The sequence below is a fragment of the Neopelma chrysocephalum genome, unplaced genomic scaffold (genome assembly GCF_003984885.1).
Source record: "Neopelma chrysocephalum unplaced genomic scaffold, ASM398488v2 Primary Assembly neopelma1_72, whole genome shotgun sequence".
In the NCBI taxonomy this organism is placed as follows: domain Eukaryota; kingdom Metazoa; phylum Chordata; class Aves; order Passeriformes; family Pipridae; genus Neopelma; species Neopelma chrysocephalum.
Genome location: NW_020897732.1, coordinates 9,512,655 through 9,656,833, shown reverse-complemented (window position 1 = coordinate 9,656,833; position 144,179 = coordinate 9,512,655).

Below are 144,179 nucleotides of genomic sequence, written 5' to 3'. Positions count from 1 at the left end.
TGAATAATGCTGCTAGATGCAGTTGCCATTGTGGTTTGCGTAGCAGCAGAACAGCACTGAGAAGTAAATTGTTAATAGCAGCAGATGACAAGTTTAGTGGTGTCATTCTTTTCAAAGCCAGGCATTGCTTTCTTTTTCGGAGATTAGACTGTGCACTCATAATAAAAGCAAAAGAAAGCAAATCTCTCACGGAACAGCAATTTAAACTATCCAGTGAGTTAGAGACCCTGGGTCAGGAGTACTCCAGAGTCTTAATAACTGAAGGTAACGGTGAAATTAATTCCCCTTTCCTCTCCTGGGGCTAAATGTAGCTGGGCAACAGCTCAGTGCTATCATCAGTTAGGCTGCACAGATATAAATATCTGAAACATTACACTAAGTAAACTGCAGCAAAGCCAACTCAGTTCTCTCCCCAGGGAAGGTCTGCTTGTTCCAATCATGATTTGTGCCACAGGCTTTTATAGCAGGACTGCAAAAATCTTATAAAAATTGTATTAAAGATCAGCAACCCTTAAACATATTAGGCTTCCAGCTGTGAGCTGATTTGTCCCAGAAGCCCAATGAGTTTTGTGTGAGGTTCCTAATTTTCTTAAAATCTTCCTTAATGGTGTCTGTTATTACAGTAAAGCTATTTCTTGCTCCTGGGTGTGTACAGAGCAACAAGCAACATGTGATTAAATGCATTTTGGGGTCCTGGCTGTAGCACTTAGTGATTCCTGAGCCATTTTGTCTTCAGAAGCAAAAAGGCAACTCAGCTCCAGAGAGCACACTTTAATTGTTCAAATAGGTACATTAAACTTTTATGCTTGAATAATAAATTACGTGGAAGAGAACCTGCCTCTTTGCAGCTACTTTTTAATCTTCTCCAGCCACTACCAGAAGCCACCAAGCAGATCAGCAGCACAGTGGCACCGTTCAGGTACCTTCTGACCACATCCAGAGGGTTGGTGCTCACAGGTTGCCTTCTTCAGGGTTGTGTTTTGCCTTCTGCTACCTTCAGAGGGGTAGAACTGTAGGTCTTAGTGGTAGCTGTCCCTTGAACCAGAAACCCTAAATAAAGCATTGATGCCTTTTTTTTTTCTTTTTTTTTAAAATGAATATAAGTAAAGAAAAGGGCTGGCTAGAGTGGAAAAAAATAGTATTGTAAATTGCTTGGTTACAGTATTTTATTATCAGGCAAAGTGTAGTAAGTTACTCATGAGCTGGAGATTGAACATAATAGGCAAGGGCACTTTTTAATAAAAGTAAAAACTGCCTTTCTTTAAATTAGTGAAGTTTAAAATACATAAAAATAATCTGTTTTCTGCATTCACCCCATTCTGACCTCAGCTGAAATTCCCAATAGCATATCCAAGCAGTATCAATTAAGAGGATGGTTTCTGGATTGGCACAACTTGGAGTTGAATTCGGATCGGTTATATCAGGAAAAGGCACAGCCCTTACGCAGAACCTCGTTAGCTTTGACTGTCCCAAAGTGGTATCAATTTAGTGAACAAGACTTAAGTAGGATTCATGGTGAGCTGCTTGGCATTTTCTCAGCCAGATTAGGTTAGTCCAGAAAACCAGTTTTGATAAGCACTTTTTCATAACAGGAGTCTTTTTTTTTTGGTGAGGAAAATAAAGTATTTCAGTCACCAAACTGAAATTGTTCTTTCCAAATGATGCTAACGTAAATGTTATAAATCATATGATGGTTAAGCTGCACTTTTGCTGTGATTTGCTCTGGTTGGGGTTTTCCTTTCCTTTTGGACTACAAGCGTTGCCAGGATTTCTCACTAGAGTTTTTCCATCTTTTTTTTTTTTTTTTTTTTTTTTTTTTTGTAAAGACATTTTCTTTTAATTTGAGAAATCTTCTTGAAAGTTTGGTCAAAGTGCTGTTTTGCTTTTGAGAGCAAAACTCCACTAAGCCCAATATTTTGACCAGTATTTTGTACTGCCAGAGATGGACTCAGCACACTGCCAGACCTTCACAGCAATAATTAGCAACAGATACTAATTTTCTTCAATGCGGATGATCTCTATGATATCAGAATGGGAATGGTGAGTGCTGACTAGGAAGGCAAACATATGGCAACCTGGCACAGCTGCTCAACACAAGCATCTCTTGCTCCAGATCTTTGTTTTTTGGTCTTGTTGAGGATTCTGTCAGGTTTTCCAGCTCCAAGAAGGGCAGCAGGGTGGAGCTGGATGTGAGCAAATCCACCTGGAGGGGGGGGTATTATAAAAAATTCATTACTTTACAATTGTTCCTTCTCCTGAAGGTGTTGGCTGTCAAATGAGGAGAACAGTCCTCATGTTCAATATTCTCAATTCCTTAGCGGATATTCAGGTAACTCTCTGTTGTGTGCTGGGAAAACGGGGTTACAATCCTGAAATGACGTCCTATTTTTTAGGACAGAATTCATCTGTTCCACTATATGATTCTGGGAACCTGAGCTTGTCAGTTTTGGCTCCCTTTGCAATCCAAAAAGAGAATGTGTCCCTGAGTACAGTTCACACCGGTCTGGAATAGGTCAGAGGAACTGCTCTGTGGCACTGCCTGTTTCTTTCCATGCAGTTAGATCAAGATATGCAGCTGAACCTGAACGAGAAGAGTTTTCTTCCCCAAAACTCAAATTTGTGTCACAAGCTTGGGCTCAAATTTTCTAGTGGTATGTGTGGTTTCTGACAAGGACAGACATTTGCTAACCCTTCTTCAGAAACATCAGGCTTTTATTGAGTCTTGAGAGGATCAAGTTAGGACTGAAACCTCTGAAAGGCTGAGGAAAGCTGTTTACTCCTAGAAGCAGGGAAAAAGCCCGCAATTTCCTAATGAAATTTCTGGTAATGTTTTCATGTTACCCTGAATTTGAGTCGATTCAGACATCCATTTACCAATTACCAGCTGATAGCACCACTAAATTGAGTGTAACCTTCACAATCAGATAAACTGTGAGTGTTTATTCTTTCCATGCATCCTTTCTTCATTATTCAGTTGTGCTTTGTGATGCTGTATTTAAGCTGCCTGATGTCATTTGTGTGAGTCTGAATATTACATCTTTTCAAAGGTGCTGGGTTGATGTGCAGTGTCAGAGCTGAGGAGGTTCATTTCGCATTGCTACTGTTTGTGACAGTACTGCTTATGTTTAAAGATTTTCTTTTGACATCTTTGAAATCATTTTTCTCCTGGACTGTAGCTATTCTTGGGTCCTTCCATGTTTGTGTTTCATAATTCTGCTTTTAATGTTATTTTGCTTCTTATCTTCACTGAGCTATCAGCATCCCTTTCTTCTAACAAACTGCTGCAATGACTTGCTATATTGTGATTTATCGAGTGCTAGGGACATCAAACGAGGTGTTTATTATAGCTTTGTAGTTCAATAATAGGGAGTTCAGATTCCAGAATTCAGTCTTCTTATCTTAAAGGCAGCTGTTAGTCCATCAGTGACTGTAATTCCTGTTCCTGGGTCTGTTTTTGTTGCCACTGAAAGCAAAGAGCAAACTCCTAAATAGCTTTATGAATTCATTCTGTATCGTTTGTGATTGCTTTAACCTATTCCAAACAAAGCACTAGAGCTTCTGAGAAAGCCACACTATGGCTTTGCTGCTGGTAGCCTTTTAAACAACTGGCCTGTTTGTTTTGACATCTCTGGTTACCTGTGGTATTGATGACAAGTATTGACAGGGTTTTGAATGACAATACCCAGCTCGATGGTCTTAGTGTTCTTCCACAAAGGTGATGTGGTGCTGAAGGTCTTGATAAAAGCTGTGTTGTGGTTCCTGTGGTGTTGCCCAAGCCCCTGTGCCATCTGTTCACTGTTGGTGTAGCACGAGCAGAAGTAAAGAACTTTGAAGTCCCAAGAATTCCCTTCAGAAAAATTTAAAACTTATAACTGACTACTGCCAAATTCAATGGCTAAGAGTTCAAAAATGAAGCACCAGTGTGGTCAGCTTAGCACCTGCTGTTCAGGACATTTGGACAACTGCAGCTTGGTCGTGTTTTCATTGGTGCTATAAAATCGAATGCAGTGCTTCCATTCCCTGCTCTCAGCTTCTGTGTGATGGTTGTTACTATACAGTGGCCATCTATCATTCAGGCTATTCAGCTGCACAATATCCAGCTATTTGCACTGAAAATTGCTGCCAAGTGTCCTGTTGTTTCAGCCAGGTTTGGTTCTGGTAAGGTCATTACCTGTCTGATGTTCTGTAGTGAACGACAGCAATTGCCATTGACATCAGACTGCTGTGAGTCAACTGCCTCTGAACTTTGAGGTGCATCCCAAGTTCCTCATCACAGAGACATGACTGAAGTGGTGAAGGTAAGTTAGCCCATTAAGAATAGCTCTGAAGAAACAAAAGCCATGTGCTGTTACCTCAATTATTTGTACCATTATACCTTCTCTTCAAGCCACCTCATGAATTATATGGCTTGAAAGGGCAGGCTCATAAGAGAGGACAACATGTTCCGTGTCACAGGAATGACATATTCCACTTACATGTGGGTTGTTTTGTTTTTTTTGCGAGTCGAAAACGGTACAAGGTGACTAAATATTTTGATGGCCTTTTCACAGATGGAGGAACAAAGGCAGAGGACAGTAAATGACTTGCTGTAGAACACACAAAGGGTTGTTGTTGGTGGTGAAGTATCGAAGATTCGTCTCCAGTTCCGGACTGGAGCATTTTCCCTGCTTACACACAGGGCTGTTGATATTCTCTTGCTCTGGGCTGCTGTTGTATGAGCACGTTTCTCTCAGGACAGGCTTCTAATTAAATTGTTTACAAATGGGTGATTTGCTGGACTACTCACACAGTGTCTTGATAAAACTGGCTTTCCTGAACGTGTAGGGTGTTATAGTAAAAGAGGTCTTTCACCTGCATTGATTGGGAGTGCTGAGCACATCACAGGGCTTTTAGGGTCCTTGCAGGAAAGTTTTCCCTGTGATCGCAGCAGGGAAGCTGCAGCAGCTCAGTCTACGCTCGCTCATCCTGAGTCCCTATCTGAAACAGCACAAGCAGCTCTAAGACCTCGTGGTCTGTATTGATGCTTTTCAGGACAACACCACCTTCTACATCTGGAAATCCATCACGAGGATTTCCTGTGTGCTGCAAAGGTGTCCTCTGAAAGTGCACAATGGCTACGGGCTGTCAGTGGTTGTAGCAGACCAATATTTCATGGATCGATGTTCCTGAATAATGTTCATTTATTTGTTTATTTGTTGGCAGCTTTAGAGCAGTTTGTGAGACACCAGCCTGCACCCGGGGGTAAATGTCTCTTACCTCCTTGGCTGGGAAGGATTTTAACAATAGATGTTCTGGCAGCAAGGTCTGGGATGTTTGGGAAGTAGTCACCTATGGAAAGCATGCCCTGGGGGGAAGGTAGCAGCCAGAATCAAACAACTGTTGTTTTTTCCAACCTGGAAATAGAAGAGCAACAATAGTGGCTGCAAACAGGATCTCTTGTCACTCACTAGTTCTGGGCAAGGTGTTTCAGTTTATCCTCTTGCTTGGGAGCACAGTGCAATTCTGTTAGTCAGGCTGTTATAATGCATCAGGCATAACTATAAGAGCTTTCTTAGGGAGTCCAAAATAGTGTTAATTCACTCAAAAGGCTGCATTAGTCTGGATTGTGTTGACTTTTGAACACAGAGGGCTGTGGGGCACAGAGAGATGGGGAGGAGGGTTGTGCTGACATTTGTGGACACCTGATGCTGTTTTCTCTGCATGCCTTTGCTCCACAGGTACTTGTGCCTGCTGGGTCCAGTTCTGTATTCATCTTCTTTTGGAGATTGCAAGGTTTATCATAGCATTACATTGTGTCCTGCAGTACTTCCACAGTCCTGAGCAAGGACCTGAGTTGCTGTGCAGGTTCATAATGTGGGAGAAGATATATGATTTATCCCATCTGATCCACAGGGAAAGTATTTTTATTGCTCTGTAACTTTCCCTAGGGAAGTTGCTAAGAGTTCAAATGCTTTTTAAGAGCTGATTTACTTGTTGTGCCTAACTTGGATAAGATGGTCAACACATTTGGTTTTCTTAGTTCTGATGAAAAAAGTTTGTATGAAAAATTTCCCAACTGCCAACAACCATCATGAACAGTCTTCATTAGCCTGTTGGCCTCTGCTTTCTAGGTGATTTTAAATCCTTAGAGTAGTTTTGAGATCCTTACATTACACTTGATCATTTAAAAAAAGTTCCAAGCTTTTGGCCAGTTCACTTCATGAAGTTTTAGCCAATGTAAACCTTTTACTCCTTAGCTAACATTTGTATAAGCAAACTGGATTACACACTCTGGCTAGCCTACAAGGTGCAAAGTCATGGATACTGGGCAGCAATTGCCTTCATTACTCTGATTTTTGGGTAAGGAAAATGCTTCTGGTGTATTGCCAGCCATTTTTTTTCCAGGTCATTTTTATTTAATGTATCGTAGTGCTTAATCCTGCTACAGCTCTCCCTGAGCTGAATTAGGAATCCCTCTAATGCTGTAACAATTTATTTTGAAAGGATATGTTAGTAATAGTTCTCAGAATAGTGAAATGTTCAGGTATTAATAGGGATGCTTTTTCAAGGATTTTGGAGATGGTAAAAGAGCTCTCATGCACCTCAGTGCACTTTGCTTGAAATTTAACTGGGCCACTTTATGGAAGTGTGGAGGTAGCCCAAGGGCCTGGGCATGGTTTGCTTCCTTCATTTCAGAAGTGAGTGGGAATCAGCAGAGCACAGCTTTCAGGCAGTGTCGATAATTGGGAATCTGATGGACAGATGTTGCCATTTTTATATCCCCTTTATACAGTCAAAATGTGTCTCTCATCAGTCTTAGCAGCATTCCCAACTCTCAGTAATGATTCTACCCATCACTGTCCAGTGCTCACTGTCCCATTGGAGATCAAATACAGAATAAAATGTTCCGTAGTGATTTAAACTGGGTCTGGGAAGGCTACTTGGTCCTCATTTTCTAATTTTTGTATCTGCAGAAGAGCACAGTTTAGGAGAGCGGTGGGGTAGGAGGAATCAATATCCAAGGGGATCAATATCCAGGTTGTTTGGGAAAGAGTGGTTTCAATTCTTCTCTGCTGCCTGTATAGAATCCTGAAACTGATAGGTGTGAGTAGCAGCTTCTGGTCAATGCAATCAGGAAGAGCTAGAATACAACCCAGTGTTTGATGTATAGCTACAGTTTACATCCCCTTTAGGTCACATATACAATAACACTCTATGCATAGAAATGCTACAGATCACACAGCCCACTGCACCTTTTTCCAACCACAGGAATGACTGCATAGCTGTTGTCTTTTATGATTAACATTTATGCCTTTGGTTAAAACAACTATAGTAAGAAAACCCTTTGGTAAATGGTTAGAGGTAGCAGGGTGGTGTGGTGTGCTTTTTTTTTTTTTGCGGAAAACCGCGTTTAGAAAAATTAAAAATTCCGAGGCCAAGACAGGGAATGTTGCAGTGAGTGGCACCAAACAAGCAGGGAAAAATAGCTCAACACACCTGTAGAACAGCACGTTTTAGTTCTACCTGTGTGCACCAGCCAACAACTCTTATTTACACCTGCCCCAGAGTCTGTCAGTCCGTGCCACAGACAGAACACACTGTCCACTGTGTTGAACAGCCTCTCTGTTGTTGTGTGCATATACTCATCCTGTGCTACTTGTGAGCACACAACCCACACTCATCTAACACCTCATTAGCATCCAAATGCCCAGGCAGAGGGGTCTTCTGTCCCAAGAAAGGTCTCCATTACAGTCAGACTTGTGCTGCCCCTTCTAGGAATCTCTCTGTCTTTCAATAGAACCAGTTAACTTTGGCAAGGCTGCCGAGTGGCAGAAGTTTTCCATTTGGTTTGCTGGGCTGTGCAGGGAAAGAGTGGGAGGAAGGAAAAAGCCACAGTGAGTCTGAATTTGTATATCCTAGCTTATAATTCCTTACTTTTTATAAGTTTGACTTTCTCATAGTTGGGTAGTCAGAAAGGACGCATGACTATACAATCATAGAAAAGTTTGGGTTGGAAGGGACCTTTAAAGGTCATTTAGCCAAAGCCCTGTGCTGTGAGCAGGGACATCTTCAACTAGACCAAATTGCTCAGAATCCTATCCAACCTGACCTTGAATGTTTCCAGGGATGGGGCATCCACCACCTCTGTGGGCAACCTGTGCCAGTGCCTCACCACTGTCATCGTAAAATATTTCTTCCTTAATCTAGACTGCATCTACCCTCTTGTAGTTCAAAACCATTACCCCTTGTCCTGTCACAACAGGCCCTGCTAAAATGTTTGCCCCCATCTTTTTTATAAACCCCTTTTAGGTACTGGAAGGTGCTAGAAGGTTTCCCTGTAGCTTTCTCTTCTCCAGGCTGAACAACCCCAACCCTCTCTTCAAAGCAGAGGTGCTTCAGTTCTCTGATCATCTTCGTGACTCTCCTCTGGACTCATTCCAACAGATCCATGCCCTTACAATGTCAGGGGCCCCCAGAGCTGGAGGCAGCACTGCAGGTGGAGTCTCACCAGTGTGGAGCAGAGATGCAGAATCCCCTCCCTCAACCTGCTGCCCACACTGTTTTTGATGCAGCCCAGGTGGTGGATGGTAATTTAAATTTGCAACTTGTTATAGTGGAATAACAAAGACACTTTAGGTTTTGATCTGGCTGAAGACAAGCAGGAAAATGCATGTGAAGTACAGCCTGGCAGGGTTGACATTGCACAGCATCCTACCCCATCCTTCAGCTGTCCCTTCTGCTGTGCTTGACCTCACAGCCTCCTGTTTGAATTCAGTGCAGTAACAGGAGACTGTGTTTGGTAACCAGACCCAGCCCAAATTTCCAAAGGACCCTGTGAGTAAAGCAGAGATATCTGTGAGAACTTTCTTGTGTGTTTGAATGCCTTACAACAGCCATATTGTTTTAAAAACGTTTCTGGTATTTTTTACCTACTTCTTTTCTCCTCCAACCAGAAGTACCCTGGCCTCCTAGGTGATGATAGGAACGTGTTTAATTGCATAATAGAAATAAACTGTGTAACAGTGTTTGGCCATCACTACAACACAGTAATTTACCCACTCGGCCAACTGCTTGTTGGTAGCATCCCTGTGACTCTCTGAATTAAAATAAACCAGCAGCCAGCACTAGTTTGTTAGTTATGGTAGGGGAATTAAGATACTAATTGGAAATGGAGTGCATAAATTTGACTGGCATGAGTAGGAAATGCCTGAGGAAGCTGGCAATCCATCTCTACAATGTTGCTCCTCAGAAATTCTAATTAGAGATAGCAATTGGGTTCTTTGAATTTTTTTCCATGTGCACTCTAAGCAACATGAAACCAATTAACTTCCTTATTGCATCCATACATTACTATATGTACAGAACATAGTGATAGATGACATTTCTATCTGAATTCTTGCCTTTTGGCATTTAACAGAAAATCAGATAATTGCAGTTTATTGGACTATTAGAGATCATATAGAAATGCAGGTTTTTATCTTTTTCTACTAGAAAGGAAATCCTAGACCTCTCTACTTCTAGAAACTTTTTGTCCAGTGCTTGTGATTTCTCAGCAATTTTGTAAAACATGATAAGGATGCACATTAATTAAGTTTAGACAAAGGAAACTTCTTTGCAGTTAATCTCTGAGTGTGATTGCTATTCTGTACATAAAGCTCTCCTTGGCTGGGAAAAGGTATTTAACCAGGATTTTTTGGAGGCAAGGAGACATGCGGGCTTGAGTGCACATTGAGTGCCCTGTGCACATTCACACAGAGGATGAACTGTTAACTAAAAATAAATGTCTTCAACCAGTTTGGGATGATTAATAAATTTAACTTTTCTTCTTCTGGATTTCTTCTCTTTAGGTAGGACTTATTTCTCAGGGTAAGTTGTATAAAGCTAAAAATGAAAGTTTTATGGTGATTCTAATTATGCTTCCCTAATGAAGAGAAATACTGAATTGAGGCTGGTGGGGGGTTGGGAGGAGGCAGGAACAGATCTGTCTTAAGACATTGTTTTACTCCAAGCCTTACTTCCATTTATTTCCTTTGTCAGTCCTTCCTTCAAGGCTCATAAATCAAGAAGAACAACCGTGATGGCTTCTGTGAAACAGTATCTTTTTGAGGAAACTCATCAAAGGGTGAAAACTGGCAGAGACTGAGGTACCTGGCACTGTCTAGGTGTAGATTTCCAGTGTGACAGACCCCCAACCACCCCCCATCATGGCCTCACATGGTGCTGCCTGTGCTCCAGGATGCAGAAGGAGGAAGAGGCTGTCTGCTCCCATTGTTGGACCCTTCCCAGTTGTTACCACGGCTCTGTCCAGCTCTGATAGATATCCAGACCTAGCTCTCTGTTCAGACATCACCCCCAGACAGATGCAGCTGCCTGAGAAACCAGTTTCTCTGTTGCTCAGTAAAGCAGTGTGGGGCAGCTGTACTTTATTTTCCTCGTAAATTGTTCTGAGTTCCTTGGCAGTGGATTAAAGCACAACATGAACCCTCGCTCAGCATTTGCAGCAGCATGGTCCAACCTTTGCAAGTGCTAGATTTGGGGAGTGTGACCCCGTCCCCATATCTGTCTTTCTCCAGGGATGTAACCTTCTTTGCCCTCAGGAAAATGAACTGTTTTCATCTTCTCTCTCACCTCCCCTGTCCCTCCAGCAGCTCTGTGGTGCTGCCTACCTGAGGTCAGGGAGAGGGAAGTGGGAAGGGTGGGATGGCTGCTGCTGCCTAACACATGGTGCAGGGATGTTACTGCTGGGTGTGTGGGTGTTGAAGAAGCAGAGACAGTGACTCAAGCCTGTGTTGGGTCAATGCTGGCTCAGGAAGGGGCTTGGGGCAGTCAATAAGACCTGTGCCCTGTCTCTGCAGGGCCAAAGGGAGCAGGTTGAGTGGTAGGTTGGCTCATGGACCAGGAATCAACCCTGAATTTATCAGCATTTGGAGGAATTTTGAGCATGTGGAATCAACCGTTTTGGGAATGCAGAATGATGTTAGTGGGCATGGCTGCAAGGGAGCAGAGGCACTGCCCTCATTAGATTCCCAGGAGTCCCTTTTCCTGGAGGAGTACTTGGTCCTTTCTCCTGGCCAGTGACTAGCTGTGTATCACAATTAACCAGTTTCCCGTCTGCTGGTTAACGGGGGGATGCTGAATCTCAACACTTGCTTTCCAAAGATGGGAAACATCTTTGGCTGGTGCTGCCAGGTGTGTTTGAAGAGGTCCTACTTCACCTCCTGGAAATGGGCACATTTCAGAGGAAACCGAGCAATTTCTGCTCATCAGTCTCCTCCTGGTGAACCTGTAGAACAAACATCAACTGTGTTAGGTGGACATGAAAATATTGAGAGCTGTGATTTTTTTTTCTTTTTTGTAAGATGCCGAGGGAGTTACAAGAAGTGGCAAAAACTCTTTTAAGCCAGGTTGGATATAACATAAAGGAAATAACCTCTAAAGTGACACCTGAGCAAGCTGAACTTAATGTCTTACCTCTTCATATTTATTGATGTTCCTGAAGCTGTGGAGTGATGAGAAGTGGATTTTCATGCTGCATATACTCTGTACTGCAATACTTTTCTGTAAAGTCCAACTTGCATATGTGCAGTGTTGCTCTGTGGTGCAAGAAATACTTCTGTGGTACTGAACACTATTTGATGAGCTAGAGGGAGCTCTTAGACAAAGATAGGTGCTATTTCAGCCTTGCTTTTCCTCTTCATTAAACAGTAATTTTAATATCACCAACCTGTCATGACTATTGTTTTCCAAGCTTATTTTATATCGACATTTAAAGATTTGGAATAGGTTTTCTGTCTAAGAAATTGGGTTTTGTTGATTTTGTTCGCCTGTGTGATCTTCAGAAAAAGTTTGGGCACACTGATAGGGGAATTTTTCAGCTTCCCTCATGATGAATTCCTGCTACAGTGGAAAGGCAAATATCTGTTAAAAAAAAATTAAAAAAAATCTTATTTTTAATTCTCAAGTCGGCAGAGCTGTATGTAAGGGGTATTTTACAGTGAAAAGCACATTTGCTCATGGGATGCTCCTGTGCTCACATGCTTCCTCCTTAACTGCTGACCCAAAGCTCTTTGCTGTCTGTGGGATGACACTGTTTGACTTCAGTAGTTTGACCCCAATTATTTCCTGCTGCATCTGTGGTTTCATACAGGAAAAATTCTATGTCTGTTTTCTGAAAATGTTTGTGAAGACTGTAGGTTTTCTCTTACCATAGCTTCTCCCTCCTCTCAAATTTGGGTTTCATAAAAAGGTTTTGGTGCTTTCTGAATCTTGCATTAGCACTTTTCCATGTTGAGATTATCTTTCAAACCCCGCAGCATCTCACAAGCCCAGCAGTGCTGCTGTTCCCAGTTTACAGGAGTTGCACTGCGAGCCAACAGTGTGCATGGAAACACGCAGGATTTCTGTGGCAAAGCCACTGAGTCCCCAAGCCTTCCTGTTTTCCTGCCTTTACTGTGTGCCTTGGATTATAGGGTTTGTAGGCTTTTAGATGTTTGCACATGTGTCAAGACTGCTCCTTGTGATCCTTTTCCTTTCTGGTCAGGAATTTTGCTGGTTTATTTCTGCATATCAGTACCTCCATGAAATCCAATGTGCCACAGACAAAACAAACTCCTTGATTGCCCCATACCTCAGCGTCCAGTTTGTTGAACTGGAGCAATAGTGAAACGTCTCAGACGTGTGTGGTGGATTCATATCTGTACATCTTTCACAGCAAGCTTGTACCTTGATCCAAGAATGTAATGTCTTAAAATTGGACTATTGGCATTTGTAATTCAAGGCTGCAGGTTACGTTTTTTGTGTGTGGAGATAATGGGTATCAAGTCTGAAAGATTCCTGCACAAAAGCAGCACTAAAATCAAGTCAAGCATGGAGTCCTTTTCGGTGCAGATGAAATCAATGGCTCTTTCAGCTCCAGCTGCCACACATGATGTCCCAGCCAGGTCTGTCTGTGCAGGAAGCTGGTGATGCTGAGAAGACTTTCATAGGCAGAGATTTAGGTTAAGTACCTGATTTTGCAGGGGGTCAGGAAGAACTGCCTGTGTAACTTCACCATTGCCATGAACCTTCTTTCTCAGGGAAGAACCTGACAAAACATCATTTCTATGTTTCCATTTCAAAAATAAATGCAGTCAGAGTGAGAAATATAGAAAGAAAAAAAAGAAGAAATAGTAATAATAATAATAATAAAAGAATAAAATATTTTGGAGCCCCTGAAAACTGCCTTATTTTTCCATTTCAAAATGCTTCAAATAAACTCATTCACCACCACTCTCTGGGCCCGGCCTTCCGTCCAGTTTTTTACCCAGTGAACAGTACATCCATCCACACCATGGGAAGCCAGTTTCTCCAGGAGAATGCTGTGGGAGACAGTATCGAAAGCTGTAGTAAAGTCCAGGTGGACACAGCCACAGCCTTATCCTCATCCACCTTGTCACAGAAGGAGATCAGGTTTGTCAAGCAGGACCTGCCTTTTGCAATCCCACACTGGCTGGGCCTGATCCCTTGGTTGTCCTGTATGTGTTGCATGATGGCACTCAAGATGATTTGCTCCATGATCTTCCCTGGTGCTGAGTTCAGGCTGACAGGGCTGAAATTCCCTGGATCTTCTTGTAGATGAGTGTCACATTTGCTGACTTCCAGTCAGCCTGAACCTCCCCAGTTATCCAAGACTGCTGGTAAATGATGGAAGTTGTCTCAGTGAACACTTCCACCAGCTCCCTCTGTATCCTTGGGTGGATCCCATCCAGCCCCATGGAGTTGTGTGTGTCTCAGTGGTGTACCAGGTTGCTGAGCTTTTCCCCTTGGCCTATAGGGGTTTTATTCTGCTCCCTGTCTCTCTCTTCAGGGGAGATCCAGCTTGAAGTGGGGGATGCTGAACCTCAGCTGTGAAAATCAGAATCACAGTCTGAAATATTTGTTCTGAACAACCTGGAGAGGCAAGGTGTGATTTGCCCTTTCCTGTCCCACAGGTGACTGTAGCAGGACCTGCTTTTGAGATGCTCTTTAGGAGCATCAATCAGTCACTTTGGTCTGTAGGGGAGCACAGATGAAAATGAAATTTTCTTCCTTATCAACAGCCAAAGATGCTTCAGTTGGCAGCTGTTGCTGAAGTCACTTCCAATCTCATCTTGCAGAAATATGCTGCCAGTTAACATGCACTGCCTTGCTTTTCTTCCCATTACAGATGCAGCTGCCAGGAGCTGGGACTGGTCCCAGTGGGTAAACTGGCCACCGACTCTGCAAGGTAATGTGTGTATAGGACAAGAAAGGGAGACCAAAGAGATGGAGGAATGTTTTTTTCATATGGATCTCATCCCAGACTGGGGATCCTGGACCTGGCAGGGATTTTCTCTTTTGTGTGTTGCTGTCGAGTCTGTTCTGCCTGTAAGTGCCTGCCCAGGGACTGCCCCTCAGTGGGTGTTTGTGCAGGGCTCCGCATTTCTGCAGCACAAGAAACGATGGCAGCAGTCTGGAGGCTGCTCAGGTTGTGTGGGTAGCAGTATCCACATGAAAGTCTTCCGCAGGAGAGAGAGGCTGTGACAACATTCCTCAGAGCTTCGTCTGGGGATGAAGATTTACAGGGGCCAGGCTAAGAAAGGTACAGTCCACCTGGATCAGCACCAGATGCTGAAGCATATTCCCACATTCCCTGATAAAGACAGAGCTATGTAGCTGTGTGGTCCTCCTGCTTATATCATGATGCATCTGGCCCTTTGAAAAGGTCAGGAAGATTCCTAATATTGCTATAATTGTTTTCAGGCTGGTGGAGCATTGAAACTGCTCCCCAGACCCACACTGAATCTTTTTTAAATTCCCAGGCCTGGGATATCTGCCATTAAACAATCCCTGGCTGAATAGCTCCTGCCAGGTTAATGTATTCAGGTCAGGACAGGAATCTTCTGAATTGTTTATCTGTGCTATAATTAGAGTATTATACATATATGTGATGTAAATAACTAATTTTGGGGAAAACTTTTAAATGCTATTGTTGAGAGATAAAAGCCAAGTGGTGAGAGCTGGAAGTCTTGAAGCTGCCCCAGAGGTTTGACTTCACTGGTTCAGTGGAAAACAATGACAATTATATAGGGATCATTTGGTATCTGGTTTAGATTCCAAAGGTTTTGTGGCAACAGTGTGAGCATCTGCAAGCAAAGCATCTGTAAGCTCTCATAGCTGATGAAGATGAAGGCAAAATAGTCACTGGAGATGTCTGCTTTATGCTGAATGGAAGAATTCTCTAAACTCTTGTTGAGTGACTGTTAACTATGTTGGGATCTTAGACACCTGGATTCCAGGTACAGAGCTATAGGTAGTCACTTAAATATAGGTTCATTCTCTGGACCTGAATTCTACTGAAAATTAATAAAAAATATAATCTGAAGAGATTGAGAATAACACAGTTGCTCAGCCTAAATATGAAAAGACTGAGAAGGAGTAGTGCTAGTCTTCAAATACACAGAAGATTGCTACCAAGAATAACTTTTTGTTCAAATTCCTGGAGGATAAGATGAGAAATGGTGGCTTTTGGTTGCAACAAGGAGGATTTAAAATCGACATCACAAAAAACTTGGTAATGAAACACTGCATAGATTTACTGAGAAGGATGTTTGAGGTGTTTGTCAACAAGTATCTGTTGGAGGAGGCTGGTTTAGATTCCTTCCAGTTCAGTGACTGAAAGGTAAGGTCCCTTTACTATTGTAATAAAATTGAAAGACAGTGTACAAAACACTACACAAATCATGGCTTCATTTACAGAAACAATTCCTGCCCTGGAATTGAGGATGTCACCAGAGTGGGATAGTCCCCAAGTGGAGGTTACTGACTGTGCTTACATTTTCCTAAGGAGTCACTGGGGTGACAGCAAGAAGAGATAAATCTTTCTGGAGCAATTCAAAGACAGTTTGGTTTTCAAAGGCTTAAGCTACTTTTAAAACAAGTGGTATGAGCATTTATGCAAGCATCTTCTCTGTTAAAGGAATCCCATCCACCATTTTGAGCCTCTCAAAATCAAAATTAACCTTCTGCATGTCATGCAGAAGCAGCTTCTGGAGCTGCAAGAGTCCTGTAGCAAAATGTGTGTCATCTAGAGCACATGGCACCATTTGTGCTCTGTATTAAGGCTGACAAATTGCAATATGCACATAAGAAGTGCTTGGATACTGGATTTTCCTGGCCAAAAAAAAAAAAAAAAAGGGAGAAATGAAATCTTCAAAGGCATTTGACATGAAGTAGTTTAAGCCTTGTGAACTGCTGAAACAGCATGTTTGGGTAGGGCTATCTACTGTAGCTATTATAAATATCAAGCTCTATATTACTGTGGCTGTGTTATCTCTGACAAGATTAAGTGCATTCCTGTCAGAGGGAATTTTCCGATAAAGATTTCATTGCCTCTTCCCCACACACAAAATGATAAGTGACCCTGATATTTCACTGCTCCACTTTATCAATAAAAATTGTTCTGGTTGGATTATTTCTGTTTGTCTCCTAATGAAGTGACATTTTTTGATGTGTCAGTCAATCCTGGACCTGAGAAAGACGTATGAACTCAAATCCACATCCTGGAAGTAGCAGTTATGTACCACACACTGAAATATGCTGTGCTGGGCTTTTAATCTGCTTTACTCATAAAAGCATAAGTCACCCATTAAAAATAATTACTGAGGTGAGGGAATAGATTATTTGATGAACCAGATTGCTCACTGTGAATCATTGCATCACTTGCTAAAACAGACATATGATGGCATGGAGTTGGAGACATCAGAACTGATTTAGGGAGTGACACCAGCAGTGTTAAATCAAAGTTACTGCTCATTGAGCAGAATATATGGTTTGCTGGGTAGACATGCTGAGGACCACATGGGGTCCCACGAATATTAAATATTCCATGCTGCATGTGAAAAACGCAACAGAATGGCCCAGAATATGCAAAGGAACCTGAATTGGTGACAGCGACTATTGCCATTGTGACCTTTTCCTCACTTACTCATCCCAATGCATCCATTTCCAGGGCATCCCAGCAGTGCTGTGGTGAACCCTCCACACTCAGCTGGGCCCAGCACAACAGAGGCAGTTGGGTTTGCCACATTGGCACAGGTGAGTTTACTCAGAATAAAAGTTATCCTTTGGCATTTGTGTAGATTGGAGAAGCTCACGGTGGCTTCCCAAAAGCTCCCAAGCTTTTTGGGAAGCGTGGATTACATTTTAAGAATATTTTTGTCCATGGTGATGGCTTTGGGGATGCTAGAAGGAATCAGTGGGCAAAGAAATAAGAGATCAGAATATCTGACCATTATTGGCTTGGAGTGTGAGGGAACTGCTGCAGATGGTATCTGGTGGAAATTGTAACTAGTTCCACTTACACTGTGAACAGACCAAGGGATGTGTAAGTTCCCAAGCGTGAGAGGAAGAAGGGGAAGAGCATTTAGGAAAGGCTGAGAGTGGTGAGATTGTATCTGATTTAGAGTGTGAAATTTGCTGTCTAAACGGAGGCGAAGAGCTAAGTGAAGATCCAAGAAAATTGAGCAAGGAGCTGTGGCTACAGAACTGACGCCATGGCATGGATGAATGATTGATTCCCTCCATCCAAACCAAGAGCCATTGGTTCTCCTTACACCCCAGGCTGTTCTGGTGGCCTTGGACTACCTGAGTAGCAAGATGAGAGACCAGGGAAGCTGATGTGAGTGTGCAGCAGCAAGTACCACTGGTTCTAAAGGATCTGCATCTGTTTTCATAGGTGACGTAGTTTTCATTGCCCATTATGATGTCAAGTGTGTTAAATTTATGAGGCAGTGTGTTTATTTTAATGTGCAGCGTCTGCATCTCACCAGCCACATATATTTCAATCTTTAATGTAGCCATCTCGTTGGATTATATCAGTCTTGCGTATTTACTCACAGTCTCTCTGAATAGAGAATTGAACAGTATCTCATGGCATTTTACTAATTAAATAGATTGTGTGTTTTGCTGGCAGTGTGTTGTGAACATTAGCTTCTGAAAGCTTTTTCATTTGTCATTGTCTCATTCCTTGGCATTATGATTACTGCAATTTTATATGTGATAAGACTGTACAGCAAGTTAGACTGTACGTCAGAAATTCCTGCCTGCAGCAATCTGCTCCACGAGATAGAAGTGTAATGGGATTCATGATGTTCACTCACACTCTCTCTTCATCAGCATTTCCTCCCTCCTCTTGACTGGGGAGTTTATTTGTGTCTCTCCCTGTTCCATTTGGACTGGGGGGGGGGGCAGTACTCTTTTTTGATTTTCTGCTTTAACCTTGACTGTGAAACACTTTCTTATCAAGAAGCTGTTAGGTGGTGTTTCACAAAGGCTGGAAGGCTGGAGGAGCACATGGCTGTGAATAGGATATGTGCTCTCACAAGTGCTATCAAAACCCCTGCTTCTTAGGGTGTGGAAGAAGCTGCTCCATCCCTAAACCTCCAGCTCAGTGGCACTACTCTGGCAGGGTGTGAGGCATAAAACTCCATAGCTGAACACTTGCTTGCTCCTGGCACTGAGTGAGGTTTGTGTAGCAGTTTGTAAATCCCCATGTTGCCTTTAGGTTTGGTGCTGCTCTTGCAGCACAGTGGTGTTTGTACCTGTTGGGCCCATTTTATACTGTAGGAAAGCCTTGGCCAGCAGTCTGAATGGTGTTTGTATCCCCTAATTTAGGATGTCTACATTATAAAAATTTGCCTCAACTGTATTCCAGTACTGACTGGAAAAATGGTTTATCTTTGAAAAAGAGATGTGTTCTAGTCCTGATTTCAGAAAATGCTGGTGGGATGGAGTTGTCCTAAATTGAGGGATAGTTAAACTCTAAGGTTGTGGTGGCTGTGTGTGAGCCAGGTGCCTGACCTCCCATTTTAATCCATGAAGAATCTGTTGATGGAGCCAGCAGATTGTAGAGAGGTTTTTAGCTCTGCATAAATGAAGGATGAGACATACTCATTTAGAATACCTTCTAGATTTCACTAACAGTGCAGTTGGCTCTCTGTGAGATATAAGGGGAGCTCACAGGTAGATGTCTCCACATAGAGCCTGGCAGGATGTAGCACCCAGAAGAGACAGTGCTGGATGACAAAGGTACTGTCCCAGCTGCCAACTGCAACTGTGATGTCTGTCCCAAGGGACGGCAGGGACCTTGAAAACTGCCTTTTCCAAGCACCTCATATTTTCTCATCTGAAAGAGAGCCCTCCTAGAAATGCTGTTGAGGTGAACTGGAGCCTGGACATGCTTCTTTCATCCTTGCTGACGCTTCCAGAGGTCGTGGCTGCCTCCTGCCTGAGCAATGAAGTGCTATTTCTGCAGGATTACTGTACCTTGATGCTTCTTTTCAGCTGTGTCTCCAGGAGCTATCAGTCTCCTCCAATTTGATGAAGTACCTTGATCTTCCTCCCTCTCCTAGTGGCTTCATCTCTTTAAGACATGTCTGTTCATGTATGTATGGGTTTTGGAGTCCCTCTAAGCACGCTGATCTTCAACACTTTTCAATGCTTGTTAGGCTCTTCTATTTCTTTTAGGTAGGGAGCTGCTCTTGTAAGTTATATTTTTTGAATTGATTTTTTGCTCAGGCAAAATAAGATCAATCAAATCATATGGCTAATAAAATTGATAAAGAACCAATAAAAGCCCAGTGACACACCATCTGGCATGCTGAAGATGAATGAGAAAACCAAGCCACTGCTCAAATCTTAACCTTCCCCATCACATTAGAAGCTCATTCACACTTCATAATAGCCCAACATTTCATTTCAGCCACTGAGATTAATGCCAAAGAATACATAATCAGACAATAATTCTCTGTATCTTTCTATCCAGATGCATCGAGTAGAATCATCAAAATAAACAGATCAACCATTTATCCACCCCCCTGTCTATATTCACTAGCACTGTAACAGCAGCAACTGAAACAGAACCTCTGCAGGAACAGAGGACCCTGCTGTTAAACAAAAGGCAGCTGGAAAGAGCAGCTTTTCTAAAGCATGGAAATTATTTAGGAGGAGACCCCCTGTTTAAGTCCACAAAATTTCAACTTGTAACTCATGGGGCCTCATGCTGTGGAGCCATCAAGGGGTTTTGAAGTTTTCACCTTACCCTGCCAAGAAGGATGTTACCACAGACTCTAAAGCTGAGTCTGAGATGGAGAGCTGAGGTGATAGCAGTGCATCAATGGAGTTGTATCTTACCAAGGGCTGATTTTGGCTTTCAAATGTCAGAAAGGAACTGAAAAGCCAAATAAGGGTTATTGGAGGTCAGAGCACTGGACAGCCACATCTATAATGTTAAGTGACCTTTTAGAATCTGAGCATACCCTTAATATGGATTGTGATCCTGATGCACCCTGAAAATATGGGATATTGTCACAAATATTGACAAATTTTCAGTGTAACCATGCCAGACAGGGCTGGAGAGTTCACTGCATAGTTAAAGTACAGATTGCTGAAGGCTCCTCAGCTGCGCCTGTCCCAGTACTGACCATTCCTCTAGTAACACAGGATATCATGCACACATCTGCTCAAGTACTGTGAGCTGTTCACAGTCCCAGTGCCAGGTTTCAGTCGTCTATCACTGCAAGTCCTAATCAGAGTGCTGCTCTGCTCGTGATGTGTTGGTGCAATACATCTGCCCAGAGACACCGGTGAAGATTGCAAACCCACACATCTGGAAAATGCACATGCCCCGTGTGTTTATGGATGCGTGTAGAGGGATGTATGGGCACACACACAGAGCTGTGTGCTGTTGCTTTCTTTGGCTTTAGATTAAAATTGTATTGATGTTTACAGCATAGCTCAGGCCTCCCAAAAGAGGGATGTATCTCTTGAAGTGCCCGTGGACCAAAGCAGTCCTGGTGCATCTGCCCTGAGGGATGACATGAGTTGGGACCAGTGACTTCAGGGAGAGGATTACAGCAATTGTGCTCAATTATATTAAATGACTATTAAACCATTTATTAAGCCTCACAATAAATGGCATACTGAACCACCTGAGCCATGCAAAAATGTCTTAAAAAGCTGACTTACCAGGGGAACTCAGTGAGTAGTACATAGGATGTAGCTCAATGCAATGCATTTATTAATGATCCAAAGGAAAAGATTGTCTCATTATTGGCAAGGTTTGTGGTTTGGAGCAGTAGCTGGCAGAGGTGAATAATGGTGAGGGAAGGGCAGTTTTACAGTATTCTGTAAGGTGGAATGATTTAAATAATGGGTGCTTTTAATGTACCCAAATGCCAGCATATGTCTCTGGGAAGTGGGGTTGTGTGTGGTGCTGACAGGATGTGGGGCTGCCTCCTGGAAGGCATCAACTTGGGGAGGGGATGGGAGGTCATGGTCAATAAACAGTGTACAATGGTTGCCCAATAAAATTGTGTGGCTCAGAGAGCTAATGGGAGCCTCAGATGTAAAACCAAGGGAAAATGGAATAAAAAGAAAGAAGGAGATATTACTGCTGTTTGCTTCTGCAGTGTGTCCAATAGCCAGAAATTATCTTGGGGTCTGAATAAAGGTGCAATGCAGTCATTACTACTAGAATAACCACTTATATTTTTTTTGGAAATTATCTGAGTTTAGGCAAAAAGCTTAATTTCAAGAGGAAGGTTACTCAGAAATAAATATGTGTCTTACTCACAGACTTTAAGCACCTATCTAGGAAAAAAATTACTGAAGGCAGAGGGCTGCAGAAAAGAGCAAGCAAAGACAAAGTGAGATCGTGTGCCAGAACTTCGAGCTGGACATATTCAGGATAACAATACAAAATAACTTTTTACAGCCCTGGTAATACTCCATCTAATGATTTTGTGGATTCTGCATCACTGTTGGATTTCTCTTGGTAAGCTTTACTCAGTTCAAGCAGAAATTATGCAGGAATTACCAGGTGAAATGTTATGCCCTGTGTTATGGTGCTGTCATACTCACTGATCCTAATGTTCCCTCCTGGCATTACAAATCTGTGAACCTAAGAAACACATGACTGAAGGGCAACCCTGGTGCAGCTGCTGCATTCTTAAGTGGAAAAAGCTATCTGGGTCATATCTTGGGGAGAGAGACAGTGCTGTGCTGGGGAGATGGGCAGAGGTGAGAACTGACCTTTGGCTTGTTCACAGTGACAGGAATTGCAAATACATGTTCTTTGCAAAAATACACCTTGCTTCTGCAAGGAGCCTTGCTTCTGCAAAGGTCTGCTGTAGACAGTGCCTGACTTGCTCTGCACTAGGCTTGGAGAGGGGTAGCAGAGGGGGACACATTTTTGCAGGGGAGCACACTTAGGGGTTGTAGGGGAGGAAGGCTGTTTGGGTGACCTCAGAGTAAGCCAGTCTGTTTCTCCCCTATTCCAGCAACAATTCAGACCAATATTACCCATATTTAGCACTGTGCCATCCCCTGCTGTCAATGCTCCTCATAAAGCATCCCAGAACACCATTTACCTTCTTGGCTACAAGGGCACATTGCCATTGCGCTGGCTCACGTGCAGTTTGGTGCCCACCAGGACCCCCAGGGCCTCTTCTGCCAAGCTGCTTTCCAGTCAGTCGGCCCCCAGCATACACTGGTGTGTGGGGATGTTCCTCTCCAGCTGCAGAACTTCACACTCACCTTTGCTGAGCTTCACGAGGTGCCTGTTGGCCCATTTCTCCTGTCTATCAAGGTCCCTCTGGATGGCAGTACAGCCTTCTTGTACATCAGCCACTCCTCCTAGTTCTGTGTTATCTGCAAACTTGCTTACCAGGAGCTTCAGGAGCCTCAGGAGACAAGCTGCTCTAGGACATTCTGCAACGTGAAGACCTTCACCAGTGCAAGGAAGGCATCTTGTCCAGGCAGCCTCATATCCCCAGGGCTGTGAGCTGAATGCCACATCTGGGACACCTCTACAGAGCAGGTTTGTGTGACAACAGCCTCCTTCATACAGTGGAAGTAGCAATCAGTGGGTCAGGGACACAGGTATCTAGGAGAGGACTGACATCTTCTGTGCTTTACTTTTTTTTGTCATAAATGGCCCTATCTCCTTAACTTCCTTACCCCCATCCCTAGTGTACAGCTTCACTAGGACACCATCACTTTATCTATCCTGCCTTTAAGCCATGCCTACGCCTTGCAGCTGATTTCAGTGCAAACATCCACTAGTTAATGTGGAGTTATCTGATGCAGACACAGATCATGTGGGCTATTGAGTCGTGCAGAGATACTAGATCAGACCCCAAGAGCTATTGGTGGCTCTTAGCACAGCGATAAACCCCAGCTGCTAATCTCTGCCTTTTAGCAAAACTAATGCACTCAGGGGTGGGGCTGTACTGCTCTGGAGCCCGGGTGGCCATCGCTTGCTCTGCCATTTCTGCTCTGTTCATCATGGTGTGATGTAGATGCACTCTTAGATACTTTTCAGATTCACTAAATCATGACTGTTCCCAGGAGCTGATCAGGGAGTTGTGTTCTCAGCTCCCTGGAAAATTAGGGCTATTTACATTGTCACACCAACAATTGGACAGGCATCTTTATGGGCAAATAATAACAGATCAAGTGGGGAGATTGAAAGGTGTAACCAATAAAAAGAACAAAGCAACAGAGATGACAAATTATTTCAGGGCAGATAAATTGCAAAGCAGTTACAGATGTAAAGTGCAAGTCAGGTAAGGAAAAGAGAGCTTGATAGACAAGGAATAAAACGCAAAGTACAGGAACACATGCAATTTCAACGTGAAGTTTTATGAGGAATTATTGCTCTGAGGTAAAGAATCTGAGGCTGGAAGAAATAGCTAATAAAGCAGAAGGAAAGTAGTTTATTACTTGAAGAGGTTAAGGTTTAGGAGCAAAATCTGTGACAGTCCTTTAATATCAGCAGAGATCTGAGTACCATTATTCCCCTGGCTAACCTTGAGACACCTCTGAGGCTTCTGCAGCCTACAGAATGAGACCAGCTGTAGCCTGTCCTGTTCATTAAATGATTATGGGTCCCTCTCCATAATTCAACAGTGAGAAACTCAGAGGTAGCAAATGTGAACCTGAAGGCTGAATGAATTTGATGAATACTTAACTTGTGAAATGCATTGCCCTGGGCTGTCATGGAGCCCACCACATTGAGACAATTCATTGAAACAGCAGTCTCAAGGAGAAAGGTTGTATTATGGTGACAGTTTGACATTACAGCTGAGCCAGTCTGCCCTGGTGAGCTGGTGGAGGCAGCATGTACCAGTTTTTTCAGCTGCCAGGCACGTGATGAAGCCATCATCTGTTCAGTGTGGGCAGCAGCTGCTCCTGCAGTATTCACAGGTAACAGTCTTGTCACTGAAGCTACTTGACAAGTCCCACTACAGAACTGTCATATTAAGTTGGCATGACTTCTCTCAACATTAAGAGTTAGAGAGAAACTTCCTTGGATGGAAAGGAGGATGGGATTGATGATTTTTGTTTTCCTCAACTTGTCTCTCAGCCATGCCCAGCCCAGCTAAGGGAATATGATAGCAGCCTTGTTTTGGGGTCCCCTTGGGGCAGCCAAAGCCTGTTGCCTTCAGCCATTGGCATATTACTGATGTGCTGATTTTCCTTATTGCTGCAAAGTGTTCCAGCACACAGTTCCAGAGGTTGTGTGTGCAGGATTTGTGTTTCTAGGGAAAGAGGAATTTGATGTCCTTCCCCTGGTGACTAATGCAGAAGTTTGAAACCTTTTGCATATACTGATGCCTGATCCAAATCCCACCCAACCAATGGCAGTCTTCTGATGAAAAGTATTTCATGGAACATGATTGAAAACATCCGAAAGATTGCCAGTGTCTTGCAGACTTGATGCTGCCCTAGACTATGATGAAGATCTGAAGAACTTACCCAATAACTCCATCAGTTCATGTGTAAATGGCTGTCTTATGTACAGAAGGGCTTTCTGAAAAAAAGAAAAAAAATTCATTTATACCTTTCTGGTTTGTTAGCTTGTCCATGTAATAGGAGGAAAACTGTGCTATCAATCTAAAGGGGGGGGGTGAAATAGTTGCTACTGTAAACTTTGCTGAATGAACAACTCATAAGAACATGAGAATGACCATACAAAGTCAGATCAAAAGTCCATCCAAGCCTGTGTTAGGCATAGCCAGTAAGGTTGTGTAGGGAAGATGTAGAACAGAAGTGCAAGCAGGCAATATACTCTCTTTACTGCCACCACTCTATGGTTTCCTTATACAAATACTTTTTTTTTTTTGTGATTTGTTCTCTAACCTTCATAAACACAGATCATAATCCTGAAGTCAGTAGCCACGCTATAGATTATAATAAAGAAGCCTGGTAAAGTCAGTAATGCAAGTCATCCCTAGGCAGAGCTGCCACAGTGATCCAAAGCCCTTTCTGCTTGGAAGAGTTCAGTCCTGGAGGTCCTCAGTGTTTAGACCAAGACACAATTAATGACCAGATAGGATTGACTGGCTCTCTGGGAACTGAGATACTGATTTGACGTTCTGCAGGAGTAAAGATATTCCTGGGATTATATTTCACTAATAAATAAATCTTGGTAGTGAATTCCCTCAAACAGCTGACAAAGATGCACATTAGTGCTGCAGTAAAAATCAGAAGCCTTGATGGTACAACAAAGCTGATGTACTGAAACAATTGAAATTTTTACCAGTGAATGCTTGAGGTTCAATTATTCACTTCTTTTAAGTAAAGAACATTTATTCTTTTCATTACTGACTTTAGCCCTATGATAACAGTAAATACAATAAGACTTGCTATAAATTGTGCTGGTCATGTATAGTCAGATTATTTGTGGGAATAATTGCTACATGGACTAGAATTACATTACCTCAGGTTATTGGATTACATATCATGTCCTGCTGAATTTTAATATCATTTTGTTAAATGCAAATGCTAAAATAAATGATAGCTTCTGCTTTAGGGCTGTGGATTAGTTATTCAAGATGATCTTACTATTAACTGTGCAGGGAAGATAAATTGGTTAAAGGAAAAACTTGACATCTTATCAATTTTTTCTATATAGAGGCTTTAATGGGAAAAAATGCTTGTTGCAGCAGTTTCATTTAGTTCCTTAATCATGTGTTAAGTGAGTCTGTACCAGGAGTTTAATACAGAATTTTAAAGTGCTTAGACCTAATGAAACCAGGCAGGACAGTGGCACTGCGGCAGCAGCAGGATAAGTTGTCTTACAGTAGGAACAACCCAAACAAGTCACACTGGCATTCCTCCTTCCCCTCAAAAAATTTACCAAAGTGTTTATGGTTCCCAATGGCACCAAATTTGAGTGCCAGAGATTCACAAGAGAGGCAGGTAAGTGCTGTATCCTCCCAGGGAAGGAGGAGCAGACAGGTGTGTTCTCTGTCCCAAAGAACAGTGACACACATGACAGAGAAGGGCCAGGAAGATGATCAGAGGACTGGAGCACCTCTCCTGTGAGAGATTTGGAGTTGTTCAGCCTGGAGAAGAAAAGGCTCCAGGGAGACCTTGTTGTGGCCTTTCAGTACTTAAATGAGGCCTATAAGAAAGATGGGGACAAACTTTTTAGGAGGACCTGTTGTAATAGGACAAGGAGGAATGGTTTTGAAGTAAAGGAGGATTGATTTAGATTAGATATAAGAAATAAATAAATTTTTTACAGTGAAAGTGCTGAAACATTGTCACAGGTTGCCCAGAGAGGCAGTAAATGCTCCATTCCTGGAAATATTAAAAGGCAGGTTGGACAAGGCTCTGAATCGCCTGATATAGTTGGAGGTGTCCCTGCCCATGATAGGGGTGTTGCAACTAGATGGCCTTTAAAGGTCCCTTCCAACCCAAACTATTCTATGGTTCTATAAGTCTGTACAAAAGTTTTGAGACAGAAAATTGGGGAGGTTGGAAAACAGGACAGAGAAAAATGAAATGAGAGGCAATTTAAAGAAGAAAAACCTGACACAAACCCCAGATTCAGGACCATGCATGTAAGGAGTAGTAGGAAGGGCTGGGAGTGAGAGCAACTCTGCCTAAGTTGGTGTGCCTTGAATTTTCTGGTTTCCCTGGGCAGGTCATAACTGGGACACACTGATGGACTGAATAGAATTCAAGCATAGATGATAATAAGGGCTGTAGAGCAGGATTTATGAAGAAAAGTTAAGCACCAAATGTGCACAGTTTGTCTCTGTGACAGCCTGACATTAGAGCAGTGTAAATACAGATGAAAAGGATGAGGTGTCATTTAACATAATAGAAGGATGCTGTGAGCAAGGGCTTTACCCTGTCCTTACTTCAAGGAAGCCTGCACATTAATGAAGACAAAACTCAACCCCTTCTGCATGCTTGGCTGCCGCTGAGATTCCCTCCCCACTGCAACTGCTCAGCCTGTGCCTCATCCCTCCTCTCTGGAGGGAAATCAATCACTCCCAGTCACATCCAGGTGGGATGAAGAGGGACTCCCTCTCCTGGGAGTCAGCCAAAACTCCCTTCCTGTTTCTCCAGAGGCTCAGTATAAATACTCTTAGTCAATGTTATGCTGTACACAGACCAGGCTCTCCTCTCACCCATATCTCAGGTCAGGTTTGAGGTGTAGCTACTCAGGTTACCCGAGTGCTCTAATCCAACACTGCTCACTGTGGCGGCAATGGCCAGTGAAATGGGTCACAAAGCTACCAAACCTCAGGGAAAGCTTTGGAGACCATCAGGTAGAAAGAAAAAAGTGTCCACAGGATCTGCGCCTCCTCTCCCTGTCTGCAGCTCTTTTCCAAAGCTCGCCGATTCCTCACTGTCTGAAAGCTCCTACAGCTCAGGACAAGGCAATCTGCTATCAGGAAACCATCCAGAGGTTGGTTTCCCATAATTTCCCATTATTTCTTAGATTGCATTTTAATTATTGACAGGCAGACAGCCAGCGTTGGATAGTGGTGGCTGCCGAGGGCCCAAAGGCATTCTGTAGTAGGGGGTTAAATTTTGTTAATGGTCTGAGCTTCTGCCAAACTTGCTGCCACATATCACAAGTGACACTAACTAGACTTGGAGGCTGTTTCAGTTAAGTGCTTGCACTTTATTTACATGAGCCATTTCATATATTGCTTCTCAGAAAATACAGAAGAAGAAATAAGGATGGGTGAGTACCTCTGGATAGCTGACCAATTTCCTTCTCCACATCACTGAGTTATTTTTCTGCAGCTGGGGAAGAAATTGGCTCTTATATTGTCATAGTTATTTAAGAAAACTCCTTCTTTCCAGTACAACCTGCCCTTCTGCCTCATTCCAGGAAAAAATGTTACTAGGGAGTTTGGAAATTTTTATACAAGAGGAATGTTGTGATTTTTGGGTCTCCTTCTTAAGTGCTAATGTGTCTGTTTTATTTTGCCTTAGTGCTCCGGCTCAAGGAGTCACACAGACAGTTTAAATTCATTATCTTCCTCAACAAAGTTTTTTGTGACCTTCAGCTTCCTTCCTGGTTACCAAATCCATCTCACCCCACCCTTTGCCCTTATTTTCCTTAGGGTTGTGGCTCAGCACATCTCTATTTCCCTTTTGCCCTTACCTCTGGTGCGTTAAATTCAGAGATTCATCTACCCATTTCAAATTTATTTTTGTCCTTCCATTTTCCACTTCCTGAAATGTTCAGGGGTGCCCAGCAACAGGACATGGAACGATGGCCATAAACAAAAACACAAGAAGTTTCACCTCAACATGAGGAAGAACTTTATGCTGAGGGTGGCAGAGGACTGGAACAGGCTGCCCAGCGAGGTTGTGGATTCTCCCTCTCTGGAGACATTCCAAACCTACCTGAAAATGTTCCTATGTCACCTGGTCGAGGTGACCCCAGGGGGGTTGGACTGGATGATCTCCAGAGGTCCCTTCCAACCCTGAAAATTCTGTGACTGTGAGTCCATGAAAACCATCTTTCTTGCACTACCCAGGAGTTCTCTGGGAAACTCTTATTCTCTCCACTCTTCCCAGAAATCTTGGTAGACTCTTGTGGCTCTTATGCCAAAGAGGATGGTGGTGCTGCCACCAATTTCTTGGCCATGAGGATGTTTTTCACAGGGCTTCTTTTTTTCCTACCTCCTAAATTCCAAAGGATTCAAAATGAATGAATATGGCACAGACAATACATTCAGCAGGTGACCAGAACACATGTGGTATTGCAACAGGAGATGATGCTGACAGGATGGTGGTTTCAGCTCCTCATTCTTGTAGCAAATCCTGTTGGGGCTGGCTGGCAGAGGGAATGGGGGCTGAATTGTCAGCCAGCCCCACACAGTATCAGCCTTGCATTTGGAGAGCTCAGCTTTGCAACACCTTCCAAGATGATTGCTTGGAGGCTGCAGAACATCTGAAATAGGTGCCTGCTGCCTATACCCACACAGCTTCATTACACACCCAAAGCTCTAAAGCAGGATTTAGGGCTGAGAAGTGCAAGAAGCTCCTAACTCTAAACCCAGAAAGCAATCATCTGTCAAGGCAATCTACACTCCTTGTTTTATCTTCTGAGAAGAGATTCATGGCTGATAAATTTATAGTAGTTAACATGAGCAGGTTATTTTAAACGAAATATTCACAACCCTCAAAAATCCTTTCTCCTCCAATTTGGCTGGCCATCAAATATCTTCCAGAAAGGTTGGTACTAACTATTTTAATTCTCCCTCCAGTCCTCCACAGCTATGTGTTCTCAGTCCTTCTCTTCAGGTTAATTTCCACTTCATTCTGAAAGTTGCACAGCTGGGTTTCCTTCCCTGCCCTGCCCTCCCCTCCCCTTTTCCACTTCTTGTATAAATAGAAGTGTAAGTGCAGTGCATCTCATTAGTAGTCTTGTTTCATGTTAGTTTAGGTAAACCAGGAGATGACATTGTATAAAGCACTCAATTGAGTAATAGGCTTAGTACTCATATGTTGGATAAATGGAAAAACAAATTCCCAGAAGGCTCAGTGCTTTGTGTTTAGCTCACTACCTTACCTAGTTCCTTACCCTGGCAATAGACTCCCAGTAACATAAAATAATGCTTAATAAAACTTACACTTGAAAAAGTAATTTTCTTGGGCTATTGATTTAATTAAATTGAGTCCATTTCTTTAGGCACTGTTTGTGTTTTAAATGCACAGCGCAGAACCCACAGAAGAATGCTCCTCACTGCAGTCAGGTGCTCTAGTCCTTGCTGCAGGGAGGTAAAGAACAGCAAAGAAGTTTCCCTTTGTGTGTACCCTGTTGAAAACCTAAAGATGTAGGGCTAAAATAATCTGCCAGTGGCCTCGTGCCCCAGTTTGGGCTGATGTTTGTTGACTGGGAGCCCTTTGTGTGCTTGGTGTGATGGAACATGTGGCTCCAGTAGGGAGAGTTGGCAACTTTACATCAGTGGGGATTTTGTCTGAGATTGGTTTTCCTTGTTATTCAACAACAACAACAAAAAGCCCTCAAAATACCATCAAACCTGTCAGGCTTTGCAAAGCTGCTACCTATTCTACCACTCCCTCTCTTTTTTTCGTTACTTTTACTCAGCTCTAATATTTTTAATGTCAATATCCTTTATTAGCTGTAAGTCCATTCATTAGATTGGAGGGAGTAAGTGCGAGGGTTCTGGAGGGCCTCATCTGTGAAAGACCTTGGTGAGAGTTGGAAAGGTCCCTCCATTTTGCCATTTGTAAACTGGAAGTATGCTTTCCTGCTTGGCTTAGTGCTGGAAAACAGTCTTCAGATGGAAGAAACAGGAAGTAAAACAGAATAATTTTAGGAAACTAAACTTTTTAATATAAGAGTATATAGACAGGTTGCATGGATCTATGATTGCTAATGAGAGATGAGAAAATGTAATTTTTCCTGTATCTTTATTTTAAGGATGAGATGCGGAGAGTGCTACTTTCAGCAGTGGCATTCTTTATTCCAGTCACTCACTCTGAACTGAGAGTCAGTACCACTCTGTAGAAGTGTCTCTAGAAACTATAGAACTGATTTTAAAATAAGATTTCTGTAAGATTTTTTTTGGCTAGTACAAAATAAAAATGGTGAGTGAAGGTTACAACTGCCTATTGAATTCTGTCCATCACTCTTGTGGGCATGAGAATAAGGAATTGCAATCTTTACTTTATTTGCAATCTCACTAAACTTTATTTGTTCAGTCAAGAATGTCCTCCTCTCCAAGCACTGAAGAACAAAGTATCACAACTTTCTCATCTGGGGACCCTGACAGGGCCCCAAACAGTGGCCACATCACTGAATTTTTTCCTGGAAGTCCTTTCAGCCCTAATTTCCACTCATGAAAACTTCAGAAATATATTAAGGGTTCACACCCAGATTTTGAGGAATATGGGTGGTATGAGAAGCCGAATGGGCTGGAGTAAAAAAAAAAAAATCTTTTTGTTCTGTTTCCTGTTTACTGCACCATATTCTTCATAAAGCTCATGGTTTTGATTTTCTCCTTCTAGCATGATATAATGTGTATTTTGTCCTGACACTTCATTTCCCTCCTCAGCACCAGAGCTGCCATTTTATACCATCAACTAATTGTTCATTATTATTGAAAAGGGGAGAGGAATTTGACACTTCACAGAAATCCAAAAGTCACTGGGTATCTGTGGTTGGGTTCATGTAGCTAAGTGGGCAGGTTTTGGTGCAGCTTGTAACCTCTACTCCTCTGACAGTCAAAGGAGATGTACTCCATCAAGCCAAGGAAGTACATGTAAGTAAACACTCATTAGGTTTTGCAGTGAGTGCCTCACACTTCAGTTATTGATATTTCAATTTGGAGAACTCTCAGGATCCTCAAATTGCCTGATGCTTAAAGACTGCTGACCTTCATGGTCAGTGATGCTAATGCTCAGTTAATTATGAACAGGTTAATGCCCAGTTAGTTATAGGCAGGATCACCATCTTCAAAAAATGCTAATGTGTTTACTGTCAGAGAAATGATTTAACAGTTGGTAAAGGTTTAGACAGGAAGAGCTGTTGATATTATTCCTCTTCTTGACTTAGTTTCTCATGGATTTTATACGTCTTTTGATTAGTTTATTTATTTCCTATTGTTAAGTATCTCTGTGCCTAAGGAGAAAAGAAGCAAGAAAACATTGAGATTTATTGTATTAATTTCCTAACATGAAAGATGTGTTAGAAATTTTTAAGATTGCAAATTCAGATATAAAGAACTGAGGAAATCACAGCCATAACTCTCCTTCTTTGTGCATCATTTAAAGAGACACACATGGAACGAAATAATGTATGAAGGTAAAGTTAAATAACCACAAAATCATAGAATGGTTTATGTTGGAAGGGACCTTTAAAAGCAATCTAGTCCAGCCTCCCTGCAATGAGCAGGGACATCTTCAGCTAGACCAAGTTGCTCAGAGCCCCATCTGACCTGACCTTGAATGATTCCAGGACTGTATCATGATGCATAGAAATCTCCTTGTTTTATATGGAATTTCATGGGGCTTTCTTTTTAAAACACTGAGATCATAAAGCTTGCTGTGTAACTGTTGGCATGACATCCATTCTTGCTTCCTCAGGAGCATCTCCCTGTCTTCCCCTGGGTCTTGGAAACTCTACTCCGTGCAGGTACCGAGTTTTTCACAGCAACATGGCAAAGATTATGTATGAGCTGTAATGTAAGGGCTGTGCAAGATACAACGTTACAAATACCCTCAGCCATTCCATGTTCTGTGATTCACCATTTTCAATGCTACTGGCAATTCTGGGAAGCATCTCTCTTGAAGTTGTACCAGACGGGAGATAAAAAGGGAGCTGGAGGTCTGTTGGAACCATAATGATTGTGTGAAAATCCTTCCCAGTGCTATTGAGAATAAAGGAAAGCAACAGCTCTTCAAAAATTCATATTTATTTGAATAACATACTATTAAAAAAAGTAAGCGTTAGCTTTTTTGTTTGTTTTGTTATTTATTAACTTTTAAACAGACCTTATGATCCAGCCAAGCAGGATTTTTACTGCCTTAATGAAAGGAATAATAAAATCTATAATGTGTCCCCTTCCTCCCCATCATCTCCTTGTTGAACTGTCTAAGACACACTTGGCCAGCTGCTGCAGCACACTGATACTTTTAAATCCAGACCATCCATCTTTTAATTGGTTGCAATCAGTGAGGTTAGGAAAGTTCTGCAGAATCAGCTTTTTAGGCTCAACACATGTAAAAAAATTAAAAGCCCATACTTTTGAGCTGAAGAATTCATTCATCATATTCTTCCTTTAATCACAATCAAGCCAAATTTCTATTAAAACTCACTCTGCACTTGACTGCACATGTTATAGGAATCACAGCAAACAATGAGGTATTAGTTGTCTTTTTTCCTTTCCTTTTCCTATGACCCTTAAATCTGTACAATATCCATTGAGTGCAACTAACTACAATCTCCGTATTTAATCTTAAAACATAATTAAAACAAAGAAGTGTGAAATGAAAAGCAATCAGACAGAAAATACGGACTCCAGTCAGAGCTCTTCTGTCTGTTGTGGGAATAGAAATTGAGCTGATTGTATAGCTTGGATCAATCTAACCAAAGTAGTACTGGAAAGCCAAGCTGACTTTTGAGGAGAAAAAACAGATGCAATCCTTAAGCTTTCCACTGGACAAAAAGCAGCAAACACTGCAAAAATCTTTTCCAGTGTTGGGTCAGACTGGGACTACAGGGGATATGACTGTGCTGGGAGTGCATGGAAAAGCTTCAATTCTCAGCTCCCAGGGGAAGAAGCAAGTGCCAGCCCTGCCAATTTTGGTTATCACTGTGCAATTGCTGAGTCAAAAATTTCAACTTTGGGCATGTACTCCCAGCACAATGCGTGCTTTGGTTTGGCATGTTTCTCAGGTCAGATCTTAGCCTTATCCTCCTTTGGATTTCTACCTTATCTGATCTACACTGAGGAGGCTTTGCAGCCATTAAACAAATACTTTAATGCTTGATCCTGTCTGTGCCAGCCTTCCCAGCCTGCAAAACAGAGAAAGAAAGAAGGAAAAATAGAAAATAATTTCTTTTTTGGGAAACTCTTTGAACAAGGTTTGCATGCTCTGTTTGTGTACAGCTCCTGACCTGGCAGGAGCTTCATCCCTCTTGACTATATTTATGTTTCAAGGATCTATATAATAAATTAACAGCTCATGGTCATGCTGTGGATCAGCCCATTTGACTCAAAAATTAAATAATGGCAATACGAAGTATTGATACGGACAATGAAGCTCTCAATCAGGGTATCTAAGAGTGCTTTATGAAGCTTTATGAAGCTTTATGGTCAGGTACAGCAGTGACTAGTCTGCAGACAAGGCAAATGTGCAATACTCAATGTTCTTTTTCTCAGAATGACACTGAGAGGTATCCATTTGTTCCCATCTCCATCCTTATTGTGTGCTGGCTGGGATATAAACTGTTCAAGTGGCAAATAATTAATTTTTTTAATCATCATTATCTACAGTTCCACAGTGGGAAAGAATCTCATAATCTTACATAAATGGTTTTAAAACAAACCTACTGTGCATCCTGTCAAGAACTTGTAACGAAAAGAAGGATTTCCATCAGCTTTGATAGATTTTGTTCTGTTTCCTCCGCATTTGGCCTATATCCACCATCAGTCTTTGGCAGAATTAGGATAAATTCAATTTGCTGTACCTCTTGGAGGAATGGTGCAGGGAAGCATGCAAATATCCACAGAAAAATATTTCTCAAGGGATATTTTATCTTTATTTGAATCAGGATTTTGAAAAATATCACCACTGATTTGTCTTTCCAGGCTGAAAATCCAATTAATTTGAGCTTAAGGAACTTGGGTATTAATCCTGCATTTAGCTATTATTACATGTGGAAGGGAGGAAGGGAGGAAGAGAGGAAAGAAGGAAGGAAGGAGACATTTCCTAAGACCTTGAGGGATGCAAAATCCGCTGAGTTCCAGAAGTCACTGAAAGTTGCTGTGCTGAGAACGAGTTGGGAGGAATGGACCCAATCTGTGAGGACTGGGACAGATCTGTTTACACCTCCTTATTTTCCTCGACCACCACACCTGTATGACCCAAGTATCATCTGCCTAAAAGTCACCTCCTTCTAGTGTGTGTTTTGACAAAGTGCAGAACTTGGGTTTTTGATTGGAAAGATGGAGGCAGAGCCCAGTCAAAGCCTGACACCTCACACAGCACTGGAGAGCCTAAGCCAGGCTTGTTCTGGGGGTCCAACCATACTGATCAGCAGTAACTTCACCCTCAACCTCCCCAGCACCAATCTAAAAGCCTCTTCAGCACCAGGTGGTGGATGAGAGAGTCCTGCATCTTGTTTGCTGAGAACACCATGTGCCTGGGAAAGGCTGAGAAATGGCCTGGTGCAGCCAAACTTCTGACTACAAAGCCAGACTTTCTCCAGTAGCACTGAGTAGAGAAGAGAGAAATCCTGAAAATTATCAGCATTGCTTTCCAGTTATAATTTTCATGGTTTAGCAGGAAGGATGACTCTGGCTTTCATCATGGATTCAGCACAAAGGGAGGAGAAAAGCAGGTGAATACAGTGTTGAATAGAGTGCTGCTACACCAGTTGCTCATTGCCAGGGTGTGTTGGCCCCTGACGAGAGGAGAGGTGCTGGGTTTGGTAAGGTCTATGAGTATGTTGTATGAGTGTGGTGTTGCCTCTGGTCTGGCAACAACACAGAAGAGTTTGAGTTCCTCATTCTTCCCACTTCAGGTAGTGCTTCTTCTCTCCTATTTGCTCTTCAGTTTTCCTGCTCTCTGATACTTTTCTCAGACTTTAATTCTCTCAGTGTTTTCCTCCCTGCACTGCCAGCACTCTCTCCTAACTTCTCCTTTCATGGCAGCTTCCTCTTGTCTTCTTTTGAGCCCAAATTACTTTTGTTTAGTACCACCCAGATTCTTTTCACCAGCTCCGTTTTCATCTTCACAACCCAAACTCTGTTTTCCCAGGAGGCTTGGCTTACCCCAGCTCTTTGAATTCAATTAATTGATCTTCATCAGCCAGATTGCCATTGGCAAAGAAACCCAGCACGCTGTCTGTCTTTGTGCTTTAACTTCTGTTTTATCCTCATTTAATTTGTGCCCTTTGCAGCTTATTGAGCCCTAATTACCTCTGCTACCACCTCACTGTGTTCAATTATAGCCTTAATCTCACTGACCTGATGTCTCTGTCCTCATCAAATCTCACCTTTCTGACTTTGCCCATTATTTTTGTACAAAGTCAGTACCCTCCACGGGGAGCTCAGCTCTTACAATATCACTTAATTTTTCTTGACTACTCCCAAGCACTTTCCCTGCTTTTCCCTGCCTTCACCTCTCCCAGCTATTATGGGATTCACCAGGGCACGGAAGGACCAGTGGCACTCAGGCAGTGGTTTCAATCAGGGCACCTTGACCTGGCTTGAAGAAAATTGATCTATAAACCAGCCTTTCATAGTAAGGGTAAAACAATCTCCCACACCCACTGCATGTCTGTGATAAACACTCAGATGCCCATACAAGGCTATTTAATAATTTTTTCCAAACACTTTTCTGGTGATAGCTGTCCCACTGGCATTTGGGTACCTCCTCTCTTTCTCATTTCATTCCTCTTCCTATTATCTCTTCTCCCACCATCCCATCCCACAGCTGTCAGGTCATGATCTCTAGATATGTCTCTTTCAAATAGCCTGAATTTCCCATATCCCTCACTCCCTGACCTATTTGTGTTCTGCTTCTGCTCTTTGCTTTCTTACAAGCAATGATGATTTCCTTGTAGATAACATCCTTTCCCATTGCCCCATTCTAATTCTTACCTTTATTTTCATATTCCCTGTCTCCCATGATGGTGATTTCTGAGTGATTTGTGGGCGTGGATGATTTGTTTGGAAGTAGGGATGGTTCACCACTTGAAAAACTGTTACCCACAACACAGAAATGCCCCTGAAGTTTCATTTCTCGCGGAGCTGATCCTTCAAAGTGCCTGGGTTTGACCATTTTCCTCCTTTCCATCCTTTCTTGCCTTTTGCTTGAACCCCTTCACGGGTTATGCCTGCAGCTCCATCCTTCTCCACCAGCAGATTTCTGGTCAGTGTTTATATCTCTGTGGGTCACCTGCATCAAACTTTATCTACTGATGCCAATATACTGTGGTCCGTGATGCCTCTGTATCTGCTAATTCCATTCACCTCACCAGTGCTTTTTTAAAAGAATTAATTCTGCCATTGGCAACTGCTGCCATCGTGCCATGTCAGGAATGTTATGAGAGAAGGTCTGGGCACGAGGACCTGCTGCAGGAGCCCGAGCCTATTAAAAAAATGCTCATTTGCATAATTTCTTTCTATTTTTGTAATCCATCTCAGAGGTGAGCAGGATCTGGGCCTTTCTAGGCTTCATGAGTCCCAAACTCACTAATCAGGTTTCTGATTCCTCACGAAGGTCTGGTTCCCATTTCAGCTTGTTTCTCAGTTACATGTTTGGCTTCATCACTGATCCCAGGAGCTTCACTCCTCTGGTCTGGCTGAAGAGTAGTGCTGGTTTATCACAGTGCTGGTGGTGAGCAGTGGCCTTGAGGACATCTGTGTACCAGAGGTGCTGAGTTGTACATAAAATACACCTGCCTGGTCCTTTGCTGTGCTCAGGGAGCCAAGGCCTGATGTCCTGGGGCTGAACCCCACTTAGGGAAATTCTCCAATAATTACTCTGAGCTTCTTTCTCCCACAGTGAGAGCTATTGCCTTGGGTGGGAGGGTGGCTCCTGAAATCATATGCAAATTTTCCAGTTGCTAGTGCAATCTCTGAATATTTGTCTGTGAGGAAACAGGCTGTGAGATTTTTCCTGAGTTATTTTCTCACTTAAGGCTTGCTCCAGAGGCAATGAGCAGAGTTACTGCTGGATCTCTCACTCACAAAGAATGAAGGATGTCATGCCAGGTTCCTCCTCTGACCTTATGTTAGAAGAGAAAGTGCTTTTTAGTACTTTTTCTTTTTGCATGACTGTACTCCTTTGTCTTCTTCCTATTCTTCCTGAACATTAAGCTCCCATCACAATCCCCTTGCTAACCACAAAATTCTTTTTTTCTTCCCTCCCTTCACTCTGCTGTGCTATTATAGAGATACATGAGAATAAAACAAAAGAAAGTGTAAATTTGAAAAATACAGAGCTGTTTTGATTATCTGGTTGCTTTTGTGGCATCCTTGAAACTACTGTTTCTGTGTAAGATACTATTCTTTTAAATCAGAGGAGAACTTTCTGGTATCACTGCTCATTGAGATGTTTTGTGGTACACACAGGTACAATAATATGACAGCAGAGATTCAGGTATGCTGAATGATTCCCATTTATCCTAAAGCTTTGCATGAAAGCAGAGTATTATGAGATCATTGAACAAGTCTCTTTCTTAGGCTCCCAGAGCAGGCAGTCTGAACCCAATCCCTTCCCAGGGCGCAATGAAATGAGATCTTCAGCCCTACTGCAATATTTATCCCAAGGCATCTGATGGAATGACAGAGCTTAATACTGTAAGGTATTACAGTAGCATTTTTTATCATGTCCAACTTACATCTCAGCTTTGCTTTAATTTACTTACCTTTAAATTGAGTGTATTTATGCTTCAAATGTGCACTGTGGCTATTTCTGCCTGGTAAAAAACTAGATAATATGTGTGCTTACAACTGGTAGTAAATGTGTATAGAAGCACATTATGAGGGTCAGATTTTCAGCAGATACAAACCAACGTTATTTCATTAATGTGTTTGTAATATCAGCCAACTTTCATGCTTAGAACTGTTTACAGCTATTTCCCCCTTTATACAAGGCGAGGGTTTCAAGGTCGCAGTTGCCAATAAAACAGTGAAGAATTGGGTCAAACAGGAGAGTCTGCACCTACTGCAAGATGAATAAACTACTTAAAATTGGTGGTGGTGCTACAGGCCCCAGCCAACATATCAATTGGTGAGTGTCAAGTGTGTGGTCTTGGGAGCTTGGTGTCTGGGAGGAGGGATTTGGAGTTTTACTGCCTGCTTCTTTGTGGGAGTGCTACAAGTGAAGCAGAATGATGTGATGTGTGTGAGAGATGTCTGTGTGTGAGATGACGATGGCACTGGGTGGTTTAACCAAGGTTTGGTGCAATTCAGGGCATATCCTTCATCTTTCCACACTCACTCTGCTCACTGGGGTGAAATAAAGGTGCTGCTCCTGTCCTCTGTACTGAGAACTTTGGAGAAGAGGAACTCTTATTTTTTGACATTTTGTTTTTTCTCATTGAGAAAGACAGGTTATATCTGTAGAGATGCATTGCCTGTAAGAGTGAGCACCAGAGCTCTTCTGTTTTGATGAGGGATCATAAACACTCACATCATTTTTGGGGTTCCCTGGGGAAACAGGTAGAGGCAAATCTCTATGACTTCCATGAATACCAAGGTTTTTGTGAAACCTGCTCCTTTCCTAGCCTGGTTAATGGAGGCTCTGCCTTGCTGTCTTGAAAGACAGTTTCATGTGTAATGTGCCTTTTCCCCCCACACTCCTCCTGGCAGTTTTCTTCCAAAGCTATCTCCAAGTGGTAACTTGGGAAATCATGCTTTAAGTTTCCAATTCCTCTGTTGACAGGCCTCCTTCAGAGTCCAGGTCACTCTTTTAATGGCAATTCACCTTTTGCCACCCTAAGCAATAGGTTTGCTACTTTATAAATTTAAACAACACTTCCTGTTCTGACATGAGGGTGGAGCTACAGCAGTGGCCACGGCAGCAAACCCCAGCTTAACTCCTCTCATTTAGGAGCTCTGCCATTGTTTAGAGCAGGTGGAGTGGCATTTCTTACTTTTTAGGACACATCTTCTGCATTTTAGGCGTCTGTCATGCCTTTGGACCATTGCTGCGCTTTCTGTCCTGTTTCCTTTTAGGGTGGGTACATGGGAGGGGAGTGCAGGTGTGCTGGGCATGGGGTGCTACTGCTGGGCTTTAGCTGGGAGCATTAGCTGCAGGTTCCTCTGGAGCTCAGACTGTTGTGATGAGGAGATAAGAAAAATGGGTGTTTGGAGATGCTGAGGGTAAAATGAAAAGGAAGCAAAGTGTCCTAGTTAGAGTGGCTGGGACCAATTCATCACTGGATGGGTGTGACCCAAAACTGTGTATTCTATAGCCTCCATGCCATTTCCCAAAAACTGTTGTCAGTAGAGGCCTGCGAGGTGGGAAGATGTTCCTGTACCCTTTTATGGAATTCCCCGCTCTGATACCCTTTTATGGAATTCCCCGCTCTGATACCCTTTTATGGAGGAGGGACTGAGCATCCTCATGCCCTTTTATGGAATTCCCTACTCTGAGGGAGGGACTGAGCACTCCCACCTGAACTGGAGAATATAGAAACTGGGGGTTTAAAGTCAACAACTGGGGCAGGATGATAAAAAAAGGGTATCTGGTTGCTGCAGGCCCAGCCTCTGTCACCCATTTGGTGGGGGATGTCGCAAAATAAGATTTGGGGATTTCAAGTCAATCAATGGGGGTGCTTTGGGCAGCCCTTTGGAGGGGGCAGTGTGTTGCCTTTTGGCTTTGTACAGGCTTTTTGCAGCCCCCCAGACCTTTGAGCCGATTTAAAGAGGCTGTGAGCATGTAAATCTCTCCTCTCGGGCTTTAAACATCCTGCTTTTCCAAGACCGAACATGGTTTGTCCTGTTCCTCAGGCAGTCTCTATAGCCTTCCATGCCGTTTCCCAAAGACTGTTGTCAGTAGAGGCCTGTGAGGTGGGAAGATGTTCTTGTCCTCGTACCCTTTGATGGAATTCCCCGCTCTGATCCCCTTTTATGGAATTCCCCCCTCTGAGGGAGGGACTGAGCACTCCCGCCTGAACTGGAGAATATAGAAACTGGGAGTTTCGGAACCTTTCCACGGCTCGTGGGATCCAGAGGAAGACTGCAGACCACCGCTCTCAACCAGGCTGAGACCACCACCCTCAACTGGACTGCAATCGCCACTTTTGACCAGACTGCAACAGCTCTCCCACCAGCAGGTTTTTCCCCTCTCCCTTTACTTTGGACTCGGGGGGGGGGCAAGGTACACCACTTTTGTTCATACCCCAGGGTGCTGGGTTATACATGTTGGGTTTTGCGGGTTAAAACCAATTCTCTGTCTGTATAATTGTACTTATTGTATTATTTTAATAAATTGTTATTCTGACTTATAAATCTCTCTTTTGAATGGAGTTCATTTCCCCTGCTGGTTAACTTTTAAACCAACATACAAAGTGATTGTTAATCAAAGAACACAGTCCACCGCGCAGGGTCTCTCATGAAAAGTGTTCCACAGGGAAAGGGACTGTAAGCAAAGTGATCAGAATAACTTTATTTTTGAATGGAAGACCTTAAGGAGGACATGAAAGCCACTGACGAGTGAGAAGAAAACACTTCAGTTTATTTTTGATATTTGTATTAATTGTCTGTGCCTCACTATGTCTTGGGACCAGGCAGTGATTCAGCCTTGCTATTGTACTTGGCTGCAAGGACCTGAGAGTCAACACCTCATTACTCAGGATTTCCTGCGGCTGAAGGACAACTTCATCCAAGCAGGCAGGATCTGGGACAATTTTTAGCATCTCAATGACTTTCCATGTGCTACATCCAGTTGATAGGAGTTTGGGTGGCATCACCACATACCCACAGCTGAGTTCCAGGTGTCTACTCTGGTCTCTTTCCATGGCTCCTTTTTGCAGGTGACTTCATACAAAGGGGTTAGTGAGTCAGTTTAGAGCTTGTTCATGCTTTTTCAGTGTTGCTACCAATAATGATTGAAAAATTTTAATGGCTAACATGCAGTGGATCACAAATGAGGCTTGCTAAAGAATAATTCACTAACTTCCCAGGGTCATACCTTGCTGAGACATTTCTTGTCCTCAGGGAAAATTAAGACTTATGTGACTGGTGCTAGAACTGGATACAGGGCACAGTCTGTACCTCCTCATCTTCCTGAGAGCTTTGTTCCAAAATCACTGGTAATTTCTCTAAGGCTGATAATGTTGAAAATTATTAATTCCCCACTTGAATTAATTAATGTATTTCAATTGTCTTAGTATTAGGAATGTAATGAAGAAAAATGGATGTGGGGGACATGAACCCAATTAAAATGAAATTGTTTAATTCAATTCACAATCTTGCATTAGTGAATCTGTGAAAAGAAGATTTTATAATTAAAAACAAAAGCAGGTTTGATGATGTCCACCACCACATTGGAAGTCCATCTATACTACAACAAAAAGAAATTCAAGACATCTGTGTCTGGAAAGAGCATCTGGTATGTACCCCTCCTTTCTGAACTCCTGAGAGTTTATTAATAATTTGTATGAGAATAGAAAGAACCAGTCAGAAGAAGAAAATATCTAATGATCCCTTACCACCACTTCTAATACTGGAAATTCATAATGCATAATAGTAGGGACCCTCCTCCAGCATGGTAAGGTTTATAAGCTTGATGAAATGACTACCTACCAACTAAATTACATCTGTTCAAAATTTTTCAGGAAGCACGGCATTGCACTAGATTTTGGCAAACTGTTATATGAGGTTCATCCCCATATTAGCATTTTAATTGCTGGCTGACTGCTTTTATGTTGCAAAACTCAGTTTGCAACAGTATGTGAGTTGCAATTAGTTTTTACTGTGTGATTCATTAGTGCCTATAAAGCATGTCATACTACAGCATTTGGAGGGCAATATGCTAGAAACCAGGACTTGCATTCAAAAGGCTCTGGAAATGTGGTGGTCCTGCCTTTCGCAAACAGAGCCCATGTTTGTTGGCAGGATGTCTTCTCTCAAATGAGATTTAGCTGACAGCTGTAGATAAAATTGTTTCCCCTTGACAGGTTTTCCATGTAAACATCATCTTGGTCCTGCAGCCTGTTCCTTATGGGTTTACATCTGCCTGGGATTCGACCGAAGTCGGTGGAATAGACACGGGTGTGAGAGTTTCCATTGTGGGAATTTGGCTGCTGAGCTCAGCCTGGTTTGTGATATTCCTCAGGGGAAGTTTCTGGTGTCTTTTTCATGCCTCAAGAATCTCACGCTTCTTTTGGAGCTGCTGTTCACATCGGTTGTGATGAGGAGGATTGTGTGTGTTTAAGTTACATTAATAGGTTTTGCCTTGAGAAAGATGGATAAATTAAGCAGCATCTTTGTAACTCTGCTACCTCTATCACGCTATATACCTTAGGCAAAACAGCAGGTATTTTGATGGGTTTAAAACCAGCCATTAATTATTGGCTCCATTCTGTTAAAAACTGAGGTTCATTTTGCCTTCTTCCATCTCTTTTGGAAATTGTTGTCTCTGGCAGCAAATTTCAACAAACAGTGCATGAGGACATGATCAGTGAGGTTTCCACTGGTACGTGCATATTGTGACAGCTTTTTGAGTATCCATGTCAGTCACGTTATTTTATCTTCCCTGACTGGAAGAAACTCTCCTGGAAAGGTTGTTCTGCATGTGGCTGCTGGCAGCTCAAATTGCAAACCCAGGCTATGAACGGCCTGTCTGGACTGTGCCACATCACTCATGGGACTTCAGCACTCACTGCTAGCACCTTGCTGAAGGGGTAAAGCTCAAAATTTAGCTTATGCTTTTGAGGGGTAATTTGAATTTTTCAAGACTGATGAATAAACAATGGGTGCAAAGAACAATAGTTGAAAAATCTCCCCGTGGGCAATTTCCAATGGGATTTTCTAGGTTTCCTTTCTTCTGTTTTCACAAAAGCCCTGAAGATTTGAAGTTCAAACTTTTGTCCCTCTTGGCTGTCAGAAGTTTTGCACTGGGAGCATTTGCCAAGTGAAGAGAAATACTTCTTATTCCCGCAGAAATATACTTAAGTCAAACTAAACTGGTGCATTTGTAATTATACAACAAATTAGGCAAAATATAAACCTTTAATACTTCAGCTCAGACTGTATCAACTCACTTAATTTTCTAGCATATGCTTTCCACCTGTAGGAGTCAAAAGCACCTGCAGCTGTTCAGTCTTCCCTGTTGGTTTGGTATGAGTGGCAGCTGCCTCCCAGCCCTGATTTTCATCTCTCAGTTTAAGCGTCTTGCTGCTCACATCAAATTGTAATGCACAGCATGGTCTGTGCTGGGAGATTTTCAAGACATCCTCTAGTTATATGTTAATAGCTCTGATTATGGAATAAGAGTTGTTTTATTTCCTTTAGCTCTAGCTGTACAACGTGTTCTGTCTGCCGGGACAGAATGACTACTGAGGGTATGAGTGCAGTGGTCAGATGTGCTGATGCAGCAAACTGCAAAGCAGGTAAGGTGGCTGACTCCAAAGGTTTTCTGTTAGGTGTGAGTCAGAAGCCCAGGATTTATGCCTGTTTTTGTATTTTTACTTCCTGGAAAGTGAAAGCCATGGGTGCTGTACTGACAGCAGAAGAGGTAACACTAAAGTGAGAAAGATGGAAATCTTTCCCCTTCTGTTTTTTCCTATTTTTATAGTTTATAGTGTGTGCAGCCCAACCAGCCAAAACCTACTCCCTGAGGTCTTAGCTGGTAGTCACTGTTGTTCTGCTGTGCCAGCACTGCCCGTGAATAATCTCTACATTTTTGTGGACTGAGAGCAGGTGGGGTTTCCTGGATAGAAGTTTGCTCAATTTAGAGGACCAAGTCTCACTGACAGGCATAAAACAGCTACTCTGATTGAAGTGAAATATGAGGGACTTTTCTGCATGGTTGTACTTGGTGTATTGAAAGTCTTGCTCCAGATGTAAGAGTGCAAGGGGGAATGTCCAGAGAAGTCAGGAGCACCATTTGCTCTGCTAATCCACTGCTGGTCCATGTACCTGGGCAGTACAGAGCAGGTAGTGTATACAAGGGAAGGGAAAGTGATGGCCAGGGGTTTGAATGGTGCAAATGCTTAATTGGTGTCTGAGATGGTGGAAAATGGGCACTGAGTCTACTGAACTCGGCTGAGCCTGTCCAGTTGTCCTGGATTTAGTCATGTGTAAGTGTTATCCAAACTCTCCTGGGGGTGGTGGTTATTCAGGACCCAGCAGAGCTGATTTCTGTGTGTGTCTAAGGCTCTTGTGGATCATGAAAATGTAACCATGAAGACATACCTCCCTTATAGATCTTCCTCTGTTGTAGTGAAAATTTTTTTCAGCACAACTTAAACTGGTTAAGAGGATAAGCTAAGCTGGAAAAAAGGCTGTGTTACACTAGAGTAGGACTGTCTATGAGGTGTATGTGTATAACTGTTAGTAACTGAGAATTACATTACAGTGATCAAACTTTACTGCAGAGGCAAATCCTTAAGCCAGTGTTGGTAACATCTTTGTTGGACACCATGGATGGAAAGGGGATTTTTCCAGTCATTTTCTTTTCTGTATAAGCTGTGAAGGAAAATGGTGACTTCTTTGATGTTGTATAAATTTACATTCAAGAAATAAGTAAGCAGATTAAGAATTTTCTCTAAATGCAAAATTATTGGTTTCTCCCCCCCCCTTTCCCAAACATTTCTTTGGTGGGGGAGGGTGAGATGGGAGGGTTGTCAAAATTTCTGTGTTTCATGCCAGCACTGTGGATCTGTGGTGTTTCATTTTAGATGTTTCCTTCTTCTCTGTCTGCTGGTTGAGCTGACCTCAGAGACTCCCTTTGCTCCTGCAAAAATAAATGAGGAAGATGTTTGGAGATAAGGCATTTGCTTTGTGCCACCAATGGGTTAAAAAGGGAATGACAATATAGGTCTTGGTACATAATTTTTGAAAGTATATGGCAGCCCAGTGCTGCTCAGATTTCCAGATCTCTTCTCTTTTTCCATTTTTTAACAAGCACAAGCTGTAGGTGGGGAAAGTTTGAATGGAGTTGGCAGAGGCATTTTGTGTGAGACTTCTCCTTTTAACATACCCCACATATCACTAGCAGTGTTAGTCAGGGCTGCTGCTTCTGTGAGACTTTTGCTGGTGACACAGTGGTTTGCTGAAAACTTTCTGGATGCTCAGAAATCTTGTGGAGAGACAGATATTTTTATTTCACTGTGTTTTATGGGTTCTTTTCAGATGTGGTTTACTCTGGTGGATAAATGAAAAGCTTGACTTATTTGTGACTCAATATTTAAATCACATGGCATTGCAAGGGGTGGGGGATAAGTGTTCACAGTCCAGCTTTACAGATGGAAAGAGGGTGCAAAATTCTGCACGTGGGAGAAGAATTGATTCTTGCTTGGACACCTGTGTGGGTAGGGGGAGAAGAAACTAAGGCAAGCCTGGGGTAAGGCTGGCATGAGTGCAAGGGTGTTTGGTGTCTGCTTTGCTCTGCAAGACCATGCCAGGTGAAAGGAGTGGACACATCTTCAGTATTTTGGCGTAACAGAAAAACTGAGTGTTACAGCCAGCCTAATGTTCACAGGAGCCAGCAGGAAGCTTCTCCTCTCCTGAAGTAAATGGGAGCAGAGGACACAGTACCTTTAAGGAGAGTCTTTATGTAGAAATATCAGATCAAAGATGGCATAAAGCAAATGTGTAAGAACCCCCCCCCATATCTATTTTTGGAGTGAGACCAGTCTATGCTCCAAGGTGCCATGGGAGTGCTTAACGATGGCAAAAGCTCGTGGTAAGACAAAAATAAAAATATGGCTGTCACTTTCAACCTATGAAACCAGCTGATACCAGTGCTACAGCAGATCCATTAATGGTTGATTTGTTTGTCGATGTATTTCCCTGGCACACCCAGCCCCTGTTTCTGGGAAAGTATAACATTTGTGTGTTTGCATCCTGCAAGAGCTGATTCGTCAGTGGAGCTGCTCAGGATGTTAGTTATGTGAAAAATAATTTGTGTATTTTACTAAATGCAATTCATCAGAAGCTGTGCAGATTAGCTGGGTAGAGCTACACTGAACACAATGGCATCTGCAGATGAAAAAATGACAAATTATGATATTGCTCTTGCTCTATGATTCATTGGGAAGAACTCAGAAGCCAAGCATTTTCTTCAAAGAAATTATTCAATGAAGACTGAATGGTGCCTATAAAACAACAAAAACACCTCCTTTGCAGTGGTTTTAAATATTGTTGAACATAAAATCTAATTTATATGGTATTAAAGGCTTTTCTTTAGACTACAAATTGTCTTTCAAAAATGCCATCTTCTAAACGGTTCATCAGATGCATCTCAAATACTTTTATGATTATTAGTAAATGGAATTAGGGCACCTTGTAGTAGTTTTATTACATTTTGCACAGCTGTAATGGATTACAGAGAGGCTTTCACTACTGTAGTTCAGGCTGCATAGCAACTTCTAAGTCAGTACATATTTCTCATAGATTCTTTGCTTTTAGGGAAGATATACCGCTTTGCTCTGAAATGATCCATGCCTGATGTCAGCTGAAAGGGGAAGCAGTCAAACTTAGCTGCCTGTATTCATTAAGAAAGCCCAAGATGTGCATAACTGACTGGCCTTTACCACCTGTTTTTGTTTCTTGCTTTGTCTGGCAATTGGAAGAAGATCTGCTGCACCCCACCGAGCCAACAAGAAGGTAGAAATCAAGGAGGGGTTCACCTTAAGTCATGTTATTGTTGGTTGTGTAGGGTTCATGGGATCTCACTCCCCAAACTCCTATGACAAACAGAGGTACTAAGGGGGCGATTCCAGACTTGTGTCCTTCTGGGATGGCATTTGGTGTCCACCTGTGATAACACACAGTGCCCAAAACAGTCCTAGGCTCCAATGTTTATGAGACTGGATCTAGCTGTCTCTCTGCAGCTAAGCTAGTCTGCGTTGGCCAGGCTGGAGAGAAATGAGGGGATGATTTATCTCAGTTGACATGTCTACTTTGTGTTGTGTTAGTCTGCAACATCAATGTCTTCATTAGTACAGAGAGGAAGCTTGGATGGATACTTCCATTTGGTCTGATGAAACCCATTGTGCTTATCTAAAACCCATTGTGTGTAATCTAAACCACTTGTGTGGGCTTTTTCAACAACAACAGAGAAACAGGGCATGGTTCATCCTACCTTTATGAGAAACCTTCATATGGGATGAATTCATAGAATCATTAAGGCTGGAAAAGACCACCTCTAACCCGCCACAAACACATTCACCACTAAACCAAATCCCCAACTGCCAAATTCGTGTGTCTTTTGAACACTTCCAGGGATAGTGACTCCACCACTTCCCTGGGCAGCCTGTTCCAATGCTTGCAGTGAAGACATTTTTCCTGATATCCAATCTAAACCTCCCCTGGGTGGCAACTTGAGGCCATTTCCTCTCATCTTTGGTAACTAAACGTGTTATCCCTTGACTGCAGACCAATCCTGGGTGAGTTGTTTAGACTTAGCATAGCTTACCAGTAGCCAGCTCAGGTCAAACAGGATAAATCCTAGCTTTACAGGTCTGTAAAAAGATTGTTGCTGCCTAAAGTTTGCAAGTTTTATCCAACTGCACACCATGTAGTAAAGACTGCTATTTCCTTCAGAATTTCTCTATTTTTGTCCTTAGCTTGCCACAGTTAACAACATCATGCCTAAGTCACTCTAGAAACCGGTTTTGGCTTCTGATTTATAGAGGTACTTTGAAAATACAAGCCATTACCCACGTAGTATAATATCTTATCCTAGTAGTGGCTGGCCAATAACATTGGTAGAACAGTTCTTACTGCTCCCATGTTCTTCCCTATTCACAAGAGGACTTATGTGCTTGCTAGATGAGTGTTGAAGTAAAGCACCAGCACATAAGTGCTTTGCTGAACAGGGATTGATTAAAATACATACTTTGGGGCCTTACTTAATTATGTGTTGGGGATTGCATAATTGGCACTATACTGAAGACATCTAACAGCTTTCTTCTGATAAATCTGTACATGCACAGTGGTCCTGAACTGTAATTTAGCATGATAATGCCAGCTTCATCAAAGCCCTTGGGAAAAAAAAGCAGAAAGGCGTTTGGCTCTCTGAGTCCTTGTGAGCTGACTGAATTAGTGATTGCAGCCTCTGATCTGATAAAAAGCAGCTTCAGTGTGTTTTTCCACTGAAGTAGCTTCTTACTTGAGCTGAATGAAGGAGGCCCTGCACAGCTGGCAGAGACTGAGCTTCCCAAGGTAATAAGGTAGATTTTCAACCACTAGTCAGGGTCAGGCTGACAAACAGTGGCACAAGATAAATTCACTACTGAACTTGAAGAGATTATAATGCCTTAAATGTTTTAAATAGTAGTCCAACACCTGATGGGCGACACTCACTAAGGCTAGGGTATAGTCAAAGAGATTAAATTATTTCTAAGCCCTCTGCTCTCTGTTTTCAGGGTGAGCTGAAAGCTACTACACTAACAGAGACCCATTTGTGCCTGTTTTCTTTTTCTCTTCCTTGCAATACAGAGAGAAAAAGACCAAATCTTGTGCTATAGAGTCCAGGTATGTGTTGATGCCCATACTTTATAGTAGCAGAAAGAGGCAGGAAAGAGAGACTCCTGCAAGCTGTGATCCAAAGGCTGCACGGGTCAACTCTCCAAATCGAGTCCTGGCTGTAACTGCTGGCTTGTCACTCCCAGCCACAGGCAGGGCTTAGAACTTCTCTTCCCTGCTGCTGTCTTTCCTCTCTCAGTCAATTCTGCAGGACAGCTCTCATGTCTCTGTGGTGGTGTGATGGTTGCTGAAAAAAGCCCAAACAAAGACTTGTCAGATGTGTTGTGTTGGGAAGAAATGTGTTTTTCTTTGCAACTGAGAAGGCATTGAATTTTACAGTTGAGTATTCCTGGGTGTTTCTGGACCTCAGCATGTGCTGTATTGTGTAGTGCAGGGAAATAAGCCTGTGGAATACCAATATCCCTGTGTCCAAGGTGGGTGTAAGGTCCTCTTTACTTCCAAGAGTCTGCAAAAAATAGACGATAATAGCAAAAAGACATGAGATGTTTAAATTTGCTAAGAAAATTGGCATTTGACAAGAAAAGCTTTTGAACATCCACCATAAAAGCATGAAACAGTTGCTCTGAAGGATTACTTGCCACCTCTACCAACCAGTGCTTCACAGCTCATGGGAAGGAGGGGACTGCTTGCCCTGAGGCCCATCTGTGGATATTTGTCATGGGGTTCATCCTACCAGCCAAATATCCAGGGCCTTGTTAAGAATGTTTTTTCCACTGGGGAGAGCTGATGACTTTGGCAGATATTTCTTCACTGTTTATTTATCAGAAACATAAAAAAAGCCAAGTATTGCTGCCCTAAAGCTTACAGAAGTATGTAGTAGTGGAGGCTTTTACTGCCAGCTCTTTATTATTCTGCAGCAGTCTGTCCACAATATGGTCTCTTTCCCCACTCAAACTTATAGGAAAAATATTTGACTTATTTTCAATAAATCAGGAGGCTGTTAAATTGCAAGGGAGTAGGTTTATGTGGAGATCTGTCTTGTCACAAAATGAGGGGGGGAGGAGAGTTTGATTTTGGATCACTGGCTCCCACAGAAAAATATTCTCACTGTAGGACTTGGGTATGCACAAGACAATGCTCTGCTGTAAATGTTGCAGAAAGATCAGATCTTTCATTAGATCTTCCCCTGTGCATGGAAGGACCCTCCCTGCTAAGTTGTCAGAACTCAAGGGTCACCTGGAAAATGCAACAAGCCTACCACAACATCTCTCTTTTGACATGTGCAGCTGGAATCCACTCAAACACTTTCTCATGGTTCTACAGTGGTCTTTTTGGGTTTCCTGCTCCTTGATCAGGCCTTCAGGAACATCAGTGCTGTGCATGTTGGCTTCTGCAGTTTTGATCTTCAAGTGTCCTTGCATGAACAATGTAATACCAGGGCCAGAGGTACTGACTGAAGTCCAGATCTGTGGTGGAAACTATGAATGGCCTTCACATTAGAAACACTCACATTTACTACCAACCGTACCTTGTATATTGGTATTGATTTTGAGAGTTTTTGGGTTCATAGAAATCCTTATTTTTTGGAGGAAACCAAAACAAAAAAAAACCCAGATCTAAACTCCCCCTCAATGATATCTTCTTGAAAAGGAATATGTTGCATTGTTAGCTTTTACTTATATCACCTCCAGCAAAGGCTGAGCAGCCACTGCTTCATGTGACAGCACATGCTTATGGCTTTGCCTGCTAAAGGGAGAAGCTTGTTGTAGGAGACGGAATTTGCCAATTTTTCTTGTATTTATTATATTTTCAAGCATTTAAGATACTGAATATATACTTTTTTTTTTCTTTATTGTAGCTTCTGTTGTTGAGAAGGAAATTATTTTTCTGGCAGGTTCTCTAGTGCTTTGCATTGGCTTTGTATGGGGGTAGGACCAGCTTGCATTAAAAGAGGTTAAATAGCTTTCCCTTGTTTGTGAACATACTGCTGACATAAATATTTTAACATCATTAAGTGGTTGCTCCTCTTCATGAGACTGCTAAATATGATGCAAAACTGAAATAAAAGTTACATTAGGGAACTCTAGGGAGCAGTAAAAAAATAGTCTTTAAAACAGGAGCCGACCTGTAATTTATGTTTTTCTTAATTCTGTTTCCCAGGAAATTACCCAGTTTTATGGTCTAAAAAGAGTGATCTTGTCCAAAGGGGAGACATATTTTACTAAATGTTGTCTAACCTTAAATCAGGACTTACCGTCCCTTGAACAAGGTGGAACAGATGTTAGAACAGCCTAAAAGAAAACAAAGCATGTCTGACTGTCCCCTGAAGTTATGCAAATGGCAAACAATTGTTAAATGGAAAGTAGGAAATGGGATATAATTTTCTTCAGGGGGAAAAAAACCACAAACAACGAACAAACCCCAGCAACAATTTCAGGAGGTTTGGGAAGGGTGAAAGCTACAATCCAAAGAGCTGTGGTTGTTTTAAGAGTCCTCCTGTGATCCCTTCATAGTCAGTAGAAGCTCAGTATTCAGTAGTACAGACTCGGTCACCACCACAGAGCAATTATCTACAGCAAGACAGAGAGATTGTGTTTGTAAGGTGCTTCCATGGGAAGAAGAAGGATTTGGGGCTGGTGGCTCAGCTGCAGCAAGTCCCACCTGTGGCACAAATGGAAAGTTTTTTGGGCCATGCTGTATATATGTGCCCATACTCACATTGAACCCGCTGAGCTTTAATGTCTGAGCATGAGTGTTTCTTGAGAGAACAGGAGCTGCATGAAGGTGTATTTATAGGCAGGGCACAGGGATGTCTCCATGCCTTCCTCATCCCGCAAAGCTGTCCAGGTCCCAGTATCCCCCATTATTGCATCTCTCAGTAGATGCATACAAGATGAATGGCAGGCATCTAAATTTAATGAAGGGTGTACTGCAAACATAGTAGGAGGAATGTTAATTTGTTGAGAGTTAAGGAGCTAATAGAGAATCACAAAACTTCTGGGAATAGACAGTGATAAGGATTAAAGTGTTGTGAATTATTAACTTATTGCCATGAGATGAGAGAGGCACAGTGCAACTGATCCTCTCCACTGTTCCTTCCCTGCTATGTGTGACTTACATCCACCTCAGATTACAGAATCTGCTGTAAAAATTAAATTGCACTGCTAAAAACATTCCAAGGACAAAGACAAAACACTGAAGGATGTTCCCACTCCTGCAGATGCTGGTGCTCTGCATATTCACCCAGCAGTTCAGATTTGCACCCCAGGGATTTCTTCTGAAATTTGGTGACAATCTCATTGTTCCTTTGGTCCCTGCATCTCCCTCACAGTGGGTCCCTTCTGATACATTCCTGCAGAGACAAAAAGTCTGTGTAAATGAGCATAGCTCCATCAGTCAGATGCACTCTGTTGTAGCCAGGCCATGTGAGATACTCACAGCTCCTTGACAATCCTCTGGCTGTGTGTCCCCAGTAGTCTCCCACTGAAATTGTCCCTCTTCAAGTACCTGGTTGATGCTTCCCTCTTGCCAGCCAGATGGGATACTTTAGCTCAGCTTTGCCATGAGAGGGGATCAAGTGCTGTTGAACAGATTCATTCCCTGTCTTAGCTCTGTGCATCCAGAGGTACAAGAGAGCAACCACATGGGCCCCTCTCTTCCCTGCATCCTAGATACCTGCTGTGACAGTCAGGAGGTGAGTTGAATCAATAAATGACATACAACCCTTTTATTTTCGGCTGAATTTCCAGCTGTCAATACACCCTGCTGTAGCCTGAACCAAAGGGTTTAAACTGTTGCTCCCAGCCTGGCACCAAAATGCCCACAGAGATGTTGGGACATGATTTTGAGCTTGCATGACTTCGATTCTCTGCTGCCTCCTGTGTAATATCTTCATGCTGCTGTTACCAAAAAGCAGAGTCAGGGCTTGCTCTTGCAGCAGATTTCAGGCTGAAAACAGCCCGTTGACAAATGGTGCTGGGTAATACAGAGCTCATTTGTGTTCTGCTTTGCTCATCTCTGCTATCAACTACCACTTGGTCCTGGTTTCACTATTACCAGGCCCCTACAGAGATCTTAGTGTGAGGTGCAATGTAAATCAAAGAGGTTTACCCAGTAATTCATAGCCTTTCTCACTTCTAATTTGGCATTGGGAAAATATCACTTCCTAACACAACATTTGGTGCGTGGCCAAATACTAAATTTAGGTATTCATTGTCCCCTGCTTACCATTTGCTTGAAGAGATAAATATTGCTCTGTTATTACCTTAGAAATAGTTTAGCTGCCCTAAAAACTTACTCCTTAATTGCAATGGGCAAAAGGTGTGTCAAGTAGAGAAAGCAAAGCAGCTAGCAGAGGGGATGCCATGCCCTTTCCTTGTATACAACTTGATTAATTCTTATTGTTTAATGCCTGGAGGGAAACGCTGTGCATCACTTCTAGGTAAATATCATAGAGCATGACTTAATTTTTAATACTGGAGGCTATGACACTGCATTTATTATCACGTTCTTAGCTATTGCAATTTGTTTTTCCTGACAGGCACAGATCCCAGGGTAGTTTATCTCACAAGGACACTGATAATGAGGAAATGCTTTCTTCAGAATAGGAACTCTTTGTGGTAAGAGGAACAAAAGAGCTTCTCCTTACCACTGTTCCCTTCCCTCACTGAATGATAAGTGCATAGAGGGGTGGATCACAGCTTGTGCCTATGAGCTTGTCATCTGCAGAGTGGCAGGGAAATGTGGGGACAATGACAGCCTATAGCTATGGGTATAACATAACAAGTGTATGGGGGTTTTACAGGAGAGACAGGAATATTGGTGTACAGTGTTGCATTTTGAATATCTTCGTGCACAAATGTATAGTGAGATGCTCCCAGCCAATGCTTTGTGACTAACAATGCAACATTTAAGTAATGAATAAATCACAGGTTGTCCCAAGAAGTCAATACAGTCATGAATGTGGCTTAGAGTGAGCAGCCACTACCTCTGACAAGATTAACCTCCTCAATGCCTCGTCACAGCTTTCCCTTCTCCCCACCCTGCAAGCCTTTCTTCCTTGTTTTTTGGCACGAGGATTATTTTTGCTCAGTGTTTTCTCAGAGCCACCCATAAGGAAGGTTGGTTTGACAGCGGTACTTCTTTGACCTGGGTGCTTCTGTGTGTGGGTGAGCCACGAGTGGTCCCTCCTGGTGCCAGGGTGCTTGTGTCAAAGCCACAAGCTGATGTAAATGCACAGCTCAGGCTGTGGCTGTATCCTTGACATTTCCTTTCTTTGCTGCTAATGTGCAGAAACAATGCTGGGAAGATGATGTAGCTTGTGCAGTGGTTTGTACTAAGAGCTGTTCAGAAGCTGGAAAGTGAATTCTGTTTGCTAACCAAGTAAGCCTCTTGCTCACTTGTTTTTCTGGCAGTGCAGGGAAAGCACGGACCACTTGTTTGCTTCCTGGTTTCTTTGTGAGAGCATGGTGACATCTGTTCTGCTTGACATTGTCTGTGCCATGTGCAGGATGCTGAAACACCGATTTTATGACTGCTGCCTCTTTGGGGACTCCAAGAAAATTAGATAAATGTCTCACGAGATTCATCTGGCGGGGAAAAAAATATTTAAATAACTGCACAGGGCTGCAGTGATGCCATTCTTATTTCTTAAAATAAGAATGCAGGTTGCTTTGGTTTTAGCCCCACCACTCCACCTCTGCTGTGCCTGGATTTTGGCTCATACCCAGGCCGATGGTTAGCACTGAGAAAGAGAGGACAGGCTGATTTCCACACTGCTCTGGGTAGCATTTGTACCAGTGCAGATGTACCAGTTTGAACGCCAAATAAAAGCAGTAGGTGGAGATACTTTAAATGTGACAAGAACTGGCTATGTCTGCGTTAGGAAAGACAACTCAGAGGAGGCTGATGCTGAGCACCCCCTACAGCTACATACCATGCTAAATTTTATTTCAAACCAAACTTAAGCTGGTGCTCTGGAGTGAGTGTTCCCACCTTATATGTAGCTTGAAGCTGTCCAAAGGACCGGCCCTTGGTTTGTGTTCCTAGACCCCATTTGGAAGTGGGATTTGGACTGCATTTGGTGAATGCCTGGGGAAGAGCTTGTACTGTAGTTTTCTCCGGAGGAAATTTATTTCAGCCATGCCAACACTATGCCAAAGACCAAACCAGTGTGTTGGAAGATAGGATCACTTGGAGATTCACTTCAAAACCTTGTTGCTGCCCTGAACCAAAGAAAATACACTAATGCAGACACAAACATCATGATTTAGACATGACTGGGAGTTTTTTCACATGTGCCCTATCCCCATTGACTAGATCAAATCCACCTGCTCCCACATCCTTTTTGCTTTGGCTACAAATGGGAAAAAGTAAATTAAAAATGCTATGGCATGTAGGAATTGTACTGGAGGTGAGGTGTAAACACTTTCTTTATGAATGGGCTGGGTGAGTCATGGTTCTGAAGCTGTAGGGGATTCATTAGCTGCAGCACATGATGGGGTGGGCAGCTCAGCCAGCAGTCTGGCCCAGGTACCAGGACAGAAGAAACAGCACTAGAAAATCTGCACTAGAAACTGCTGAACCACATTAGAACCTGTATTTCTGGGCAGACTTTTTGATATTTCTCTCTTTTTTTCCCCCCCTCCCTTTTAATACACATTGGTTTAAGCTTTTCATTTAAAATTTAAAATTATCTTAAGAGAATGCTTTGAATGAACACGATTTTCCAGTATAAGGCCTTTATTAAACGTTTTTGATTAGCCATGTCGATCATTGAATTCTTAAAGCTTTCCTCTTGGCATGGTAATTCAGACCTTAAGAAGAAAATTTCTTATGAAAGGACTCAGTGGTTGGTTATAAAAAAATGCAAACAGATGTGGTTAGCAATAAAATCGCACCATGATGTCTTTTAATTTCATATTAATATGTACTTGAGTAATAAAATAGTAGCCTAATGTTTTGCATGCTGCAGTTTTATATACCCATAATTTAGCCTGTAATGTTACCTGGCTTTTTTAATCTCATCACAGTATAAAATTGGAATTTCATTATTGGAATTAAATCCCATTTCTGCTACACTTTATGACTGAGTCTGCCAGGCAGCACTGAAAACCTTCAGTACAATTTACTAGAAGCTATAAGTGCTGTTTTTCTTTCATCATAAGACACAAATTAGGCAAAACTGCATCTTCCAGTAATGTGGATAATATACAAAAGCTGAACTCTATTAAAAAAAAAATAGAGGGTTTATTTATAATTAAGAGTAGGATAATCACTAAGCCTATAAAGCCATCATCCAGAGTTGATAGTGGGATTTTTGTGCCTCAGATATTCTGGGTTTTTTAGGAATCCGTAATCTTTCAAAAGCCATACAAAGCCCTGGAAGCTCTCTAGGAGAATTGCTTACCAACCTATTTTGAATACATCTAAAACAGGTTTCATTTACAGTCATCTTTTGGCAAAGCTTCTCTATAGACTCAATTCCCTCTGGCTCACTCTTATATCTAAACATTTCTTATAGAACAATCTTCTTGGCTTTAATGATACACAGAATAAATAATTGTGCTTATTCCTGTAAGTCACGATCATTTCCATAGGATGAAACACACGTGTGATTTGTTTGGATTTTGTGTTAACATGGTGACTGTTGCTGCTTCAAGTGCTCTGCAGACAGATTGCTTTTGGCTTCAGCAAGAAGATTAAATTAAACCCACAAAATAGAGACCATCAGATAATTCCAGGGTTCTTTTGTTATCTCTAAGCTGGGCTCTTTAGAGATGCCTCAGTGAGGTGCAGTGTTTCTAAACCGTACAAGATTTTTACTCATTTTCTACAGCACATTAAGAAAAAAATTTAGAGCAAATGTTACATGGATAGTTAGTTTGTGGATGTAGCAAACCATAAATTTTGTGTTTAAAAGCAGAGGTAGATTAGATTTTTAACAGGAGCTGGTCTTGTGTGAGAAGCTTTACTGGAAAATGAGGTTTTCTCTTGAAAATGCTTGTTTGGCAAAGCTGTGTTGGCAAAGGTAAAGGCTTTGGGAAGCACCGTGGGCTCTGTGTAGCACTGGGGGATGGAGCCTGGTCTGATGTGCCCTCCTAAAACACAACCTCTGGGGACTCATTGGCTTTTTGCCACCAGACCATAGCCATGGGGAGCAGTCCAAGCTAGGACAGAGAGGTTGCACAGAAAACTGCAGAGAAAAGGCCTTATTTTAGATGATTTTCCAGGAAAACAGTGTTTCCCTTGGCAAATCACGTGTTTTGTTTATCTCAAATGTTTCTGCAGCTTCACAATGTACTGTCAGTCATCACAAACATCAATTTATTGGCGAAAATGCTGCATGTTGTCACTTCTTATACATTTCAGTACATTTTGTTTTCGTAAACTTAGTCATGAAAATCCATACCTGTTCCACTGACAATTTTAATGGAAGTTCAGCCTTAGCAGAATCTGTATTCAGCAAGCTGCTGCATCTGCCCAAATCCTTTCACAGAGAAAAACATTCTTTCTGTGACTGCATTAGAGATAGGAAAGGACGCAATAAATTCCACATTTTAAAAAAGTTGAGAAAACCGATGTTGAAGGTTCTGGGAGTTTGTGTGTACACATTGTACTGAGCCACTGTGTGCGAGATATTTCTAACAAAAACTGTTCAGATCCAACCTTTTATTAAGGTTTGGCCTGTCAGTGTTTGGGACCTTGAAATTCAACTTTTTTTTTTCCTACAGAAATTGACTGATTCAGGGTAAGTTTATTTTATTTGCTATGAAATTGGGTGTCCAAGAGCCAACATATATCACAGAATGAAACTATTTTTGTGGTATTTTTGCTCTGAGATGTTTTTAGATAAGTTACATATCTGACTAAATAATTTGTTCAATGGTTTGCTTTTTTTTGTTTGTTTTAACTTGCTCTTCACTGAATCCTTTATGTCACAGACTTGAGCACACCCCAGATAAGACAGCACCTTGTAGTTTTTAGCATGAAATTTTAGCACATAATTACTGTTCAGTCAAAAATGTCTTTTTGCTATTTTCATCTTTGCCACCAAGAAGAAAAGGTAACCCTCACCTTGTCTTTAAAGAAAGTGGTAATTTTTGGAAAATATTTGAGATGCTTTCGATAAACATGTTATTATCTATGTGGGTGTGCCTGAATTTTTTACTCTGCTGAAGGCTGACAAATGGATTTCCTATAATTTTGAAACTCCCTTGGCACATGACAAGTGACGTATATTACATAAACATCCAGATCAAAGGATGTCTTTCTGATGGTGCTCTGCTCTGTGACACTGTATGGGAATGAGGCACCTGACTGGAAGAAAATATTTATTCTTTTTTTCCTTTGAACATTAGACATATTAAAAATAGCAACTCCAAATGAGGTCACATTTTTGAAGGCTCAGCCAGTTATTTGACTGCAGTAACCTCTTTACACCTGTAACTATCCTAAATGAAGTTTCACTGCTGCCTGGCAGATCATAATACAATGGATTATTTCCCTTTGGAGCACAAAGAAAACAAACAGTTTTGGGAGACATTTTGTATACCCGTGATTTCAAGGATTAGTGACAACAAAGAATAAGATATTTTCAGCCTTTTCACATATTGTCTTTTCATTCAGTTGGACATGATCTAGAGGTATGTGTAAGATACATGGAGGAAAAGCTGACAGGTGTTGGCCACGCACAAAGCTGGGAAGATGCATCCTGTTTTCTCTAAGTTGTGTCCTCCAAAGTTCACACTTAACTTTTGCAGTTGCTCTTGGGGTATCCATATGAGCGACTGTGGGTAATGCTGAACCACACCTCTACCCCTTCTGTAACCTTGTTATTTTCTATCTCCTCCGAGGACCTTGGCAACAAAGTGTTTCAACAGTTTTACTGTCAAAAAAATACAGGAATTTTTATCATCTGCCCCTTTTGCATGCTGCCTTCTGATGATCCACCATGAGCAACTGAGAAACTCTGCCTGCCTAAACTGCAATAAGCCCTGAGGCAATTATTGCTTTCCTCAGTGATCCATGGAAAATCATATCTCCACTCATTTAAGAAAATTCAAAGCTTTTCCTTCTTTCAGGGCTTATGTCTTGCCTTGCTGATGGGATGGTAACGTGTCTGGTATTGGTCATAAGCCCTTTAAGGCTCTAATGCAACCAACTGTAAATACATAAATAATCCACTGATTTGGGTTTAGCTCAAGTTCACTTCATCTGCCTGTGCTCCCCTGTGTCAGCTTAGAGCTTCCCAGGCACTGCATGATTGATCCTCGCCAGGGATAGTCAGTCCAACAGTTGAAATAATTTTTGGAAATTAAAAAAGCATGTGCATATTGTGATATTTATGCACTAATCTTTTTCTTTTTTTCTGGCCAGGCCAAGGCTATTCTAAGAAATTATTTCACAGTTCATTTTTGGGGTTTTTTTGCATATCAGTAGTGGTTGAAATTTCATCAGTTTGAGGTTTCTAGTGAAATTTATGATCCACTGTTCTTAAAAGTGTTGCATGAATGTAGTGTTTTGTCTAGAATTAAGAGTAGTGGACTTGATATTGAGCAATAAGGTGTCCCAAGGGTATACTTCAGTAGTACCTATAGTCCAACTTTTTATATGTGACAAAATTACCAGATGAATAGCTTTTTCAGGATAGTCACCTAGGCTGTGTCCTTTGTTGTTTATACGTCTGATATTTTTAGTCTTATTTAAAAACTATCAGCAAACTTGCTTTGCTCCCTACAATGTATTTAATAGTTTTAGATTACACACATGTCATCTGCAGAGATGACACACATATGTAGAAGGAATGAACCTTCAGATGACTGAAGGAGTCAGTAGTGTTCCTTTCCTAGCAAGGCACAATTGCAACTTCAAGAATGTTAACTGCCAGTCTCATGTCAACAATGGATGAAATGTTATGGAATATTCTTCTGAGCTTCCCAGATCCACGGCCTTTTCCATCTCCCAAATGCCACCAAAGTTTTTAAGAAGGACATACCACAGATACAAAATTCTCAGAACAATTGAAGTGGTTTCCTGGTAAAAACTCTTTTGAATGTAGTTAAAAAACCTGGGCATTAGGATACTAATGAGGAAAACTTCATGGAAGTTGAGATGGGCTGCAAGTTGATCAATGACAGGTAAGCTGCAGTGCTTCTCTCAGAAATAAAATGTTTACTTGAAAAGACAAGCACTGATGAGGTGTTGGGTAAATGTGATACATTAGATGAGGATGGACAAGTGGAATATAACTTGGTGAAGAAGATGAGTGGAGGATTACTACCATTGCCCATGCAAACACTGCAAAGTTCCCTGTCCCAGCAGTTTTTGTCACTGTACATAAAATCAAGAAGGATAAAACTGGAAGTGTAGAATACTATAAACATGAGCAATATATGCACTGCAATAGAAAATATTGCATTTATCAGAAATGAACCTTTTGCTAAAGTCTTCTTAACTCCAGATTTCTCCGAAGGATGAGTAGAAGTTTCACAGGGAAAAGATGATATCCAAGTACAAGAGATGACCTCCTTGCTTTGAAACACATCACAATCATACCTTTTCTTGCACAATTACCAAGAAAGGCAAACAAAAGTAGTTCATCAGCCGTATCAGAGACAATAATAAATTATTTCCTTCATGCCTTACATAAGTGCAAGTGGAAAGAAAAAATCTGAAAGAACATTCTGCTTTTGTTTGCTCTGGTCACTAGTAGGGATTTTCTAAAAAGAGTGGTACCATCATTCTCTTAGTAAATTAATGAATTAACTGTATTGTTTCCCAGGATTTAGCCTTTGGAAGTTAAGATTTTTTTCATAACAAGATGATCTGTTTACAAGAAATATTAATTTTGTGTGTTTGCTACTCCAACTTTGAGTAACTTAAATAGACTGGAGAGGTGGACAAGTGTGGGTGTTTATTTTACACTCAGCTGGATAACTCGATTGACTTTTTTACCTGGCTGTTAAAACTAGAGAGAGTAAACAGAGAAAAGTCAACATGACAACACTGTATCTGCAGAACAGTATTGGTGAAATGTTTTTGGATTTTTGCTTTACAAATACAAGAAGTGATTGCAAAAGCTGAGAGAGAGCAAAGAAGAATCTGCATGCTTACATATGTTATCCTGTTTGCTGGTTATGGGTCTGTGAGTGTGGTTGAAACAACAAGTGGTGTTAACAAGACCTTAGCAGAATGGGATGTTTCTGATCATTAGAGCTCCATGAAGATGCAGAAAGTCATAGAATTAATGTAGTGTTTAGCATTTACAAGGAGAGATCAATTAAAGATGCTGAGAAATGAAAGAGGGGATTAAACACAAAAATTTATTTCAAGAACTCAGGTGCAGGTTACAAATCTGTAGTCTCACCAGCAAGTCAAGCCTTACCATGTTCTAGCTACAAAAATGGAAGGGGGAAATGGTTAGAAAGATGTGGTGTGCAAATGGTCTACGGTACTTGAGAGCTGTTCTGATTCCAGTTAACTGGGAGCACTGAAAGGAAGAACTTCTGCGTTGGTGCCCGAGGACTTGTGCCCCCGTGGTTTTTTCCATGCCCTGGTTACATCTGGTAATGGATACAGAACAATCAATCAGTGCTGAAGAAACAGTCTCAGGTTCTCTGCCTTGTGTGCAGCCATGGAAATCACCTCCTGGTGTAGTAAAAGCAGGAAAAGACTTGGGTGTGGTTTATCGACATTGATGAATTCACATCCTTTTTTGAAGCTCCTGCATGGAAAGCGATGTTTTTCCTGCCTGGCTTTTCAGAGCACTGTGATAAGTGGGACTTCATAGATTTTTGCTGGTAAGAGAGAGCTGGTAAACTGAAAACTTTTGCAAAGTCAGTGTCAGTGAATGTCTTTCCCAACCCTGGTGTGCCAAATGGAATGAATGTGACACTAATCATCCATGTCCTGCATGTGGGATGTGCAGGCCACTTCAGGCAATTGGGACAGGCTCCTGGATGTGGGACCATGGTGGGACAATGAAATTTGCCTGGGTAGGTCATGGCAGCTGGATGCAAAGCTACCTTGGACATTGTGAAATGCAGCTGTCTTCATTTTCGACAAATCAGTGGATGCAGGTTTGTTGGTGATGTACCTGGGCATGCAGTGAGGGATGGGTATTACCAATCAAAGGGCTGATGCTGTAGAGGTAAAGAGTGTATTAGATCATGTCAATGAATAAGGCAAGACAAGAAGGAGGAAGAGAATTACCATAGTTTTTGAAATGCATATCAAGCAACTTACAAGTGCTTTACCACGTGTCTGATGTTCTTTTATCAGAAGGAAATACTGGGTTATGTAATTTTTAAAAAGGAGTATATTATATATTTTTAGCTCTTTGTATGTATTAAAACCCACTTTTTGAGTAATAAGCAACAAGTTTTCAGTGCAAAACTAAATTTATGGCAAGATTAAAGATTATCACTGTTCAGATAACCATACTGCTTCTGAGCTATCCTTCAGCAAGGATATCTTACCTAAACCATGTTTGTGGCTATAGAAAAATTCAAAGAGCATTCTTTGAGTTTGCCTTTATGTGTAAAGTCATGACAACAACTCAGTTTTCTGAGATGGGTTCACTGGTGACTGCCAGAGCTTGCTTTCTGTTGTGTGGCATTTGCTTAGTGAATGCAGGAATATTTACAGGGAGTAAATCACATTTTGAGAAGCTTTAAGCAGGAAGCTAAACTCTTAGTTTTTAGTTTGTGCTGTCAATTCAATGAGGAATTATCCAGTCCTACAGAATTGGACAATTTTGTAGAAAAGGAGTTTTCTCCTTTTTCCTTCCCATCACCTTCTGTTGGAACATGGGCTATGTGTTCCCCTTTCCTACATCCCAGACAACCTCTGACCAGCTTTACTCATTGCTGGCTTGGACAGCAAACACTGGGCTGTCCCTCTGCATGTGTGGCACATGGACTATTCTCTCTTGAGACCTGACCAGAAACTACATTGATATAAGTGATTAATGTCTTAACGTGTTTATTGGACGTATGTCAATTGTTCAGTGGCCTCAGGTCTAGCCTGACTTCTGTTTTCAAAGGACTGCTGGGACCATTTACACAAGACAGATTGTAAATCTATTGGAAATACCATGAAGCAATTTATCTGCTATTGTGTATGTGTGTGTGTTTTAAGCATTGCTGCACTTCAGAGCAAAGTCCTAGACTTTGAAGGTCTATTCCTGTCTCACTGAAATTAGAGGCTGTTTTGTTATTGATTCCCACAGAGGGCAGACTGAATAGTCCAGCATGCAGCTCTGAGTTTGTTCCTTCATTTTCCCAGTACTGGCAGAGGGATGATGTGGATGAGAGCAGAGTGGGTGATTTGAAAGCACCAACTGGGGCATTGATTTTAGTTTTAGGTCAAAAATGACTGTGCTCCAGGTGCCTAATGAGAAATCCTTATATGAGGCCAAGCACTTAAGCCAGAGTTTAGCAGACCATCCTCACTGAGGAAAAATACACTGCACTTCATAAAGTGTATTCCCTTGGTAACTTCTGGTGAGTTAAATGGGACTAAAAGAAATCAAGTTTCTGAAGAGCGTGAGCCTCTTTGTAGCAATTTTTCACCCTGACCAATGTATTTGGTGGCTACTAAAAATAATTTTTGTAGCATGTGGTGCTACCAGGTACAATAAGCTTTCATCTCCTTGCGCTTATTCTAACAGCAGCTTTTCCCTAGCATACTTCAGGTACGTGTGAGGAAACCCTCTTTAATTTGGCAAGAGTAAATAGCTGCAGAGGTATTTTAATTAGTTTAAAATTAGTTGTTATTAAGGTTTTCCTCCAGTCTCCTTAGGATTTATGTTTAGTTCTCTTAACACTGAGAGAATGTTGTTCTTTTACCTTTAGATGGAGAACAGAAACTTTAGGACAGAAATAATTAACTGCTTATTTATAATTTATTTTTTAAGCTTAAATATTGTTGTAGTGGATACTTTCCATGGCACTGATAACAATGAAAGGTCAGCCATAGATCATAGAATGTTATGATGTAATGGATAATGTATTAAATGCAACTGCATTTTATTTTATTCTGAGTCAAGTTTAAATTACATGTGACATTCAGATCATTGAGAGCATTTTGATATAAAGTGTCCCATTATCCTCTAATGGAACACTAAATACTGATGTAAGTGTTCCTAGACAGTAACTGTCTTTGGGATATTGTCTCTCTGACTGTAGAATGCTTTAGCTTTCACTCATAATAACATTTAATATTATTCTGTGTTAACACCACCAACAAAAACAAAGTTTGGGCAGTCCAAGGCTGATCTTGAGGTCTGTGTTAATCCTGTGTTTAGCTTAGTGTTAACCCAACCCTCTCCCAGTGAGATGGGTGGAACTGAGCTCTTGTCAATCTAGTTAAACCCCTCAGGTATGAAGGGTTTTATCTGTGAGTGTTGTGTCATGACAACTTTTTTTAGTCAACTAAAAAGAACATATTGGAAACCTTATTTGTCACAGGCAAGCACAAGTCTGTTCCCTGAATGTAAGGATCCTCTGCTGTTGCCTGTTAAATCACACTGAGCAAATGGTCACTGTCACATCTGCCCAAATTGTGCTCAGTTCATGTGCTCAGACCTTTGCTTCCCTTGTACATTTAAATGTGGCCAGTCTTAAATTCTTGTCACAGTTTGATTAATGAGTGTATAAAAATCTGATCTTGCAATGCAAAAAGAAGGGCCAATACTATGAATGAGTGAGTTTCTGTCAAAATATGTAAAGCATAGCTTAAGAAGACTTGTATCTGACTCTCAAGCCTTAGAGGTTTAAAGAAACACTTGTGCATCTGTTAATAGTCAGTGGGAGAAGTCTTAATTCCAGTTACATGTATGAGAAATAAGAGAAATGTTTTTCTATTAGTAAATTATCTTAATAAATTAAGGGCTTGGCTTTGCTGAAGTGATTCCAAATTTACTGGGGTGAACAATAGGATTCCACCTAATGAAGGCTTCTGAAGGGCTGAAGTGAATTGTCACTGGGACTTTGAAGAAGTGGAAGAAGGGTTTGACTGAAAAGCTAAGTACATACCAAAAATTAGAAGAAGATGAGTTAATATTATTCATCTTTCCTTACTTTATTTTGGATTACTTTTAGCTGGGGAAGGAGCGGAAATTCTGTGTTTTTTGAGAAAACTGAAGTGTACCTCCTGAAGCTTTTGATTGCACAGAAACAATTATTTTTCATTGGAACTAATATTTTAAGCATCTAGTCATTTCCCTGGCTGTCAGTTTATGCTGCAGCTCTGTGTGTTTGCCCTCGATGCAAGCTTGTTGTACCATGTTGTGGTCCCGTTTCCTCACCGAGTAGCTGTGAGTGTGTCAACACTGCCTTTAATCCACTGTGCTAAATCGATGGCCATCTTAATCCCCTTTGTGCTCAAATTGAGGCCAATGCATTCTGAAATGAAGAAATCAATAGACAACTGATGTCTCAGAGAAGATGAAAAATGAAATGTGTCTTGTGAAGTAGTGCTACAAGATATACGTAAATATGATGGTGAAAATGGCCTTAGGCAAAATGGCTTCAGCCGATTTGCTACACCTTCACTAGAGAACTGCTTGCATGCCTGGTAGATCAGGCAGAATTTTCTGATAGTTTTGCACCATTTCTTAGGCAGGTCACGGTCCTTGCAAGTCTGTTTTGCGTCCTTTTCTCAATTTGACGCATTTTAGTAGTTTTTCATCATTTGCCTATTATTTTGAGACTGCATTGTTCTGAGCCTGCCAGCATCTCTTCCTACCTCACAAATTTATCTTTTTATCTTTCTATTGCTTCTGGCATCCTTCTCCCTTTCATGCAGTAGTCCACACTTTTTGAATCATTGTGTTGTGTGCCAGTTGTAATCCTTATCTTTCTTCAAATTTCATACATTTTCTAAGGCTCTAATAAAAATCCCCTAGGCTCTAACCAAACTTTTTAAAACTGGTTGATGCCTCCTGCGTTGACAGCAGCAGCCTCTGGATGACTCTAAGCTGCTTTTCCTGAACATCATAATTCATTAAATTGGAAGATCTTACTGGTGAATACACCTCTTGTGTTCTAGCCTGTAAATTCTAAGTATTAGTAAAATTGGCTTATGAGTGACTGTGAGTCAATCTGCAGTGAGAAGAGCTGCAGAAGTTAGATCCAAGCAGGTTTAAAAATACAACAATTTGCTCTGCGACTGAGGGAACTGAAATCTTGGTTTCCTGTGGCTTTGTACTGTGGGGTTGGATTATTCTCCATCAAATTAAGTGCAGGCTTTGACTGAAACTTTTCCTGAATTTCTAACAGCATTTGTAACATACTGCACTCATGGGGATTCTCTGATGTCTAACTCCATAATTAAAATCATGGTGAACTAATTTAAGTTTCTTTCCTCTGCACTGGAACCTCTTTTCACAAAACTTTTAGGGACTAAATGCATCTAAGACTTCAATTCCTCTCTTCAAATTTTCACTGAATGTGGCTGAGTGGTTCTGATGCTCAGAGGATGCACAAAGCCAGTGGGATTGCCCAACCCCTTTCCTTCTCAAATCAACCTTAGAAAAATGGTTGGAGCAGGACTCATGATCCAAATCTTTTGAAAACTGATGGCAGTTTCCTAGTTGTGGGGATGCACGGAAAATTGTCTACAAAAATCTCTGCTTGTCTTTTAGCGTAAAGTGTCAGGAACTCTCAGCAGATACTTTCTGAATTACAAATATCCCGTCAGTATCTGTCATCCATGGGCGTTCATTGGAAACCATCTTCGTGTGTCGGAAGATGTAGAGAACAAGGCTTATTCTTGCTTTACATATAACATGTTAAGACAGTTTCATTCTAAGCAAACAAGGGGAAATACAACTTTACGAAATTAAATGATATCTACCCTTTTCACAGAGACTTATTTTGTAATTCCTATAGAATTATTCCCTGTAGAATTAGGAAACGTGGACAATTTGTTTATAAATTTTGTAAAAAAAAATGTAATTTGCATTTTGGAAATTATTGGTGAGAAATCCAGATTTTTAAGCAGCCAGAGGGCACTTGTAGGCTTGCTTTTGAAAGAGATTCTGCTTGTGTGGGTAGTATGCATACCTGGCTTTCACAATTACTGGACAGCACAGAGAGACCTGCTCCCTTTGATTTAGGTTCTTATTCTGAATGGGGAAATCACAGAAGGGGTTTGGCAGAATTTGGGTGTTGTCAGAGAGTGGGAAGAAGCAGATTGCTCTTCTGTGTAGATAAGAAATAAAATACTGGTGTCTGCCCATCTAATAATGCTTAGTATAAAACAGAAGGGACTAGTTCCCCGGTTTTGCACTCTCTGATGGACTCAGGTGATTGCATAGAGTTAAATTTGTCCCATTCACTGTACTTGTCTCACTGTGTGTTGGACTTGAATGGACTTTGAAGCAGACAATACCTTCCTGTGCTGAAATCCCTGCTGATGGCTAATGCCTGTCTGCCTTGCAGAAATACCAAGGTAAAAAAAACCAAAGAAAACATGGTTCCTGCTGTGAGGAACATCTTGGAAACCAATTTCTATAGTGCTTTCTGAACACAGCATTATTTTCCTCTGCAGAAACAAGGAGAAAGGGACTGCCTATAAAAGTATCCTGGGATTTAGGCAACCCTGTGTTGCATTGTCTCCCTGAATAAATGTTATTTTTTCCCAGAAATCTGTTTTAGAAAAATTTTTTAATTGGAAGGGATGGCTGGTGCCTTTTAGGAATTTGTAAGCATCCTGTAGTGATTAATTATTCTCTTCTAAAAAATTTATTTTATTTCTTGCTGGAATTTGTTTCACTTTGACATTGGACCATGTTATGCCTTTGTCTGATAACCTAAAGATCCTGTTAAGTCAGAAAAATCTCTTGCTTTGAGTAGGTATTTATAGACTAATTCATCACTTAAGCCAAACTGAGCATTTTTAAATCTCTTGCTGGAAGGTTGATTTTACAGACCTTGAATTATTTTTTCTTTATCCTTTGTGAACCCTTTCCTGACCTCTGCACTGCGAGAATGATGACAGAAATGTAATGGACTGATCTCCAGTCATGGTGTCTCCATGGTCTCATGAACAGGCAGTCCTGTATTCCCATGGGATATTTCTGTTTTTAGAGGTCACAGTTACACAGCCACACCAGACAGAGTGTTGTTAACCTGAGTTATAGAGAGGTGTATGTTTATTCTTTTGGGGTAATAATTTAATGCTTTGCCTCTTAAGCTTCACTGGTACTTTAAGGGAATTATAACATTTTTCTTTTTGCCCTCTCCTCTTGCCTGTTTATCTGAAATTTTTCGAAGTGAGCAGTGCATGCTTAGAGATGGAAAAATCTCCCAAAATGTTTTGCTTTACACTCTTCATTGTGCCCCAGCCACACCCTAAAAGCTGATGAAGTAGCAGTCTCATATTCAGAGGAAACCAGTAGGCAACTAGTCTGTATTCCTCATTATTTCATTGTATGTTCCTTATTCTGGTAATAGCAGGCAGCAGCTAGAACATTTTTTTACACCCATCAGATGTGTGATTAAGCCACGGAACCTGTTGCAACAGAAAAATGTGAAAACCAAGTGGGATGGGACAATTTCATGTACAATTGCTCCACTTTTGGGTATTAAACACAGTGATCTAGCTGCAGCCTTTGGCTCAGAAAATTGCTGGTCATCCTCTTGCTAGGAGTGTACATCTCATGTTCCTGTGAAGGAGACTTCTGCAGAGTTGTGAGAGCCACCTCAGCGGGCGCTGATGCCCCGAGGACAAGTTCCTGCAGCATGTGGTTCCTGCCACTGTCAGCTCGGATCATCACTGCTAGTGACAGGGGGAGGCATCCCTGCCAAAAGACATGCTGAGCTTCAGGGCTACAGGAATGAAAGGACTTCAAACAAAATCAAATGAGAAAAATGGGAGTGTAATGATTGCCAGACCTTAATTTCTCAGTGTTGCTTGAGTATCAACAAGTCTGTGACCTCTGCTCTGCAGCCAGCAGTGACTTGTTGTTTCAGCTAATGCTCAGGATGCACTGCCCATGGTGAAACAAACCCCTCCAGAGAGGAGCAACCTGGGCTTTCCTTCTGGGTTCAGTCCTATTAGTCTTCCCTTTTTTAGAAGCACTCCAGCACAACTCGCTCCAAGGAAAGGATCTCAGTAATAGAGTTCAGGGAGCTATCAAGTATCTTCCTCTCTCTGGGCAGTAAGCAAATGTATTTTCTCATTATTTCTCTTTGTTAGCATGTTCATCTGAAACCAGAAAAAAAAGACCAACAAGTACTGAGGGTGATAAGGGATTTGCTGATGTTTCGTCATGGCAGCTAGATTGCTGCAATACAGCTGAGATGTAGGAGTATTACAGTCTACTCTAAACTCTATTTTACTATAATGATTCATAAAATATCAGTTCTTTGCTTTAAGAGATTGTGGCTGTATAGTGACTATGCATTTCTGGAGAAGGTATCTCTAAGCTGAGTACTAAGACTAACATCATATTGAAAGGAAATGAGTGAAAGAGATTGTTTTTTAAGCTCAAACGTGATTTTTCTGGCACTAGATTTTTGAGTAAAAATTGAATATAATCTTAAGAAAGGAAAAGTGGACTATAGATGTAATAACTTGCCAGAATGCTTTATGAACCCTCAGTACAAACAATATTTCTTGTGATAGCTTTGAAGATGGAATTTGGGCACATTTCATGTACGGATGAATATAATCTCACCAATACGAAGACCTACCAACTAGAACTTACATTGCACTTTGTTGTTTTGTTCACTATGAATCTGCAAGCGTTTTGTTGAGGGGAAACAAAGAACAGCAAAAAAATGGATTATAATCTTTCATTTTAATCGAGATCTTTGTTTCACTCATCCCACTCAAAGTGAACTCCAGAAATGCTCTTTGTAATGAAACCATGTCAAAGAGCCAGGTCTTTAATTGATGAAAGTAGTGGTTTTCTGTAGTGCAGCTCCATAGAAGCCAGCAGAACTGCTTCAGACAGCCCCAGCAGAGGGTCTGTTCCATCTGTTCAGTGTCAGAACAGCTTAATACAGGTTTGATGTAATTCTTCCCAGGCTCAGTTTACCATACAGTTCTTAAGGGTGACCTCATCCTGTTCAGCAATAGGTACCCGTAATTGAGTCATTTGCAGGCAAACCCAGGCAGCCTGTGCTCCTTTTGGTCAATAGGTCAGGTGAGTTGGACCCTAAAAGTGATCCTTCCAGGCAGCTGGATGAAGTACAAAGTAGGCATCTAACCTACAAAAGGAGGCAGAACACAGATATGTGTTTGTAGATGGTTATGAGATTGTTTTGTTCTTGATCCACAGCTGAAAAAAATGTACCCATATTAATGTGAATGTATCCTGCCTTTGAGCAGGGGGTCATACCTGGGATATATTACCTGGTGTAAGATATTGACTGGTGTAAGGTTGGCTATCACCAGTCCCATCCAGTGCATGGACCCTGCTGATAACAAGATACTGATAACATTTAACCTTCTCTCCTCTTCTGTAAATATCCATCCCCTGAGGACCCACACAATGGTTAACACCCAACTGTCGGTTCAGCAGAGCTCTGGAGACATCCTGCTGTTCTAAAATGGTGAAAGAGGATGGCAGTATGTCTCTTTATAAAAATTCCCTTTGATACCATTTGTGAATCAATTTAGTATGCAAAGAAGTGTCTTGAAATAGGAGAGAGGCTTTCCTGTTTTTCATTCTTCTCTGATACTGTGTGTGTGGGAGGCAGCTGTTGGAAGGCCTAAAGGAACCTGAGAATTTGACTGAAAGCCATAAAGTTGTACAAAAGCTTTGTACAGTTTCCACTGGAATCTGGGTTGCAAGTTTATGATGAAACCTGAAAACTTCATCTGCCTATTACCTTTTCTGATGTGAATGTTTTGCTGGGAATATTTTGGAACATCTAGTTTGAAATATTAAAATGTATCTGGAAGGAAGAGGTATAAATACTTTCCTGGAATCCAACCCCATGCAAGAAATTAATTACAGAAAAGAATTCTCAGCAACATCTCTCCATACGTCTGTTTGCATCTACAGCTGCTGTTTGTTGTCATTCAGAAGGGCTTTCCAACTGCTTTACCCTGTTGTGTTAATTAAGGTGATGTTTTCATTAGTTTCAATTCACATATTGTTTTAATCTAGATTTTTGAAGACAGAGATTTCAGTAGATAATGGAATGTGGTCGGCACAGTGGAGGCTACAGGGAGCTCATTACCCTTTTCTCAGTTCATTGTGGCTTCATCAGTCATTAATTCCACTTTAAGCTTCCCTGTTGTTAGAATGTATATTGCAAGTGACTTTATTTTTCATATTCAACAATGTGCCACTTTCCATACATAATAGAAAGGTAGAATGTAATTATTGGCAGCATTAGAATACTTCAAAAGATTTAGAGAGGTGGAAGAAGGCTCCCTGAGGAAGGTGCTTTTGAAAATGTTTGAGACAGCAACACAAATAACCTTGCAAGGCTGAAGAAAAAGGCAGTGAAAAAAAGGGATGATGTTGAACTTATTCTGATATCACAAAGTGATGGAGTGAGTTAGATTAGAAGAGGACTCTCTGGTCCAAGTCCTTACTTAAAGCAGGGCTGATTTAAATGTTGGCTGATGTTGCTCAGGTCCTTTTCCAATTGGGTTATGAATATCTCCAAGGATGGAGATTCCCCATCCTCTGAGGACACTGATTTCAAGCTTGACTACCCTCATGATGGCAAGTTTTTACTTATATTTAATAGGAATTTTCCTTGTGGTAACTAACATCTCTTACCCCTTCTCCTATTGCTCCTCATCTGATTTTGTGTGTCTCCTGGCTATAACCACCCCATTAGGTAGTTAAAGACAGTAATAAGATCCTCCCTTAGACCTTCTCTCTTTTCCAGGCAGAAGTAAACCAGATTTTTCAGCCTCTCACAGTACTTTATGTACTGCAGGCCCTGGAACATGATGGTGGTCATCTGCTGTACTCACTCTGCTATGTCTGTGTCCCTCCTGTATTTGGGAGCCCCAAATGAGATGCAGTACTCCATATGCTGTCTTGCAAGTGCCAAATAAAGATGAAAAAATCTCTTCCCTCAACTCGCTGTCTTTGCTTTTGCCCAGTTTTTGGTGGTTTTTTTTTGCTGCAGCAGTGCACTGCTCACTTGTCCTCAATTTGTCCACCAGCACCTATGGGTCCTTCCTTACCTATGGAGCTGCTTTCCAGCTGATTGGCCTCCAGTCTGTGCCACTGTGAAGATTATTCCTTCCCATGTAAGGGTTTAGCATTTGCTGAACTGTGGGAACTCTCTGCCAGCTCGTTGCTCCAGTCTGTTAAGTCCTCTCCAACTCTTTCTTGCCGTTCTTCACAGAATCACAGAATATGCTGAGTTGGAAGGGACCCCAAGGATCATTGAGTCCAACTCCTGGCCCTGCACAGAACCTTTCACAAGAGTAATACCACGTACCTGAGAGTATCATCCAAATGCTTCTTGAACTCTAGCAGGGTTGGTGTCATGACCACTGCCCTGGGGAGCCTGTTCCAGTGCCCAACCACCCTCTGGATGAAGAACCTCTCTCTAATATCCGACATAAACCTCCTCTGAAGCAGCTTCAGCCCATTCCCTCAGGTTCTGTCACTGGTCACCACGGAGAAGAGATCAGTGCCTGCCCCTCCTGTTCCCCTCATGAGGAAGTTGTAACAAACCAAGTCCCCTCAGCTGCTCCTCATATGGCTTCGCCTCAAGGCCCTTCACCCTCCTCTGGACACTCTCTAATAGTTTAATATCTTTCTTATATTGTGGTGCCCAAAACTGGCACAATATTCCAGGTGAGGCCACCTCAGGTCAGAGCAGAGTGGGACAATCCCTTCCCTCGACTGGCTGGCGATGCTTTGCCTGATGCCCCCAGGACACAGTTGGCCCTCCTGGCTGCCAGGGCACTGCTGAATCATATTCAAGTTGCCATCAGCCAGGGCCCCCAGGTCCCTTTCCTGGCACTGCTTTCCAGCATCTCATTCCCCAGTCTGTCTGTATATCCTGAGTTGCCCCATCCCAGCTGCAGGATCTGGCACTTTCCCTTGTTGAACTTCATATGGTTGGTGACTACCCAGTCCTCCAATTTGTTGAGGTCTCTCTGAGGGCCTCCCTGCCCTCAAGGGAGTCAACAGCTCCTCCCAGTTTTGTGTCATCTGTAAACATGCTTAGTATCCCTTCCAGTTCTGTGTCCAAGTAATTTGTGAAGGTGTCGAAGAGAACAGGGCCTAAGATAGAGTACTAGTCATCACAGGCCTCCTCAGTCACTATGACCTTTCAAAGATGTAGACAACACAATCTTAATACATCAACCAGCACTCCTGGATATGTCCTTCCTGCTTTCGTATGCTTTGGCACAGGCTTGTGTAGTCCCTAACATGATGATCTTCTACCACAAGCAGTGCTTCACTGCCCTTGACTTTGGCCTAAGCACAGGGGTGTGGGAGGACTGAGGGAAGACCTTTCAGTTTAGACTAAGGCAATGAAAGCACCAAATAGCTCGGGCAGTTCTATGTGAAGGATCAGTGTCCACACCCACATAAATTTACACCCATGTGCTCATGTGTTTATATCCATCACCCACCTGATTCACACACAGGAGACAAAGGGTACAAACACATAACCTTGTAGCTTGACATCCCTGTCTCCTTGAAAGACTGCAAATGGACTACATGCAAACTAAGGCCCTCCCTTGGGAGCTGGAATCAAGTTCCCAGAATGGGTTGGTAACTGATTTATGGCTGGGCTGTGTTCAATTAATAGATCTACTATCCTCTATTGGTTCCTTATGGGGTGTCACTGCTTGGTCAGACCCAGAAGTGAAGGGTTCCCCTAGAAAGGTGAAGTGATGGCTGGTTACAAGTCAGCTCTCAAATAAATATGTGCAGAGAAAGGTAGGACAGAGAACTACCAACTATCAGGAAAGCTGAAGTATAATCCTGACACAGTCCTATAACTCCCAGAGCATATTAGGTGCTGAAATTCTTATTCCTCATTTTCTTGACGAATGATGCAACAAGAGCAGAAAATGGCTAATATGAATCTTGTCTCAAGACTGTGATTACAGCAGTAATAAGGAATGATGTAAACTTAGAGTGTGACTTGGGCTTCAGGGGCAGTGTGCAGGCGGAACAGAAGCTGGCTATGAAATAGCTCTTTATTCCTCCTTCTTCATGATTTTTGAATTCTGTTTAGCAAGCCTGGTTCTTGTGTAACACTAAAAGTGACAGAGAACAAATGCTTCTTGACTGTACCTTTTGACCATCAAAGACAATTTTATTTATCGGAAGGTCATTTTGTAAGGATCGTAGAATCATAGAATTTGGTTTGGGTTGGAAGGAGCCTTTAGAGGTCTTTTAGTCTAACCCCCTGTCATGGTTGCTCAGAGCCCCTTTCCAACCTGGCCCTGAATGTTTGTTTCCAGGGACGGGACATCCACCACCTCTCTGGACAAGCTGTTCCAGTGTTTCATTGAACATTATTGTAACAACTTTCATACTAAAATATTTCTTCCTTATAGTCGAAATCTACCTGTGCAGAATGTGAAACACTTGTTCACAGATACCATGTTCTAGCCAGGCTCAGTGTGGATTTGCTCTACTTAATAGTGAAATTTTGCAGAAAACACAATATATGATATAGAAATCATGGCAGAAGGAGGCTTCAGTTCCTGGAAAACTCTCTTTACTTGTTGGACTTTTGATCCTTTTCTATATTTTCTAAATAAAATATTATTAAACTTGTGAGCTCTAATGAGTCTAATAACTGGTATATAGCCCTTAATGAAAGTTTGCTTTCACACAGTTTTAATGTATCTCAGTGTCTTAGGAGAGGGCACAGTCTTTCTAACCCTCTGTTTTGCACTCCTCTGGGGGAACACGTTGCTGAGCTGTCAATACAGGGATTATCAGATGCCTGCATCTTTTATTTCCTTCTATCAGAAGCCTTCTCTCAAAAGCTTGATTCCCTTAAATGTCATATCTTCCTGTCTCCTTAGTGACTGTGATAGAAACGATTCTTTCTGAAACATGATGGCTTGGCTTAGCAGTGTCCGTTTTGCCAATTTCTTGCTGTTTTAAATTGTGAAAAAGATTTTCTTAATTTGTTTGAAATTTTTTTTTCAGCATCTCTGTTCTTTTGGTACATTAGTGTTTCTTTAATGCCTTCATTTATCTGTGGCCAAATGAGAACTATCTTGCTTTGCTGGGATTTTCTGATTCTGGTATTCATTCTTTTTTTTCTTTCCATCACTTTAGGAGTTGGTTTGTTCAACCCTGGAAAGCATCCCAGACAAGAGTGTTAGAATTTTGATAGTAGAAACATGCACACAGACTGATTCTCTTCTACTTGCAACGTTTCTTCTTGAATGATCTGTTTCTGGTTCATCTTGCAGACTTGCAGATTCAATGCAAAGATTTTTATCATGTCTGCATGCAGGTTTACTGCTTGTTTCAGATCATTAGCTGCACTTGAAAGTGTTTGTGTTATTACTAATGGGACCCAAGCTGAACCTCAGTTATGATTAAGTACTTCCATATTTGAAAAATCCTCTATGGTGATATCCTTTAGTTTCTCTTTTGGGTCTTACAGCCAGTGCTCATTGATTAGTTTCTGCTTTGAAACTGCAGCTCCAGGGGAAGCTTGAAAATGTTATTCATAGATCCTTGCTTGGGTCAATATAGCAAATGTACCATCTATTTCACTTTGTGTGCACATCTTCAAGTAGCTCCCAAACCTGTGGGTGTGTAAGAGACTAATAAACAGCCTGCTCTGGGATTCTGCAGCAGTTCTCCCAGCCCTCCCTGCTGCTTCCATGAAGAAAGTTTGATTTCTTTCAACGGGTCAAAAGCTGGTGTTTGCTGCTGATGCAGTTGGGCTCTTCTTGTGCTGTAGTACCAACGTCTGTTCACTAATCCAGCCCAGGTTCTGTGAGCTTTGCAGGGGGATTACATTTGCCCTTCTGATTTTTGAGCCATTTTATCTTCTAGTCTTGGCACATGCAATATTACTTGAAAATGAGGTTATGGGACGAAAGTTTTTTGCACTTCAGAATAACATGGCTCTTGTTTGAAAGCAACATTTGGTCTTCTATGGCTTAAGACCCTTTGCTTTGGTCATTCTGATGTTTGCTGCAGCTCAAATCCCTAGGCCAACAAGCATGCCCTTTCACATTTTCAAATGAACTGTGTTTGGCTTGCTGTCCAGTGAAATTTCTATTCATATTACTATAGAATAATTAAATTCTACTGTTCAGGGGTGAGGTAGGCACAAACATAAGAGCTTTTGCTCTGCTTACAGATTTACCATCCTGTTCTACCAGTTTCTTCTCTGTCACGGCACAGAAGCTGCAAAAGTGTAGTTTTGGATCCTTTGCTGTATCCCATAGCCTTGTCATGAGGGAAGGAGAATGCTCAGCTCCGTCTGTTATTAGTTTTGATGCTTCTGCATCATTTTGACCAGCTACATCTTAGAACTGAAAATTGTGCAGTCCAAGATAATAGCCCAGAATTCTTCCAAGGTGAATAAAATGGTGCCTACTGCAGTAGAAGTTACTGTGCAAGGGAAATGTTCTGCAAGGCCTCCTCCCTCTGATGGAGTCCTGCAGGTACACCCAGGCTACCCACATATGACACTTGTCTAGTTTGTTTTCACAAACTCCTGTATGAGGAAGATTCAGTGGATTCTCTAGGTGATATAAAAAAGACTTTTATTATTTCAATATAATAGTACCTTCTTCCTTGCTTCAGTGGTAACCAAGGAGAAATCAGATCTGTTGACTGGGCTGTTCTCTGAGTGCTGTCTCCTGTGTCTCCTGCTTTTGTATGGCAGATACCACATGCTCCACGTCTTTTCAAAACTCCTATGATTTCATTGATATATGTTATTTGGTGTCATGGTTTCAGCAAGGCCCAAAATCCAATTCTGATTCCTAGCCCCCCTCTCACATCTCAACCCCATGTGAGATGGGTTTTCCAGACAAAAACACGAGACTCAATATGGGGGAAAGGAATATATTACAAAGACTATACACATAAATAAATACTATAATACATTACAAACAATCTTAACTCTATATCTATCTCTACCATGACAATAATATTTACAATGGGCCAAATCTCTTCTCCCTCCAAATAAAAGTCCAGGAGAGAAGAAGAAGAAAAGACCCCTTCTAGTTTGTCAGCAGCAGGCTCTTTCTCTCTCTCTAGGCAGTAGGCTTTCTGTGTCTTCTCTTCTAGGCAGCAGTAGTAGTTGCTGGCTCTCTGCCAGCACACACAAGGGAGGTCTTCCAAGCCTCTCTCGGCCCCCGTCTTCAAACAGGGGGTCTTTCCATGGGCTGCGTAACCCCAGACAAGGTCGTTCCACCACGGTCATATCACGAAGCACCGGGGGTCTTCGTGACAGTCTGGTATCTTCAGGGGAAATCAAGCCCCTGTGCAGAGCTCCCATGCTCTGCCTCAAAGATGGCTGCCAGCTTCTCTGAAGCTGGAGCAGGGGGGGCCAAGGTCACCCCCCACACACACACATTCTTTCGGCCGTCCTGGCTTATCTCTCAGGAGGTCATGAGCTTCCTAGCTCCTCTCAGCAGTGCATACTGCACTTTAGGACTCCTCTCAGTCCACCACCCCCTCTTCTTTCTCGGAGGGGTCTCTAGCGAGTTTGGGGGTTTTGGTTTATCCAGTTCTTACCCCGCGAAACTCTGTTCCTGCTGCTGGCTTGGTTCTCTTGTCCTGTTGCTGCTTTTCCTTCTCCTCAGACACCTCTGTGTCTGCTTTAGCTGCATACCGGCTTGTGTTGCTCCTTTTGGTCCTTATCAGTTGGCTCTTTGCCACTGCTCTTCGGACGCTGCTGTCTCCGCTGCTGCTCCGTCGCTGCTCCCAGCGTCTCCCACTTCTACTTACAGGGGAGAAACTTTCCCAGCTCCTAGCCGCAGGCACTCAGCCCAGCTTCAACACCATTCCGAGTCCTTGCAGCCCCCCAACCGGGGGCTGGGGGGGGCAGAGGCCCCCAAGGGGCCGGAGCCCCTTCTCTTCGTGGTCTTTACAACATGGCCACCTCTTCTTCTAACAAGTACTACTGCTTCTCTTCCGGTCTCCAGAGATATGTTTATATTTTGCAGGAGCATTGATTGGTCAAGCCCCAAGGGTCACCACCCCCTGAAATTACCACTTTCTTAGTTTCAGGGGGAAAACCTGGTTCAAACCACTACATTTGGTCATATTTGTATTCTGGGCTCTGTATAGGATACTCTTTTAGTGAAACTTAGTAGTTCCCAGTGTGTCTACTTCAGTTGTTTTCTTTAGCTACACTTGCCCCTTTGTGTCCATCTGGTATGTGTTATGTGTATTACTGGAATGTTATCTAATCAACAAGATCTCTCCAGAGCAATGCTTAAAAATCCCTTTCTGTGTTTAAAACACACATCTCACTGACTTTTTGGTGCACTGGAGCATGTGTTGCACACCAACACAGCCTTTTTTCCATTGCCTGAAGTTGCCTGAAGTCTTTTCTGTAATCTTTTATTTTCTTTTCCTGCAGTTGTGCTGATTGCTGTGTTGCTGGCACTGCTTTCTGCTTTCCACCCTTTCCAAAATGTATCTATATTGCATTTGCTTCCCAGTTTTGCTTACAGATGCTTGTCAATATATCTTCTTGGCCTTTCTCTATGATTCTGTGTAGCTATTTCTTTTGCTGTTTGATACAAACATATTAGTATATATCTTGACTTCGGTAGTGTCAAATCCATCCCTAGAGCTTGCAGACTTGTTTTTTAATAGTTATAACCTGTCTGGTTTTTAATAAGAAAGTCTTTTATGACCTCATCTTCAGAGGAAAGGGTCCTTAAATTTGCCTCTTCATTTTGTCTCTCCCTGATTGCAGTTTTTTAATAAGTAATGCACAGTTCTCTCTACACTTGCTGTGGATCTGTAAATGCATTTCCATCTTTGCTGAGATTTTGTTTTAGTTTTCACAGAATACACTGCATTCACAGGATGAAGGAAAAAAAAGAGTAAATGAGACTTTCTTCAAACAATGGGCAGAAGCCTCATGTTCACAAGCCCTAGACCTCATGGTGAACTTAAACCACCAAGATATCTGCAGGAACGGCCATGCAGCAGGGCACAGGTAACGCAGCAGCACTGATAAGATCTTCTTGACACAGGTGATTGAGAAGCTGATGAGTGGGGAGACTTCTGAACCTCGTGCTTACAAGCAAGGAGACAGTGCTGGGGGATGTGAAATTTGGCAGAAACCTTGATGACACTGACTGCATGATAGTAAAAGTCAGGATTTTGAAAGGAGGGCAAAAAGCAGGATCACAGCCCCAGACTTCAGTAGAATAGTCTTTGGGTCTTCAGGGACCTGGGTCTTGTTCTGCCCAGTTTGAAAATCTCCAAAGCCAGAGATTCTCTGAGCATCTCTCTCTGTGAATTCTTTTCTCCCTCTTCCATTGTCCTGTCTTCTGGCCTTTCATGGTGCAGCTGCTGGATCATTCTGTCTCTTTTCAGCAGCTAAACACCTTTCACTGAACAGTTGAAGTCAATCAATCAGCAGTGGTCAGCCATGTACACTCAGCCTTCTGTTTCAATGACCTGTTCAGGTTTCCTGTTTCATGGGGCTTTTATTCTCTGCAGTGAACATTTCAGTACTGCAGGTCAAAGTGGTCATAAGGCAGATGAGGAGAGGCAAGGAAGAGAGAAACAAGGGCAAAGCTGGTGTCATTGTCAGCCTGTGTGGTGGTTTAAAAGTTAACCAGCAAGGGAAAATGAACTCAATTCAAAAGAGAGATTTATAAGTCAGAATAACAATTTATCAAAATAATGCAATAAGTACAATTATACAGAAAGACAATTGGTTTTAACCCACAAAACCCAAATGTATGACCCAGCACCCTGGGGTATGAACAAGAGTGGTGTACCTTGGCCCACCCCCGAGTCCAAAGCAAAGGGAGAGGGGATAAACCTGCTGGTGGGAGAGCTGCTGCAGTCTGGTCAGAAGTGGTGATTGCAGTCCAGTCGAGGGTGGTGGTCTCAGTCTGGTTGAAGGCGGTGGTCTGCAGTCTTCCTCTGGATCCCACGAGAGGTGGCAAGGTTCTGAAACTCCCAGTTATATACTCTCCAGTTCAGGCGGGAGTGCTCAGTCCCTCCCTCAGAGTAGGGAATTCCATAAAAGGGCATGCGGATGCTCAGTCCCTCCTCCATAAAAGGGTATCAGAGTGGGGAATTCCATAGAAGGGTACAGGAACATCTTCCCACCTTGCAGGCCTCTACTGACAACAGTTTTTGGGAAATGGCATGGAGGCTATAGAATACACAGTTTTGGGTTACACCCATCCAGTGATGAATTGGTCCCAGCCGTTCTAACCAGGACAGCCTGTTTCAGTCTGGGATCAGAAGATACAAGATACAAGATACAAGAAATGACAAAACACATCTTGGAAGTAAATGCATGTCTACATACCTCAAGACCTTTGTTTTCCTCACCTAAGAATGACTGGGACAGTGATGAGCACAAATGGAGACCAGTGAAGATCTTTGACTTGGAATTAATCAGTCCCAGAAGTAGCATAAAAATGATGACTTAGGTGGACATGAAAAGAGGATGAGTTGTTCTTCATAAAGTCATAGAAATGGAGAGCACTCATTGTAGTTCAAGAAGGATGAAGAGCAAGCAGAAGGAGCTGTAAGTCTTAATGCAGGTTGTTAGTTACCCATCCATTGCAAATAAAATGTGTTTCAGAGAAAGTCTGTTTAGCAAGTTCTTTGAATGTGTTTCTGATGGAGTTTGGTAAAGACAATTAAGATATTGAGCTTTGATTAGATACTGACCAATAGGAAGAAACTGTTTGCCTGACAATGTCTAGAAAAGGCCAAGTTAGTCGAGAATGATCATGAAATTATGTATTTATGACTCACAGAACCTGAAGGAACGTAAGTAGCAAAACAATAACAATGAATTTCAAGTAGAAAGACTTCAATAGTCACAAAATTGGTAAGTGTTGCCTGGGAGGCAACCCTCATGGAACAGGGACTTGAAGAAAGCTGACAGTTCCTTAAAGAAGAATATTAATAAGGCTCTCCCCTTGTGGAGGAGAGATAAGGAGTCAGTAAGAGATCAGCTTGGTTAAATTATGAGCCTTTCATTGACTTCAAACACAGGAGAAAAGGATACAGAAAGTAGAAACTAGGTCAGGTTACTAAGAAGGAGAATAAAGGCATTGCAAGAGCTCTCGGTGACCTAATCAAAAAGGTCAAGACATGAAGTGAGATGAAATACCAAGGCACATTATTTATGAGAAGTCCAAATGCTGACACTTAATAGAAGATTTGGAGAAGGCCAAAGTGATGAATTCTTTATTCTCTGCTGATCTTCACTTGCCATCAGTAGACAGCACTATTAATACCTGTGCCCAAAGGAGAGAAATGCCAGCCTAGAGCAGGAGGGGAAAATAGCAGAAGGAGTTTTCAAATTGATCATGCAAAGTGTTTTGGAAAGAAGTAAGGTACCCAAGGGGTGTAGAACATGGATGGACACCAGGGAAGTATGGTCTAGAGGAAATGACTCTACACAGATTAGTACTCTCAGAAAAATATAACACACGAACTTTTCACCTTGAAATGAAGGATATAGTCAGTGGAAATCTTCAAGGGTCTCCTCAGAGTTTGGCTGTGACCAATGTTTTTGTTAGTGACCTCTACAATGGAGAGAGTACTGAGATGAGAATCCCCATCAGTGCAATACAGATCATCATTCAAAATGATCTTGACAGAACGGAGGTATGATCTGAAAAATGAGGATATTATTTAATAGGGAATGACTACATTTATGTAGGAATAACTAAGTATATGACTATAGGATGAGAAGAAAACTATCTTGACATTCAGAGATGGGTGAAGAGGCTATAGAGGACTGCAAATTAGACAGAGATGAATGATAGCAAGCTTTGCAAAGCAGTTAGTGTCACAGGGAGTGTGTGAACAGGAGCACAGGCTGCCATGTGATGTAATTATTTTTATGTAGCAAAAGGATGACCTTAGATGGAGAATTGTGCCATTTTTGGTGCTGTCCTTCAAGAAAGAGATGATCTATCCTCTAGCTGGGAACAGCTTAAAACACGTACTACAAGGAAATATTGAAAGAATTGGGCTTGTTCAAGCTAAAGAAAGAATGCTGAGAAGAACATAGTCTCTTCCTTATTTAATTTTCCTATTATTTTTTACTTATTCTTTCCCCCTCTTTTCTCTAATTAAAGAAAAAAGGGGAATATGCTTTGTAAATGCATTTTGAAAATGGAAAAAGGAAAAGATGACCTGCAACAAGGAAGTTTAAAGGTGAGCTGTGGAGACTCCATTGTTGCAGCTGACTTAAGAGCAAGTTTGACAAATAGTCATCAGGAACGTCAGGAACACCTTGGGCAGCAAGATGGGTAGACCAGATAATGTCCTCTTGCATTTCTTCCATCCTAATTTTCTATGGTGTGATTTTTATTTGCATTACTATCTGGAGGCAGTGGCCCTTCTCCCTGCTGCTGTCACACCGGCTTGTGAACAGAATGGCATGAGGATGAACAGGAATACTGCTGACTCTAATCATTTATTGTTGCCCTATCTTTAATTTCAGACATCTAGTCACCAAAAAGAGGGATAATGTCCTGTGTCACAGCTGATTTCTTGCTTTATACAGGCAGCTAGTGAGATTTATTTATAAACCTTTGATTGAAAACTGTTTATCTCTGTGTGTAATGTGTAAATACCACATTAACACTTCACAATTGTCGAGTGAGCAGAACAATAAACATCTTTGTGATCATTTGTTCATAACACAGGCAAATCTGTTCACATTATGAAATGAAATCAGTTTTACCAGCCTCTGACTGTCTTATCTTTTTTTTCCCCCATTGTTTCTCACACTTCAGAATTGAATAAATCTGAGAAAGCATCTTAAACAGGCAAAATACAATTGATGAAGATAGTAGTTGGTAAAGAGTTAGGACTAACTTGTCTATCATCTGTAATCTACCAATTGTAGAGGAGGCATAGGTGACTCTTGTTAGACTGAGATAGTTTGTATTAGGACAGTATTTGGTGTGTTCAATGGCATTAAAACTTTCCAGGAGGCAATATGTTTCAGCCTTGTATACTCTCAGTTCTATAAAATATTTGTAGATAGAATTTCCTAGAAATAAACAATGCTGTGGATTGGTTGATACATATGAACCCAAAGCTCCCAAAGACTGTTTGACAACTAAAAACCCTCTGAGGAACCAAGGGCAAGAGAGAGATTTTTCTCCCTAATAAAGTTGTTCTCATGAGCTGTGAATAATTCTGATATCTGGGATGAGTTTTTTCAGGACAAAGAGCATTGTGTTTCTGTGTTTGGTATGGTTACACTTACATGTAATTTGTTCCTGGACAGACGAAATAGCTGTGCCCTGTTGAGGAAGCTGGTTTTAATACCGTCAGAATGCATAATTGACAGTTTTTAAAATATTTTTGTGGCTTTTTTTTACTTTTGGGAAGTTATGCATAATGCAACACGTGAGAATACCTTTAACGCTGCTGCTAGTGAAAATCCATTTTTTGTAAATCTCAGGATTTAATGAATGCAGGAGTGTTTTATTCCTTGCAGTCATTATTTTGAAGATTAACCCAGGTTATTAGATTTGATTAAAGGATTTTACGCTTGGCTTGTTTGAGAGCTGAGGATTAAGCAACAAGGAGCTTTCTCCTATGCTTTATCTTTGGGTTTATCATCTCAGTACTGCAGGGCTTTGATTACTTACTCAGTTTTGTAAAACATACAGATTTTGTTCATTTACAGCTTTTTAGATCAGTCAGAGCTATTAAGCCTGCTAGGTGATATCCTGACTGACAAACTCTATTTAGGTTTGCTTCTATTGTCTTGACCAATGTATGTCCTTTGTCAACCCTTATGGGGATCCCAATCCCCCCATATAGAGACTTCAGTGTCCTTGGGGATTAACCCTGCCTCCCTGTTAGCAAATACATAGAAAGTTTTGGGGATCAGAAGCTTTTTGCTTAGCTAATATGAAGGATGTGAGGTTCTTCGGGTTCTTTCAGAGATAAGGACAGATATTAAGATGGCTCAGGGGGTGGCTGGCTCGATGGCTTGTCTACTTTACTGCAGAACTACCCCTGATCTGCCTTTGCATAAGACCAGGCTTCATCTGCTGCTTTCTTCTAGAGCGTCTGGAGGGAAAGGTGAGGAATCCTGATACTCACTTCACTGTTACAGTGGTTTCCAGGGAAGAGAACGCATTTCCACACGCAGCGTTTCCCCTCTATGGATGCTGGGAACAGTGGATACAAGTGTATGTCTGTATGTTCCCTTGTTGAAGCAGTGCAGAGGTGGTCAGAAGTGCACAAACTGTGTCAGAAGACCACTGGTAAATTACCCTCCCAAGGATAAAAAGATATCTCCACATGGTTCTGCCTCCCATGTACCAGGAGTTAGGGCTATAAGAGCTCTTCTCTACACCAGTGGGTGTGTCTGGTTGTTGTATTACATTTTTCTCATCCACAGCAGTCTGTGCACTGGGGGTGTTCAGGTAGGAATGGTGTCACTCTCATCCTTCCCAGCTAAACCAGAGGCAGTTTTTAGCAGATGGTCTGCTGAAGGCATCTTTGTAGCCCAGTCTTCCCAGATACCCTGTCACATATCAGGTCAAAATTCAAGGATGTTGGCTTGTGTTTTGTGTTGATCTTCATTGCCGCTGGATGCATCTCACCTAAATGTGTTTGTCTGTGGCAAAACACTTTCCTTATCATTAGACAACTGCCACAAGGTTAAAGTTTGTGTTTTCCAGACATGTTTTCATGACGGTCCTTCAGCTCATTTCAAGTGTATGAACCTCTATTTCTTCAACATGACCTCCCACAGGCAGAATGCCAGTGGAAATAGTCCAGCAGACTACTGGACCGCTTTTGGCTGCTTTTTGGCATTTCAAGACGCTGAATGTTTATAGATTCCTTGGGTGTTCTTTTAAATATGGGGGCTGGTGGTCACTTTAGTGTTAAACTTAAGCGTACAGAAGCAGATAAATACAGTTGCTGAGCTTTCATAATCTCTAATGCACTTAATTGTTACTACCCCATCTGACTTGACGTTTCCACTTTGGTCCTTGACTTTGATTTTTTTTTTTCCAGCTTCGACCTCTTTTCTATATCAAAGAGCTGAAAAACAGACACCATTCTTTTACTTTTTATTCCCTCGGGTCAGTTCATAACTTATTCAGCGTATTAATTGTGCGTTACATCCCGCTTGGCTTATCTTTCTTCAAACAACTCATTTGCAGAGCTGCAGTTCAATCTGATTGCTAGTCTTTTGGTTCTAGTTCTCATTTAAAAAGAGTTAAACTTGGATTCAGCAGAAAACAGAGTCTGTAGCTAATAAGCCATGAGAGTTCAGGGAAAACCCTGGACTACATAGCTTGAGTCAACTTCTAATGTGTAAGGTGGTCCAGGTGGTGATGGGGCATAAAAGTCACTTATAATAATGCCAGAGGAGAGGTATGAAAGGGAGCCAAGACATATCTAATGCTGTCATCTATACTCCTTTGTTTTCCTTGCTGTTCCTTGCCAGTATCCTCCTTCTTCTTTACATACTATCCTTGGTAGAGGCATTTTGACAGGTGTGATGGTAAAAGGGTATATGTCTCAGCATGAGCAAAATATTCTGCTGAGCTGCTTTCCTCTCAGTTGTCCCTTTGCAAGTTTGAGACAGGTGGACCTGAGCAACCTTAGGGAACACCGAAAAAATTCCAGTGACTGATAATTCAGAAACCATTCCTGGATGAAACAGATCATATTTGGTTTTGTTTTGGTGTTGTTTTAATCAACCAATTGAACTTACTAAAATGTGAACCATATTCAGACATTAAAAACCTTTCACCTAAAATAACTACTGATAGAACCATTTTATTAGTGTTCTTAGACCTCCAATGAGGAGTAATAATGGTAAATCACTAATATATATTCTACCATTTTAAAAATTAAACCTGTGCCCTGATGTGTTTTACTGTTTTATAGCTATTATATGAAGCCCCTTGGGATGTTCTCATAAAAGGTGCCCCATAAATTTTATATAGCCTTGTACTGCATTATATTTTATTGCAATATTCCAGCTTTTCAAAAAACCTCCAAGGCATCGTTTTTTTTCCCCAAAGGCCTCCATGGGAGAAAGACATCAGAATTTGTGTTGGCAATTTTTAGTGAAAACACCTACCATTTACAATTGTCATCTCTGTTCTCAGTGACATACTGCCTTTTGTCATTTTCAATGGAAAAAGCTTAGGTAAAAAAGATACAAATGGAGATAGATCTGTAAGAATAAGAGGGATCTCTTCTGTATGCCTTTCTTCTGTCTCTGATTACACATCAGTTGATTTCTCTCTGCTTGTTTTACCCTCCTGCTGAGCATTCAGATACTTTCCCGCAGTCTAGCTACTTCTATAAAGACAGACAAAGCCACAATAGACAAGGGAGGACAGAGGCAGGTGCTGGATGTTGTCCCCATGCTCCCAACTCCTAATTATTATCCTTGGGGGAAAGCGAGTGAGCCCTGGGGCAGCATCCAAGCTTGGGGACATTGTCCCATAACCCCTCTTGTTAGGAACAGAGAGAGATGCTGATTTTGTCAACCCTCTGGAGGCTTGCAGTCCCTACAAAGGAGGGAAAGAATGGTCTTGTGGATGTTACCCTGAAATTTAGTGCATGAGCTTAATTCCCATATATGGCACAATGCACTGTCTATACATTGGCATGATGTTAGGAGAGAGCAGGTTTTTAATGTAATTTTGGAAGCCTAAAGATGCAAATCCCCTTTGCATATGGGGATCTGAAATGTTGTGGGGTGCTTAAATGAGTAAAAAATGGAGCTGAACCTGTGGAGGAGACTCTGGGACAGATGTCATCTCACTCTGAGTGTGCAGTGCCCAAGGCAGTGGTGCCTGAAGGGAAGGCAAGGAATCCTTCAGGAAAGCAATGCTACTGTCCTCTGTGATTCTTGCATTCCAGAAACAGCAGCTGCTCTGTCTCCAAACTCCAATGTGGAGGGATTGCAGAAACCCAGCAACTCAAAATAGACTTTTGCATACATTGGGGAATACAGAGGAACTTCCTCCACACTGTGAATACTTTTCAACATTATGTCAGTTGTTCCTTAGTGTGGAAATGAGTTTGCTGCTACTGTTCTGCTTAAGGATTGGAATTAGTCTTTGCTTCAATTACTTTGGGGCAGGCAGGAAGGAGATACTTTCCAGGTCTTTCAATTTCTTCAAAAGCCATCAATGCTTTTCCTTGAAGTTTTGCTTGCAGTGTTTCTCAGTTATCAAATAAAACGGTCCCCTAGATTCCAAGTTAAGATCAGAAAAGAATTAAAAATCCTAATTCTTAAAGCAAAAGATAATTTCAGAAGGGTCTCATGAGTTTTCAGGCCAGTGATGTTTGTGAGCATTTGTTAGCCTCTTCAGTTATATTTGACAGGGCCAGTGATGTGCCAACTGTACCCATTGACAGATCTGACAGTACAGGTCTTAGCAGAGTTGCTGCCTCTGAGCAAATTGCTTGAGAACTAGTATCTCTTAAGTTGTGCTTTTGAATGATGCATGCATTTTCTACCCCCTTTGACACCCACTTCTTCTGTGATCTAATTCAAAGAGTGAATTAAAATGGGAAAAGTAAAGAAAGTTTCAAAACCCAGTCACTTCCTATAATTTTACCTGCTGAGTTTTCCCCTTGGGATCTGGTTTGCTGTTTTATTGGGTGTGCTACTGGTCCTAATGCCTCTATAAGCCCATTTACAGTCTCACTCTTTGCTATGTTTGATTCTCTTCATCATTATTATCCATCCTTGTCAGCAATTTTAATCACAGTGATGAAACCAGATTCAAATTATTTAAATATGCTAATGTGGTGACAGGCAAATGAATGGCTCAAAATCAAACACAGCTTCCTGTGCTTCACTGCACCTTATTAGTTCTGATATTTCTGCTTGTCAAATATATTATGCTGCCATTTACTTACTTACTTTGTGGTCTGACTTATCCTTTTGATTGCTCTCAGTTTATTTCATATTCTTCCCAAATTGCATTTCTGCATTTGTCTCCTCACCAAGGTGGCTTTGTAAAACTGCACCACAAATTGCACCCTGTTGCAATGCAGCCTACCAGAAAAGCAGGTGATCAGCCAGGAACAGTTAAACAACCACTAAAGCTCTTCAAAGACTGAATTGGGAATTCTTGTCATCCATTTTGAAATTATGAAGGCTGGAGGTTTAAATTTAAGCTTTAGAAACCACTGAACAGCGTGACACGGCTATAAAATGATAGCACAGAGTTGTCAGATCTCCTGATGAGGTGTTTCAGCACTACATCAAGATACTTTCTACATGTCAGATAGTGATAGGACAAGAGGGAAAAGCTTTGAACTAAAAAGGAGAGATTTAGATTAGATGTTAGGAAGAAGTTCTTCATTCAGAGGGTGGTGAGGCACTGGGCCAGGTTGCCCAGAGAAGTTGTGGATGCCCCATGCCTGGAAGTGTTCAAGGCCAGGCTGCATGAGGCTTTGAGCAACCTGGCTTAGTGGAAGGTGGCAGAGATGTTCCGTGGCAGGGGAGTTGGAATTAGATGATTTTTTGGATCCCTTCCAACCCAAACCATTCTGTGATTCTACAATAGTTACAGGACTGACTTTATTGCCAAGCTTAATTTGGTCAGCTAGAAGTATGACTTAATTTCATGCTTCTGACTAATCTAATTATGGTAGCAAAACATTGTGAGTTTGCAGACTCCAGTGTAACCCCAAATGAAAAAGAAAGTGCAGATCCCAATACCGACCCTGGCCTGTGTTATAATTCTGACAGAGTTGGAAGGAGTGGGAATAGAAGAGCAGTGTGTCTGTTTTGTGGTTGCAGCAGAAGTTCTTGTCTTACATGGAGTTATGTGGGAGATGCAGACTTTGCTAGAGGATGGGGCCTTTAGACAACTTCCCTCAAGAACATATTTTCTACAATGTTTACAAACCAAGCTAGTAAAGAAACTGTTTGCAAATTCATAGCAGAAAAATGTAATATATTGGGGTTTTTTGGGGGGTAGGGTGGGGAATGGGGGTCTAGATCACAGTGTCTAAAGAAAACTAATTTGTGAAATCCCAGAGGGGAAGTTTTTCCGGATATTAGCATTTCAGAAAAAATAGGAAATTCTAATTTTATGCATTGTCTTCTTGTGACATCTTTGTTAACCCTGGTGTACTGTGTTATGGTAAACTCCTATGTGTGGCTGGGAGATGTATGTACAGATGGAGATGTAGGTATGGATGCTTATTTGGGAGAGACTGTAAGTCCATGCACATTGTAGCCAGCAGCGGTCAGATCTCAGCTGAGTGCTGTACACACATACTGGTGAGACATTTAAAGAAAATGCTGAGCAGTTGTAGAGACCCTGAAGAATGAACTCCAGAAGAAGAGGCCTAGAAAATGAGATCTAAGTCTTCAATTTGCTGAAAATAGAAAGTAGGAATTTTGCAACACTGTAGGAGTTGGACAAGAAGTCGTGAGCTTAACCCCCAGCAGCATCAGGTTAGAATTACATTGAAATTAGGAAAAAGTTTTCTTGGAAGAGCTTTAGAGCTGTATGGGATATGTATAATTTCCATCACTGGAGGTCTTTGAGAAGCACTCAGCTCAGCATTGCTTGGGGTGATTATGGCATGGCAAATCCTCAGCTGGGACATAGCTTATAGATTTGCTGGAGTCACTTGTTTTCCATTTACTGGATCAAAGGGAGTAATAATGATGCATAAAACTACAAAAGCCTCATGATAATTTATATTTTCAAATAAAATATTAAAAAATAGACTATCTGGAAGGTCAGAAACTCTTCTTTCAAATGAATTCCCAATTCTAGACTCTGGATAAGTGAATGTTAGATGTATTCCATGATAAATGTGGGAAGCATTAGAGAGATTAAATAACATACATGTCATTCTTTTCAGTGTACGATGTCATTTGCATGTTTTATATCAAAACAAATATTATGAAACTGCAGTGGTTTTTAAAGTCTGTCTTCATTCAAAAGAAAAATCTCTTACTGTCATGTACTCCCATTATAATCTCCTTGAGAGTGAGATGGGAGAGAGTGAGTGATCTTCAGCAGAGGAAGATCACATGTTGAGGATACCTTGGGATGCCTTGTCTTATTACATCATCATTGCTTGCAATGAAGAAAGCTTTTCAAGAGGTAACCAAAATCCAGCTCTTACAGGGATTTATGGTCCAACAAGATAAATCATGTTTGCTACCCAGGCATGAGAATAATCTTGATGCCATTGGTACTACTCATAAAATCAGGAGCTTGCTTAATGTAGGCACATACATCAAAACTGGGCTAATAATTCTGGTAATTTTCTGCCCTGGTATGCATAAATATGGCAAATAAACAAATATGTCCAAGAACGCAAGATTTGCCTCTGAGTTTAAAAAGCTAATGGAAATAAATCAATGTATGTAAAACCAAGAGAGAAATGTAATTAATGTCTCTTAGTGCGCTCTTCTCCAAATAAGAAACCTCTGGCTAAAACTATACCTGCAAGCAACTGGGTATTGTGAAGTGTCACTTACAGCTGTTGCTGATGGAGCTCTCAGTACATAAAATGATGAGCTCCCAGCCACAGGGTTTATTGAAGATGTTGAATAGTTCAAAGCACATAAACACAAGCTGAGATCATTTTTGCCAAATGATCTGCAAAAGGAAGACTGAAATGGGAGGGGCAGAAAGCTGCTGCTCTGGATCCTGTCACCCTCCCTAGCCAGGGCAAGGATTTTCTTTAGAGTCTGTTTCTAGTGTTTGTCTCTCTCTAATCTGTGACTGAAAGGGACAGATCTGAAGATAATTACATGTTGTTTTAAACATAGCTTTGAATCAATACAAATTTAGTGTTGAGTGCTGAAATGTTTTTCCTTTGTTGAATTATTATTATCTCGTTCACTTGAACCAGCCAGAAAATGTTTATTTCTTTTTGTCACATTGATTTATTCTACAGTATTCTGTGATTAGAACAGTAAGAAAGCTACCTGTCAAAATCTTAATGAGAAATCTTAATGTAAATGGACTTTAGGAGCATCACACATTTTGTCATCTTTTTACTGAACCCCCCTGAAATTATGAGCTTCAGCTTCAGATTTTTCTAGTCCATTTTCACCTATTTTTATTTCACCTCTTTATATTCCAACATGTAGCCTGAATAACACAAACCAGTTATATTATATTTCTTTTCTGTTCTTCCTATTTTGTATGTACCAAAACTTCAGTGCTAGGGCTCAGCTATGGAAATGTGGCCATTGATTTAAATTCAATTCCCTGAAATAATGTGGTTGTGGTCTGTGGAAGATCTGCCTTCCTAAGGTTCTGCTGGGGGAAGCTCTTCTATCTTTATGAACAAGCAGTACTAGCCACAGCAGAGTCACAGTCTTGACTCCAGTCTTGTTTTAGTAAAAGCAAATAATTAAAAAGTGGTTAGTAGAACCTAATTACAGAACTATTAATCAGCATCCACAATCAAATACTTTCCCTGGCATCATCACTAATAATATTCAGCTAATCCTTTGGAAGAGTTTTTAACTGCTTATACTCAATACAATTTATTTTCCATTTTCCCTTCTATTTATCTGTTTTTATGATAATGAATGCTTAATCCACCATTCATCACTCCTGGTCTTACCATGATCTATTTTTGAATATTTTAATCTGATTATACCAGTGGTGTAGCTCAGGGAATTAGCAAAGCAAAGTGTGAACAGCAGGACATTGTCTGGCTTTTCTTTTGCGTGGGTAACTTTTTTTCAGGTGGCTTTTCCAATTTTTTTTAATGAAAAGAAATGAAATGTCCGCTGAAGGGAAATACAGGAGAAGGGAGGATTAGGCTCAAGGTTAAAATGGGTTAATAACAGCCAGGCCGAGTAGTTCTGTGAGAGCTTACCAGCATCACTCCCTCTGGGTGTAGGAAGGAGGCTGGATGCTCTAACAATTCAGATGGGGATGGCTCATCAGTGCTCTGATGATTAATTTTTACTGGTTCTGTATAAAACCATAGAATTAGGAGAAACTGAAGACAAGAAGATATGAGTAATACTGTCAAAACTGATAAGCAACAGAAGAGATCAGACCTGGTCTTCATGCTACACAGACAATTCAAAGTCAATGTCTTCTTGATTTTCAAGAAGAACCAGACCCAAAAGTTGGTGGTTGTTGGCCAAGGTAGTTGTATTGATGAGTATTTGAGGGTAACTTATATTGGGGAAGAGAAGTTTCTGCTGCCACAGCTTATTCCTTTCCCTTGAGCAGTGCAGTAGCAGCATCACATGTGCAACACAACCACACTGCAAAGTTTTTGTCAGCACAGCTGTTGGTCATGAGTCACAGCTTACCCAGTGGCTGGGTGAAATGAGAATTATAGCAAGAGCTGGTGACAAAGATCTCTGCTATAGGCCTCATCCCTCAAAAAAAACCCTCATGCTTTAATAATTCTGGCAATACAAGCAACCCAGACCTTTGCTTACACCAGTGTCATGGCTGTTAAAAGCTGTTACTTAATAACAGAGATATTTCGTTATAAAGTTGCTCCGTGAAGTTGTACTGGGAACTACTTTGCAAAGCTTGAGCAGAGATAAGGTTGAGGCAGTTCTTCCTTTGGTTGTAGTTGGGTCAGTTCCCACCAGAAGTTTTTAAACCTTGCCAAAACCTTTCCTTGCCGTTCATTATTAATAGTGATATGCTATAGAGGCATCAAGCTGTGGAGATTTATGAGAACAGTACAGATTATTCATTACCCAGATAATATTAACAAGGCGAGAATAATTACTTGTTACACGTTGAAATTAAAATAGTGGCCATTTGCTTGTAAAGCATCTTGTAGCTTCCTACAGCCATACCCTGCTCAGCTCAAATTGCCACTTCTCTCTGACACAGGAAGTTCCACATGTGACACTGTTTCCATAAGACTGTTTTTCCTCCCTCATGTTTGTATTCCTTGCAGAGTTCTTGTGCATTTGTGTGCAGCAAACATCGAGGCTTCATCAATAGTGACTTTTCACAGTCATTACCCCCAAATCTACCCTAAACCCCTTGCCCTGTAACACAGGGATTTTGAAAACCTAAAAGTCACCCCAGGGATGACAGTGACAATCCACCTCAAGGTCAGATAACCTGTTCCTAGCCTGGAATAAACTGTGAGGGTAAAGTGATTTAGCTTCACTTCCCCTTCTACAGATCAGATTAACTTGAATGGCATCGTGTTTGTTGGTGGTTGTGAATTGCCTATTCAGAGCTGGGGATTTTGGGAGTGTGTCCATTTGGTTAAATCGTCCTCTCAAAACCAGAAACAGGACAAGTTCAGGTGTGGAAAAGATGGAAATCTTGGTAAACTCCATGTAAAAAACACAAAGGATAGAGGAGAGAAAAGAAAGGAGTGAGTTAACAGACACATCTGTGAGAGCAAGTAGCTGCTCTGAACATCAGGGCAGTGGATCTGCTCCAACAGGGTCAGCACAGGGAGGCTGCAGGAATTAAGGAGAAATCTGGGGAGGGTGCATGTTGGGTGGAGTGTAGAGGCATGAGAGAAATGACAGGGAAAGAGATCAGTTTGTAGGCAGATTTATGTAGGACTTTTAAATAAAAAGGTGGGAGGTCTGGACTTGATCTATTAGAGAGGAACACCTGGATTCTACTCTTGGACAAAGAGTAGGAGAGGAATTTTATGGACCTCTCTGGGCAGTGTTAAACACTGTGGCTTGTTTTATGTCACTCAACCAGTCCTGTTTCCCCTGAGCATTCTATACTAAAATATGAGCCTGTTAGGAAGGTAATGGAGAGTGGCCAGAAAGGCTGCAGAGAAGGTGGAGGGCAGCTGGGGTAAGGCTGATATAAGTGTGGATAATGGAAGAGGCAATAACAGGGCTGCTGAGATCCCCAAGCCAGCTAATCAACACCTTTTTTGCAAAGCTAAAAGCTCTTAAAGAACAGTCTCCATTTCATGAGCAAAAGGAAAGGATCCTGCAAACTGATTAATCTTTCCAAAAGAGGGCTAAATAGCTCATACAAAGGCAGAATTATGTCCCAGCTCTCCTGCCACGAGCCATTGAACTTACAGTGAAATATGAAAGTGCCATTTTTGGCCAGATTGGATTAGTAAAACAACTGCATTTATTAGCAAAACTTAAGGCACTGTGAGATATAGTTATCCCATGGAAAATAATGTGCTGCATTATAAAAAGTAGGTTCATTTGGCATTCTTGATACTTCACGTCTTTGAAACTGCTTTTGTTAGAACAGTGCTGGAGGGGGGGAAGGGGGGCTTATGAATAGGAATAAAAATGCCTTTTTACATATATTAACTGTGAAATGACTTAGAGATCATAAAGAAAACAGTTTTTCTTTCCTTTCTATCCTTTCATTTTCCTTTTTTTTCTTCCTGTCCTTCTATATCGGCTTCTTCCTTCATCATGATGTTGTCACAAAAAGGATGGAAAATATTATATTAGGTGAATGGACAACTTGGATTCCAGGTCTGTCATATTTCTCAGTGACCATGTCCCACCTGGGACATGGCAGAGGACACAGGTACCTCAATCCAAATTTTCAGAGTAATTTTGTCCAAATGGAAGAAAAAAAATTTCTAAAATAACGCTATTACAATCTCCTTTTCCACAAACAGACATTTCACCCATGTATTAGAGAGCTGTGCCCTGCTCTGCCTCTGTATTTGCCACAGTGAGCAGCTTGCTGGGGTAGGAGAGAGAAAGCTGCCTTGAGCAAGTGGAGGGGCTGGGTCTGCCTGGAGAGCTCCATGGGGAGCCTCAGTAACAGCATGTATGGGAATGTTGTGGTTTTCAGGTCTGATCCCAGAACTTTTCAGTAGTTCCACTAATGCATGTAACATTTCCATGGTTTCAAGTCCTGGCCTACTGACACCTTAAATTACTAAAGAAGTAGGGTTTTTATCCTGCATTTATATTTCACAGGTATGCCAATGTTCTCCATAAGCAGACTTCACAGCATGGAGCATGTAAAGAGCTTGATTAGTTTTCCTTGTTTCTGCTGTGTTTTGTATCAGATTCTCTTCCAAAGAGAAGTTGGGAGCTCTGTGGTGGGATATTAATTGAATTGTAAAGGCTGTTTCAACTGGATTGAAAAGGTAATAGAAACACTGGAGTTAGATTCTTCATAAACATAAAGTTCACTGTAAATGTTACATTTTAATGGATAGTTTTTGTGATGCCTAGAGAGAATGAGTCTTCTGGACTATGAGTATCTGGAAATATTAACAGTTGTTTGTGCTTAAGAGTAATGCAACATTCCAATCTGTGTCAATATATCATGATGAATCCTGAGATCAATACTTACTTGTTTTGCGTACTTGCAAGGCTGAATGATTAATTCAGCAAACCTACACAACAGAATGACTATTCCCTACTGGAGATTGTTAGAGGAGCAGCATGATTCCCTTTTCAGTAGAGTTGGAGGCTGGTGTGTTTTGTTACATCTCATTTTCAGAGAGTGCTGCTTAGGTGCCTGCTTGATCAGTAGAACGAGAGGTGATGCTTGAGGGACTCGTGGTGCTCACAGGTGACTCACTGTGTGACCTCTCCATCCCTGTATTTCCACTGGATAGGAAAAATGGGACAGGGGTTATTGTCTCAGTGCCTGCTGAGTCCTTCCTGGATGGCCTGAAAATGGTCTTGCTCAGAAATTCCTGTACCACCTTCACGCTTCGGGCTGATTTTCTTTTTTTGCACAGCTTTTGGCACATTACTAAGTCATTGTTCAGCCATTCCTTGACATGGAGAGTCCAGCATTTTACTACGTTTATGAGTATTTTATGCTCCCCATTCAAAATATACTCCTTATGTATAGCCTGAAATTCATACAATCATAAATCAGTTCAGGTTGGAAGGGACTTTTAAGCTCATCTAGTCCCACCCAACCCACTTGCAATGAGCAGGGATATCTTCAAGTAGATGGAGAACTCTGTCCAACCTGACCTTGAATGTTTCCAGGGATGGGGCATCCGCTACGTCTCTGGGCAATCTGTTCCAGTGTTTCACCACCCTCACTGTAAAAAGTTTCTTCCTTATATCTAGTCTGAATCTGTCTTCTTTTAATGTAAAATCATTACCCCTTGTCCTGTTGCAACAAGCCCTGCTAAAAAATGTGTCTCCATCTTTCTTGTAGCCCCTTTAGGCAGGAAGGTGCTATGAAGTCTCCCTGAAGTCTTTCCTTCTCCAGGCTGAACAATACCAAGTTTCTTAGCCTTTCCTCATGGGAGAGGTGCTCCTGCCCTCTGATCGTGTTCATGACCTCCTCTGGACTCACTCCAACACGTCCATGTCCTCCTTCATTCTGCCTTAAACATCTTGTTCTACTTTCAGAAATCCCTTTTCTCTGTGGGACACAAGGCTGCTGCAGCCACTGTGTGTGACCCAAACTAAAACCACAGCAGAACCCCTGAACTAGGTAATTTCAGCTGCGCCCACTGAACTCATCACACAAGGCCTTGTGCCTGCAGTTGAGCTCTCAGAGCTGGCAGCCTTGACTTTCTTTTGCTTTCAGTAGGTGACAAGGTTTCCCCCAGAAACCCGTTTACAGGCCTTTTCCCTTTTCAGCCTTTTACATGGGGCATTGTGTTCTGTAACAACCCCTTCCTGGAGATGCTGTCCGTACCAGGCTGTCAGATGCAGCTATCACTCCTTCTGCACCACACCTTCCCCTGGGCTGCTCCTCATCATCTCTGCTGTCCAACCCAGCTGCCTTCAACCCTCTTATGGACTTGGAAGTACAGACTGAATACTATCACACAGAGGCTGTCTGACACTGAGGTACATAATGAGGTGAAAACAGGGGAGTTGCATTTGTTGTTGCTTTCGTCCCCTACTCAGGATGACTGCAAACCTTAGGAAATGTATTTCTTGGTATAGAAACTGTAAATACTTAAGTGGCATTCAGTTTTCAAGAGGAGAAATGAAAGTGGTGGTATTTGAGCCACTTGTTATAGTAATCTTTGTGCTCTGCATAGAAATGAGGACACAGCACTGTGCATGTGTATGCATTACCTCTGGAGGATGGGTGGAGCATGCCAGCTTGTACTTTGGCAGAAATAGGTTCAAATCCCAGCTTTGCCTAGCTGATAACAATGCTTCCCTGTTCTTGTCATCCTGAATCTGGTAGAATGAGGGTTGAATTTATCTCTTCAGGCATCCAGCTCTGCTAGCAACTGTGTTTTCCACCCCTAGCCTCTGGTGTGAGTTGCAGGAAATGGCAGGACCCTTGCCAAAGTTTTTTTTCCTGATCAGTTTTGTACAGAGGAGATATTAACAACAGTTCGTTTCCAAGGCATGTGGAGTAGTGGAAATAGTACTTTCTAATTAAAGATGAAATTGCCACTTAGGTAGCCAGATAGGTGCTAAAGCCCCTTCTGAGCTGAAGGAAATGGCTTCGTGTCAGAAAACAGGCATAAATCACCTGAGAATATGAGCTTCAAGTGGTTTGGTGGGTTGATATATAAAGAACAGCTCTTAGAGCTCTTCTAAATAACATGTATTTAGTTAAAAAACCCAATATGAATTACTGTAGGTATATGCTTAAGACAAACACTATTTATTCAGCTTTTGCAACAAACGTGGGTAGAGCCCTTCCCAAATCTTCGTTTGTGAAGCCTAGCCGTGATGATTTATTCAGCTTGCTGCTGGAGTATCTTCAATAAAGGCAAGAAACTCTGTGGCCAGGTGATACAGGAGATAAGAGCTGATGCTAATGTTATAACTGGTCTCATGGGATGTCACTGCAGGGAGATGGAGAAGAGTCTGGTGTGAAATTTGTTTTGGGAGACACCTGAACCTGTGAATGTCAAAATTTAAGGAAAACAATCAAGAGTTTAATTCAAAATGGGAAAAACATTTGCATTTAGAATATTAGACCTTTTCATACTTCTCCTGCTAACTGCCATAACTTTATTGAAAGATTCAGAAACACAAAAGATACTTTCCAAAGGTCACATCTCTATCACTTTGCTAGTAAAAGATTATTTCTTCCAGAAATGCCATTATTGTGAGCCACTACCCCTGTGCTCTGCTCTGTGGGCAAGTGCTGGTAAAATCAGAATATACCAGTGGAGGAAGGTAGGAACAGGAATGTCAGTTGAATTTGTCTCAAATATCTGAGGATTGCAGTAGAGTTCTAATCAGACGGATTAAACCAGTCATGACCTGTGCTCCCTCACAGGTTATCTGTGGTGGGGAGTTTCTCCTGAACGTATCTTCCCAATAAAACCAAAGATGGTTTGTTTTCCTTTTGTGTGTGTAGGCTTCATTTAGTGCAGTGTGGAGGACAAAGGCATCTGAGGGTTGAAAGCAGCTCCTGGGTTCTCCTGTGAGCTGATGAGACAATAAAGAGTCAATTTGGGCTTTTTTTCATGCTCAGTGGTAGAAAACACCTTCTTGCAAGTTGTCTGGAGCCATTAGCATTTCATTGTATCAGTTTGCTTCCTTCATGCATGTAATCACAGCCATTGCCACTGCTCCTCTTAGACTTAGTGAGAGGAAGTAATTATCAAAGGGAGGAAGGAGACCTCAAGGTGAGATTTATATCTAAGTGCTTCCTATTTCAGACACCAGCAATGTCACAAGCCCTGAGACCTTCCCATGAGCCTCCACCACTTGTGTTGGTGGAACATGTCTGCCCATGTCCTCCATATAAATAAAGGAAGTTTAGATATCTGCCTTGCTCTTGTAACTTCCAGATGGTTCCTTTGGGGTGGAATGAACCCTTCCTTTAACGAGTAAAAGGAATTTCTCTGCTCTCCAAAAAAATGTGTCTTCAAAGAATTTGTGAGTTTGTTGCCAGTAGGATTTCACTATGTCCAATACAGGTCAATCAGACTAGAACTTGTAGTTTTATATGTATTTATGTATTCTATAAGAAATTTACAGGTAAGTAAAATAGTATGACACTGGTCTTGACTTTCCTGTTTGGGGCTTTGCTCAATGTTTTAAACCTGTGGAAAGTGGAAACAAACTTTGTTACTCTGAAATGCGCTCAGCTCACACTTGTCAACAAGTAGAAAAATGACATACAGAGCAGGGGAAAATTCAGACCCTTAAACCTATTGTATGGACATGAAATAATCTCAGTTCCTTATATGATGGCAGCTCATTAGCTGTGCTGCACAAAAGGGTGCAACACCCTCTTTTTCTGTCCCCTTTAAATGACCTCTTTTTTCCATAATGCTTCAAGCTGCACCCACCCTCACTGTCAATAGTTGTGCCCATTGGCTTGTAGTAAATATTTTTCTGTTTATATGTCAATCAGAGGGGAGGGAATTTTCAGGATAAGCAAATGCCAGGTGGAATTTTTGGTAACTTTTTATGGGCTTTTCCAACCCAAAGTCTTTCTCCCTTCCTTTCATCTGATAATCAGTGAAGGTTGCCCTGAAGATCTGTCTTTGTAGCAACCCTGTGGAATAGCAAGGCTTGAAACTTCACTGATTTTACTATCACTGTGCTCTGAGATATGTGCTGTGAGGATAGGGACTTGACATAACATTTCTTTTCCTGTCATCTCTGATGATGCAGATGCACAAACGAGGTTCTAGTTGTTTACTTGCATGTTAATTTCAAGCTTAATTAGTAACACAAGGGGTGCAGGGAATTAGTGTCTGACAAATGGAAGAAGACACGTTGGGTAGGAGAATGAAGCAATGTTTGTTTTTTGGCTCCTAAGAGGCTGTTGCAAACTATGAAGAGAAAAGTAAAACAAAGTTGAACTATAGGAAAATTACTTAAGAGTGTGTCCTTTCAAGTACTCCTTCCTTTAATTTAAAAGGGTAATGACTGCAAATGTAAAAATCACAGCAAAATTTGCCCTGTATTTCATCTTCTAGAATAACAAGAGCCAGTATGAACTGGGGTGTTCGTTTCCTGGCAAAGACATGGGACTAGCAGTTGCAAAGAAGAAGGAAACATTGGATATAACCCATATATTTTTATCCCCTGGCTCCTCTGAGATTACTGTAATACATGAATAGCTTTATTCCAGCCTTGTGTTGGAACAGTCAACAGAAGAGATTGTTTCCCCATCCCTATCTAGCCACTGCTGAGGCACAGGGAGAATGGCTTTAAGGACCCCCGCCAATCTGCTTTATCTTTAATCTTTCCCTTCCAAGCTGAAAAGCAGCCTTTGTAGAGAATCTCACCTGCTGCTATTTCTAAACCCTTTCTTAGATTGTAAAATGGCACCAAGGGTCATATAAAAACTGATGGAAACTCAAGACCAGGTCTGAGGGGTATGACCTGTGTTATGAGCACTAAGCAACAGCATCAGTTGTTCTGTAGATAAGATTTACCGCTGGCTCATGTTGCACTCTTGTTCCCGACATGTTTAGAGGCAATATCTCCAACTTTCCTGCTGTGCATGCCACTGCTTACCTGGAAACACAGAGCAGCAAGATCAAAGCACATGAAGCAGCTACATTGCACTTGCAAGGTGCTTTAAAGTTTTGCACCTCTGTTCTTGGTAAGACTGTGAGCTGTCAGTTGTACAACATCAGCAAAACACAGCAGCTTGGCTCCACAGCTCACTTTTGATTCTGAGAGCCTCCAGAGGGCAAGCACTTGATTTAGAATCGGAGGACAAGACTGCAAAAGTTCATTGGGAGCAGGTGAAGGGTGGGAATTACTGTGCAGCTTGTGCATGAAAGCTGAGGGGTCACAGTTCCTGCAGCATTTCGGCTTTGAATGATTATCTCTCCGGAACACTGCTTTGCACAAGAAGCTTGTCTGAGGTCCTCTCAGCAGCTGGAGATCCTTCTGGGTTTGTTTAGTTTAAAATGTCATTCAGCAGCACTGATGAGCAAGGGCATGTGGCAGGGGCACACTCCATCACCTGTGCTGGAGGTCATGAGAAACAGATCAGCACTTCTCCTCACCAGAAACCACTGCTGTCTTCAACAGGATCTGTTAGTGCATCTGAGCTGCTGTGGGGGCACCACATGGAGTTGCCCTGTGAGGCCTGTTTTGCTGTTTTGCAGGAATTATTCTTGGGTGTTCCCCTTAACTGTGCTGACTCTGCTGGGAGAGGGAACAGCACCTTCTGGTTTGGCTGGTCCCAATTCTTGTAGAGACATTAGGGACGGCTTACGTTTACCCCACTCTACAGCTCTGTTGTCAAAACTTCAATGGCCAATTATTGTTAACGTTTCTATAAGCTTTGGTGTTCAACATATTTCTTCTTGCACATACAAAGAGTTGAAGAGTAAAGAGTGTGTCTGCCAGGTAACTGTTCATCAATCTGCAAACTGGGTTTGAAGTCCACACGGGTTGTAAAACCTCTTGATATGGTGATATGGTTTGGGTTTTGTCTTTGTTGTGCTTTTTTGTTTCTTTGCTTTATTTGGCTTGATTTTTTTTTTTGGTGTGGTTTGGTTGGTTTAATTTAGTTTAGTGTAGTTTAATCTTGGTTTTTTTTCCCTCTTAGAAAAATACAACTCTGGCATTGGGTTCTCTGCTGTTCCTTGATACACTGGTAAGCATTAAGAGAAATTTCAATGTGACTGGTAGTAAAGTGAATTTACTTTGGGGTTTCTGAGTAGAGCAGTTGGCCCTGCATAGATCTGTCTTCATTGCCCTGCATGAGCTGGTCTATGCAATTTCAACTGTGCTGCTTTACACCTCCCCTGAGAAACCATTTGCTTTTTCTTGAAATAAAAAAAGAGTACAATGGAAATTGGATTGGTTCCCAAATGCCATAAATCTTTTTTCTGGTTTCGGGAGGGACTTTCAAAATCATTCTAAACTATAAGCAGAGTTAAATACATATTATACACCTACAAGAAATATACCTCTAATGTTTACATTGTGTTAGCTATCTTTATTTATTTTTATATATATATAAAACTATTACAACTTTTCTCAGAGTTTCAAGCTGTTAGTGCATTCTGTAGTTATTTATGGATAAATGTAATATATGGCATATGTGAGGAAATAGTAACCTTAGCAGCTTTGTGCTCAGTTGCTTAAAATGAAAAAAGTCCATTCCACATTTTAAATTTACCAGCTTTAATACAAGTAAAAGGCATAGAGACACTTCTCCTTCCTCCTTCAGGCTGAGCTGAAGCTAAATATTTTCTGTCTTCCACCTGGGACCAAGTGAAGAATGCTCAGAGATTCCTCAGCAAGGTTTCCTGAAATCACAGGGGAGGCTACCCTTGTCAGGAATTCAAAAGACATCAGCACAAACCCTGGTTCTTAAATCAGCACTCAATAGTACTTTTCTTTTTTTATAAAAACAAGCTTTCTCTAGATCAAAGAGGGACTTTTCTGGGACTAAGAGGCATGTAAGGATATGTATCCTGGTTATATTCTCTATGCACAGGTTATCTGAAGCTGTTCCAAAATGTTTCTGGACTACTGTTGCAATATTTTTATTGCAGCCATTTATTTTTCCATTTCTTGGCATTATTAATTAATCTGGTTATTTCAATGAAACGTAAAGATGAAAATGATAAATCTATTTTCTTCTTCTGCAAAGAGAATGGTGAGTTTTTTTTGTTTGTTTGTTTTATTGTTTTGGTTTTTGTTTTATTTTATTTTTTAAATATCAGGATATAACCTCTATTTTGTTGACAAAGTTTTGGGTCACAATCATCTTTTGAGTCCTTGGCTATCTTAACTCAGTTGAATCTGACAACTTTTTGACAGTCTTCTGCAGCTGGATAAAAATTCCATTGAGGTTCATGTAACAATTCAATCCCACTTCACCTGCATTTGCCAGTCACTCACACTCAAGAAAATCTTATTAATAGGACATAATGCTGCAGACCTGTGCTGACTTCAATCCTGTTCTGCTTCAAGGAGAACTCCCACCCCTTTCCCTGCGATATCAGTTTCCTGTTCTTTGTGCTCCTACAAGTAATACACTGCATGCTTTTAGTTCAGTCTTTTTGCTCTACTTTCTTCATGCATTGTTTTTGTAACTTTATTCTGCCCACATGATTGAAATTATTCTTGCAAAACTCTTCTGTTCAAGTCTCTTTGCATTTTTATGAAAGTTCATACTGCTCCTCTCAGAGAGACTCTTATCTCTGATTTGCACAGTAACTTTCCTATGCACCTAATTTTTTCTCTTAGAAAAGGAATTTGTATCCTTTCTTGACCTATATATTAAGATTTTTGTTTTGTTTGATCCATTTTAATTTGGAGAATGAGAAAACATGATCCAACTTGATCCAGATGGCAAAAAAATTAGTTTTTCAAATCCAGAGGACATTTCTGTACATGTTACCAAAACTCATCCGTATTAACGGTGTTCTAGTATCTGGGTGCCCATTTAGGGACTAAGTTATCCACCCATCTTTTATAATGTATGTGGAAGCAACTATTAATTTCCTCATTGGTGAATGCAGTGCTATATTCAATTTTGTGCATTCATGCCTTTTCTTCAGCATATTTTTAAGTTACTTATGGAACAGGATTCCTACGTACTTTTAGAAAAAAAAAAGTGATGTTTTCTTCTTTGGCAGACTACTTTGTCCCTTGATGAAAACCTAGCTGTTTGCACAACTTCTCTTTGTGCAGTCCTTACTCCAGTTCTTATTTTAAGGGAGATTTGCTGTTTCTGTGTTGTATAAACTAATAGTTCAGATACCTCTTGTTAGGCTGGTTGGCTGCATTCCCACTTCCATATGTGATGTTATAGCACTGCTTATCAAGATGTTAGATGAATATCCTGGCCCTGTGGGATTTGAACAAAAATAATGATACATGGAAAGGAGGCTTAAGGAAGTAAATTCAATTAAAGAAATAGCTTCCAGAGTAATGACGTTTCCTGGTCTGCATTCTGTATGAAATTTCCCTAATAGAGAAGACATTATCCTCACATATTTCCCTATTATTCCCAGATATCCCTCCTTTTCTTCTTTCAACCAAGGCACTGTGTGTCTTATTCCTGTGTGGCTCCAGTCAACATGGACCAGAATCATTATCCAGTGGATGATTCAGACTAGGTGAGGTTTTGCCTTGCGGAAGGTTGTGAGGCTCCCTGTGATGAGTGGTCTGAATTTCTCTGACTCACTGGAGAGGCTGTGTGTGTGTACATATGTTTGTATGAGAAAGGGCTACCCCACTGGAGTGGGATAGCAGAGCCTTCTACTGGGGTGTGCTCTTTTGGGAAGGAATGGCCAAAAGAGCAGAGCAATGGAGCTGGAATTTTAATTTCAGCGGTGTAGAAGAAGAGGGTCAGAAAGAACCATGAGTTTGATATTAAACACTCCATAAAGTGCTAGAGCAGGTTGGTCTTTCTCATTACCCCTTCCCTCAACCACTACAACAGACTCACTGTCTTCTATACCTACACATTTCATAGCTAATGATCCTTCCTGTGAGCTCCGCAAAGCTGCTTACCCTTTGGCATCTTGCCTTTCCTGGGGCAAAGTTAATTTGCATTCAGTTTTGCTTTCTTGGACTGCTGTCTTTCCTTACCACGGAGGAGAAGTGGTACTTTTCCAGTGTCTCTTATATGAGTGTGTTGAGGAGACCTAAACAACACTGCCTCCTCCTAAATCTTCTGCTGTCACCGATAGTGCTCCAGAGGTGGACATAAATCACGCCTGATGAGTTTTCTTTCTCTGTTGTAATACACCTGGCTCCATTAACTTCAGAACATGAGGGCCCATCTTTCAAAAAGCATCACTACTTTGATGTGTTCAGGGACTGTTGTGAAAAGCCTGTGCTGAGGAAGGAGGAGAGCCACATCCCACCCAACCTTCACACACTGTTTCTTCCCTGATGTGTTTACTGATGTTGATCGTGAGCACAGGGCAACTCCAAACAAGGAGCTCAGCAAGAGCTGGAAAACAGCAATTTCAAACAGGAGACAATTTCCAGCAGTCAGCAAGATAACTCAAGGAGTCTCTGCTCCCTTCCCATGCTATTATCATCAAGGGCAGCCACTATGTGGAGAGACACACAATGTCACTTTGCTTTCCAGTCTCCCAGAGTTGATGAAGGCTCTTTCCTGCTTCTCTCCATTTTATAGCCATGACCAGCCCTGAAAAAGGTTGGGAGATGAACAGAGATCTCCTGGTTCAAAAGTTGCTACTGATTTTTGTGGGCTGTTGTCCTTTGCTTATCTTTCCTCAAACACTGGGTTTGATTTCTTTTTAGGAAATGTAGAGTAAGCAAACATTAAAGAATGAAAAATGCATAAATGTCTTGATTTGTAGTGATAGTAAGAAATATCTTAGCACAGTACTTCTCTCCCCTGCTGTTCCACCTCCATTATCTGAGGAGATTGTTATAAGGCAGTTCATAGTCTGACCGTTGCTTTGCAAGTACAGATTGTCTTTCCCTGCAGTGCTGCTGTAAAACGTGTTTTTTGGAGGAATCTCTTGGTTTCCCCTATGATCTCTCATTTTAATCTTCCCACTCTTCAGGTCTCATTAATGCTACCTCTAAGCTTAGGGAAGGACGGAGTGGCCACAAGAGTCACCTGCTCACAGACACTGAAATCTTTAGACAGACATCAGAAATCATATTGATCCCTCCAACATAAAAACCTGTTTGCATTTCTGTGCTTTCTCTCAATACTCATCTGGTGTTGGGACACAAATAAATGTTTTTATCCATCTGCGGAGTTTTAACTACCATTTGCTGATGAACAGATCTAAGAATAATAGCAGTAGGGCACTTGTACCTGTACATTCCTCACTGTATTTCTGTGCTTGAGCTACAGCAGCTGAAATGAATGGTGATATAGAGTAGACAGAGCAGCTTAATCTGGGCATACTAATTTGGAAGAACTGCTGTCCCCAGAGCAGCATGGAGTGCTTGTGTGATGGGGCTGATGTTGTGCAAGGTCTAGAAAGTGTCTGATAAACCCGTGAATGCCTCTTGTGTACTAAAATGCCTCTAGTTTTTCCGCCCTGGAAGTGGTATCTCCAAGTCTCTCTGGACTCACTGATGACAGAATCACCTCATTACAGGAGACTACCAGAAGCACATCTCCAGCAATACTCTCAGCATTTATGTCAGCAAATGAGCAGCAGTTTCACAATCTGAATGATTTCCTAACACAAAAAATTTACTAGTAAAATGAGTAGTTAGAAATGACAGCTTAAAAAAGTGAATCTCATAAAAGTAAATTGAGTTCAGTCAAGTCAAATGAGATATGATGGTCTTTTATTTGCTGGCTACCCAAAATCCTGTTAATTTTAGGTCCTGGTCACTGAAGTGTTTTAGTTAATGATATCACTAAAAATAATTAGGTACGTCTTGCTGATGTAAAGGAAATTCCAGCAGTGATTGTATATAAACTGATAAAGAATTGCTGCTGGTGGAGTTCTTGGAAATAGGAGTTGGAAAGAGGAAAATTATTGTAGAAATCTTGTTGACTTTAGTTAGTGGTCACATAAAACTGTCCTGATGTGTTAAAGGCAAACCTGTTTCCTCAGAAATAAGGCAATATTTTCCCAACAAGGATATTGCTTGGCATTGCTGGTGTCTTTCATCTAAGAAAAAACACATTCCCTTCATAGGAGGAGAAATACAACAGGCTGTGTCTGTACACAGGGAGCTGTAATTTGGATAGGACTCTGTTTCAGATAAGACAAAAGGCACCTAAATAATCAAAGCCAGGCCCATGGTTTTGTGTAACTTATCCTTTCTCGCAATTATCAGTATTATGAAAGGTGCATCTCACTTCAGGCCATTTCCATCTGCAAGGTTGGTAGTTTGTAATTACCACCGAGGATTTGGGGAACTGGGGTCAGAGGTTGGGGATACAGGTTTCATTACAGAAGCCTGTAGGGCCATGATCTGCCTCTGCTACCAGCCATCATCAGCACAGCATTTGGAGAGTGAGACAGATCTATGGGGAGCTCTAGGATATGGCCCTATTTAGCCCAAGGGACAATTCTCCATGGTTCCCAACTTGGAGGCACCGAGTCCAAAAAACCCCAAAGAGAACTGAATAGATTTTCCTTCATAATGTTCTTCAAAACAGCTCTCCCAGAGGGTGATTTACCATTAGCCTGTTTTTTCTGGAGATAAGGATGACCCAGGTTCTGGGATCTGTGCTCCTCATGCCCAAAGGCTGGTATCTGTCTGGTGAGAATCTCCATTTCTGCTTGTGCTGAGGTGCCAGGAGGCTCCAGGCCTGAGTGTGTCCTGCCTGGGTGCACAGTGAGCTGAGTAGTTTACCCTGGATTTTTGATGGATTTTCAAAATAAGGCATAGCTGTTCTGCCTCTGCTGAGGAGCAGGGCAATAACAGCTCTGTGAAGGAGGCATCTGGAGACTCCATAGGGCAGGAATATGCTTGTGGCAAGCATTGCTTACTTGCAAGTGAGTTCTAACTCCGCACCTCTGCTCTTGGCTGCTACCAGCTGCTGGGCCTGGTGTGACATAGTTCTCAGCTCTCAGAGCTGGACAAAGGGCTTTGAATCCCACTGTCTGCTCCACAACAACTGTTTTCTTTTGCTGTCAGCTTTCATGCAGACTAATTTCTTGCTGTTTTGGAAGCTGGAACGCTCAGTGCTTTGGGAGGCTGAGGTTCACCTCTTGACAGATAATTGAGCCTGAGTGTCACTGAACTCCAGCTTCTTAAAATGATTCAGTTTGATCCAGTGCTCTTCCATGAGCTATGCTTTTGTGTGCTTCACCTTTCCCCTAAAAGTTTGCGTGCCTTCAGAAACAGACTCCAAGTAAAAGGCAAATGTTAAAGGTAGAATGGCAAAATGTTGTGTTACGTGTAGGTGTTAAAAAGATACTACAAGCAATTTCATTAGCACTAATAAGGGTAATTGAAATTGTTTGGCTTAGAAGGAAATGGTGGGGTTAAAAGCCTGAAAGCCACAGAATTCTGCAAATAGAGAGATTATCCTCAACAGGGAATATTACATAGATATGAACTCCTACCCTGGACAATAAGTGCTGAAACAACAGGGTTGGGAATGTTATAGCTTTTAGAATAACTGGCCTAATAGTTTGATTCATAGAAGAGGCTTGACTTTTTGAATCCTGATCATCAGAAAAGCTTTGCCTGAGTCCCACCATTTGAGAATCTTTAGAACAATTTCTATTAAGTGGCTGCTTATACTGAGCTCATGTTTATAAGTAAAAGAGGAGCATGAACTGAAATCCTGATTTCAGTAATAGTAATACTATTATTTGCTGAAGTTGGAGGAATTACTTCTGTGCCTGGTGTTGGGAGAAGGGTGATGTGGTTTACAGTTATTCTAAAAAGGGATTTCTTGTTTAAAATTAATCCAAACTGTCAAAAATGCCTTCGTGAAAACCAGGGAAAAGGCTGTTGGAAACTGGTCTAAATATTACTTCATAACTGAGGCATAAAATATTACTCTCTGTATCTGAAAAGGCAAGAATAGAATAGTAGAAATAACTGTATTGGGAGCACTCTAAGTCCTGGTAAATATGAGCTAATGAGTTTTAAGTTTCTTCCACTGAGATGAAAATAACTTGTATTACACTGTACTTGCTGTGGGCAGCAGTGCCTGTGGATGGTTATCAAGGCTTAGCAAGCCCATGGTAGCTGTTCCTCAGTGACCTGACTGTACAGGTTGAAAGAAAAAGAAAAAAAAAACAAAGAAAAAAGGAAAAAAATCAGGTCTGAACACTTCATAAAGCACCAAGGGACTGGGATTTTACTTTACCATTATCTGGAAGATCAAAGCTGCTGGCCGTCTGGTTTGTCTTCCCCTCTCACATCATGGCAAGCAGCCCATTTACCCCACAGGTAGGTAATAGATGATCAAAAGCTTTTATGCTTTTTCCAATTACATCAGCTAGTCCAATAAAAATAAACTCATCTTTCCCTGAGCACATTGCTTTCCTTGTATCCTTAAAAGCCTACAGCATTATCACTGCCATATCCTTAACACATTCAAAATGGGAGGGAAAACAGGTGAAGAATGGGGAATTAACCCTGTATCATTCCTGTCTGATTGATGATGACCCTGTACCATTCCTGTCCAGTCAGTTAGGACGGTCATCTAATGATACTCTATCTATTTTAGTGTCAAGAGTATTCAGGTTTAATTGGATAAACTATTGCCTTTTTGATATTACTTCTTTGGCTCTTGTCTGGTCCACAGAAGTCTTGAAGCTTCTCTGCTCACTTTATGAAGCCCCAGGTGCTCAGAATTGTCTGCAGCTCAGGTAGGAGATGCTCATGTCTGTAAATATTGACTTTCTCCTTCATACTCTGCCGTGGTTGACATATGTTGTTCTCTGCTCTCTCTTTAAAGCCTGATTACTAATATTGAGAAGCTCAACATAATCCTGACTCTTTTTGTACTACTGAGCCAGTGACTCCTTTTCTAATATTGAGCCAGTCAACCTCTGATCTATTAATATCAAACTATAAAATTCAATATGTAAGGGCTAGGCTTTAAATAACTGAGCACAAGCTAGCGCAGTAATTAGATGTTATGAACTGGGGGTGAAGAAGATCTAATAATCTGGGGAGAGATGCAAATCCATAGTGAAAATACCTCTAGAGAATGACTCCTTTTTCATTTAGGGGCTGCTAGGGAGGCTGTGTAATACATATGCCTGCAAACTAGTACGTCAATACTGTGTGGGTTCAGGAGGAAAATATGTATAATGCTGACATGACCAATAAGGAATATGTTCCAGAGTCTAAATAATTTGGATTAATATTTCTTAATTAGTGTAGGAAACATGTAATTCAAAGATACGAAAACTCATAAGCATCTTCATGATTTATTCATGGCTATTCCTAGCTGCTATAGAAGCAAACCATGACATACTACAGACCTCTTAGCTTCCTGTTGATAATAAAACCAAATCCACTGGTAAATAACTCCTTAGGAAGTTGTTAGTCCTGGTGCCCTAGAAGATTTTTCTCTGGCAACGCTGCAGGGAAAAGGCTCAGATCCCAAATGTCCACTTATTCCTGATGGAGATAAAATAAAATCTGAGATCAGATCTTATAGGATCACTAAAGTTGGAGACCCCAGAATTTAGGGCAGGGACACAAGGTCCCCCAAACCACCAAAGAGCTCCTGTTGGCACAACTGTGTTTAAAATTAAGCTTTTGTTTTCACGAAAGCCATTGGTGCTTCAATCTGAACATTTTCTTGGAAATCTTAAGAATCTTGGTCGTAAATGCCCCTTGCTATTCTCTCCTGACGTGTGCTTGCAAGAGCTGAGTCAGTTTGCATGTACTGTGGAAATTGCCTATGATTATCCACCAGTTCACAGCAATTACTCAAAATGTGACAGAACAATATTTCAGTATGACTAAGTGAAAGCAGAGTCTTACTGGGCTAAGGCATTTTGAACTCAGTGGGGCTTCTTATGTGGTTAGAATTAAGTTCCAGCTCCAAAATTAGTCTAGATTTCATCATAAGTTTATTCACCCCCATTTTAAGGGCAGAGGTGAAAATTGTACATCTCAAAAAGGGGCCATGAAGGGCACCCTGAAGGAGCTTCGAATCTTTGTCAGCACTTTATTTAAAAAAAAATGGATTGGAAAAAGGGGTGTTTACTGCTCCTGAAAAGAGCAATTCATCTTCCTGAGTACACACTGTTTCTAAAGTGGAGAGAAAATCCTCCTGACACTTGAATTATTGACATCTATTGCCAGACCAGTCATCCCATGCTCCTACCTTAGTATCTGAACTGAGATGCGCTGAATCTCTCCATGATTCAGTCTACTTCATGTGTTTGAGGTGCTGCATATACTCATTCCCATAGCCAGCTGCATCCTGGGAACTTATGCTTGAACTGCTTGCAATGAAAGAAGAATTCAGGCTTATATCTTTTTTTCTGCTTTCCTACAAAACTCTTTCTGTCCACGGTTCCACATAACAATTGGAGAACTCTTTTCAGCAGAGAAAACCCAGATCTGAGTGCCAATACAGCAGCAGCTAGTCTGGTTCACTCGGGCCATTTGTACAACTGTTCACTTTCAATGTGTATTCCTGACTGCCTTGTGATGTCAGTAACAATCCTGAGTCCTCTGGGTAGCACACAAGGCAGCATCTCTTGTCTTAAATTAATTCTATTCAAGGCTTCCCCTGGAGCCCTGGGTAAAATCAGAATGGTGTCAATGTCCCTGGAAAGCATGAAGAGACAGCTTTGGAGGTAAACTCAGCATCTCAGCTCATCTTTAGCATTTATTCATTATGTGGCAATTCCCAGTGAGGCTCTTCCAACGTTCTGCCGGATATATACACAAATGGAAATTCTCCAAAAGAGGGAACATAGATGCTGTTTATAGATTAAAAGTAGGTTATTAGGAAATTAAATTATTTTAGTGAAATTTTGACTGAAAATCATCAAGGTCTCTTGGGCTGAGATAAAAATGGAAAAAAAATGCACCGAGTTATTTCGATCAGTAATTCCTGATTACTTCAGTGGTGTGTAGAGTTATATCCCCTGTGCCAACAACATTGTTATACAGGTCCAAATGAAAGCATAGTCCTCACTTTGAAGAGCAGGCATAAATGCTGTGAAAGAGAAAGAGCACAAAGAATGAAACAAATTTTCCTCTTGAAATTTTCCTCCACTTTTATATCTATGCTACAAGCTTTGCTGTAAGACTCTTCATACTGATGAATCTAAACCCTCCTTTCACAGTTTAAACAGAAAACAGAATAAATGATTCAGCTTTTACACCCTCACCAAACACAGAGCTTGTTTGTGAATCTTTTCTTTGCTCCCTCTTAATTGCATCCATGTGTATTAGCAACCACTAATGTCTCCAATAATGTGGGAAAACTGGCAAAAGCTGAATGCCCAGAGTGGCAATTCTGAAGTGTGACTCTTCTTGTGGTAACTAACACTGTGTTCTTTCTTTGTTATGTGGGGGTGGTATTTTGTTTTTGCAAAGTGCTGCAGAAGTGGCATCCCTCTGGGATGAAGAGATTGCTTCTTGGAAACCTAGCCAAAAGAAGAATTAGGAGTAAACAAGACAGTTTTTCCTTTTTTATTTCTATTTATTTTTATTATATCAAAGGTTGATTTTATGTGAAATAAGAAATCTTGCCCTTGCAATAATTATTTAATGTTATATTTAAACAGAAAGACATCAGGCTTTACAATTTGGGGTGATAACAGTGCACCTCAGGTGACTATTTATTTATTTATTCATTCCCAATTTCTACATACATGTTAACAGAGCATCTCTTCTTGGATCGAGATACTTTACCAGACACTTAAAAATTCAACAAAATTAAGACAAGAAAGAGCACTAGCAAACTAGGAGAAGCCTTTGAAAATAGCTATCTGCAGAAACCAGATTCCTTCTTCCCATGTTTCCTTTGGATCATCTCAAACTATATGTGCAAACACACGCCCTGATTCTCTGAAACCCTGTAAAGACCATCCCCAATGGGATTTTCAAGTGCCCTCAGGAGCAGACCTGGAGTCCTTTGGAAGCAAAAAAAATGAGGATTACAAGCTGTAGCATTCTCAGAGAGCATATTCCAGTAGTAGTTTCCTTTCTTATGTTCAAAGCAGGGTTCAGCACTTTTGTTGGTCTTATCTGTGGGAACACAGGGAGAGAGAGTGCCTTGGATCAGAAAGAAGCTGTGAAGAGAAAATACACTGATTCAGGGATGTGGAAGTGTGGCCAAATGCTGAAACAAAATACTTCAGACTATGTAGAATTATAATACTTGTACACAGGCATTTTAAAAGACTTACTAGATATATTTAAATTTTTTTTTGTTATAAGAAACCATGCAGAACTGCCTCTCTACCTGTATGCACACACATTTAAAGCAAAACCAATATCTCAAAAAGTTAGAAAGTGCCAGTATAAAAGAATCATATTTAGTCTGTTATTCATAATTTTGGGCATATGGTACCATGGTATTGACTTCAGTAATTTGTAAGAATAGTTGATATTTTAATTTCCACAGGATTTCTATTTCTGTGTTTCAAGACCAACAGCATTTTCATTTCTTTTTTGTGCCCTTAGATGTCACCTGGCTGCAGAAGGAGCAATGGGAGGGAAAGTTTTGCTCAACTTCTGCAATCGTTAGACCCTTCTCAGTCCTACCTGTATGTTCAGAGATCAGATGCACATACATGGTTGCACACCTGCTTGTATTGTAATCTCTAACCAGATTCAACCTCTAATTCCCTTGATAATCTGAGTTAGAGTGAGGTAAAGTGAGTTTTGCACTTACGAAGTATGAAGGGAGGCTGTGGGAAATATGTGCCATAGAGGGATGTCCTTGGCTGACACCTGAATTTTGTCATGAGGATAGTGGTAATACACAATGCTGAGTGGTGTGTCCTGTATGGCTCCTTTCTGAGGCACACAGCTACTTCCAATTCAGGTATGATTTTCAGTCTACTCCCAATGTCTTCCTAACCAATTACATGAGCTCTGTAATACTGTGTGCTGGCCTGTTCTTACATGGTCAAACAATAGCTCTGTATTCTTTGTTTCACTAAAAGCAGATGCCCCTTCTGTGCAGCTCACTAGTCGCTGAGTGAGAAATAAGAATGTGCCATGCAGACACATCTGATGCCACCATCAGTGGGTGTCCAGGTGACTGGTGTACAAAGAGCAACCTCAGTTTGCAATGAGCCAACCCCAGCAGAGCCCCACGTGAAGAGAAACCTGAAGTGACCCATAAGATGCAGATCTGCAGCTGTCAGCTGATGGTACCAAAGCTGGGCTGCTCCTGCTGCTGTCTACAGTATGTCAGCACTCTGCAGAGATCCAAAACTGGGTGGTTTTTTGATTACGGACCTTAGATTTCTCTTGGGTAACTAGTCATTAAAAGCTATGATTTTTTGCACAGGAATTAACAGGAAAAGAGGGCTTTAAGGAGAACAAACCCATGTGAGGAGCAAGGTATGGCAGTTGGAACAGGACATCAAGTGGAAGGAGGTCTGGCTGCTGCTGTACAAGTAGCTGGAAAATGGGTTTGGGTGGTTGCAATGTCAGCATGAGGAATGCAATGAGAAACTCATGAAAGAAGGGGAAATACAAATTCAAAAGTTATCTAACCTGAAATACTCTGAGGTATTTGAGTAACAGACTGAGAGAGTTGTGTTCCTGCACTAAAAAGTTCTTGGAGGACCCACTTTCCTTCAGCTGGAGCAGAAACAATGTGCATTAGAACATCCTGATCTACTTTGGATTCACCTTCAACCTCTTGTTAAAAAAGTAATTTTGTTTCCAGTTCTGTGCCCTACTATAACCCAACAACATTCTTCCCACTAAGATCAACAGTCGGACGATGCAGCTGAAAGACTGTGACATCCATCAGACACTCTGACACCTCTTATGCAGGCTATTTCCCTTGTAAAAGACTTGGATAGGACAAGAGTAGCTGGATGTCAATCATGCAAATGTCACCCTTAACTAGTCTGTGCAACAGAACTGGAGTTTTTTTTTCCTGTTAATTGCACCTAAGTGAACCCATGGAAAACTGCCCTGGATTTTCAGTATGACTCACAGGAGCAGACTTGACCTATTCTTTGGTTTTATTCTCTCTTGCTTTTGTCTTTGTTCTATCTGCTTTCCTAAATGCTCCAAGCCCGCTTTCATCTTTTAGAGCATCTTGAAGCATTTCACAAAGGTTAATTAAGTTAATTAGAAATTTCAGACCAACCATTACAGATAGGCAGAAGCCTTCATCTAGCACAAGAGGACTGGAGTGGCCTACCCTGTTTGCTTTGGATCTGAAGGATGATGGCTGTGCTGGACAAAATGGGTATGTGCTTATTGAAGCTGACACTAGGAATGAATTCTTTCTCTGGTGCAGGCTGAAATTTAGCTACCATATTCTTAGAAACCTCCAATGATGACAGTCTAAACCCCTCCCTATGCTCTGTCCCAGCTTTTAAATATCCATACTTTCCATATTTTTCCCAGTCTCTAAACATCCATTTGTGTAGCCTAAGCCTGTTAGATCTCCTGGCTACAGCCGGCATGAAGAACAGTTACTTCTGTCTTTTTTTTTTGTATTTCTTTTATGTTGTTGATATTTGTTTTCTCAGTTTTCTTTTTCCAAATTGAACTTAGTCTCAAGTCTTTCCTATAGGTCACATTTTCTAGAACTCTTGTTGTTGTTTTTCTCTACTGTCTCTGATCAATGCATTCCTTGAACTGTGATGCTTAAAGAAAAGGAGAGTTTTCTTAGTGATTTAGTCAGCTTTGGTCAGTTGCAAAGAAGAAATTCTGTTTGTATTTCAAGAGTTACTTTATGTTTTTTTTTCTTTTCTGTTTTTTTTAAAGCAGTTTGACATGTACTTCTGTTTGCTTTGTGATCCTCGAGAAACTCCAAATTATTTTTGCAGAAGAGCTGCATAATCAAATCCTTCCTAGCTTTTATATAGTTGATTATTCTAAGGAGTTTGCACTTGATACTGTACATGACATTCCTTACAGGCTGCTTCTCCAAGGGCACAGTTTTATCAATTCTTCACTGAAAGGCAGAACATAAACTAACTTTAGTTTATAGGTAGGTAAACTATATTCACTGCACTCCTGGTTGGTTTAGTGTCCAGGAAGAGTGTGACTGTATCCGCAAAAAAACCATGGAAAATAGCATTTTATTATTCTTTACTTTGTGCATCTTTTATCCTAGTCATGTGTAGTACAGGTACATACTGTTAAGTACTGCCATGGAACCATTTTGGAACAGAGCAAAGTTCAAATCTAAAAGAATAAGGGAGAATGTAGTTCACTGTAGCACTTTTTCTAGGAGAGTTTTATTGAAAGGCTGAAGTCACAGACTAGTATTTCCCACCAGCTCTAGATAAGAGCTGAGTCACAGCAGGGCTCCTTTCACATGTCAAGTTATATAGGAGATTTAGGAACTTCATGCTGTCTCTCTTGCATGAGCATGAGGATGCTAATTACTGGTAATTAGTAACTAATGGAAACTAATACATGACTAATATGGGGAAATAATTGAGGTTCTACTTATGTTCTTCTGTAATAAACAGCACTTGCACTCTCATGGTTGCTATTATCACAGTGTGAACTCTGACAGAATAAGAGAACTGGGGTTGTGGATCAATTTGCAAAAACAAGAAAAAAAAATCTGGAGGAAACCAATTCAGTATTTTCCTAAACAAATTAATGGAAATGCAGTATTGTTCACTCAGTGACTAAGCCAAGCTGATCTTATATAAGCCATATGTCACAGCTGTCATTTTTTGCAACTTCTAGTAAGACAAGAAACCTGCAAATTAAGTCAGTCTTCTACATTGGCATGCCTGTTTCTGTCTGAATTTTCACTTGGTTGTGTCCTTTTCCTTGGATGTGGTTCTGTGCTATGGTGTTCAGCAGCTCCCCTGAGCTGGTAGTTTCAGCCAATACAGCTCTCTCCTCCGAGTTCACAGGGGGCTTGGTGCTGTCTGCTGGTGAGGAGTAGCATCAAATCGAATTACTACAGCTCTCTCTCAGGCACCAATTAAAAGTGATCCTAAAATGTGCTGTGCTACATAGCCTGAGAAACCTGACAGCTGTGTTATGAAAAGCAGGAAGATTAGCTTTCTCCCCTAAATCACTGAGAAATCTCCGGTGGCACAGTATTTGTGAGCAATGAATATAAATAATATATGCGGTTTTTACACAGGTTTTAAAATATACAAACTATTTAGGAGCTGGAGTTAAGTCTCTAAAACCCCTGTGAACTCTGCTTCACTTCTTCCCATCTCAGTAACATAAATCTTACCTTGGGGAACTATTTGCAAACCCAAGCAGGGGATTTCAAGCCTGTGTGAGCACCTCCTGCCCACATCACAGAGGATCAATCAATACCACGGCAGCACGATAATGCTCTGCATCAAAAATCCTGCAGAAACCTTATCAAGACCTACCAGGGAATGAAATCATAAAGTGTTATTTTAAGTGCAAAGGCTGGCCACACGTTTTGAGAGTGAGGTTGTTAATCTCAGCACTGTCAAAAAGAGTATTATCTGGGGAAGAAATAAAAAATAATATCAGCTTGCTTTTGTTTTTATATTTATGGCTTGGGGAATGCAGTATTTCCTTTTCTTATTCCTGCTTCTGCCTTCCTCAACAGATTTCCCACTATCGTGGTTTAATAGGTCAAGTTAATAACTGATAGTGCCACTTGGTTTGATGAGAAGGTGATATATGTTTTTTTTTCCCTTTTCTTTCAATATAAATTTCAATTGCTGTCCATTTGGGGTATTAACATTTTGAATATTATCCTGCAGGGCTTGGTTCATGAGGCAGAAGAAGGACAACATTATAATGGAATATTCATATCAGTTATGTAGATTTTGAAGCTGACTTTCCGGCAGCTTTTTGCAATGCAGCCACTTTTCCCCTAAAAACTAGGTGTAAAAAGTGCCTACTACAAATGCAAATAGCTGTAAGAGCATGTAAGGCAATACACTCCCTAGTACTGTGACACTGAAGTTTTAAGGAGGAGGAAGCAAAATTGTAGTTTAACCCACAAAGCATGGCTTGCTCTTGCTTCTATTCAAGGAGTTATAGTCATAATCTCTTTCAAAACCACTCTTATTAGTCTCACAGTATTTATGTTAATCACGGCCAAATAGCTGACAATGCAATTTATGTAGAAATCAAGAACCTGTCTTTTACCACAGCATCAGTGTGATGGGTAATTAAAAGCTTATCAAGTGGTCTCCCGGTGGTTCTGGGCCATCATTTACCACTGTACCCAACATGATGGATTAAAGAAGTAATTCAGCCTGAAAAGATAGAATCCATGCTATTTTTCCTCATTTTAATTCAAATGGTAGAATTTCATCCTTTTGGTAAGATAGATGATGCCATTTCAGAATATTGTATGTCTGTGGGCAGATTTAGGAGGGGAGGATTTAATAATAAGGCACAGAGAAAAGAGAAAGAAGTTGTTATAGAGCAATAAAATACTGACAGCACAGCAAAGTGGACAAGATTGCATTCTCGGGGCTCAACCCCTTTTGAACACAAGTTGCAGTTTGGTGCAGTTCAACCTGTGGATCCTCATGAATGCCCTTAGAGCTCATGTTGAGTTTTTTTCTGAGAAGCTTTTCCAATAAGCTTCTTTCTCTCCATCTTCTAATTTCCTGCCTCCTTTTTCCTACTCTTCTCCTACGAGGGAATCTCACCCACTTGGAAAGCAAAAGTCTGAAGCTCAACACTAATTTACACTAGTGAGTGTAAATCATCATAGCTCCTCTGGAGACTGTGTTAGCTGTGAATCTGCTCTGTGGTGTGTCTGTGAATTATGAAACTCTGGATTGATGGGGCTGCACATGAAGGTTTTCACTAGTTATTCTCTGGAGTCAGTATTAATTTGATAGCCTGGACTATTCTCTAGTACCACAATTGGAAACACCAAGCAAAACCCTTGAGGTTCTTGCATTCAAGAGTCTTCTCCATAAGTTAAGGTAAAAGGCACATGGTATAGACTAATCACAGGAAAAGCTGTTTTTTTAAGAATCCAAACCTCTTGAAGATCTTTGTGAAGTTATGTTAGATGTGTCATCCTGCTCCTACTAAAATGAAAAAGATAAAATGTTAAATTAAAGTACATAATGCAGAAAGTTTTTTAAACCAGGGCAAGCAGAGTCGAACAATGGTAGGTGCTCTTTCTTGCTTCATCATGACTTCCCAAAGTTGCTAATGGCAATCTCTGACAAGAACATGCCTTTACTGTCTCCTGTTAAAACCCTGTCATTTGGCTGTCTGCCTCAGTGAAGGAAAAACCACTCTCTTCTCGTCAGGGAACTCATTTGCCTGGTGTCAGTAAAAATGATACACAGCACTGACAAGTTCAGGATGCTATCAGTGCTTGTCTTCAGTAAATGGTGTGACCTGGCATTTTATTTAGTGATATTTGTCATTAGTGATAATTAGGCGAGTGTAGTATAACTTGCAACTTTTCTTATTCACTTTTTCTCTTCATTCTTCTTCACTGTTAAATTTTCTGCAGTTCTTCCTAGAGCATATTATGCCAGACATACATGGTTATACTCAAGTTTTTCCTTTACTTAAGGAAGAATAATAAGCACACAGTTGGCTTAGATCAACTGTTGAACAACTCCTAGATTTTACTACTTGCAATTAATGTAATAAATACCTTACTGTTCAGAAACACTTCAAAGAGCACTCTTGGAGGGATGTTATCATAGCTGCAAACCACTGTGTAAATAGCAGAATCCATTTTTGTTGGCCAGGGTTATCTCCTTGCTCCTTGTATGCCTTGTCTACTAACATGAGACACAGAATAATAACACGTATCTTTCTTTATAAACAATAATGTCAGCAGTGGATTTGAACTGAGAGAATCACTTGACTCCTTGAAAGTGCAGCTGCAGCACAGAATGTTAGTGCTGGTCAGAGCAGAGGTTCATCTTGCTCAGCACTGTCTTTGGGAGCAGGCACTGGTAGAGACAAGAAATGTGGAGGGATATTTTCCAGCATATTCTTCCCACCTCCAATATGTGACTCAGCAAATTCCTTAGCCAGAGGTGTTAGATCTTTGCATTTAACACCTCTTTCTCCATAAATTTTTCTTATTGCCTTGAAATGCATTTGCACTGAAATGTCGTGTACAATGATTTACACAAATTCCAAGGGCTAGACAGCTCCAGGTAGTGTTGGGTGCTGACCTCTGTGCCATGCATCACGCCGGGAGGCAAAACTGTCTGGTATGGAGGGATGTAGTCTGGGAGCCAGGAACACTGACTATATTAGATTTTGTCTTTATAGTGAGGGAGTCTGGGGCAGGTGTTACCCTTCCCCAGTGCTGTGCCAGCTCTGGGCAGCCTTGCACAGTGGTCCCCAAGGGATTGTTCTCAGGCTTTCACCTGTGTGAAGAAAGAGCTTCTATGGTGAACCTCTGTGTTGCTCCAACAAACTGCACACTGGTTTCTCCAATAATTTATTTTCATTTGGTTCAGTGCTGTACTGATTTTGCAGTATAGCTGATTTTATGCCCTTCCATAGCAATGACCAGTTCCATAACAGGCAGTAATAAAACTTGACCTATAGTCCATTTTTTTCCACAAATAGTGATTATATTTTAATGTAGAAGGAAATATTCTTATGGAAAACATTTCTCAAAAGGAGGAGTAATAAAAAAAAAATTAAAAAAAGGAGAGAAGAAGGAATGGAAAGTAAATGGGACTTACTCTGCTTATTTGCTCCCAGTGACCTGACAATAATTTATGTAAGTAAAAGAAAAATTACCATAAAGTTTCACATTGTCTCCCTCATGAGGGAATAATAATTGTAAAATGGCAAAACCCAGTTCCAGTTTGCTGTTATAAATGGATTGTGTATATGAATAACTTGTAGAGGTAAATGGTGAAGCTGTTGCTTGTGAAGGTGTTTATTTTATATTGGTTTTGCATGCAGGGCAATCATTCCCCACATGTCTGTGATTTTTATTAAATATGATGCCCACTCATATTTTATGAGAAATGTTTATGCAAAGTAATCCATTTGATTCGTTGTCTCAATATTTACCTAATGAATATATATTGCATATGATTAATCTTCTTATATATTACTGTTCCAAGCATTTAGAAAAAGAGAATATAAACAGAATGGGCAGCTTCATGCTATCCAATAAACTGCAAACGTATAGAGGCTTTTAGCAAAGGTGTTTGAACTTTCAGCTCATGGCTGGCTTGCAATGTTTTGCTTTCAGACAAAATGAGTTTTCTCAAAGAATCTTTTTTCCTCCTTGTTCTCAACTAAACTGAACCAAAATGCCCAACTTGCAGTTTATATGATTTAAGAATTTGAACTCTGTAATTGGATGAGATCCGCAATTTGTTTCCATTCTGTGGTTGTGTTTGTCTCTTCTTGTTTCATCAGGTGCTGCAGAGGGAAGAGCTATCCCTCTTCATGGAAAAACAGAGAACACGGAAAATGTTTACAAGTTTGGGCAGCTCTAGCAAAGCCCTTTTATTCTCTGATATGTTCTTATAAATTAAAATGTCCTCAAAGCTGTTTTTTTCTGTCTGTTACTGATATCAGGGAAAATGGTGGACTTCCTTTAATACACACTGGGATTCTCTCTTAATCACTCTGTCCCCAGAGGCTGAAGTTTCAGAAGCTCTGCAGATGAAGACTGATACCTGACATTTTTTCTGACCCTTTTGTCTTGGAATCAAAGTTGTGCAATGGAACTCTTGGTCTGTCCCCCCTCCTGTAGCTTTGATGCAGTTGGCAACTTTCGCTCAAAACTGATGGAGAGTGACTGTGTCCTTGTCGCCAGCACTGACGAGACCACATCTCAGATCCTGTGTTCAGTTTTGGGCCCCTGACTACAAGAAGGATTTTGAGATGCTGAAGCATGTCCAGGGAAGGGCAATGGAGCTGATGAAGGGGCTGGAGCACAAGTCTGATGAGGAGTGGCTGAGGGAGCTGGGAGTGTTTAGCCTGGAGAAAAGGAGGCTCTCTACAACTCCCTGAAATGAGGTTGTAGTGAGGTGGAGGTTGGTCTCTTCTCCAAAGTAACAAGCCATAGGACAAGATGAAATGACCTCAAGTTGTGCCAGGGAACATTTAGATTGGCTATTAGGAAAAATTTCTTACCCCCAAGGGTTGTTAAGCATTGGAAGAGTCTGCCTAGGGAAGCGTTTGAGTCACCATCGCTGTATGTATTTACAAGATGTGTAGATGTGGTGGGGACTTGCAGTGTTGGGTTAATGGTTGGACTTGATAAAGCTCTTTTCCAACCTAAATGATGCTATGAGAATTAAAGACCTTAATACCTTTTAGGCTTAGGTAAATGAAGGACAAGAACACCAAAAAAAAGAACGGGGTGAGACCCATGGAAAGAGGCTTTTATATCCTGAGGGGTAAAAGCCACCCAGTGTCCACCTGCCATGTCACATGTGACCCAAATAGGTCTACTGGAAATACTGGTTGAGGTGGACAGGAAAGAAGGCAGGAAACCTGACTTGTAGGAGAATTGCAAGAAGAGTCTTTCTTTAACTTTCCTTAACATGAAACAGCTTGTTTATTTGGGAACTGGATTGAGTTTCTGGTATGCTTAAAGCCACACTGTGAATCTCTACTGATAAGCAGGACAGTTTTTGTTCATGACTGACGGTCCCTGTATTGTGTGCAAGGTAACAGCTTTGAAGAACTGAGTCTGTGGTACAGTCAGATTAATGGGGAAGCAGAGATGCTGATTAGGATATGGACATTATCTCAGTAAGTAGGAAAGCAGGGGAAATAATCAGTTTTTCTATAGGCTGGCATTTTAAGAAGCAGTATATCTCTTTATTTCCACATCTTCTTTAGTTTTTGTAGAAATGCATGACAGTTTAGTCTAGTGACCTTTTTTTTTTTTTTTTGCAGAGGTAGGTAAGAATATTGTTAGTAAAACCATAAGAACCAGCATCCTGGACTAGTAGTCCAGGTAGTGTCCAATCCTTTCTCTGTTAGTAATCAGAGGTTCCCATGGGTGAGGATTAACAGGTTGTATAGGAAGCTATTTTTATCTGGTGTATCCTACCAGCTCCTGGCAAACAGCAGTTCAAAGAATTTCTGAGGCAGCATTAATCTGCAATGACATTTTCTCTATCAGTGAGATTAAACTTTTTTATCAACCAGATTTTGCTTTTGTCTCTAAAATTTCCTGTGGCAATGAGTTCCACAATATAATTATAAAGTGCATAAAAAGTAATTTCTGTTGGTTTGGTTTTTTCTTAACCTTTCTTCTGATCATTTTATTTCAGACTGCCTATTTTTTGGGCATCATGAATAATTATTTCAGTTTTTCTTGTCTGCAGAGTTCCTATACAGACCTCTCCTTTTCTTCCCTCTCTCTAATTCCTACAACCTATAATTTTGCATGTGTGGTTGTGTTTTTTTTCCTCACATTACTTTGTATTTATCAGTATTGAAATTCAACTGCAATCATATCACCCCTTCACTCAGCACTGTGAGATCCTTTTGTGAGTCTTTGAAATCAACACAGAATTGACTGTTCTGAATAATTTTGTGTTATTTATTCCTATCTCTAAACTGTTTACGAATATGCTAAGCTGAACAAACTCTGGGACAGATCCTTAAGGATCTTCCTCGGTAACTTTATTTCACTCTGAAGTATTTTTGGCTTTTTGGGGGGGGGATTATTGTCTTTTAATGTTTGCATTAATCTGTAAGGACATATTTGTTTGGTTGGTCAGTCTGTGCCTGTGGTTGCACTGAATTGCTTCGCATCCATATTCACATGCTTCTGCTCCAGCTGAGTGTTTTTCAGGAAGCCCTGAAATCCCACTGATAAAGGAGGCTGTGGTGCCTTTTTCTTTCCTTCATCGCCATTGGAAGAGAAGAACAACTCCAGCTACCACGGTAAAGGCAGCCTGGGCTCAGCGCTGCAGCAAGAAGAGGGAAGGGGAGAGCAGCAGACCTGGCTGGTCGTTAATTAAACCTGACAACTGTTTACATGAGGAATCAGACTGGCAGTGCCCTAAACTCTCTGATTTATAAGGCTATTGATTAGCAGTGACCCAGCCAGGAAGAGCAATGCCAAACTGCTGCTTCAGCATTGCCCCTAAGAGCAAAGATCAGTGCAAACAGCCCACGCACGAGTATTTATAGTGGTATCTGTACACTCATTACCATCCCAGACTTCTACTAACATATTCATATATCACAACATCTGTGCATTCAGACCAAACCCATACTCTGCTATCCTTCATACAGGTTTTTACACACATATTGAGACAGATGTACTGGACGTACTTGTTTTTAGCTGATACATATTTATAAAGGCAGGCAACTAAGTATGCTCCTGTCATCACGGTTTATCTTTTGCTGCCTCGCTTTCCAAGGAACACAACACAGCTCTCTTCAAGATTACTTCCCTTTTTATTGGTATGTCATCTTCCACACTGAAGCCCCGTCAGTCTCTAAAGTCCTTCAAATTATAAATACATCTTAGCACGCCCTGATGTAATGCATCGTATTTATGCATCTCACACTGTAAGTATGAAAGATTCTCTTGGTCTACTCAGGTTGCTGTACATGGAATATTTTAATATTGTACAAATCAACTTTTTGCAGGCAAATATTTTTTCATCACCTTAATATTGGAGTACTCTTTTCCGATGTATAAATTCAGTGTTTTAAAACCCTCATTCACAGTAAAGCTTTCGAACATGAGGTGAAAATACAATGCAAGACAAGAGGGTCACCATTTGTCCTTTTTCTGATAGTGCAGAAAAATATTCTATTTCAAGTCCAGTGATCTGTCTCCCTCAAAAGCCTTCGGTTCTGATGAATTTCCATCTTCTGAGAGGACAGAAGCCTCTAAACAGAAAATTCCCAGCCATTTCTACTGACATGCTCTGTGACTGAATCCCTGCAATTTCCTTTCTCCATCTGTGCTGTATCCATCTATTTACACACAAAATGATGAGACATATCATGGATGCAGAACCCAAATACACTGTAGCCCTAGGGAGCCTTCTCAGTAATATCAGCTCTACTCATTTACACAGATCATTCATATCACTTGTTATTAATACTTATAATTTTCCTTCCTCCCTTTGCACAGCTTGGCAATGCTCCATAGCCCTGGGGCCAGTGGCTGGGGAAATTGGAGTAGCCAAAGGGAGCACCAAGAGGCATAATGCCCTTCTGCACTTCCAGAACCATCCATTAGGCTACTACTGCTTCTCATCACTAGGTGAAGGATTTATTTCATTCTGCTCCTCAGGTGAATCAGACCTGACTTCAGGGGTCCTGATTTCAGTTGCAATTGAGTTTCTTGGTCTCTCATGGAGAGATCTAGCAGCTGGCAGGTGCCTTTGGAGAGATGGTGGCTAGAAGTTGTTGTCTGAAATCACAGGATCTTCCTTTCAGAAGCAGCATTGTGGATACTGTAGTAAGCCAGAGGCAGGAGCAAGCAGAGAAGGGGAACACCCAGTGCAGTATGGGTTTTGCTTCCTGGGAAGCTTTTTGGAGTCATTACCAGCATCTGAGACTGAAAGCATCTCAGATGTCCCCACAGTGTCCCTATAACTTAGATGAAAGTTTGCTTGAGGCACTGAGAGAGACCTGCTGGCTCAGTTTGTTATGACACCAGGGAACTTCTGGGGTGCATGATGTGAAGTGCAAAATAACATTGTCCTTCAGTAAATACTGAGAGTGCAAAGCAGGGTGGACATCAGCACAGTGCCATGAATGTTATCGAGCAAACCAACCAAAGTTTAGGTGTCTCTGTTTAATAAATAAATAAATAAATCAAATCTTTTGGCTACCAAAGCTCTCATTTGTACAGAAACTCCTCTGGTCATTAACATGATGTTTACTTCAGAGCTTGCAGAAAGAAAGCATTTAAAAGACTGAATTGTGCAAGTTGCCCTGAGAAGCAACATTATCTGTATTTGTAAAGACTCCCTTTATAGCAATACTTGTAGCTATGCTTTCATTGGACTGGTCTCTGAAACAAACCCACTGCTTTCTTTGCTCCTCCATTTTGCTCTGGTGTTGGAGCTCTCACAGCTCCAGACAGTAACATCCTATTAACTATGTTAGTCCCCTACTGTGACCAAGCTAAGACTGATTTACTAGCTGTTCCTGGGTCCACATCCCTAATTCTCATCCTCTGGAGAACTAAATGAGCTTTCTGGGAGACTGGCAGGAGACAGAGTTGCTCATCCATGAGCATGAGGACCCCTTCTGCCTTTCACTCTTCTACTTCTACAAGGATCTTTGTAGGAAGTTGTGAGTTCTGCAACTCTATAAATTGTCCTGGCAAGAAATCAATAAAGACTAAAGCCTAATGAATTTGGTTTCCATGACTGATTTCATTAGAAGCCCCAAATCAGCCAGGTGCTTAGATAGACTTACCTTTAAGCATCTGATCAGTCTTACTTTTAGTGAGCTCTCTTCTCTCTTAGCTCCCGGGCATGCAAGCAGCCCAAGTAAAGATGCCTTGGTGGAATAAGTTGATGTGCATGATAAATCATGATAATGAAATATGTGCTTTGTGCTTTCCTGAGCACAGATTTAACAGGAAAAAAAAAAGGCAATTTCTGGTTTGTTTTTGCTTTGAAAGTCATTTGTATAGCAGTGTCCCCTATTAACTTTATATATGACTAAAATTCACTGAGCTGCATGAACAGAGAAATATCTTGAAATTTTTTCTGATCCATATTAGCTTTATTGATGTGGAAATTTCAGAGACTTCAGTGTGAATCTTGCAGCATCTGTTCTGAATGCTGTTTTGAACACTTGTTATGAACAGGGCCTTTCACCTTTCTACCCGTCCAGCATGATGATGGGCAGCCATAACTTCTGGTCTTGGAGAACATGTTACACTTACAATCCTTTCAACCTTCAGTAATCTCCAGGAATTACCAATTATATTTCTTATTATTGCCCTCAGAAAGCCTCAGTTTCCCTCACTGAGAAAGAGCGTCAGAAAGGGACAGGATTTAAATGAACGAGAACGGAGCTGGAATACAGAAGCTATCCTAGTTTGCAAAGTACATTCACCTGTGACTGTTGTTTTGCATATGTCATTCTTGGTTTGCAGATAAATAGCAGCACGAATGGATTCACATGTAAATTTTTCCCATGATGACACTGTGTAGCAGAAAGGAACATGGCTCTCCAGGGCTTATCTGCTTCAGTTCAAGGAGTAGCAAGTTCCTCTGTAAAACTGGCTGATATGCTCAATGTTTGAAGGAGTTAGATTAGAGGAAAGGGTGAGAAATTATATTTTTTTTAATCAATTTTATGCAGTTATCAGCAGCAGATACAGCACAAAACAGTGTGAGTGGAGGGGTAAAGGGGCATATTTCTGTTGGGGAGACGATTTCCTTTAGAGCATCTGCACTTCAGAACCAACTCAGTCCTCACCACTGTTTAATTACTGAAGGCTCATCCCCCAGAGTGCAGAGGGCAGGCACTGCAGGGCTGAGGGGAGCACAAGCAACCCAGTGTTTATAAACCCATACTCAGCTCTCCTGGGCTGAGTGATGACACACTTCTGTCTGCAGGAACATTTAGTCGGCTCCCCCCGAAAATCAACAGTTTGTAATGGAAATGCTGGTATCTTATCTGCAGTGACAATAATGAGGGAACCATGAAATATGCCCAGGGAGCTCCTTTATTGGTTTTAAAGTGAAAACAGAGGCATATTCACGACTGTAATCTGCTCAGGACAGAAATTTGCTTCTTGTTATCTGTGGGTCCAAATTTAATGTGTTTTTAATTGCCTATTCACCGCACCTAGCAATTAAGGCAAAATGATATCTCTTCTTTTGAAAAATGTATGAGCTTTACAATTAGAAGTAATTGTTCTCGTTAATTGAAAGTGCAGCTTTATTTTCTGTTGATTGTATTTTTTTTTATTAAAAGATTGTAAAGGCTTTGAAATCCCATTAAAGGGCAAGTGCTATCATGTGCTTCCACTGCAGTCACAAAGGACAAACAAGGGGGTCAGCTCAGCATTTGTGGGGCTCTTTAAGCTCTATGAATATTCAACATAAAGTTAGTGATGTTTAAATATGCTAAACTGTGCTGGAGGGTAACTTTTACACTGAACATCTTTTTCTCACTGCAATCAGTAGCACTCAGATTCTTTCCTCTTGAGGCAATGGCCATCACTACATTATGTTTAAGTGCTATTCCAGGGAAAATAGTGCCAAGCTCTTGTGTGCTGCTATTTGATGAAGGAAGGTTAAATATAACTGCAATGCATGCATAATAAGACTCTTTAGGACTGCAAAGAATTTTTGAAGGCCCAGAATATTGGACACAGGGTCAGCAAATCCATAGCTGGGTCAGAAGACTAGCCAAAAGAGAGCACACCACGCAGGAACCATAGCTGAGGCTTCACATCTAGGTTGCAGGAGATTGTCTGATCAATCTGTATTTCAGATGATGGTCTCAGTGTAGAAGGGAAAGCTCCTGCCTGTTGCTATCATATCTCATGCTGAGAACGTTCAAAGTAAAGGAAGACAGAAAAAATGTTGAGCTCAGATGAAACTGTTGAAGAAAATACTTCGGGGGTGGAAACACCAGGGCAGTCCTTCTACATTCTGAATATCTCACTCCACATAAAATGTTATCTAGATTATAAGATGCATCATGACTTTGATAATGGCATCACACTTTCAGTAGAGGAACTGGGATGTCTTCAACATCCAGGCTACTCTGTCTGTCAATGGATGACAGAATTAAGCATCAGTGCATGAAATCAAGCCTCACTGTTGTGCAAAGATCTTGTCCAAGAGCCTCAGAGTCCCTCTTCCCCCTTCAAGCAGAGAGCTGGAGCCTGCAGAGGTGCACTGACTGACATGCAGAGGCATCTTTCATCTTTTCCTCTGCATGATTTTGCAAATAGAAGCAAAGGGACATAGCCAGGATTTTCTTCTGAAAACTCTCTGCCTTATTCTTCACATCACCTTTAAATTACTGGATGCCACATTTCACAGAGCAGCTCCAAAGAAAGACACAAGGCAACTGCTTCATTTAACACTGCTTGACAAAGTGATCTCTCCTGACCTCCCAGCATCAACCTTCTCACTCATTTTAAGTACAATGTAATTGCTGGATGTCTAACTCACCTCGCTGCCTTTCAAGTGCACTTCTATGCCTACATTTTTAGGCATGACTTTAAAATGGACTGCTAAATGCTATCTGCTCATATTTCTGTATTGCTCTGGTGTGCTGGCTGGGATGTCTGTCAGATGTTTAATCTTTTATTCTGAGGGGAGAAAATAACATTGGATAATATTAATCAGTTTGTGCAAAATGAGTACTTGAAAACTGCATGCCTGTGCATGCATGTTCGAGTGTAATGAGATTTACTGGAAAAATGTTTGGGTTTCTTCTCCCCAGACCTGGCAAACAGCTCAACCCTTTGATTTGTGAGTATTTAAGTCAGGGCCCAGTTCAGCTTGAGTGGTTCACTGCTTCTCTGACAAGGAACTGTGTATTCCCAGCTAAATACTGGAAGATGCAAAACCCACTAGCAAATGGAAAGACAGAACTATGGTTGTACTCCACATTAAAGCCCAAATGTATTTGTGCTGTATTCAAGTTCAGAGGCTCTCAAAAAAATCATGGTCCTGCTGAAGCTGACAGGGAGTGAGCAGCATCCCCAGAGGTAATTAATTCATTTTGTCTGAGCAAGGGGCTGCCTCTCTTTCCTTCAATTGTTGTGGAAAGCCAGAAAACTGGCAAAGCTAAAGAGTGAGTATTAGCTGAAACGGACTCCATAATTCTCTCTATGTAATCACAGTGTGATTAATGTGTTGGAAATACCCCATGTAGAGAACACCATTTATTCTGCAAAGGAAATTGGTGCTGATTCTTCTGACATCTACCTTAAGATGGGCTGTTGAGGTGCCTCTCTTCCCACCAGCTATTCAAGGAGCCCAAAAGTAGAATTTCAGATAGTCAGAGCAGTAAGAGCAGCCCCAGTCCAACTTGGTGAACCATATTTGGCCACCTATTCCTTAGTTATATTCTTTATGTATAGTTTATTTCTCAAGTTTTTAGAATATATTTAGAAGCTTAACTATATTAATGGAACACCATAGTACAGTATAAGACAATTTAAAAACACATGAATTATATTCCCTTAAATATTCCAGGGCATTACAGCTCATGCTACCATTTTGCACTAAAAATATTCATCTTTAAAATCCATAGTTCTGGATCCTGTTGGGGAAACCGTGGAATTAATTTGGACCTTAGGCACAGATTCTTGCCTGGTGCAAATGGGTGCCTGATCACCTATCATCAAGTGCCAGATGTTTTATCTTAATCTGGAAATTAAAATGCTTTTCAACCCCAAGAACATGTAGTCCAATGCACAAGGTACCCAGGACAAGCCTTTTCTTAATCAGATGAATTTATAATAGTTCATTCCTATATTCTATAATTCATATGGATTTTTAATTAACCTTTGAGAAACATACTGTGATGTGCATTTTTTATCTTATTTGTGTCCCCTACCATTTCCAAGCTGGTAAGCAGGGAGAAGATGCATTTTTGAGGCATAGGCAGGCAATTACCACATCTCTGTGTAATTCAGCCACGAGCAGTAGGATATGTCTGACTCAGTGTAGACACTGCAGTGCAGAGGAACCAGCTGAGTGAAGCTGCCCAGGGTAATGGTGTGTGCTGGTTTTGGCTGGGGTAGAGTTAATTTTCTTCACAGTAGCTGGTAAGGGGCTGTGTTTTGGATTTATGTTGAAAAAAGTGTTGGTAACATGGGGATATTTTCATTATTGCTGGGAGAAGTGCTCACACAGCATCGTGGCCTCTTCTGCTGCTCACCCCACATCACCGGCAGACAGACTGGGGATGCATAGGATGTTAGGAGGGAACACAGCTGGAACAGCTGATCCCAACAGACCCAGGGGATATTCCAGACTACATGGCCTCGTGCTCAGTATATAAAGTGGGAGGGTGTTTGGAGCGGGGGTGTTTGTCTTCCCAAGTCACTGTTATGTGTGATGTAGTCCTGCTTTCCTGGGTATGGCTGAACACCTGCCTGCCCATGGGAAGTGGTGAATGAATTCTTTGTTTTGCTTTGCTTGCGTGGGTGACTTTTGCTTTGATTATGAAACTCTGTTTATCTCAACCCACGAGTTTTCTCAGTCAAGGGATTGAAGATGGCTTAGGTGAGAATTGAAGGTGGCTGGGATGGGTTTCATTGTGGAGGGGTGAAAAAAGGAGGTAAGCCAATTTTACAGATTGGGATGGAAACATACCTGTTCTTTAGAATTTCCTGGTAGGGTTGTGAGGACTAGGGCTAGGTTCATTTATTTTAAACTATTTGTTAGACAAAGTTTCTTCTTGTCTACTTTCTTGCTCATTCTCATTTTCTTTTACATGTTGAACTTCTTCCACTCCTCTGACATCTCCTTTCCCTGTGCTCCTTTTCCCTGTGCTACACATCTGTTATTCTGCCTCTTCCTGTTTATTTCCTCTTCCTACTTTCTTAAATCATTAAAATCCTCCCCTCTACCCCCTTTCTTCTTTGTCAGTAACCCTCAGGCTTTATCTCTATTGATCTGTTATCCTGCATTTTGTCTTATTTTGTTGACTTAAGAATGAATCTTAGCTGTGCAGGGATCTTGTAATTCCTGCACTGACAAAGCAAGTACAGGGCAGTTAAAATTATATGAACTTGTTTTGCAGTAATAATCACCTATAATGTTTATATTTGCATGGCAAAATACTAACCGGAGGCAAGTTAGGGTATAAATCCTGCAAATTGCAGTGGTTTCTAATTATGTGGTTACAGCAAACAATAATGTTGATGACAGTTCTGTTCCTTTTGTGTATGATGTGAGAAAAGAGGTAGCAGGGACCTGTTACAGGTTTTGCCTTTTACCTTACTCCACCCTTACCAGCAGAAGTACCACTGTCCAATTCAGCACCCAGTTATTTTTATCACAGATTTCTGAGGTCAGAGCTGTGCAGCATTTTACGAAGCACGAGGAGGTTTGTAGTTGTAGTGTCATGTAGCAGAATATCAATAAAAGGGGTGGAAGCAAGATTTTTTTGGATATACTCACGGTGTAGAAAACTTAAACTCCAAAGATTTTAAACCAGCATTTTCTTTTATTGCAGGTGCAGGTTGAGCAGCAATGGGCAGACCCCACACTCTCCAGAGTACGGGGAGATCTCACTGGGTCCTTTACAGCAGCTTGGCCATGTGATGTGTAAGTGGTGGCATGCATAACTAGTGAAATTTTGAGATAGGCCTCATGAATAAATCTTTATGAAAGGCAGACTCTTAAGCACTCAGGTTCTGCTAACATGAGGTCCGTGTGAAGTTCCTGGGGGCACACTTGGAAGTAAAAAATGTCACCATAAGAATGTGGTTTTTTATTGCCATTTGAGTGTCTAAAATCACGGAGGTATCTATGACACAAAATGCTTCAGCACCCCAGCATAAAAAATGCTGCTTACACACATGCGTGACTGATGCACATGTGTCTGCCTGCACTGGCATGCAAACCACACATATGTGGGAGGAGAGAGAGGGAGAGGATTTCTTTTGCACCATTGCTCTCAAAGATGTTTTGGAGCAAATTCAGGGGGAAGCTAAGCTTTGTCTGCCACATTAAGTCAGTGTGTATTAAAGTCTCAATAAAGATGCAAAGACATCAATGAGCACAACAGCCAATGCAGTCAGAACTGACAGGCTGAGATCTCTGGAATATGTAATTTCTCCCCTTTCCCATTAAAGCTTTTTTGAAAAGTAACAGTGAGCATAATTTACTGTCCTAGAAAGATACAAATTGTTTTCTGAGAAAAACACTGAGTTTTTGCCTACATATTTCATGCAGCTGTGACTATAGAAAAAGGGGGTTTAGGAAACTGGCCTCCTCTGATTGCACCCTTGTTATAAATGTGTTCATTTCCATTTCTTTGTTTTGTTACAACTGCAGAGATTTTTTTTTTAATTTCAATTAACATTTTTTTTAATCAAAACAAATATATCCTAAGGAAGTGATTCCTTTTATACAAGATTCTTTACCTGGATTAAAACCTGGTCTTTTAATAATTAATTTTCTCTCTCAACAATGAATCTTGCCCTGATGCTCTCAGATCAAGACTGGCTGTCTTTATGGGAAGATCAAGGAATCATCACTCCTGTTGGTTTTGGTTTTGTTTTTTTTTTTTAAACAAAAGCTAAGGTGGAGAAGTTTGTTTCAGGAACCACAAAGACCCTCCTGATTCTGCATCTAAGGGTCCTTCCCAGTCTTGTTTTCCATAATTCCATGGTAAAATATCCCTTTGTCGAAGAAATTTTTGCACTGGTGTTCTGGGAGTGAGAGGAAACGGGGAATGATACACCAGAGACACACTCTGCTCTGTCACACTGTGTACAAACTATTCTGGATGTTAAGAAGTCTTACAGGGCTGAACTTTGTTCAAGAAAGAGATTCTCTGTTCAGAGAAAGACTGGGGTAAGGACAATCTGAGGATCACGTTCCACAGTGTCTTCCATGAGAGAACAAGTCCAACCTCATTGTGCTCCTGTTGTAATACATTGCAATGTCTGACTACAAACATCACATTCAGAGAGAATGCAAAGCCTATCAGAAACATGCAAGAATTCCAGATTTCTCCTGGATCCCTGGTGGGACAGACTGGGGTGGTAACATCTTCACACCTGTCAGTCAAACACCTGACAAATACAGTCCTCCCTGCTGGCTCAGCAATTACAGGGAATACTCAAAATACCAAAGTTTTCAATTCTTATTAAAAGAAAAAAAGGGGTGGGGTTTGGAGTAGTGCCCATTCTATCCATCTGCTTACCTCACAGCCTTACCAGTCCTCCATCCTGAGGAACCCCTCCTCAGAAGTGTGTCTGCAAAATACAGCAAGGTGGTGTGTGCTGCTGGGGCATTAAGCTGAAATACATTCATATATGGCCTGGTTAGTCTGTCTGAAGTCTTTGGGGTCTGCATGTACCTGTCTGAGGGTAGAATTAGGCCTTTGGTATGTTTTGCATGGAACCAAGAGTGGAAGTGGTGTGCGTGGCAAGATTCAGAGAGCTTCAGCAAATGAAACACATATTTTCAGGCCACAGTGGCAAGAATCTTAGCTTGCAGCCTGGATAAACAAATTTTCTCCTATGGTCCATAAATTATTTTTCTCCTATGGTCCACAAAACCATTACAACAGCCATTACCACAAGTGACACAACACTGTGAAAAGCCTGGCCACTCATACATTTCTGGGACAACTGGCATGTTCAGTTTTGCAATTCCCTGCATCTGCAGCTGCTTCTTAGGAAAGGCTAAAGCCCTGCTCAAACCTCCTTTTTTAACTGATAGGTCAGATGTTGCTGTTTTCCTATGTTCTCTATAATTATTGATACTTTTTGTTAGGATGTGGTGTACAATTTGCAATTTGTTGCTAATTCTGAAATTGAAGTGAAGACTCATGTTCTGCTTAATAACATTTTCATAATAGTGCCCTTGATGAGTAATTTAGAGCTGAAAATACACAAAGCTCTACATATCTCCGTCTGTTTTATTAATGGGTTGGATATTTAGTGACAGTACAGATTCAGGAATCTTTTATTTTGAGGTAGCCAATGGGGAAGTCAAAGACATACTTTTTATTATCCCCAAACAATGGAAAATTTTGATGCCTTGAAAATAAATGCCTCCTGAAAGAAATATCTATGGCATGGAATTTATGTATTTTCTTAATCTGAATTCTCAGTAAAGTTAGTATAATGCACCAATTGTGTGGGGAGATACTCAGAAAAAGCAAATCAAGCTCTCACTCCAGACAATCACAAAACCATTCACAGTTCACTCTGTCTGAACAAATGAAGTCATAAAATAAATTCCCTGCTTGCGAGAGCTTCCCTAGAGGCAAGACATCATCACAATAACAATATGGCCAATATGGCCTTTCTTCAATACTCTTGCGTTCAGACAAGTTATAAATACAGGTGTAACAGAGTGTTTTAGAGCCTCTCACAGTAAGAGCAGAAGAAGGCTGTGCCCGTGATAGGTAGGTGGGCAAATAATTTACCATTGTTTGACACTACGAAAATTAGAACAAATTGAACTTGGGGGTTTTGGGGATGTTCTTAGCTACTTCTGGCTTTAATCATTTGAGAAACAGATATCTTCTAGCTGAAGCTCTTTAATGGCAAAAGACAAGTCCTTTCTGGGAAAGCTCCACAGCATCAAGAGTTTTTTTTGGTCTTTGCTACATAATGAATGGCAGGGAGGAAAGTTGTGTTGAGAAAGGCATGAAGAAAATTATGTTCTGCTTAACTGTGATAATTAAAGATTTTGTTCTTTTTTTTTTTTAAGCTGAAAATGCCATTCATGATAAATATAAAGAAAATGTAAGCCTCTGGCATCATATTTTTTACAATACACAGCCATACCATGGGGAAATGCTGTAAGGAAGGTCCATTTGTGTTCCACTTACTGGCTTTTCCTCCTTGGAAAGATTCTTTAATGATAAATGTGTTTAAAAATCCATTACAACTGGTACATTGGATTGTTTTCAGTAGGAAAGGGGGAAAAAGCAGCATAAACAATTTTATATTTCAAATGCAATTCATGCTGAAACATTCTGCTGCGGCAGAATTTAAACTGCAGACAGATTGGAACAAATAATGCAGAACTGCTTTGTTTTAAAAATATCGGTGTAGATAAAAAAAATGTATTATTCAAGGGAGCTCTTTGGACTAGTAATGAAATAGCAAATAGTATATGCAGATGGTCTTATATACATACGTAAGAGAGAAATTTGAGGAAGACACAGCACATGGGAGCCAGCTGTGATCCCATCAGATGCTCTGCAGGGATTCTCTCCAGCTTGTAAAGTTTATTTTTCCTTCTTCCTCCTCCAAAGGCCTCGGTAAATATTTTCTACCTTGTATCCTTTCCTCTATCCACCTTATTTAATCTTTCTTTTCGTCCTCCTTCTTAGACATCCTTGGTAAGTATATGATCATGGGTCAGCTTGCTTATACTTTTATTTCTTCTGTTCAGTGTCCCTTCCTGTGAGCTCTTCATGTGAAATCTGTCTTCAGTGGCCACAAAGAAGATATCTTCTCTGTTCCCTACTCTGACCATCTCTATGCCTTATTAGAGTGTTTTTCAACTGCTTGGAAGGTGTTTGGGACAGAGTCTTCTCTGAGGCCTCTGCAACACACTCATGCTGTTGATTGATCCAGAAGGAGCCAGTGTATAGGTCTCACTTGTCATACCATGGCCATTGTTTCTTACACAAAAGCTCTTCCTGCCACCTCTCCATGAAGTCCTGTCATCAAGAATTTTAAACAATCTCAAGCATCTCATGTTTGTTCCCTGCAAACAGTCTTGTCCATCAAATAGGTGAAGCAGGTGGAGGTTCTCCACTTTCAGAAAGCAATGGTGACCTACACAGCTGTGGGGACCACTCTGAGTGCTGTGACACACCTCACAAGTGGAAACTCAACAGGAATGACTCATTATATTTTTTACCCTACAAGCAGCTGGATCTGTTGCACCCTGTGATTTTTAAAGCAAGGATCATCAGCATTTCATTTTGCAGCACGAACACTTCAAGTGGAAAGCAGCAGAGAACAGGTTGTACTTTATGTCCGCTTACAGTGAATCTTTAGCTCACAGCTCATGGAGAACACGTGTTAGTTGTTGACGAGGGCTGCATTGAGGTAGATGCTGTATGGTCAGAAAACAGAGACAATGTTTCTGCAGGGGTCTGCAGTGCCCACCTCCCACCTGAGGGCAATCTGCTGCCTGAGAGGCTTTCTGGAATTCCTTGCTGCCAGTGGAAATGGCAGAGTCAGGGCTCAGGGCTGGCAGAGGGGCTGGAGTGTGACGGTGACTGCAGCCTGCAGCTCCCTCTGTATGGCTGCCTGTAGTGGGTTGACCCAGGCTGGATACCAGGTACCCACTAAAGCCACTGTCTCACTCTCTCTCTGCAACTGGACAGAGGAGAGGGGAAAAAAAAACAGCTAAGGATTCATGAGTTAAGAGCTGGGAGAGGTCACTTACTGATTACCTTCACAGGCAAAACAGACTCAAAGTGGGGATATTACTTAAATTTATTACTAACAGGATAAGAGACAAAGAGTGAGAAATAAAACAGTCTTAAAAACACCCTCCTCCCATTCCTCCTCCCATGCTTTCCCTCCTCCCCCCCAGCAGTGCGGGGAGACAGAGAATGAAGGTCACGGTCAGTTCTTGTTTCTGCTGCTGCTCAGAGAGAGGAGTTGGAGTCCTTCCCCTGCTCCCGTGGGGTCCCTCCCACAGGAGACAGTCCTTGATGGACCTCTCCAGCATGAGTCCATCCCTCAGGCGGCAGCTCTTCCCAAACTGCTGTCCCGTGGCTCACTCCTCCATGGGGTCAGTCCTTCAGGAATGAGCTGTACCAACATGGGTCCCCCACAGGGGCCACAAGTCCCACCCAGGAAAAACCTGCTCCAGCCTGGGCTTCCCTCTCCACGGGCTGCAGGTCTCTGGCAGGACCCGGCTCCATCCTGGGCCTCCCACAGGGTCACAGCCTCCTTCCTGCATCCACCTGCTCCAGCATGTGCTCCTCCATGGGCTGCAGGTGGGTCTCTGCACCCCGATGGTCCCCCCTGGGCTGCAGGGGCACAGCTGCCCCACCCTGGTCTGCACCACGGGCTGCAGGGCCTCAGCTCTGGCTCCTGGAGCACCTCCTGCCCCTCCTTCTGCACTGACCTTGGTGTCTGCATTGTTGTTCCCATGTTCTCACTCCACTCTTCCCTGGCTGGAATTCTTTCTGTGCCACAGCCTTCTGTTCTTAAATATGTTATTACAGATTGGCTCAGCCTTGGCTAGCGGCAGGAAGCCCGTCCTGGAGCTGCTGGCATTGGCTCCATGGGACAGGGGAAGCTTCTAGCAGCTTCCAACAGAAGTCACCCCTGTAGAACCCCCCCCCCCCCCACTACCGAAACGACAGAAATGTCCAGCCACAGAAACCCACTACACTCCCCTTGAGCCAGCAGCAGCTGAGCCCCTTTATCTGACATCCATCACCAAGAACACTGCCTTTCCATTCCCAGAACATACAGGGCACTGAGAAAGGAGCTGGGGTTTATCTTCTCCATCACAAGCATTAGGAGCAGTGCTAACAAATTGTCAGGGAGTACTGGTGAATTGCAGTAGAGAAGACCAGTATGTTGTTAGGGAGCACCAGGCCAGCAGGACTGATGGGGGGAACTCAAAGCAGCCTCAGCCGTGGGCATCAGGTGCCTCCATGGAGACAGGCTGAGGCCAGTTTCACAGAATCACAGAATACGCTGAGTTGGAAGGGACCCACAAGGGTCATTGAGTCCAACTCCTGGCCCTGCACAGGACCATCCTCAAGAGTCATATCATGGGCCTGAGAGTATCATCCAAATGCTTCTTGACCTCTGTCAGGCTGGTGCTGTGACCACTTCCCTGGGGAGCCTGTTCCACTGCCCAACCACCCTCTGGGTGAAGAACTTTTTTCCAACATCCAAAATAAACACCCCCTGATGAAATTTCAGGCCATTCCCTCTGGTCTTGTCAGTGGTCACCACAGAGATCAGTGCCTGCCCCTCCTGTTCCCCTCCCAAGAAAGTTGTAACTGCAATGTAACCCCTCAGTCTCCTCTTGTCCAGGCTGAACAGACCAAGTGATCTCAGCTGCTCCTCATGTGGTTTCCCCTCAAGGCCCTTCAATTTGTGATACTTCAACAAAAAGTGCTGTATTTTTGCATTCAGGCTCACTCTGGGAGAGATGGAAGGCATCTGCCACAGGGCTGGCAGGGATTTTTTCAAGCCTCTTCATGTCCAGCAGATGTAGATAGGCAAAATCATCTCAAACCTTACAGTCTCTCTCTGCCCCTGGCCAACGTGTTGATCTGTTCATGAGTAAATCAGCAGGAGGATAGTCTTCCACAGGTGCTATCACTGTCTCCTGGGCAAAAATTATAGACCCTCCAAGGGAAGCATCAGACATTGCCCTCTGTGGTGGCCTGAGTTTTAACTTTTCTATCTCCTGTCAATAAATGGCAGCCAAAGTTTTTTGACCACTTGAGATGCTCAGGACTAAATTAATTCCCTTGCCATTATGATCAGTTTTGAGACCAAAAATATAAAGCCAGTGCTTTAACCAGAATAGGTATGGAATGTACTCTAGGTGTGATTCACGTCTCTTGCCATGTACTGACATGGGATGAGATTTAATTTATTCTGGACTGGTGTGAATGAGGGGGTTAACATTTTTGAGTTGCCTAAAGAGAGCTGGTGCAAGGGCCTACAAACCTTGTAGGCAAGGAAAAGTCTCTATCTCCACAGTCAATGTTATCATATTTGTAGCTGACTGAGAATCTTGTGATAGTGTGTGAGTAAGAGACAATGTAAAGTACTGGTGAAAAAAATTAGTGGGCAAAACCACAGAAGGCAGAGAATATATTTAATTTCTTTGCTTGAGAGAACTGGGGATGGGAGGGATATTTCAAAGCAAGGACTGAAAAGGGTGTTAGGTAATTTTATCTCCCTGATGAGTTTTGCTGCACATTTTTCTTCTGCCCTTTCAGCCAAAGAAGCTGTATGTCAGGTGACATTTAATATAAAAACAGATCTCAGTAAATAACCAGATAAGATTGAGGGATGTCTTTAGTATCAGCAATGTGCATAAGTACCTTTAATAGGCATGGCACTAGCTGTAAAAGTGACTGCTCTTTAAGAACACCTCAATTTGGTGTATTTTGTAGGATCTTTTTGTTGTGCAGATAGAATCTGTCTTTGAGCAGTAATCATGCAGCTCACACAATGGTATTAACATGTAGAGCATGCAGCTCCACTCTGTAAATGTGTTCTGCTGCAGCAGATGGAGTAGCAGCTTGTTTTTGAAATTGAGCTAAAATATAAAAAACTAGAAGAAATTTTTTAATTTTTTTTTTTTTGGAAGGGGGTATGCTGTAATTTTGGAAGATATCAAGATAGCAAGATCAAGCACCTGAACCTTCTTTAGCTAAAACTTTTATCACCATGAGCTACAAATGTTGATTCATTCTCCACAATATCAGTGTTTTGATTTTCAAAAACAACTAGTTATTTCTGGTGCCCCAGTTTCTAGTTTCCTATTTTTTTTCACTATACAGAGACCCATTTTTGTGAAGAGATACTTCAGAAATCAAGCCTCTTCAGTGAGATTTAAATTGGACACGCAACCTCCTTAGTTATTTGTGAATAATTTGAGCCCAGATAATTCTAATGTAAATATCCACCACTTATCCATACTAGAATCAGTTAACATCAGAGAAAGAGCTGAAACTGATATCAATTCATTAATATATTCTGTGTATAGGAAAGGAAGCAATAACCTATACTTTCTGTTTACACTGGGCAGAAAGTGACAGCATTAAAACCAATGGTTTAGCTTAAATATGAAGAGTAGCTGCCTAGAAGCAATACAGTCATCACCTGAATAGTTTATTGAGGAGGTTGGGCAATCTCTGTTGTTTGCAGTTTTTGTGAAAAGCTTTGATACCTGCCAAGAAGGATACATCTGGTCCAGCTTTGCAGAAGAATATTGATTAGGCGAGATCATAAGGTCTTTTTCAGCCTAATTTTCTATCATTTTGTCAATGTAAATGTTATGCTTTATGATATAGGTATATATATTCAGAACTTTATGTATATGAAGTATATGCAACTGATTCTATTCCCACGTATACACAACATACTACACCAACATATACTGATAGTTTACAGATGTGGCCTGCTGTTTTATATTTAGATTTCTAATTTTTCACACTGTGGAATGAAAAGCTAATCAGGGTAATAATAACGAAGGCTGGCAAGTGCAGAGCAGATGCAGAGGTTTTGCTAAGGAGCCCAGTCTTCCCTTTCAGCTCCAAGAGAAGTCTGCAGCAGGGCCACAAGGTGGCAGATGAGCTGCAAAGATTACAGATTAATAGCTGCAAAATAAAAAATGGATTGTAAATGACGAGTTGAGGAAAAAAAAAGCAGCAGTTAAGGATGGAGTCATTACTGTGCTTTTGGGTTCTTTCCTAAAAATCCATCAGTGCTTCTTATTCCCATCACATAACAAAGTAAATCAAATACCCCCCATTCCCACTGCAAGAAGTTTGGGTTCTGATTGTACTCAATGGCAACAAAATCAACCACGGTCATTTTTCGGTCAGCCTCCTTGTCTTGGGAAATACTCAAAAAAGATTTACTGGTTTTGGCATTTTATCAGTGTTTGGACTGAATCAGTTCAAGCATGAATTTTTTTTATCTGATAGTTTGGAAATGTAATGAAGAAAAACAAAAGTTTCCTTGAGACTGGAGCATAGGATATATACACTGTGTGTTTGTGCTGGAGCCAACACCTGCTTGTTTAAAGGCCTTTTGGTATCTGATACTTGTAGCAGGAGACAGAGGAGTGACAAAAAATTGGCAGCACCTTTTTTCTGCAGTTCAGAACTGATGATCAGAAGCAGTGAGTGGGGGATCCTGGCTCTGGTCTGAGTGGTTCATCTAATGTCTGATAGATCATTCTCTTTGTGCTGGCTCAACAGCATATAATTTTTCCCGAACTACAGAAAGTCTGTTTTGCACAACTTGCAAACAAACTTAAGAAAATCCTCCTGAACTGCTATAATTTTCCTTTGGGGATGGACTTGAATATAGGTATTGTCTGAATCACTGCCCACCTCAACAACATGCAGCAGACAGGAAACATCCAAGCAAGCTCTAAATAATTTAATTCGTTCTCAGACTATGCAAACTAAGCCCCATCTTGTATCTTGAACACATTGAAGGGAAACCAATAAGATTCCAGAATAATTCTTGGTGCTTTGCAGTCCCTGTTTTACTTGGTTCATTTCAAGAGGACTGAGTTCTCCTTCAGATTTGTCTCTGGGGCTGATTTGATCCTGTTCTTGTGAGAGTCATTTGAAGCACAGAGTAGCTCTCAGACAGTGACAGCCCCTCACTAGCAATAATAGACCTAATCAGAACAAAGACATGCTGCTTGTTAATGGAAACATTAATAACGGTTCCATTGCTTTGGTAGTTTTACATAATTTTACTGAATAATTAAACAGAAATTTGCTCTTTTTGTTTTGAAAGCAGTCTTCTGATTTTTTCAGTTTGTGTTTATTATGTTGTTGTTGATTTTCCTGTGTTTGATCTTATGCTTGCTATAAGAAGAATATATACTGAAGTACTCTTAAAATGTAATAGATAAATGAATTTGCTGCCTGTGGTCTTATGCAAAACTTTGCAATAATATGAGGGAATCTTTTGTCATAAATAATTCAGTCACTGTTAATCAAAAATTCTTGTTTAGTAATCACTGAGTTCTGTATCTTCTGTTTATTAGTTTTCCCATTATTACAACAGTCTCTCATAAGTTATCATCATTAAAGGAACTTTCTGAGCATATTCTAGAGGGATCCAGTGACAGTCAGAGTAGATGGCTGAAAACCCATTCCCAATAATGTTTTTTCAAAGGTTCATCCTGTTGCTGTTACTTTTCTTAACTCCTTGTCCTAAGAACAAGAATAAGCAAATTTTTAGAGTGTAAAAGAGAAATGCTTGTGCTTCTTGCCTTATGGTTGGCTATGATGGTTAATCCTAATGAATCAAGACTATTTAATGATTAAATAAATCAGAATTTGGCAAAAACAAGAATTTATACTTTCACTTTTTCAAAGGATTAATATGAATTAGTAGCATTTACTTATCAACAAATCCATGTTATTATAGTCAGAGAAGGAAGGAAATAAGGTGTTATGAGATTGTTCTGGTTTCAGCTGGGATAGAGTTAATTTTCTTCCCGGTAGCTGGTACAGTTCTGCATTTTGAATTTAGGATGAGAGTAATGCTGATAACACACCGATGTTTTAGTTGTTGCTGAGCAGTGCTTACTCTAAATCAAGGTCTTTTCAGCTTGTCACACCACTGGGGAGGCTGGGGGGGGTGGCACAAGAAACCAGGAGGGGGCACAGCCAGGACAGCTGACTCCAACTGGCCAAAGGGATATTCCATACCATATGGCATCCTACTCAGTCTATGAACCGGAGGCAAAAGCTGGACAGGGGCTGCTGCTTGAGAACTGGTTGAGCATTGATTGGTGGGTGGAGAGCAATTGCATTGTGCATCACTTGTTTTGTATATTCTAATTATTTTTTTATTATCATTGATTATAATTTTCCCTTCTTTTCCAATCCTAGTAAACTGTCTTTATCTCAACTCATGAATTTTCCTTTTTTCCCCCAATTCTGTCCCCCATCCCACTACATGGGGGAAGGAGGGAGTGGCTGTGTGATGTTTAACCACAACAGAGATACAGTTTTTTGGAGTCTCTAGGCTGAACAATAGGAATGGTAAGTTCCTAGTCTCATGATGTGACCATCCATGGCTGGCTTTGGGAGAGCCAAAGGCATTCAGTGGCTCTCAGGTGTGGGCACAAATCCTGCATTAGCCTTAGAGTATAATGGCTCCTTGCTGGAACTGGCAAAGCTGGTTTTCTGATTTGGAAGTGCTTATTTTCTCTAAGCTGTAGCACTTACACTAATGAGACAAAATAATTTGATTCAGGTAGTATTTGTTCGCTCTTCTCCTTTGCATTTCTGATTTGTCTTGGTTTGTTATTTCTGTCCCCAAACAGCAGTTCCAACAAAGCCTCATCACTGCAAAGAATGTGTTTTTCACAGTTATCACAAACTTTATACAAATCAAGTGCTCTTTTTTTAATCAGCTCTTTTGATATTACTCATCAAAAAATTAACCCACTAGGGTCTGCATTTAGTAAATTGTTTTCTTAGGGGAGAGTTACATATGTTATTAGCTTTACTGACCACATCACTTTGAGTATGTAAAAGTTTAAGCAGAAGGGAAATGGCAGTTAAGAAGTTATGGGGAAGGTACAGTTTGTTAAGCCTACTGGACATTCTCAGTGTCTTGAATCGTGTTTCAAATTTTGTTTAATATCCTGAATGAAGTCAATATTATTTTGGAACAACTCAAACAGCAAGGTTCTGTGCACAGGAGTAACTTGCATAGGTGACTACAGCTGAACTTGTCATCCTTGCCTTCCTTTATAGGCACCAGAATCAAAACATGGGACTCACAGGATGTTATTCTTCTCATCCTACAATAATTTAAATGAATCACATCCTTGAAGCATCTAATTCTTCCTGATGACCATAAAGAGACACTCAGGTGTTAGTTTGGCAGCTGACATCCTTTCTGTAGATGTTTAAAGTGAGATGAAATCCCACCCACATATACTTTGTGAGACAGGGCAGGAAGACTTTTTATAATTGGCACTGTGAGAACTGAAATGGTGTAAAGCTGGATTCACTGCATGAGTCAGTGATCTATTGTTGAGGCGTGTGGAACAGCTAAATCAATGATAACAGAATCCTACTTTTAACATATTTTTAGTTACAATACCATTATTATCTATACTATTCTGCCATAGTTACAGTAGTAATATTATGATTATGAGTTATTATGCTATGA